General features: G+C 43.1%; 1 protein-coding gene across 3 annotated transcripts; it reads left to right on the top strand.

Moving 5' to 3' along the window:
• The first annotated feature begins 26,527 nt into the window (after positions 1–26,527).
• Positions 26,528–105,492, top strand: LOC115196864 (zinc finger protein ZFPM1). 3 transcript variants are annotated; one of them, XM_029757830.1, is made up of 10 exons: positions 26,528–26,991; positions 48,993–49,058; positions 63,468–63,605; positions 68,228–68,371; positions 84,906–85,039; positions 96,434–96,536; positions 96,822–97,046; positions 98,522–98,752; positions 100,505–100,747; positions 101,800–105,492. In XM_029757830.1, the coding sequence occupies exons 4-10, from the start codon at positions 68,332–68,334 to the stop codon at positions 104,184–104,186; spliced, it is 3,363 nt and encodes a 1,120-aa protein (XP_029613690.1). In that variant the 5' UTR covers positions 26,528–26,991; positions 48,993–49,058; positions 63,468–63,605; positions 68,228–68,331; the 3' UTR covers positions 104,187–105,492. The 3 variants fall into 3 exon arrangements, with proteins under 3 accessions (XP_029613690.1, XP_029613689.1, XP_029613688.1); XM_029757829.1 differs by having other exon boundaries at positions 48,993–49,103; XM_029757828.1 differs by lacking the exon at positions 48,993–49,058.
• The last annotated feature ends 38,687 nt before the right edge of the window (positions 105,493–144,179 follow it).

The raw sequence follows: 144,179 nt of genomic DNA, 5'->3' as shown, positions 1-144,179 counted from the left end.
TCAAAAACACTGCAGAAATTCAAAATTAACTGTCCCGATGAACTGGGGATGGCCGCGCCGTGACTGTGGTTCCTCTCTATCGCTCATTGTGTTGATTTCATCATGTCAACTTTGGTGATATTTTTTGCTGTTGAGTCATATTGCAAACGCACGATACGTTTGCAATATAGCGCGTTACGTTTGCAATATGATTTAATGGGCATTTAGCATCACAAATTTAGGCATGCTCAAAAATACTGCAGAAATGCATAATTGACTGGCCTGATGAACTCGGGATGGCCGGGCAGTGACTGTGGTTCCTCTCTGTCGCTCATTGTGTTGATTTCATCATGTCAACTTTGGTGATATTTTCTGCTGTTGAATCATATTGCAAACGCACGTTACGTTTGCAATATAGCGCGTTACGTTTGCAATATGATTTAATGGGCATTTAGCATCACAAATTTAGGCATGCTCAAAAATACTGCAGAAATGCATAATTGACTGGCCTGATGAACTCGGGATGGCCGGGCAGTGACTGTGGTTCCTCTCTGTCGCTCATTGTGTTGATTTCATCATGTCAACTTTGGTGATATTTTCTGCTGTTGAATCATATTGCAAACGCACGTTACGTTTGCAATATAGCGCGTTACGTTTGCAATATGATTTAATGGGCATTTAGCATCACAAATTTAGGCATGCTCAAAAATACTGCAGAAATGCATAATTGACTGGCCCGATGAACTCGGGATGGCCGGGCAGTGACTGTGGTTCCTCTCCATTGCTCGTCACACAGCAGTCAGCGTCCATCAGTCAATTAGATGTCATTCTGACAACAAACTGATAGCATCTGACACCAAATCAACTTTTTCCAACTCGTATAGAAGCCAACTATCACATATGTCAGAGAAGGCCCATAATTCACAGTGCTTTCAATTTTAACCATAAAAAAACATAAAACACATAGTTACGTTATAGCTGCGGGTCCAGCTCTGACATTATGTGTAGGCCTATGTGAGGCGACCCCGAATCCCAAGTTTCGGCTCGATAGGTCATTCGGTGCCCGAGCAATGGCCTTAATTGGTGCTGAAAATCCACTTTTTCAGGGCGTTACTACGGGGTCCCTGAATGAGCTATCGGACAGAGACATTGGGGTCCATCTCTATGGGCCGAGGCGGTTTCAATGCACCTAGTCTTGCGACTCTGGGACATTTCTACATGTCGCCATGTCCGTGATATTCAAAATGAATTGAAAATATTGCAAATGTACGAGGCGGTTTCTCGGTCAGAGAACCTTCTAGAGCCCCATAAATCACCGTGCACTATCGACTTGAGCTCTAGAACAGGTTTCTAAAATTTCGGAGCTCTAGGTCTGACGGTTCTTGAATCGTTTGAACGAAAGTAACTATTGAAGGCGGTATAAGACTCTAAGCCCCACACTATGTCCCTATGGCCAAATTGTGTGTGTATGTTTTTGTTTTTTTGCAAAAAGAATAGACACACGTTGTCTTTGGGGTAGGCATATACAGAATCCTCAATATGAAGTCTCTACCTAAAGAATTGGCTGGATGACATAGGGTTGAGTTGTGTGATTTTCACTATGTGCAGGTTATATGACAATAGCTCTTGGCTGTTTTTAACCACTTCCGGTTGTCACAGGAAGCTCTTACTCAACACACGTTGTCTTTGGGTTAGACATAAACAGAATCCTGAATATGAAGTCTCTACCTTAAGAATTGACTGAATAACAGATGGTTGAGTTGTGTGATTTTCACTATATGCAGGTTGACCATATGACAATAGCTCTTGGCTGTTTTTAACAACTTCCGGTTGTCACAGGAAGCTCTTACTTCACACACTTTGTCTTTGGGGTAGACATAAACAGAATCCTGAATATGAAGTCTCTACCTTAAGAATTGACTGAATGACAGATGGTTGAGTTGCGTGATTTTCACTATCTGCAGGTTGCTTATATGACAATAGCTCTAGGGTGATTTTAACATTTTCCGGTTGCTCCAGGAACCTTAGAATCGACACAGGTAGACCTCACAGTAGCCTGATGGATTGTTATAGAAGACAGGTTCATAAGGCATTCATAACCCACATAGACTTCAGGTTGAATTTAGGAGAATTGTCAATGTATTCCTATGGGGAGAGAAGTCATTGCACACAGTTTGATCTACACACCTTCTTTTCACTGTGAAGGGTTAATGCCACAGGGTCAAGGTTAGGCTTGCACAGATCGGGAGGACCTCAGGAACGCTCCTGAGGTTGAATTGTGCTTCTAACCCTAATGGTTCTCTCACTGTCACCCATAAGCACTTGACATATTGGTGCAGGCCTCATTTTGGGCCTAGTTTTCTCACGGTCGCTGCGCTCAGACCGAGCAAGCTACGGTCAAGCGGGGCGTCTCATTGATCTCGTCTCAGCCTAGAGATAATGGTAATGCCATTGCAGGCTCTTTGTGTCTTTAAGCACCGCACTGTGTCACTCCGTCCTTGCTGTGTGTGTGTTTGAGAGAGCTTTTCTTTGACATCTGATGGGATAAATGACTGATTTACAGTTCATGAGGGTTGCCTAGTCACACATATGAAGTTGTGGAAAGATCTGACCTTTTTAACCCTTCAAAACAGCCCCTATGACACCATTATAAGGCATTTCTGGTTGACACAGGAATCTGAACGTTAGGCTCTTATAGAATATTGAGTTTTAAGTGTTTCTGTTAAGAACTGACTTATTTACAGAGGGTTGAACAAGTGTGTGTTGTTTCAGAAAATCACAGAAAATCACAGAAATCTCGCAGAGCTCCGAAACCTGCCTTAACGGACTCATCTGAACACGCTGCAACTGGATATGTAACTTTTTTTTTTAAAAAACCTCTTGTTGTTGAATATCACCAATGTGTCATTGTACAATTTCTCTGAAATGAACATTGGTAAATGCATGGTTCCTTTTCTCCTGACACCGTAGGCTCATGTAGTTTGATGTGAAGCGGTCAAATCAGCACTCTATTTTCCTGTTTGACTTTCAATCCCAGAAAAATAGCCTTAACTCGAAAAGCGTCGAGGCCTCGACTCCATCCTGTTAGGGGCCAACTGCCCATTATGCCAAACCCACGCAGACCGAGTTTCGTCTTCGAATTATCTTCCGTTTAGGAGAAAAAGCCGTGTCGCGATTGGTGATATATGTTACATTTGCAATATGATTCCATACGCCCTCTCGTGGAATAATCCGGGACTGCAAGGAAATGACCAAAATTTGAAAATTTAATTAAACGGAAACGGAAGGTCCGAGAGACTCCGTTCGATGACTTCCTGGAAGATCCGGCCCCTGTGAGCGGCCCGACGTCGTCCGCGGATTTATCGGACGTCTAGTAAGGGAGCGTACATTTGCAACATGGACTTTCTCACTAACCATACGGATGGCGCACGCGACGTCCCTTCATGTATGGAAGCGCACTGGGCCCCCCTTCAGCAGTGAGTTAATGGGAGCCGCTACCTGACCAAAACCTCAGATAAACCTCCGGTAGTAGTTGGCAAACCCTAAGAACTTCTGCACCTCCTTTACCGTGGTGGGAGTCGGCCAATTACGCACGGCTGAAATGCGGTCACTCTCCATCTCCACACCTGATGTGGAAATGCGGTATCTTAGGAAGGAGACGGACTGTTGAAAGAACAGGCATTTCTCAGCCTTGGCGTACAGGTCATGCTCCAACGATCAACCAAGCACCTTGCGCACCAGGAACACATGCTCGGCACGTGTAGCGGAGTATATCAGAATGTCATCAATATACACCACTACACCCTGCCCGTGCAGGTCCCTGAAAATCTTGTCTACAAAGGCTTGGAAGACTGATGGAGCATTCATCAACCCGTACGGCATGACGAGGTACTCATAGTGCCCAGAGGTAGTACTGAAAGCCATCTTCCACTCATCTCCCTCCCGAATACACACCAGGTTATAAGCGCTCCTGAGATCTAGTTTGGTGAAAAAGCGCGCCCCCGTGCATTGACTATCGCTGTGGCTATAAGCGGTAGCGGGTAACTATACCTCACAGTGATCTGATTCAGACCCTGATAGTAATACACGGGCGCAGACCTCCCTCTTTCACAAAAAAGAAGCTCGAAGAGGCGGTGAAGTGGAGGACCGAATGTATCCCTGACGCAGGGATTCAGAGACATATGTTTCCATAGCCTCCGTCTCTGCCTGTGAGTGGGGATACACGTGACTCCTGGGAAGTACAGTGTCTACCAGGAGATCTATTGCACAATCGCCCCATCGATGAGGTGGTAATTGAGTCTGCATATTCAGAGAGAATGCGCACGGTGGAAACCTGGTCTGGACTCTCCACCGTAGTAGCACCAACGGAAACCCCTAAACACCTACCTGAGCACTCTCGCGACCACCCCGTGAAAGCCCTCTGTGACCAAGAAACAGTGGGGTTATGACAAGCTAACCAGGGTAGGCCCAGCACCATGGGAAATGCAGGAGAGTCAATAAGGAAGAGACTAATTCTCTCCGTATGACCCCCTTGCGACACCATTCCCAAAGGAGCGGTGAGCTCCCTAATTAACCCTGACCCTAATGGTCGACTATCTAAGGCGTGAACGGGGAAGGGCACATCCACGGGAACGATGGGGATCCCTAAACCTTGGGGAAATGATCTGTCAATAAAATTCCCAGCCGCGCCTGAATCGACGTGCACCTTATGCTGGGAATGTGGGGAAAACTCAGGAAAAGTAACAAACAAAAACATGTGCAACAGAGGGCTCTGGGTGGGAATTGTGTCTTCTCACCTGGGGTGACGCCAGAGTGCGCTGCCTGCTGCCTCGAACCCTAGAGGAACCAACACGGCACCGACCAGCAGTGTGACCTCTGCGGCCACAAATGTTACACGTGAAAACCCCTCCTCCGGTCTCCCTGTGCGCAGCACCTCCCAGCTCCATAGGCACCGGAGCGGTGGTGCTGGGAACGGGAATCGACAGAGCCCTCTCTGGACGTCCACGGGTGACCAGCAGGTTATCCAACCAAATGGACATGTCCACCAGCTGGTCGAAGGTAAGAGTGGTATCCCTGCAGGCCAACTCCCGACGGACATCCTCGCGCAGGCTGCAATGGTAGTGGTCGATGAGGGCTCTATCGTTCCATCCCGCTCCGGCGGCCAAGGTCCGAAACTCCAATGCGAACTCATGGGTGCTCTTCGTCTCCTGCCTCAGGTGGAACAGATGTTCACCCGCCGCTCTACCCTCGGGCGGGTGGTTGAATACTGCCCGGAAACGGCGGGTGAACTCTGTGAAGTCCTCCAACGCCGCATCTTTTTCTCTCCATACGGCGTTGGCCCACTCCAGAACTCTCCCTGAGAGGCACGAGATGAGGGTGGACACCCTCTCCCTTCCCGAGGGAGCTGGATAAACGGTGCCCAGGTAGAGGTCCAGCTGTAGCAGGAAGCCCTGGCACTGTGCCGTCGTCGAATCATACACCCCGGGAAGGGCGAGATGCTTCCCACTGGAACCGGGTACAGGAGGGACGGGTAATGAGGACCCCTGTTGTGCTGGAGGAGGTACTGGAGGACCGCCCTGTCTCTCCCAGCGATCCATCGTCTGGACGACACGGTCCATGGCGGTGCCGAGATGGTGAATCAACGCCGTGTGCTCCTGGACGCTCTCCTCGACTCCCCTACCATAGGTACCTGCTCCTGCTGACTCCATCAAAATAAGGGTTTAACATAACCCAGCTTAACCAGCCTAACGTGCGCATACATGAACAGATAAACAATACCACACAAAGACATGGGGAAAACAGAGGGTTAAATACACAACACATAATGAGGGAAATGAGAACCCGGTGTGTGGAAAAATGAGACAAAACAAATGGAAAATGAAAAATGGATCAGTGATGGCTAGAAGACCGGCGACTTCGACCGCCAAACACCGCCCGAACAAGGAGAGGCATCAACTTCGGAAGAAGTCGTGACACTCTCCAAGCTCTTTACCTCTCCATGGTTGCAGGATCTTGTTTATTTTTTACAAGTTTTCTATTGAAATTCATTGTGGAGAGCTTATTTATAGCTTTTGTGATATGAATACCAAGTATGTCTACTTCACCATCAGCCCATTTTATAGGTAAACTGCAGGGTAATGTAAAAGTTGTATTTTTTAAAGATCAAATACGTAATATTGTACACTTATCATTATTAGGTTTTAGTCCAGAGAGTACAGAAAAGTTATCTAGATCTTCAATGAGACATTGCAGGGATCTAGCTTGTGGACTTAATATAAAACTTGAGTCATCGGCATACATGGACACCTTTGTTTTTAAGCCTTGGATTTCTAATCCTCTAATGTTGTTATTGGATCTGATTTTAATAGCTAGTATTTCGATGGCTATAACAAAAATATATGGTAACAGCGGAAACCCTTGTTTAACTCCTCTTGACAATTCAAAACTCTCTGAGAAGTAGTCGTTATTTACTATTTTACACCTGGGGTTGCTATGCATAATTTTTACCCATTTTATAAGAGAATTACCTCAATTGAAAAAATCCAGGCATTTATAAATAAAATCCAGTCTTACTTTATCAAATGCCTTTTCGAAATCCGCTATAAATACCAGGCCTGGCTTCTTAGATGTTTCATGATGTTCTATTATTTCTAGTAGTTGTCGTATATTATCTCCAATGTATCGTCCATGTAAAAAACCTATCTGATCAGGATGAACAATACATGGGAAAACCCGTTTAATTCTGAGTGCTCTGCATTTCGCTAGTATTTTTGCATCACAACATTGAAGTGTAAGGGGCCTCCAGTGTTTTAGATATAAAGACCCAGTCTATTTGCCATCTGGGTCTTGTTTTAAAAATAGTGAAATCAGACCTTCCTGCTGAGTACCTGACAGGCTACCATTTCCATAGGAGTAGTTAAAACAATAAAAATGGAGCTTTTAGTATATCAAAAAAGCTTGATATAGTACCTCTACCGCTATGCCATCAAGCTCTGGGGTTTTTCCAGACTGAAAGGATTTAATAGCCTCAAAAAGTTATTCCTCTGTCATTTGGCCTTCGCACTGATCTTTCTGTACATTTGTTAATTTTCCATTTTTTATATAATTTGGAAAGAATTCCATACTGTAATCTTCATTCAGTGGGAGAGGATGAGACGGAAAAGAGAAAATCTGCCTAAAATAATTAGCTTCCTCTTTTAAAATATAATTCTAAGAATAATAGATGACTCCGTCTCCACTAATGTGTTTCTGCAAATTATTGTTGTTCCTGTATTGGAGATTCAGGAAGAATTTTGTGCATTTTTCTCCATATTCCATCCAATTTGCTTTATTTTTGTAATACGTTACATTAGATCATTCTTGAATAACTTCCTGAAGTTCTTTTTGTTTTTCCTCTAACTTATTTTGTATCTCTGTAGTATAATTTCTATTGCTATCTACCTGTACTATTAGTTCATGGATTTCCCTTGTTAGTCTTGTCTCTTTAGCCAGAAACTGTTTTTTTTTATTATTGATGAATATTGAATTGAATGACCTCTGAAGGTACATTTAAAGGTATCCCAAACAATAAGGGATTTTCTGAACCTATATTATACTGGAAAAATTCAGTTATAAATTATTTTGTCTTAGTTAAAAATAAGTTGTCCTCTAGTAAACTTTGAAAAAATTGCCAATACCCCCGTCCACGTGGAAAATCTATAAGAGTTATGTGAATGCCAATTAGATGATGATCCGATCGCATTCTGTCTCCTATTAAAACTTTAACTTTTGATGCAAGAGAAAAAGAGACAAGAAAGTAGTCAAGACGACTAGCTTGATTAAGTCTCCTCCATGTATATCTCACTAGGTCGGGGTTTTTTAGTCTCCAAATATCCATTATTTCTAATGTGTCCATAATATTTGTGATTTCCTGAAGGGCACAGTGATGATAGTTTGTAGAGTGATTACCATTACGGTCCATTGAGGTACTTAACACTGTGTTATAGTCTCCTACCATAATGATTTGATCATTTGTTGCCTGTAAGTTCAATAAATTGGTATAAATGTTTTCGAAGAAGTATGGATCACCCTGATTTGGACCATATAGATTAATGAAACAAATCTATTTTTTCGTCCACTTTCATATACAAAAAGATGCACCTTCCTTGTGAATCATTCCTGACTATTTGCACATTCAGATCGACATTTTTGTTAATTAATATCATCACACTTTTTGAGTTCCTTTGTCCATGACAGAAAATTATTTCACCATCCCATTCCTTTTTCCACACAACTTCATCTAAGTATGTAGACTGAGTTTCCTGTAAACAGTATGTTATATTCCTTTACTTTTAGCCATGCAAAGACTGATCTTTTTTTATAATCTGCTAAACAGTTACAATTATAACTGGCTATACATATTTCACCCCTTACCATAACTAGATACTATTTTCAGTCTAAATTTACCATAATTAGTGCTTGTAAAGTTACTGACATCAGAGGTATTATGACGGTCAAAACTAGAGCTTTCAAATGTCTGATATTTAGAATTCAAGAAATAGGTTCTAGCAATATTTGTTTTATTCCCTTGTCTGTTTGCCTGTGAGCCAATGCCACAAATGTTAGAAAATTGAGACACTGATATGTGTGTAGTAAATCTGAGTAGGTTGATGTGTATGATATTGGATGTGATTTTGTGAGTGTGTATGATGTCTGTATAAGAGTAAGACTTGAATTGAATGACCTCTGAAGGTACAGTGTAATGTGTGATGTCCAAATAAATAGTAAATCCGCCAATTTGCATGGTTGAGTGTCTATGTGTGTAACATATAGTGCGTATAGCCTTAATATTCATGATGATAATTGTAATCCATATTGTGTCACCATCATAGTTGCATCATAATTACCTTTAGCATCATTGAAAAACATCCCAGCATATCCATAGCAATTGATGTTTCACATGATCAGGAAAGAGACCTTGCATTACACTAGAGATGGCTTCACTGCAGTACAAATGTATTCTGTACAATATGTTATTATTCCCCAATGCCCCTATTCTGATATCTTCCCCTTGCTTGTTGTAAACATATATAAACTTGTAGACAAATACATAAAGATAGACAAACGATAAACATATTAAATTATAAAAGTTCTTGACAATAGAGGGAGAGAAGAGAAAAGAGAGAAAGAGTGTAAGAGAAGAGAGCGAGATCAGGTGTGTGTGTGTGTGTGTATGTATAAGTCTATTTGTAAGCGAGCATGTAATTGAGTACGTGTGTGTTCATATCCACTTCATAGTGTTCAGCTATTTTTACAGTTCCCATACTTTATTTTCTTCGTAACCTGAAGTCCCTGTAGAATTTAGTACAGCCATGGTGTTATGGAGTTGTCTCGGAATAGCTGTCCATCTTTAAAGAGTTTGACCACAATGAGAAAGGCACGCTTAACCTTCTCCCTTGGTTTGCCCTTGTATTTTGTGATACAGTCTCTTACGACGTTCGTTTACCTCCCTTGGAAATTGGTTATTAAGACCGAATTTGGTCCCTTTAAGCTCTCTTCCTCTGCTTTTGATCAGCTCCTTTTGTTGGTAGTGCTCAAATTTTGTGATGATCGGTCGGGGACCCTTGGTCTTGTCGCTCTGAGCTCCAAGTCTGTGTACTCGGTGGAAAGCCACCTTGTTTACAGTCTCTATAGGAAGTTTCAAAGCAGATTGCATGAATTCTTTGATCAGGAAAAATAGGTTTTCACGCATGCTACGACTTTGTATGTCCCGTAGCGACTCCATCACACTGTTTTCCCTGAGTAGACAATCCATGTTGGAATTGGATTTTTACCTTGGCTGTGAGTGCTTTGTTTTCTCCAAACTCCCCCTCAGCCCTGCTACCTCTTCACACAACATTTCCAGTGTTGCATGGATTCCATCGTCCGTGTCTGTAGATTAATCTGTTTTTCTTTTTTTTGTCGGGTTTAAGTTATTTTGTGAGGTAGTCGGATCTTTCCATAATGGAGTATGTTGTTCCTCCATAGCGTAAAACTGTTGGTACTTTTCGATTTTCCCCAGGATCTCCTTAGTATCCAGGTTGGCTCTTTACTGCAACCAGTTGTTTTACGAAAAAATAACAATGAGTCTTTCCCACGACAGGTGGCTGTAGTACAGCCAGTTAGCACTCGTGGAATTCCCGCAAAAAAATGGAACACAACTTGCAGTCCCAGCCGTAAAGGCTAACCGCGTCTTGGAATCCTTAGCAACAAAACTTTAGTTCAGATTAAAATCGATTTAATGAAAATGTTTAAATATAAACAACAAACCGAGTGTAGACAGTACAATGTTCTGTTGCGCCCTCTGATGACGTATAGCTTGCAGATGTTTAATATATCACTCGTTTTAGTGTAGAAGGGTTGTTATAACGTTTTGAAAATGTGGGTGATGATTTATGCTCCCTATTCATGATGTTACCGGCAAAAGATGTCTGAACTCCGAAGGTTTGTGCAAGCTACTGTGTGCATGTTTGTTTATCACGGAAGGGATGGCTGGAAACTGAAAAACAGGGGTGGTCCTATGTAAAAAAAATTGATCATGATTCGTTCAATTTGAAATGGGGGATATCCAAGCAGTTTAGGGTGCGCCCTTGAAGTCTCATTAAAGGTTCTGCTGGTCAATCCGGCATCTGCATTGGCCATGCAGCATTTACGGTGATATGGCCTCTGCAGAAGTCAGGGCATTCATACATCTTGCGCTTCACAGAGCAGTACAGAGCTGTTGTGTAGGAAATTGTCTAGGAACTGAGTTTGTGTTTATACAGGACCTACCGCCCTCACCTACCACCATCCAATCACATCAATGCAGAGTTATACAGAGCCCTCAACATTGTTACAATATTTTAGAGGCAAACAGCAATGGGGTACGGAGCTCAATTTGGCCTCTGTGTGCCTCCAGAGGCTTCGCGCCTCAGACCACATTTTCGGATCAAGGCTGGGCCATACCGTACATTTTTGTTTTTTAAATAAAATGATTTCCAATTGGCTTCAGCATCGGTGTCACATATACTCCCTCTCTGGCCTCTAGGTCATCAGGCTGCTGATTATCCCACACACCTGTCACCATCATCTCGCGCACCTGCACCTCATGACACTCACCTGGTTGCCATCACCTCCTTGATTATCTTCCCTATATCTGTCACTCCCTTTGGTTCTTTCCTCAGGTGTTATTGACTGTTTCATGTCGGTGTGTTGTTTGTGTTTCGTATTTTTATTATTTTTTTATTTTTTATTAAAACACTCACTCCCTGTACTTGCTTCCCAACTCTCAGCGCACTCGTTACAAATTGGTCCATGCTTACTTAAGTATAGCCTACAGTGTCAGCTGAAATTTAATTTTAGGAATGCCGATCTATGTGGTAGGTTCTACCGTTTGTAAAAAAAGAAGAAAAAAAAAGATGGCCGGTCTGGACAGTCTGAGGTGAAGCATGCCATGCTAGCTCGCAATGGAATTTCATGAATGCCCATCCATGTGGTAGGCATGGAGCCATTACAGCCATTACCTGACTGAGTTTAGTGAGCCACATCCAAAATGGTTAGTTCGTAATAAACAATGAGCAATGAAATGATAGCCTGTTCACTCATTCATAGACGGAGGTCACAGTCAAGCAATAATATTGTCTTTTGAAGAGAGTTTATTTTATCTGTAAAACATTAACTACAAGAAGCAAGCAGTTAACTAGTCCAAACCTGGTAGCTAGATGAGAAAATAAATTCTCAAATTAAAATAGCAATTATTACATGTCAACATGTAGGCTTTGGTTAATGCCAGACAAGTAGCTAGCTATTACACTTTCTGATAACCTCGTAGCCTCAGCAACATATGGCAGGCTATGGAACCATTATCAGCATTGGGTAAGGAAATATTTGTGTGCTGATGTAGCTACCAATCCAGTTTATTAATTGAAAACGAGGGTTGTCTTTGCTTTATAACCTTACATGACTGACATCTGCATTAATCCATGCATACGGTTGCAATCCAGCCTGGCAAGATAACCAATGCAATGGCTAAGTCAGGGATATCTTGCTAGCTTACTACCACCCACTGGCTCAACCAAACTGACTGGTCATTCGGTGTTCAAACAAGACAGCTGAAAAATAACGAGACAATAACTGGAACTCAGCTAGGTAGTTGGGGGCAACAGATGGGCCAACTAATGTTAGCCAGCTAGCTACAGCACGTCTGTTTTTGCATACATACATGCATGATAAGTTAAATATCTGAGATAATTTCACCATTTTCATAAATGGAACAGTTTAGCTATCTATCCAACATTGCAATTAGAGCTAGCTGGCTGTATGTATTTACAAAAAAATACATACAAATGCAAGGCTCTGGATAGCATTCAGCGGGTCAGCTGCAACCAAGGCAATGTACTATCTCAAATCAAATCAACATTTTATGTCACATGCGCCAATACAACCTTACAGTGAAATGCTTACTTACAAGCCCTTAGCCCTTGTGTGCTGTTCATGTTTTTGTTATTCAACATTATTGGGTTTTTAAAACAGCCATAACAATTTACATAAAATTACCTAACACTTAGATGTTGAATTATATCAATTACAAGAAATAGACAGCATACATGGTTAATATTCGCCATTTACCTCTGTTAGATCACATTTATCAATAAAAGCACTATTCTTTTTTGGGGATAAAATGTGATTTTTCTCAACAAAAATCAAGACATGGGTGGAATAAATCATGTTTATCTTGAACAAATATAAATGAAACAAGGTTTATCACTATTGATGTTTATTGCTTTGAACTGAACAAATTGGAAGGACAAACTTTACATACAGTATTTTATGGAAATTATAAAAGAGCCCTGTTGAACACAAATTAAGGCTCGTCTACACACCACATGAGGGACAGTTTTACTGTGTGTGTTGCAAATGTATTTCCTGCACTTGATGCATGTGTACTGTGTCTTCCTGTCCTTCTTGGGTCCACACACATTGCAACGCTTCTTGTTGCTGCCAGCTGCATTTTACTAACATCTCACTCACATATATAGTTACAGTAGGCCAAGGTAGGAGGGTCAGACACACACATGCAACTGGTATTGGAGTTGTCCATTATGATTTCTGTTTTTTGATGTTCCTGGCCATAGATTCTTCCATCTCTATGCCACGTACTCATGAGTACCAACTTTTTGCCATTCTTTGGCACGTAGGACACTAGGGACGTGTCGGCCGTGAACACAAACTTAGAGGAAATGATAGGCTTGTTCTGTGTATTCAACAGCTGAGGTGGGAGCTCTGTCCTGTTTTTTGGTACTGTTCCTACCACCGTCAGCTTCCTCTTTTGGAGCTCCTGTCTCAGCTTGTGAAGTAAAAAAGTTATCACGCGATGTTGTGGCCATGGAGTCCCTGTGTCACGTCCAGGACAACCTGCATCCCTTGGTTCTTCTCCGGGGCTCCTCCATCTGGCTTCCCCATATACACTTGCAAGTTCCACGCATATTATGTAGCAGCATCACAAGCAGCACAGATCTTAATTCCATATTTTGTGGGTTTAGATGGTATGTTGTGCCTGAAGGGGCTTCGGCCCCTAAATGGCATAAGCTGTTCATCAACAGGAATGTTGGGCCCAGGATTGTAAAACAGGGGAAGGTGGTCCACCCACTTGTCCCACACTGACCTGATTGCAGCTGGCTTGTCTCTCTGCCGCGGAGCTGGTCTGGTGTCTCAGTTATCGAAGCGGGTAATCCTGGAAATAATGTGTACGTTTTTCAGAGACATTGTTGTACGGAAAAGTTATCCCCCAGTTTCTGCAGCCCACAAGGATTCTGTGGATTCCCCATTGGATCTGAAAATACCAGCAAGGAGAAGAACGCTACAGTGTACAGTTGTACAGTTGAAGTCGGAAGTTTACATACACTTACGTTGGAGTCATTAAAAGTCATTTTTCAACCACTCCACAAATTTCTTGATAACAAACTATAGTTTTGGCAAGTCGGTTAGGACATCTACTTTGTGCATGACACAAGTAATTTTTCCAACATTTGTTTATTTCACTTATAATTCACTGTATCACATTTCCAGTGGGTCAGAAGTTTACATTCACTAAATTGACTGCCTTTAAAACAGCTTGGAAAATTCCAGAGAATGATGTAATGGCTTTAGAAGCTTCTGATAGGCTAATTGACATCATTTAAGTGAAATGGAGGTGTACCTGTGGATGTATTTCAAGGCCTATCTTCAAACTCAGTGCCTCTTTGCTTGACATCATGTGAAAATCAAAAGAAGTCAGCCAAGACCCCAGAAAAAAAATGGTAGACCTCCACAAGTCTGGTTCATCCTTGGGAGAAATTTCCAAATGCCTGAAGGTACCACGTTCATCTGTACAAACAATAGTACGCAAGTATAAACACCATGGGACCACGCAGCCGTCATACCGCTCAGGAAGTAGACACGTTCTGTCTCCTAGAGATGAACGTACTTTGGTGCGAAAAGTGCAAATCAATCCCAGAACAGCAAAGGACCTTGTGAACATGCTACAGGAAACAGGTACAAAAGTATCTATATCCACAGTAAAATGAGTCCTATATCGACATAACCTGAAAGGCCGCTCAGCAAGGAAGAAGCCACTGCTCCGAAACCGCCATAAAAAAAGTCCGACTACGGTTTGCAACTGCACATGGGGACAAAGATCATACTTCTTGGAGAAATGTCCTCTGGTCTGATGAAACAAAAATAGAACTGTAAGGCCATAATAACCATCGTTACGTTTGGAGGAAAAAGGGGGAGGCTTGCAAGGCAAAGAATACCATCCCAACCATGAAGCACGGGGGTGGCAGCATCATGTTGTGGGGGTGCTTTACTGCAGGGAGGAAAATTATGTGGATATATTGAAGCAACATCTCAAGACATCAGTCAGGAAGTTAAAGCTTGGTTGCAAATGAGTCTTCCAAATGGACAATGACCCCAATCATACTTCCAAAGTTGTGGCAAAATGGCCTAAGGACAACAAAGTCAAGGTACTGGAGTGGCTGTCACAAAGCCCTGACCTCAATCCTATAGACAATTTGTGGGCAGAACTGAAAAAGAGTGTGCGAGCAAGGAGGCCTACAAACCTGACTCAGTTACACCAGCTCTGTCAGGAGGAATGGGCCAAAATTCACCCAACTTATTGTGGGAAGATTGTGGAAGACTACCCAAATCGTTTGACCCAAGTGAAACAATTTAAAGGCAATGCTACCAAATACTAATTGAGTGCATGTAAACTTCTGACCCACTGGGAATGTGATGAAAGAAATAAAAGCTGAAATCAATCATTCTCTCTACTATTATTCTGACATTTCACATTCTTAAAATAAAGTGGTGATCCCAACTGACCTAAGACAGGGAGTTATTACTAGGATTGAATGTCAGGAATTGTGAAAAACTGAGTTTAAATGTATTTGGCTAAGGTGTATGTAAACTTCTGACTTCAACTGTATATGCTGACTCGGTGAGCGAGTTTATAAGGAAGTGTATAGGAGATGTTGTACCCACTGTGACTATTAAAACTTTACCTAACTTTCCCTGACTATTAAAACTTTACAAAACTGAAAGGACATACAACCGGATTTAATCATGGCAAGTTGACTGTAAACATGACCAAATACAAACAGTGTAGTTATTCCCTCCGTAAGGCAATCAAACAAGCAAAGCGTCAGTATAGAGACAAAGTGGAGACATATTTCAATGGCTCAAACACGAGCCGTATGTGGCAGGGTCTACAGACAATCACGGATTACAAAAAGAATACCAGCCCCGTGGCGGACATCGACGTCTTGGTCCCAGAGAAATTAAACAACTTCTTTGCGCGCTTTGAGAACAATACAGTGCCACCGACACGGCCCGCTACCAAAGACTGTGGGCTCTCCTTCTCCGTGGCCGACGTGAGTCAAACATTTAAATGTGTTAACCCTCGCAAGGCTGCCGGCCCAGGTGGCATCACTAGCTGCGTCCTCAGAGCATGCGTAGACCAGCTGGCTGGTGTGTTTACGGACACATTCAATCAATCCCTATCCCAGTCTGCTGTCCCCACATGCTTCAAGATGGCCACCATTGTTTCTTTTCCCAACAAAGCTAAGGTAACTGAACTAAATGACTAATCGCCCTGTAGCACTCACTTCTGTCATCATGAAGTGCTTTGAGAGACTAGTCAAGGATTACATCTACCTGTTACCCTTGTCATGAGTTTTATGACCCCCATAAATACCTTTCCCCTTTTTCCTCTCTACCAATGTGACTATTGAAAATCCCTTTGTTAACATGGAGAGTCTGGTAACATCAAAAGGTGGGAAACTGAACCATATTTCGGTAATCCAACCAGTTGAAAATATGTGTTGGTACTTAATGAATATGATGTCAGATCAGTTGGCGTCTGAGACATTATTACTGATAGGACGGCAAACTGTATCTTGGAAAGTATACACATTCTAGATATCAGATTCACATGGAATTGTTGAGCAATTTAAATGTTTAAATATGAAACTGTGTGAAAAGATGAAATGTAATTTTAGCTTCTAAATTAGAGAATTGGTTTTCATGAGTGAACTATGCTCAACTCAGTGGCCCCGCCCATGTGAACAGACACTGGTTGTAAACTATGAAACACGGCCCTCTCTCCCAACCCTATTTAAGCCACTTTACGAAAATGTAACTTCCTGTTCCGAGGACGACGGTCCTACGTTAAAAAGGCTCAGATAATAACCTAACGAAATTAGCATCGTGTTCAATGTGAAGGTGACTATCGACATGCCGAAAGGATGAATTTCGATTATACCAGCCAGAATATAGCATGAGCATATATCATGGCAACTTGCTATGAACTTTGAACTCTTATTCACTAAATAAGTGATACCCTCTCTGCCGGCTAAACGTGGGCTAGGAGAGAACGGACAGAGTATCCATTCGACCACGCTCCAGTTCACCACTAGACATTCTTCAGAGGACCAGAGATCCATGCTGGAAAACACCGCCTTCTATCTATGACCAATCTACCGAAGTGCAGCTCAGAGTAAATATCTATTGCATTTTCCTTTTCAAATGGGCGGTTAATTAGAATGCATAAGATACTGTATTTACGATAGCATAGCTGCCTACGGCCCGATAGAGACAAAACCTTTTCTCCTCAGTCTTCCCGCTCTTTCACTCAAACCAAACCTCCTTTCTTTGTGTAACCAGCCATCATATCCGTCCACTAGGGACGTTTTCCTTTATGACATAATTTGTAATCAATGTATGATCCATTCTGTGATTTTAGGTATTTAGTAAATAAATAATTAAACCAAATTTTGTATTGCTGATTCAACTTGTTAGCCAGGGTTCATGAAGATTTTACAACTTTCAGACGAGACTAAATAAGGTGACAATTAAATATTGACTGCTATTGAGGTAAAAGATTACCAGGTCTTTAAGAGTTTATTTGGAAGATAACAGCTCTATAAACATTATTTTGTGGTGCCCGATTTTATAGTTAATTACATTTACCTGATTAGCTTAATCAGGTAATATTAATTACAGAGAAATTATTTTATAGAATAGCATGTCATATCACTTAATCCGGCATAGCCAAAGACACGACACCCTAGACCCACTCCAATTTGCTTACCTCCCCAATAGGTCCACAGACAATGCAATAGCCATCACACTGCCCTATCCCATCTGGACAAGAGGAATACCTATGTAAGAATGCTGTTCATTGACTACAGCTCAGCATTGAACTCCATAGTACCCTTCAAACTCATCATTAAGCTTGAGACCCTAGGTCTCGACCACACCCTGTGCAACTGGGTCCTGGACTTCCTGACGGGCCGCCCCCTGGTGGTGAAGGTAGGAAACAACATCTCTACACCGCTGATCCTCAACACTGGGGCCCCACAAGGGTGCGTTCTCAGCCATCTCCTGTACTCCCACGACTGTGTGGCCATGCACGCCTCCAACTCAATCATCAAGATTGCAGACGACACTACAGTGGTAGGCTTGATATTCAACAACGACGAGAGCCTACAGGGAGGAGGTGAGGGCCCTCGGATTGTGGCGTCAGGAAAATAACCTCACTCAATGTCAGCAAAACAAAAGCGATGATCTTGGACTTCAGGAAACAGCAGAGGGAGCAACCCCTATCCACATCGACGGGACAGCAGTGGAGATGGTGGAAAGTTTTAATTTCCTCGCATATCACCGACAAACTGAAATGGTCCACGCACAGACGGTGTGGTGAAGAAGGTGCAACAGCACCTCTTCAACCTCAGGAGGCTGAAAAAAATGTGGCTTGTCAACGAAAACCCTCTAACTTTTACAGGTGTACAATTGAGAGCATCCTGTCAGGCTGTATCACCGCCTGGTACGGCAACTGCACCGCCCACAATTGCAGGGCTCTCCAGAGGGTGGTGTGGTCTGCACAACGCATAATCGGGGGCAAACTACCTGCCCTCTAGGACACCTACAATAACAGATGTCACAGGAAGTCAAAAAGATCATCAAGGACAATAACCACCCGAGCCACTACCTGTTCACCCCACTTCCATCTAGAAGGCGAGGTCAGTACAAGTGTAATGGAGTTGGGACAGAGAGATTGAAAAACAGCTTCTATCTCAAGGCCATCAGATTGTTAAACAGCCACCACTAGCACAGAGAGGCGACTGCCTACCTAAAGACTTGATATCATTGGCAACTTTAAGAAATGAATAACGAATCACTTTAAGAATTTTTACATATCTCGCATTACTCATCTCATATGTACGTATATACTGTATCCTTCACTATGTATTCTTTATCTGTTGCATCTTAGCCGCTCTTTCACTGCTCATCCATATATTTTATACTTATATATTCTCATCCCATTCCTTCACTAGATTGTGTGTATTAGGTTTTATTGTGGAATTGTTAGATATTAGGTTGTGTAATTGTTAGATATTACCTATTAGATACTGCTGCACTGTCGGTGTCACGGTCGTCGTATGAATGAGACCAAGGCGCAGCGTGTGTATCGTTCCACATCTTTATTTATCTGTGAATCTATGCAAGACATACAATAAACTAAAACCGTGACAAAGAGGTGCAAAATCATCTCCCACAAACACTAGTGGGAAAAACAACAACTTAAATATGATCCCCAATTAGAGACAACGATGACCAGCTGCCTCTAATTGGAATCATACAAAAACACCAACCTAGAAAAAAGAACCTAGAACACAACATAGAAAATGTAAACTAGACAAAAAAAAACAACATAGAAAAAATGTCACATCCTGACCCGTAAAGAGGTTATTTGTTCTTATTAGTTCGGTCAGGACGTGGCAGGGGGTATTTGTTTTATGTGGTTCAGGGTGTGTTTGAGCAGGTGTTCATGTAGAGGGGTATTTGATTTATTAGTCCGGGGTTTTTTGGTTAGTTCTATGTTGTTAGTTCTATGTCTGTGCTAGGGTATTGTATTTCTATGTTTAGGTATGGGGATTGGGGCCTTCAATTGGAGACAGCTGTCTATCGTTGCCTCTGATTGAAGGTCCTATATTTAGGAGTGTGTTTGTTTTGGGTATTGTGGGAGATTGTTTCTTGTTTAGCTGTGTGCCTGACGAGACTGTCTAGTTCGTTTGTGTTTTGTATACGTTGTTTGTGTTTTTCCTTCTTCACAAATAAAAAGAAGATGAGTATACATTTTCCCGCTGCGTTTTGGTCTACACCCTATGACACCCGTGACAAAAAACCTATAACACAACATAGAAAATTTAAACTAGACAAAAACCCAACATAGAAAAAAGAAACTAGAACCAAACAGAAATAAACTAGACAAAGCCCCCCAGTCACACCCTGGCCTACTCTACCATAGAAAAATACGAGCTCTCTATGGTCAGGACGTGACAGTCAGATCTAGAAGTATACACATTTCTCTAGACTTGCAACAACATCTACTAACCATGAGTATGTGACCAATAACATTTGATTTGATTTGATTTGATACGGGGGGTACTGGTATAGCGTCAATGCGCAGGGCCATAGGTTAGTCAAGGTAATTTAGGTAATATGTACAGAACCAGTAATAGTTTGGACACACCTACTCATTTCAGTTTTTTTTTTATTTTGACTATTTTCTACATGGTAGAATAATAGTTAAGACATCAAAACTATGAAATAACACATATAGAATCATGTTGTAACCAAAAAAAAGTGTTATAGTTTTGATGTCTTCAATAATATTCTACAATGTAGAAAATAGTAAAAATAAAGAAAAACCCTTGAATGAGTAGGTGTGTCGAAAGCTTTGACTGGTACTGTATATATTTATAAAAAATATATAAAAAATTGGAAAAGGCCCTCCCTGAGCTAGATGTAGATTAATCGTGTTCAGCCACAACTGTGTCTGAGCCATTTAGGGATTGCAGCCAGTTACCCACCTAGCTCTGCCCTCTTCAAGCTTTCCATGCCCATAGTCACAATCGCTGTCACTACTCTGCTGTCATTCACAGAGACCTGGCACTCCCTGCTAAAGATGATGAACACCTCTTTAAGGGGAATAAAGGCAAATGTAGAAAAAAATGCGATGTTCCTAAACCCCTGTGACTCATTGTTGAACTGTCTGTGTTAGTGTGCCTCTCTCTCACTCTTGGTTCTTTCAAGTCAACTGGGAACTCAGGGAAAAAATGAGGTCAAATCATGACATCAGTGATCTTCAGGTTGGAAAGTTAGAGCATATACATTTTATGTGATAAATGTGTCACGGGTTCACAATTGAACTTTTTCTGAGATCTCTGCCAAACAGTGAAGAAAGGAGCCGACCTAATCCCGCCTCCCACTTTTAACTTGCAACCCCATTGAAAATAATTTTATTTTCCATTCAACATTGTCAATCTTCCCTCACTGACTGTGTAGGCTCATTGCATGGTTTGATCAAGATCATTATGGCAAAATATATCTACTAAAATGAGAGGGAAAAGTGAGTGTACAACATAACATCCATTTCATAGGATAACACATATGGGCTAAAAGGCAATTTTATGTAACAAATGTTTCATTAGATTGTAACTTTTCTACTGTAGTCAGCAGACGGCAAGCATATCCTTGTAAATTAATTGCTGTTGTAGATATAATAGATAGATCCATGTATCAGTAACCAGGCTATCAAAATGTATACAATGGGTGGGTCTAATCCTGAATGCTTACTGGCCTCATTCCAGCCGGTGTCTATTTCACAAGTTACCACCGGCTGAATCTATGATGTTAAAAAGCCTATTTACCTTGTTCCATCTGACTGGCAATCCACTGTCTCATCAGCCCAGCCAGGCAATTTATACATTTGATTTCCACTATAAAAAACATCTAGACATTATCTCAACAGTGGAGATTTGTAATAAACCTTGCTGTCTGTCTTTCCGACATTTCCAACATTGTTTCAATATTCAAATTCGATCTCCAGCTATAATGTATTGGGAGTCGGGATGAGACAAACAGGCAGGCAGCTTTTCTCATCAAGTCAAAATCATGAATCAGCATAATTGTTATGGATATACAAAGAAATATCAATAGAAAACAGGTCAAATGAAACAAAGTGCAGCTAGTTTGCAGTCTTTCCGGCTTCAGTTTGAAGTGATTGTGCTAACTGTGTTGTTGGCTATAAAATGGGAAAGTATTCTTATAACGTGTGTTTGTATCAAATACCCTACTCATTGAAATTTGTGTATTGATTATATATAGCTTACAGTACATGATGAATGCTGATCATTGCAATCAACAGCTGCAGTGTTGTTGATTGGATTACCCCATACCATAGAATAGGTGTCACGCCCTCACCATAGAGAGCCCTTGGTTCTCTATGGTGTTGTAGGTCAGGGCGTGACTAGGGGGTGTTCTAGTCAATTATTTCTATGTTAAGGTTTTAGTATGGTTCCCAACTAGAGGCAGCTGATTATCGTTGTCTCTAATTGGGGATCATACTTAAGGTCTCCCTGTACCCACCTGCATTTGTGGGATATTGTTTGTGTTTGTTGCACCACGTAAGTCGCGTTTCATTGCTTGTTTATTGTTTTGTTTTCACTTAATAAAAGGATGTGGAACTCAAATCACGCTGCGCCTTGGTCCGTCCATTATCACGAGCATGACAATAGGCTATGTGAAAGGTTATGAAGGCAGACACATGGAATTATTTGATTTGGATGGCTCATGGATGGTTGGCCTGACAGAAAAGTAGGCAGATCTTTTCTTATCTAAAATGTGGGTGAATCTTTGCTTCAGTATAGGCTACATTTATCGAGCTCGTTATTGTGTTTCACGCACGGGACTCGAGCCTGGATGGACTCACGCTTGGTAAAAACTTTAAAGCATATTGCACACTATATTCCAAAATCCTAACAAAATACACCAGCGACATCATTTAGGAGATAAAGGTTGTGAGCACAGTGTTTCTGATCAGATTGACAATTATCTTCTAATATATTTGTGTGGCAATATGGTGCTATCTTTAGAGCACAGCATTTTCAGCTTGGTTTCCAGAGCGAAAGAGAAATGAAATAGGCTACTATCGGTAACAACCAAAATAAGATGGTCATACCATGTAACCCAATTGGTTGGACGCTACAGACAAAAGTTTGCACATCAGCGTTACCAATTTCACATGAGTCCACCATCAAACGGAGAAGACCATTGTGTTCGTGAGAGTCCCCCCTTTCCATAGAGTAGTCATATCGTTTTTAGGCCACACAGTTCGGACGGTACAGACGTTTTCGTGAGAACGGTTTTCTTTCGAGATGCCTCCTGGTGCAGATGTGGAAGGCCGACGTAGGCGAATGCGGTGGATTGAGACGCGGCCCATGCAAAAAAAAGTTCTCTAGTTTAAACTGACGGATTTTGATGGGGATTTTTTATTTATGTTAGATTTACGCATGGATGCGTCAATAGACTCTTTAAAGTGTTTAATCCTTATAAGTATTAAACACATACTATCATTAGCAAAGCTGATGCCACGCCCACCTGTGTATTTCTATTATACTCACACACACGCATACACACACACAAAATAGGAGTAACGTTATTACACAGTAATTACCATATGATATGACAAGATAATATTGTTTCAATAACAGCATTACTACACAAGTAGAAGAGCAACGTAATGTGAAGTATTACCGACCGGTCTTGCCAGTATCATAAGGAATCAACAGATTCTCATGCCTGTGTTAAATCCAAAAGGTAATGTTTGATCTTGTGTGCTCTGTATCTGTGAAAAAAATTGTAAGATCTTTAAAGATTAGCATGATTAGTGAGTATCAGAGTATGTGATGTAACACTAGTCTCAATTTCTGTACATCATCAAGACAAACTCATATGTTGATTCAACATAACAGCTATCATGCTGTTAGACACCAGCCTTTTTCTACTTGACAAGATTTTCACATTGTCACTAGATGGCAGCAGTGAATATGGCTTAAAAACTTGGCTCATAAGCTATTGTTTTGGTTGTTGATTTGTACCCTGAATTGATGCCTTCTGGAGATGTATTTTGTTACATATTCCTGAATGGTTTGTAAAATGTAAAACTGTACAAAAACAGATAAACAGATAAAATCCATACAAACTGCTTTTTTAAGTATTGAGAATACTTATTGCACACTTGAGACTTTATGTTGCTAACAATCTATCACTTGGTTTTACTTTGGTAGCATAAGCAGCGATGGGACTACTAAAGCCACACTCCTTAATTTGTCCATACCCTCAAAGAGTATGCAACAAAAATGTAAACAATGGAGAAAATGCATCCCATGACCTTTTCACATACAAATAGTACTTGATATATATGATACGTCTGCAGTTCTCAGTGAATTACTTTACAGGATAGAGCAACATACATTATTTGTAGCTACATTTTCCAATGACAACGAAAAATGATCAATGGAGTTCTAGGTCCTTTGTTTGTGATTACTGATAAGGTAAGACGTGTCAAAATCAAAGGATATAATTCATTATTTGAAATTATACAGTGGCTTTATTCAGATATTTCCATGTAAAAACCTTTTTTTTTTTCCTCTAAGAATTACATGAAAACTACAGCATGCTTGGCACCCATCAGTTACCTAAAGACTAATCAATTAATTTGTCTTGAATTGCTTAAGTTTGTAGTAAAAATGCAGTGTTGCACATCACCTATGACATTGCATTTACATTGCACCAAAGAGGGTCACACAAATACAAATCAAATCAAATGTTATTGGTCACATACACATGGTTAGCAGATGTTAATGCGAGTGTAGCAAAATGCTTGTGCTTCTAGTCCCGACAGTGCAGTAATATCTAGCAAGTAATCAAACAATTCCACAACAACTACCTAATACACACACATCTTGAGGGGTGAAAAAAATATGTACATATAAATATATGGATGAGTGATGAACGAGCGGCATAGGCAAGATGCAATAGATGGTATAAAATACAGTATATACATATGAGATGAGTAATGTAAGATATGTAAACATTATTAAAGTGCCATTATTTAAAGTGACGAGTGGTCCATTCATTAAAGTGGCCAATGATTCGAGTCTGTATGTAGGCAGCAGCCTCTCTGTGTTAGTGAAGGCTGTTTAACAGTCTGATGGCCTTGAGATAGATGTTTTTCATTCTCTCTGTCCCAGCTTTGATGCACCTGTACTGACCTCGCCTTCTGGATGGTAATGGGGTGAACAGGTAGTGGCTCGGGTGGTTGTTGTCCTTGATGATCTTTTTGACCTTCCTGTGAAATCGGGTGCTGTAGGTGTCCTGGAGGGCAGGTAGTTTTCCCCCAGTTATGTGTTGTGCAGACTGCACCACCCTCTGGTGAGCCTTGCAGTTGAGGGCGGTGCAGTTGCCGTACCAGGCGGTGATACAGCCCGACAGGATGCTCTCAATTGTGCATCTGTAAAAGTTTGTGAGTGTTTCAGGTGAAAAGCTAAAATTCCTCAGCCTCCTGAGGTTGAAGAGGTGTGTACATTCGTGATGTGTACGCAGAGGAACTTAAAACATTCCACCTTCTCCACTACTGTCCCGTCGATGTGGATAGGGGGGTGCTCCCTCTGCTGTTTCCTGAAGTCCACGATCATCTCCTTTGTTTTGCTGACATTGAGTGAGAGGTTGTTTTCCTGACCACACTCCGAGTGCCCTCACCTCCTCCCTGTAGGCTATCTTACATTACATTTACATTTAAGTCATTTAGCAGACGCTCTTATCCAGAGCGACTTACAAATTGGTGCATTCACCTTATGATATCCAGTGGAACAACCACTTTACAATAGTGCATCTAAATCTTTTAGGGGGGGGGGTTAGAAGGATTACTTTATCCTATCCCAGGTATTCCTTAAAGAGGTGGGGTTTCAGGTGTCTCCTATCTTGTCGTTGTTGGTAATCAAGCCCACTACTGATGTGTCACCTGCAAACTTGATGATTGAGTTGGAGGCGTGCATGGCCACGCAGTCATGGATGAACAGGGAGTACAGGAGGGGGCTGAGCACCCTTGTGGGGCACCCTTGTGGGGCCCCAGTGTTGAGGATCAGCGAAGTGGAGATGTTGTTTCCTATCTTCACCACCTGGAGGCGGCCCGATCAGAAAGTCCAGGACCCAATTGCACAGGTTGGGGTTGAGACCCAGGGCCTCAAGCTTAATGATGAGCTTGGAGGGTACTATGGTGTAGAATGCTGAGCTGTAGTCAATGAACAGCATTCTTACATAGGTATTCCTCTTGTCCAGATGGGATAGGGCAGTGTGCAGTGTGATGGCGATTGCATCGTCTGTGTACATGTTGGGGTGGTATGCAAACTGAAGTAGGTCTAGGGTGGCAGGTAAGGTGGAGGTGATATGATCCTTGACTCGTCTCTCAAAGCACTTTATGATGACAGAAGTGAGCGTTACGGGGTGATAGTCATTTAGTTCAGTTATCTTTGCCTTCTTGGGTACAGGAACAATGGTGGCCATCTTGAAGCACGTGGGGACAGCGACTGGGATAGGTAGCGATTGAATATGCTCGTAAACACACCAGCCAGCTGGTCTGCGCATGCTCTGAGTACGTGGTTACGGACGCCGTCTAGGCCAGCAGCCTGGGGAGGGTTAACACGTTCAGATGTCTTACTCAGGTCGGCCACGGAGAAGGAGAGGGGGGGCCGCAGGCCTTGGTAGCGGGCCGTGTCGGTGGCACTGTATTATCCTAAAATACTTTCCAATGTCTTCATTTCTCATCAACTTCAATTTTATCATAATTGTCTGTCGTCTTGTAGGCAAATTACAAGGGATGGACTATTAGGCTTATAGTTTGTACATTATAAAGATACAGATTTGCAGTGAATTATAGGCTACTATTACCAGATTATGCAATTATAAATGCCAGAATCTTTTCCGTTTTTGATAAACCTTCCAGATAAACCTAGACAAGTTAAGATAAACAGTCAAAATAAACGTAATAAATGGATAAAATCAAAGTAGGTATACAATCAAGGATCTGGGGGCCTACTATTGACATAAAAAAATATACGCCCATCATCGAGACGCTATAACTACGTCAGACGCAGGTGGCGTTAGAGGGGCGTGTCATGTCTCCATATCAGCTGTACTGTTTAGTGTCATGCTCGCGCTCCATTGATACTGGCTGCTAGTTCTTGAGCGTGGAGCGGACTAGGGAAAAACGTAAAGGATAAACGAAAACAATCAAGCTGCAACATTTAATACAATAATGATAGCGACACAACTGCAGGCACTGGCATCCCTTCGGTGACAGTCAAGACATCACAAGGAAGAGGAGGAGCTAGGAGAAGACCGCACATCTGGGAAGACATTTAAAAGTAGCTGAAGCTTACTTGACCACAGGTAGTTATCGCGCGTCAAAGAATATCAAAGTGCAGGTCATGCGGATATCTCCGGGTGGAGATCGAGCTGTGTTTCATTGCTAGTAGAGTTCTTCTTGGGAAGAAGATCACTTCTTTTCAGCTGAACAAGAACAGGGGAAAGCCATGTCCCGAAGAAAGCAGAGCAAACCCCGGCAGATCAAACGTAAGAACAAATAAGTTCACATTTATCTTTAAACCGGCAATCAGCTGTTAAAACAATAACAAAGCGAGATCCCCGCTACTGTTTCGCAAAAAAACTGAGGGATTGGGCTGGATAAATGTAACCACTCTCAAAGAGCTATGGATGCAAGGAGGGATCATTATAGTTTTAACCATGTTTTGAGTCTATACAGCATTTGTTTACAAGTACTTTGTTTACAAACATTGGAATAGCCCAAAACAAGCTTATATTTTGGGTTCTGATGGGGTACAGGAGTTGAACTAATCTCACGAGGCATGTATAAGTTATATTCTTCAAAAATCAATGGGTAAATATTAATTTATAAGTCAACAAAATGTATGCGTCTACTGCAGATTTCCCCTTTAAGTGTCATTGTGCAGTTGGGAGTGTGAAATATATACTTTGACAGGTTTGTGAAATTCAGCAGGGACCAACATAATATTTCCAGCATTTCCCTCAAACCTAATTAAAAAATGTTATTATGTAACAATATATTTTTTAAGAATGTTGTGAAAATGTGCATTGTTTCTTCATTTTGTATAGGGCAGCCAACATTTTTAATGATAGCCTAGGTTACTGACACAAACCAATTTAAAATATAATCAGCTAGCATAATATTGTGCACGAAGGCTAGCCTTTTATTATAAATGCTAAATAGGCCCTACTATAGCATATATATTCAAAATTAATTTCATAATAATGTCATGTTTTATTTTAAATGTGATAAAGCACATCTCACTCAGTGGCAAGCAACATCTGCAGGCTCTCCAGCTCAACTCTCCACAGTGAGAGTGTGCAATAAATGATTAAATGTGTGAAACATCATAGAGTGAAAGCTATTATTCTTTTAGATCTAGGCTAGGTTACATTTGAAAAATGCTTAATGCGGTCTATCGCAGTAGGTTTAAACATTTTGTTACCTAATTAGTTAGGCTAAATGTCCCTAACTTGCAGTTTATCTTTACTTTATTTACAGTTGCTGTAGGCTTAATAAAAAGTAGAATTTGCTCTTTTAAAAACGTTTTGTCCATTGGCAACTGAACTGAAACAGTGGTTTCCTGTTTAATTCTGTTGGGGAAACGTCACTGTTCTCTGAAAAAGGCGACGTGAACGCAGATATACAGCGATCCGATCTCAGCCGAGATAAAGATTAAAATGTGATCTTTTTTTATTTGTTTTCTGTCTGAGGCTGCACTGAGGCTGACGTTGCATTTCCCCCCGGCTTTACTGTTCTTTTTCCAGAGATGGGGCGTCAGATAGCGCGCCTAGCTGATCTTGCCTGCTGATAGTGGGTTACAATAGGATATTTTTTCATCTATCCTTTTAACTCCATAATGCATAGGCTTCCATTTAAAACATTTTTTTATTTTGGTCTGGTGCTTGGTCTCCTTGCTTGACAAGTTCTTCCTGTTTACAAAATGTGTGAAGGTTTGCATGATTATGCAGTTAATGAAAATATAAATAATATTTACTCTCTCTCTCACACACACCCTCACTTACTGACTACTGCTGAGAAGTTGTTTTGCTCTGGTGCCAGGCGCTGTTTCAGTTCTTCATCCAGAAGAGATGCCTTCGTCTGATAAACACAGTAGCAATATCTTGGAGGTTGAGTTTAAAAGGGCTGCTCAAAAATAAAGCAGAAAGCGACTCTTGAAAAGGATAGAGAAATCACATAAGGTAACAGTAGTATACATTAAGCACTGTGTGTAAAGTGTGCATAACAAAGCTTCTAGTAAAAGGCACACCATTGGGCCTTCATGCCAATGGCCCAAATCTACTCCAAATAGGATCTGCAACATGCCATCATCAAAGCAGCCACTGGAAAAGGATACATGAGAGTGAGAGGTTTTAAAGTCTTTGACTATAAGTCAAATCCTTTCATGTTATGTTGTTGATGTTCTGTAGGCTAGCTAGTTGTAATTTAAATAATAAAAAAAAACAATTTGTTATTTCCTTTTCATAGTGGTCTATCAATAGTGGTCTATCAACTGATCACACACCAGTCTTGCGTGGAATGTGGATATAGTCCAGACCCTGGAAAGGATGTATGCGTCTCAGGGTTGTCATAGCCTTTGTCTTTATCAGTTCTTACACCATCATGCTTCCCCGGCCTCTTGACGGTGCACAGAGAAACAAGTCTCATGATTCTCTTGTGCCTTGGCAGACATTTTAATGGAGGAGGAGTGGTGATAAAGACTTGGGGTTGGATTACGTCCACAATATTGTTCCATAAGCATCACAAGCTTGCTTCTTCGTACCAGCCTGTATTTTATGTTATGGTTATAACACACTTGCTGGAATGATGGTAGCAGCATTTGGAATGATGGTCCAACAACAAATGTTGTGTCCAGCATTACGGAAGCTGAAAGCCTAAATTCAGGGTAGATATTTGTCTGCTTCTTTTGTGCGTCATTTTCCCAACGGTGAAGATCTCTCAAACTGATTATCCATCCCTCCTTGATGGAAAGATATGCATGCAGCCCACTGCATCCGGATCCCAGGGCTTTTATTTTGGCGGTTGAGATGGGAGACAGGATAAGCAGGGCGGCGATCGCTCTCCGATATTATGAGCATGAGACAGATGGAGGCGATTGGGATGGAGCTTGCATTATAATTACATTCGGCTGCTGCATTCTCATCTTTGTCGTGTTTGTGTTGTTGTTTGGGACTAGTTGGGTGTATCTCTAGATACTTTAAAAAGTGGGAGAAGAGGATAAGACCAGAAACAGGGATGGCAGGTCTGATAAGGCAACAACAAAAAGAGCCAGGAATACAGACATGGTAGATGGATGTATTGTATGTTTAAAGCAGGCAGCTTCCCCTCTGAGATGTGCAGGGCTGATAAGGCCGCCTGCTGATCACTGGTAGATAAGCTCAGGCAGATCCACAGATACAGCTGTAGCTCTCTCTGCAGCTCTGCCCTCATGACTTCATGGATAAAGCTCAGAGGTCACCGTGAATAATGCATGGCCTCTTATAGAAACCATGATGTCATGTCTATAGGTTCAGCCACCTCTGAATTACCCAATGACCTTATCTCTTCAGACCATGGAAGTTTATTTATGCATCAACTTTTTAATTGAGATTTTATATTTGTAACATTTGTATGGATGATTGTAACCCTTTTCTATATTATCTGACATATACTTTTATCTTTATGGGTCACATGACAGTTTCATAGTTATACAATTGAAACATTGATCCAATCTTCCCAAGCCAGTACCAAAAAATAACCCCACTGTGTCAGACAAACACAAACACACACACTCATAAACCCATATGCCCATATATACACACAGCGCCTTGGTGGCTTTCTCTTGTGTGTTTTTCCGTATTTGTTCTGCTTTTAGCTCGATGTGAACTTTTGATAAGCCCTGGGGGCCGATCTCCGGTGCAGATAGAGATTGCCAAGTATGATTAAAGTTGTTATCAGCACAGAGCAGGCAGGAGCTAAGACTCCACTGCAATAGCAAAGCGACACGTAGGAGCAGCAAGGCCTGGACCCTGGCAATCAGTTCCACCTTTAATGTGATTAATGTTGTTGTATAATTAGATGATAGGTGTGAATGCATTTCTCTCCCTCCCTCTCTTTTTCAACCTCGTCTTTTTCCCCGCCCCATTTTTTTTCCTAACAAGCATTGTAGTTGACTAATTTAATTAAAACTAATACCACATATTACTCAGTGTAGATTCCATGTAAGATACCATTTGAGATGCAGGGAAATTTGTGTTCATTGATGATTATCTTGAATGTGCTTTTTTTGGCGAAAAATGAAGAGCATAACTTGATACTGCTAAAGGGGGGGAAGGAGAGAAAAGTACAGCATCAGCATAATGCTAAAAGTGGTTGATTTTTCTACCTATTAGATGATGACAGATTAAGTTGGAATTGAGATGGTTTTAAATAAGTCTGTTTGCTCATTTTGTTGGTGGAGTGTTGTGTGTATCAGTTTCTTTTGCTCTTACGTTATGGTCTGTAGAGCTGATGACTGTGAACAGTGTTAATGGAATCGGTGAGTGGCCTGTTAGTGGAGGGAAGTTGGCAGGGTTACAGAGGAAATGTTGCCTGTTTGGTGTGGATGAGTTATTACACCTTCCTGCTATTTACTCTGGGGACAGTGTAGCGTGAATTGTGATGCTCTGCTCTTTGGCCCCCCTGGAGCCATTGTAAACGGTTTCACCTCTGACCTCTGAGGCAAGAACCGCCTATAAAGAGAGAAAGAATACTTACTTGAAGGCCCAGTGCAGTCAAAAACTAGATTTTTCTGTGTTTTTTATAATATATATATAAAAAACACAGAAACATCTATTTATATATATTACATACAGTACCAGTCAAAAGTTTGGACACCTACTCATTCAAGGGTTTTTCTTTATTTTTACTATTTTTTTAAGACATCAAACCTATGAAATAACACATGGAATCATGTAGTAACCAAAAAAGTGTTAAATGAATCAAAATATATTTTAGATTCTTCAAGGTACCCACCCTTTGCCTTCATGACAGCTTTGCACACTCTTGGCATTCTTTCAACCAGCTTCATGAGGTAGTCATCTGGAATACATTTTAATTAACAGGTGTGTGCTTTCTTGAAAAGTTAATTTGGGGAATTTCTTTCCTCCTTAATGCGATTGAGCCAATCAATTGTGTTGTGACAAGGTAGGGGTGGTATACAGAAGATAGCCTTATCTGGTAAAAGACCAAGTCCATATTATAGAACAGCTCAAAAAAGCAAAGAGAAATGACAGTCCTTCATTACTTTAAGACATGAAGATCAGTCAATCAGGAAAACTCATCCCAAACCATCTCAATTGGGTTGAGCTCGGCCAGGTCATCTGATGCAGCACTCCATCACTCTCCTTCTTGGTCAAATTGCCCTTACACAGCCTGGAGGTGTGTTGTGTCATTGTCCTGTTGAAAAACAAATGATAGTCCCGCTAAGCGCAAACCAAATGGGATGGCGTATCGCTGCAGAATGCTGTGGTTGTGATTAGGGATGCACGATATATCGGTGAACATATGGGAATCGGACGATTATTAGCTAAAAATGCCAACATCAGTATCGGCCTGATGTCTAGTTTGACGCCGATGTGCAAAACCGATGTCAAAGCTGACGTGCATACCTATATAACGTAGGTACATGACATAATGACGGCACATAAAATTTTGCGCTACACGTGCAACACAGCATTCCTAACCTAGCCCACAATGTCTTCTGTGTGGATCGAGCAGTCAACAAGTCGAGCAGTCATTTTAAAGAGTAAGAACATTTCAGTGAGGCAACTCAAAGGCTAAATCCATTAACGCCAAGATAATAGAATTCATTGCCCTTGACAAACAACTGTTCTCTGTCGTGGGTGATGTTGGCTTTCGCCGACTGGTTGAGCACCGGTACAGACTACCAAGTGAGCTATTTTTCAGATGTTGCCCTACCGGAGTTACTGCTATTAGCTTCACGACATACATACTATGGAACGCCGTTTGGGTCTTTGCGTTTCAAAAAATATACAGTAGCACTGTCAAAGCTGTACAAAAAAGTCTGCAAACACCGGCCATGAACGATGTGTTTACAATACCGTGTTGGTAAAAAAGCATAATTTGTTCGACCGCAACTTCTGGGGTAGCTAGCTTTAGCTTCGTACCTAGCTAGCACCAATACAACCAGCCTGAAAACAGTAGAAACTGCAGTCATTTTCATTAATCTTAGCAATGATTTAGGAATCCTTATGAGTAAGTATTAGCTAGGTTGCCACTGGTTGTTCGCCTATTGAAATTAAACTTCAGTTCATGAAAATATATAGCTAGCCAGCTACTTAACCCTGTTTCCCAAAGCTAACGTTATAAGCAGCCAGCTAGCGTCATCTGGCTAGTGAGGCTCGGCCAGACCGGGTTATGTGTTGTGAAGCTAGACACAATAAGGATTAGGCACAGGAGTGGAATTTGCAGTTTGCCTTCAAAATAAAAGTATTACCATGTCTCTGACCTCCTCGCTGTAGGCTGTCTCATCGTCGTCAGTGATCAGGCCTTCCACCACTGTGTTGTGAGCAAACCTAATGATTTTGTTGGAGTCGTGTGCCGCAACGCAGTCGTGGAGGAACAGGCAGTACAGGAGGGGGCTAAGCACGCACCCCTGAGGGGCCCCTGTGTTGAGGGTCAGCGTGACGGCTGTGTTATTGTCTACCCTCACAACCTGGGGTCTTCCCATCAAAGTCCAGTATACAATTGCAGAGGGAGGTGTTTAATCCCAGGGTCCTTAACTTGGTGATGAGCTTGGAGGGCAGTATGGTGTTGAACTCTGAGCTGTAGTCAACAGCATTCTCACGTAGGTGTTCCTTTTGTCCAGGTGGGAAAGGGCAATGTGGAGTGCAGTAGAGATTGCGTGATCTGTTGGAGTTGGTCCAGGGTGTCGGAATGATGGTGTTAATGTGAGATGTTGTGAGCCTTTCAAAGCATTTCATGGCTACAGATGTGAGTGATAAAATAGTCATTTAGAAAGGTTACCATATCATTCTTGGGCACAATTGTTGGACAAATTACTTGTCATGCACAAAGTAGATGTCCTAACCGACTTGCCAAACCTATAGTTTGTTAACAAGAAATTTGTGGAGTGGTTGAAAAACGAGTTTTAATGACTCCAACATAAGTGTATGTAAACTTCCGACTTCAACTGTATATCCACACTAAAACGGGTCCTATAGCGACATAACCTGAAAGGCCGCTCAGCAAGGAAGAAGCCACTGCTCCGAAACTGCCATAAAAAAGCCAGACTACGGTTTGCAACTGCACATGGGGACAAAGATTGTACTTTTTGGAGAAATGTCCTCTGGTCTGATGAAACAAAATAGAATCGTTATGTTAGGAGGAAAAAGGGGGAGGCTTGCAAGCCGAAGAGCACCATCCCAACCATGGCTGCATCATGTTGTGGGGGTGCTTTGCTGCAGGAGGGACTGGTGCACTTCACAAAATAGATGGCATCATGAGGGAGGAGATTGATGTGGATATATTGAAGCAACATCTCAAGACATCAGTCAGGAAGTTAAAGCTTGGTTGCAAATGGGTCTTCCAAATTGACAATGCCCCCAAGCATACTTACAAAGTTGTGGAAAATGGCTCAAGGACAACAAAGTCAAGGTATTGGAGTGGCCGTCACATAACCCTGACCTCATCCTATAGAAAATTTGTGGGCAGAACTGAAAAAGCATGTGTGAGCAAGGAGGCCTAGAAACCTGACTCAGTTACACCAGCTCTGTCAGGAGGAATGGGCCAAAATTCACCCAACTTATTGTGGGATGCTTGTGGAAGGCTACCCAAAACGTTTGGTCAAAGTTAAACAATTTAAAGGCAATGCTACCAAATACTAACTGAGTGTATGTCAACTTCTGACCCACTGTGAATGTGATAACATAAATAAATAATTCTCTAATTCTGACATTTCACATTCTTAAAATAAAGTGGTGATCCTAACTGACCTAAGACAGGGAATTTTTACTAGGATTAAATGTCAGGAATTGTGAAAAATTAGTTTTTAAATGTATTTGGCTTATGTGTATGTAAACTTCCGACTTCTTCAACTGTATATGCTTACTCGGGGAGCGAGTTTATAAAGAAGTGTATAGGATGATGTTTTACCCACTATGACTATTAAAACCTTCCCTAACCAGAAACCGTGTAGTGATGGCAGCATTCGTGAATTGTGAAAAACTGACTTTAAATGTATTTGGCTAATGTGTATGTAAACTTCCGACTTCAACTGTACGTACGGTCACTGTGGGGACTACGTCATCAATGCTCTTATTAATGAAGCCATTGACTGAAGTGGTAAACTCCAAAAATGCCATCGGATGAATACCAGAACATACAGTGCGTTCGGAAAGTATTCGGGCCCCTTGACTTTTTTCACATTTTGTTACAGCCTTATTCTAAAATTGCTAAAAAATATATCTCATCAATCCACACACAATTCCCCATAATGACAAAGCAAAAAGCAGGTTTTTAGACATTTTTGCTAATTTATAAAAAATAAAATGAAATCACATTTAAGTATTCAGACCCTGTACTCAGTACTTTGTTGAAGCATCATTGGCAGTGGTTACAGACTCTAGTCTGCATGGGTATGACGCTACAAGCTTGGCACACTTATATTTGGGGAGTTTCTCCCATTCTCTGCAGAACCTCTGAAGCTCTGTCAGGTTGGATGGGGAGTGTCGCTGCACAGCTATTTTCAGGCCTCCAGAGATGTTCGATTGGGTTCAAGTCCAGGCTCTGGCTGGGCCACTCAAGGATATTCAGAGACTTTTTTCAAAGACACTCCTGCGTTGTCTTGGCTGTGTGTTTAGGGTCATTTGTTCTGTTAGACTGGGGCGAAAGTTCACTTTCCAAGGTCTGCTTAGCATCCACTTCATCGCACCACAACCGTATTGAGTGCATCACCCGTACGTCCTGTTGGAGTTTTTCTTGTAAGCAGGAATTAAGAGGATGGAGTTATGGTCAGATTTGCTAAATAGAGGTCGAGGGAGAGCTTTGTATGCGTCTCTGTGTGTAGAGGTGATCTAGAGTTTTTTTTGTTGTTGTTTTTTTGCCTCGTTGCACAGGAGACATGCTGGTAGAAATTAGGTTTCCCTGCATTAAAATCCTCAGCCATTAGGAGCGCCGCATCTGGGTGAGCATTTTCTTGTTTGCTTATGGCCTTTTACAGCTCGTTGAGTGTGGTGTTAGTGCCAGCATCGGTTTGTGGTGGTAAATAGACGGCTACAAAAAAAGTTGATGGAAACTCTCTTGGTAGATAGTGTGGTCTACACCAGGCCATTCTAACTCCGGTGAGCAGATCCTTGAGGCTTCCTTAATATTAGAGATTGTGCACCAATTGTTGTCGACAAAGTGACACACCCCCTCTCTCCTCAGCTTACCGGATGCAGCTGTTCTGTCCTGCCGATTTATAGAAAAAACAGCTAGATTTATATTGTATTTTCCATGTCATTGTTCAGCCACAACTCAGTGAAACATAGTATATTGCAGTTCTTCAGATCACGTTGATAGGATAGTCTTGAACGGAGCTCATCCAGTTTATTTTCCAGTGCTTGCATGTTTGTCAATACAACGGAGGGTAATATCTCTCACGCCGACCCCTATAGCTCCACCTAGTCCGAATGACAGGGATTTGGGCCTGGTTTGGGATGAGCATTATGTCCTTAGCCTTCAATTTGTTGAAGTAGAAGTCCTCATCCAAATCAAGGTCAGTAATTGCTGTTTTGATGTCCAGTAGCTCTTTTCGGTCATATGAAACGATGGCCAAAACATTATGTACAGCATTGGTTTTGGATCAGAGCACAAAAAAAACACACAATATAGCACAATTGGTCAGGAGGCCGTAAAACGGCGCCACTATTTCCAATTATATCCATATTAGTCTCATGTAGGTAGCCTACCCGCACTGTATCTGTGGAGCTGTTGGCTAGATTGCCAATGCCTAGGCCAGAGTGGGAACATTTGATGTATACCGCAACAGTTTTTGTGACAAAACCATCAGTAGGGTTGAAAATGCAATGGAAACCCATTTAACCTGTATTTTTCATTCTGTACATGGGAATTCAATGGCAAAATATATTTTTATGTGCACTACGTCATCACGCACAGCGTTTTATCTGCAAAAAGTCAGTTTGATGTAGACACATTTCTGGTGGGAAAAGTCATAATGTTTTATGCAGATTTTAGAATATTCACATGAAAATCTGTTGCAAATTGGATGGAAACCTAGCTACTGTCTGTCACCTTGATTACACCAATTAGCAACCTCATGATGGGTATAAAGCAAATATGTGTATCATGTAGTAGCCTAAACCTATTTATGTTACATTGAGCTGAGTGAATTGAATATGAATGACAGTCATCCAATATGCTGTAATGGAAATAAAGCCATGCCCTAAACCTAAACGGCACCGACCACCACTGATTACCACACTATGAGGTTGGAATAATACTGTGAAATTGTGAAAATTATGATAATGCGGTTTGAAAATACCAGCTGAAATGTTATCCTTTTTCATTTGGATGGAGTTTTGGCCTGCCTGGTGACATTACTAAGCGGTAAATTAGTTAATAGACCAATAAGAAAGAGTTCCAAACTTCTCTGCTAAAACATAGTGTCTTAACTTAATAGGGTGTTGGGCCACCATGAGCCAGAACAGCTTCAATGCATCTTGGCATAGATTCTACAAGGGTCTGGAACTCTATTGGAGGGATGCAACACCATTCTTCCATGAGAAATTCCATCGTTTGGTGTTTTGTTGAAGGTGGTGGGAAACGCTGTCTCAGACACCGCTCCCATAAGTGTTCAATTGGGTTGAGATCTGGTGACTGAGACTGCTATGGCATATGGTTTATCGTTTTCACGTTCATCAAAGCATTCAGTGACCACTCGTGCCCTGTGGATGGGGGCATTGCCATCCTAAGGAGGAATAGCCAAGGTAGCCAAAATAAAGGCCTGCACAGAATTTTTATACATGACCCTAATCATAATATCATGTAAATTGCTTAATTAACTCAGGAACCACACCTGTGTGGAAGCACCTGCTTTCAATATACTTTGTATCACTCATTTACTAAAGTGTTTCCATTATTTTGGCAGTTACCTGTACTTGCAGTAGCCTAATCTTTGTCAAACTATTTACTTTTGCAGTAACTGCTGCAATGTTTTGTCTTCGGTGTGCCTTCCTGTAGTGCAGGTGGACTTTTACCTCCACAGCATTAAAGCAAAGAGCCCTTTCCTCAAGTACATAACTGCTTTGTCCCACCTTCCATTCTAAACACTGCTGGTGCTGCTGTCTGTTGTAAGGACTTATTAATAATGTGTACCTAAACTGTAATTACACTGTACCTGCCAATTTAACAACCAAATGAATACATAGACCAACAATTCTTTAGTTTTGTGTCCGTTATCCAGTTGATGAGTGATATTTATGTAGGGTATGATTTGATGCAACGATACTTTTTATTCAGGATATGATTGAATGAGTAAGGTTGTGTGAGTGTTGTATGTTAGATCTTTACATTGATATATAGTCTTGATGCAGAGGTCTGGATAGAGATGGTGTTTCTATGTGTGTCCTGGGTAGCCGTTGGCCACATGGCCATGCTCAGGCTGAGTCGGCAGGCAGGCAGGCCGCTGGCTTGGGGGGTAGTGTGTGACGCTGTTATGACAAGTTCCCCCTAGCGAAGACGATAAGAGAGGCCATTTACTCCTACTGTGTTCAGCGCTCTGTTCGGTTCCGGGGTATAAAAATGCTTGGGCAAACAATCCAGCCTGACCTGCTTTTTATAGCTGGCAGGCAGGTGGAGGGAGCGGAGTACACGGGAACACTGCGGTTCTGCCCCAACCGTTACTGTGAAACAGGATGTACACAGAAGTGTCTTCTTGACCTGTAGAATATGATATAGCTACAGTATGTCACATGGACTTATGACTCTGCACCCCCACTCAGATCACCCATAACGATCTATATTACACACACACACACACACACACACACACACACACACACACACACACACACACACACACACACACTGTGTGTGTGTATGAGGAGGAAAATAGACGATAAGAACTGCAGGGCATCAGGGACAAAGGCCCAGAAAGAGGAGATGCTAGACTGCCCCAGGGACCCACCTTAACAGAGGTGGTCTAGACCAGCGGCTCCTCTCACTGTCTCCTCTCATACACTACACTCTGGCCAGATAGGATGTATCCCATATGGCACCCTTTCCCTGTATAGTGCTCTAGCGGTCAAAAGTAGTGCATTATGTAGGGAAATGGATGCTGTTTGGGACGCAGAGATACACTACACTCCCTGGCCAGTAACTCTCCCTGTCCAGTTGAACTGAGGCAGGAACCAGGGATCAGTAACCCCTCTCTCTCTCATGTGTACAGTATGACTCATTCAGGCCAGCCCTGTTATTTGTGAGTGGTCTTAGTCTGGTTTGCTTTGCTCTTGTGTAAACCATGTGTGTTCTTGCTCTGTGGCTGATAAGTAACCTGTCAGTCAAAGACAGTTCTCTCGGCGGAGGGGAGGGATTTAGATAGTTGCGGGGCCATAGGTAGTATATCACACGTTATGAAATGGGGATGGTTAAGTGAGCTAAGATATGCTCTGGAGTACTCAGTAAAACCATAGGGGAATAGGGATCCAATCAGACCCATATATGGGTTAGGTGGTGTCTTTGTCCATCCCACTTACTACTAGCCCTCTCCAAGTCCAGTGTCTCTTCACCCCTTCACATTTAGTAGTCTGTCTGTTGTGAGGAGAGAGCTGATGTAGTCCAGACATCATGTTACTAACCACTCCCTTTGTTTTCTTCCAATGCCATGCCAAACTATAGCTTATATGTTCCCTTTCTTAGTATCTTATTGATACGTGCACGTAAAGAAATAGCTTATTGTGCTCAGACAAATGGATGACGGAATAACATGGCAGATTGAGTCAGACAGTATGACCACAGCTGAAACGCATTTCCTTTATATAGTGTGTAAATGAAGAAGTTGCCTTCTTGACAATCAATGAACAACAAGAGAGTAAAAATGGGGAAGAGGAAGAGCGGGGAGGGCAATCGGGTGGTTTAACGACTTCCGTTGGCAATCAGATTTCGAACATAATTTTCATCCTTTTAGTACGTGAACCCACCTACAGTGTCTGTTCGTAGCCAGTGCAACCTGGGTAGACTATATTGATAAACTAGGGGATTAGGAATGTGCACTTTATCTCATGGTTATGTTTCTACTTGTTTTTCCTGGTATTTACAAGGACATTTTGTGATGTCAATGGGTACTTTCTAAAATAATTTAAAGTAATTGAAAAAGGTGCGAAGTGCTTCTTTGTTTTATTGAAACCCAAATTAACAAACACAATTAATAGATTATTGTTGCAATTATCATGTAAAATACTAAGTAAATACCTGGTTGCTACTGTAAATTTATGATAATTATTATAATTCCTGTAGTTAGTGTGACCTTGGGCTCCCGAGTGGTACAGCGGTCTAAAGTCATTGCATCTCAGCGCTAGAGGTGTCACTGCAGACCCTGGTTCGATTCCAGGCTGTATCACAACATGCCATGATTGGGAGTTTCATAGGGCGGCACAAAATTGGCCAAGTGTTGTCCAGGTTAGGGATTGGCCGGGGTAGGCCGTCATTGTAAATAATAATGTGTTCTTAACTGACTTGCCTAGTTAATTAAATAAAGGTTAAATAAAAATGATCTATCTGTTTTCCAAAAGCCTTTATTCTCCTCATTGCTCTCTTTTTCTTCTCTATCTACCAGTCCCACTTTTTTTATTCACTCTATCTTTATCCTTCATTCTCTTGCAGCAGTCTCTCTCTCTCTTTTCTCTCTCTGTAGTCAGACCTCTAGCCTCACTGAACCAGGTCTTGGCGGTATGATAATGTGGAAAGTTGAACTGGCCCCATTACAGCTTGGCTGATGGCAGTGCCGATAAGGCTGTTGATAATGGGTGCAGATAGGGCTGACACAGCGGTCCAATAGCCAGCGCTCTCTCCCCCATTATCATTCCTGCCCACCGATGGGCTCCCAGAGCGCTATCTGCTCTCCATTTCCACTCCTGCGACAGATAAGAATGGAAATACTGACTTCATAGCTGACTGATTAAAGTGTCTGCCTTTCTTGATAATACACAGATAAATTATGATTTTTTTTCTCTTTCTCTTCCTCCCTATCACTCTCTCTCTTTCTCCCTCTATCCAGAAAGGATGGGGTGCGTCAGGGTGAAAAACTTCTCTTTTTAATTTCTCTTTCTTTGTAGGCCTTTTTGAGAGGGAGCAGGGTCGGAGGGAGAGGAGAGGGATAGGGATAGAGTGTATGATGGTAGTATAATTGGGAACGTTTTTGAGGGTAGTGTAGTGTGGATGTCTATTATACATCTAGGTTGCATATGTATACATAATAGGGTTATGCTGTTTTGGTTGTCCGAGCCATCTATTAGCAGCGAGGCCAGAGGAAACAGTACAGAGCGTTGGCAGCAGCCATATCTACAGCCCAATGAACTCCCATCGGAGTTACAGGCTTTTCCAGGTTGAGTTTTTATCACTGATTGCACCAGTGAGATACCAGGGTGATCAGTGATGGATAGACTCCAGCATCCAAATCCTGTAACCCATTTGCTTTTTATCCACATTCCCTATCTTTCCTCTTATTCTTCTCTCCCCTTACTCTCTTTCCATCGTTACTCCTGTCGTCTCTCCTCCACTCACCCCTCTCTCCTCTCCTCTGCTCTCCTTCCCTCTCACTAATAGTGTTCCATTAGGAGTGAAATTCCTCCATGCCTCCTCATCCCATATTGTAATATGAAGTCACTCTTCCTGTCTACTGTCTCTTTGTTGTATGTGTCATAGTTTTGAGTCAGATGAGCTGTTCACGTAGCCTGTAGCACACAAAGACACGAGCTAGACAAGAGCTGATTGCACATGGCAACAACTCACTGGCCTATCCCAGTAGTAAAATGTCCCACCCCTCTCTCTGTCACAGTGGAATCTGTCCCCACAAGCTTGGGCCCTGTTAGAGCCTCGGAACAGGAAGTGAGTGATTGTCCCCTTTAGAGGTGCAGAGGAACACCTCCCCAGAAGGCCCCCTCCTGACAGAGAGACAGACCTGTAGCCATTGGGAGAACAGCGGCCTATAACAACGTGCTGTTTGTTCGGGGCACAGTAACTGACCTTGATAGACGACAGATGTTTTTTTTCTGTGAGTGAGATAAATGATAAATCTGTCTGGAATATATTTTCACTCTTCTTTGAAACATGACTTTAGGATAGGTTGAGTCTGTGTCTGCTTCTCTCCCACTGCTTCAAATGAACTGTCTTTGACTTTTTCCCATACTCCCCTGTGACCATTTCACCATAGCTAACCCTGCTGCTGAATTATACACATTAACAGGCCTGTTAAAATGTGTACATAAGGTCAATTTGATACCAAAACCTGACTTCATTTTTAAGGGTAATAGTCCTTTTTTTAGGCCATAAAGAATAGAGGGTGGAAGCGGGGGAAAAAAATATACTGCGATAAAAAGCCTAGATAAGGGAATGACTGTGTTGTGTAGGAGTTGATATCAATGTTATCTATCTCTCTTTTTCACTCTCCTAGCCCTTCTGTTGTTTTTTTTACCCCTTATCTCGCTCCACCAAAATGCCAGGAACAAAAAAGGAGAAAGAAAGAAATTACCGCATGGATTATTCATGGGGAGGCTGATAAAATGTTGACGCAAAAATTAAGAATATGTTTTTCTTCCTCTCAGTAATTTTGGTTTTTAAAATGTTTTAAAATAAAGGGTTAGTGTTGTGTGATAGCTTAGTTGGTGTGGTCGTTTTTGTGTTAGGAGATTGGACCTTGTTTAACCCTTTTCCCCCGCTATGTATTTCTGCTCAGACCAAAGCCCCCGTCCTCATGATCCACACAGACACATAGAGCGCTGCTTGGCTTAGATAAGGCAGACCTCAATCTGACACTAATAGAGAGGCAGGAACACAGTGGACAGGCCTGTGTTGTCGTAGATGACAGCAGGTCTGGTTATTGTTAGGTTTCTGCTGAGGAGCTCTCCCCTCACAACGAAGAGGGGCAGGCCGTCCCTCTGACCCTGCTTTACATCCTAATCATTAATTGCACCTGTTCTAATACAATAGCTTTAATTCTCAGTACTGATTTTCTGGTATTTAATTCGTCTACTCTGGTTTCCCTTCTGGTCTCAAAATGGCCACCATGTAATGCTCCCCTCTGGTACTGATGCAAACCTGAAAATTCGAGTAAGATGCATCCAGAAGGGGATTAAATAAATATACTGCACAAAAATATAAACATAACATGTAAAGTGTTGGTTCCATGTTTCATGAGCTGCAAAAAAGTTCCCAGAAATCTTCGATAGGCACAAAAAGCTTATTTCTCTCAAATGTTGTGCACAAATTTGTTTACATCCCTGTTAGTGAGCATTTCTCCTTTGCCAAGATAATCCATCCACCTGACAGGTGTGGGACATCAAGAAGCTGATTAAACAGCATGATCATTACACAGGTGCACCTTGTGCTGGGGACAATAAAAGGCCTCTCTGAAATGTGCTGTTTTGTCACACAACACAATTTTGAGGGAGCGTGCAATTGACATGCTGACTGCAGGAATGTCCACCAGAGCTGTTGCCAAAGAATTGAATGTTAATTTCTCTACCATAAGCTGCCTCCAACGTCGTTTTGGAGAATTTGGTAGTATGTCCAACCGGCCTCACAACCGCAGACCACGTGTAATGACGGCAGCCCGTGACCTCCACATTCAGCTTCTTCACCTGCGGGCTCGTCTGAGACCAGCCTCCCGGACAGATGATGAAACTGTGGGTTTGCACAACCGAAGAATTTCTGCGCAAACTGTCAGAAACTGTCCCAAGGAAACTCATCTGCTTGCTTGTCGTCCTCACCAGGGTCTTGACCTAACTGCAGTTTGGCGTCGTAACTGATTTCAGTGGGCAAATGCTCACCTTCGATGAGCTGGCACGCTGGAGAAGTTTGCTCTTCACGGATTCCCAGTTTCAACTGTACGGGGTGGATGGCAGACAGCATGTATGGTGTTGTGTGGGCAAGCGATTTGCTGAAGTCAATGTTGTGAACAGAATCCCCCATGGTGACAGCGAGGTTATGGTATGGGCAGGCATAAGCTACGGACAACGAACACAATTGCATTTTATCGATGGCAATTTGAATGCACAGAGATACCATGACGAGATCCTGAGGCTCGTTGTCTTACCATTCATCTGTTGTCATCACCTCATGTTTCAGCATGATAATGCAATGCCCCATGTCACAAGGATCTCTACACAACTCCTGGAAGCTGAAAATGTCCCAGTTCTTCCATGGCCTGCATACTGACTAGACATGCCATCAATTGAGCATGTTTGGGATACTCTGGATCAACGTGTACGACAGAGCGTTCCAGTTCCTGCCAATATCCAGCCACTTCGCACAGCCATTGAAGAGGAGTGGGACAACATTCCACAGGCCACAATCAGCAGCCTGATCAACTCTATGCGAAGCAGATGTGTCGCGCTGCATGAGGCAAATGGTGGTCATACCAGATACTGACTGGTTTTCTGATCCACGCCTGTACTTTTAATTTTTTTTTTAAAGGTATCTGTGACTGACCAATGCTTACCTGTCATGTGAAATCCATAGATTAGGGCCAAATGAATTTATTTCAATTGACTGATTTCCTTACATGAACTCTAACTCAGTATTATTGCATGTTGCATTTTAGATTTTTGTTCAGTGTAGATTAATTTGAAATGAATTTCAACAGATAACGAAATGGAAGAGAGCTGTCTCTATCTTGGTTTATCTCTCGCTGTTCTCTCTGGTTTGTTATAGATTGCTACAGTAGCGAGTCTTTGTGTGGTGTCCTTGTGCATCACACCTGACCCTGTTTTAAACCGTAGGTCACCTGGTGCGCCATCCCCTGCCCCCACGGCAGGGTCAGGTTTCCGCTGCTCTTTGTGCCTCTGGTCCCTGTGTGTGTACGCATCTGTGTGTGTGTGTGTGTGTGTGTGTGTGTGTGTGTGTGTCTGTGCATCAGTGTGAGTCCTGGGGTAGACAGGCTCTGTTTCAGGCCTAGTCGGGGAGGCAGGAGGTGGGGTGGAGGTGCCCTCTGTCCCTGGCTCCTGATGCATGCTAGAGATTAGCTGCAATGGACCAGGAGAACAAGGTAACAGTGGATGGATGGTTGTCGCCATCCCAGCAATGAGATCTAGCTAATGTCCTCTAGTCAACCATCCGCTCTCTACTTTCACCTCATCCTTTCTCGTCTATTACCTCTTGTACCTATTCTTTCATGGAATGAGATATTTCAGGGTAAGATATACTTCCTTATTCCTTGCCTTTTTCTTTCTTTCTGCATCATCAATACAAAGAACGTCACACGGACACGGACAGACAGACACACTTTCCCTTTCTCCAACTCATTTAATGTCTTTTCCCTTTCCTCTTTGTGCTCTTGCCCCTCCTCCCCTCACCAGTGAGTCTTGTCAAATTATTAGTATTAGCAGCAGCAGTGTCCCCTGAAGTAAAACAATCAGCTGTAATCTATCAGTGTGTTATCAGGCCTATCTGAGAGCCGAGAAAGCCGGGGCCGTGTCCGTGGCGCCGAGCTCCGGAGCTGATAAAGTTTCAGAGTTCAGCGATGATGAATGTTAAGAAACTACGCCCTCGTTAGAGAGGATGTGGACTTGGCAGAGGGAGTAAGGGGCCTGGGCTGAAAAACAAAAAGCCTCGGCACCAGCCACGGGTCGTGGGTCAAGCCCTTGTTTTTACAGACACACTCTCTGTCCTGACCCTCTCCTCATTTACTCAGTTTTTTTACACAGGGTTCACTTTCCCCTCCCTCACTCCCTCCTTAAATCTCTCCTTTGACCTTTGGGCCTATTGCCTAGTTTTCTTATTCGGTTGCATCTGTATCAAAGTTCTCATCTCATGTGTCTCAGACATGTTTTTACCCTCTATCCCCTGATCTCTTTGTCCTCTCCGTCCACCTGAGCTCATCAGCAGCTTCTACCTATCACCTGAGCCATCACGTCATGCATCAAAGTCCCCCGATTACGATGCAATTGATAAGGAGGCTGGAGACTCAAAAGTGCACAGTACACATAAATCCGATAAAGCATTAGTTCCTTTATAGATATTAGCTTCTGGGTATTCAAATGGTTCCTATTCTTTAACTTTGAATTCCAAGAGCTGTGATATTTGATAAGGATATGTGTGGAACCAGCACAATTGGTGTCCCCTCAGTCTTCTGACATATTGTTCTCTGATGGTTCGAAGACATCTTTTTACCTTCATCTGCCTATAACAAGTGGCACAAAAAGAGAAATGGTTGGAGTTGTTAAGAGCATAAAAGAGGGAACCATTATGATTGTGACAAAGTTCATGAGCGTATAATAGCAGTTAATGCAACGCAAGGCGCAGGCTGCTTTGTTCGCCAAAGTGTTGAGCGTTTAATAGAATCTGATAGACACGAGTCCTCGGGCCCAGAGGACGAAGGGGGGACTATGTGCTCATCAAGGAACTCTGCGCTCATCAAGGGAGCCGGGTGCGCTCTAAAGGAATCATTTGTCAATAATTGGCCGTGTCAGTCTCGTTAGACGTTTGATAATGCTGCGGTTCTTTGGGGCCGGCCTGTGAATATCTCAAATGAAACCGCCAGGCAGCGTGTGGCAGCAGATCTGGGCTCTCGATAGCACCATTAAGTGCTTTAGAAGTATTTTTGCTGAATTCACACAAAGCAAAAATAGATAAATAAATAATGAAAAAGAAAGTGGAACATCAACTGTCAGGAAAGTGATACAGACTATAAGAAATCATTTGTGAGGGTCTCTTCAGCCATCACTGTGGTTAATTCGCTTACTCAAGCAATCGTGCGGACATGCCCTGTGTGTGTGTGTGTGTGTGTGTGTGTGTCCAACAGCCCCTTGGCCTTGTAAGTGCTACTGTAAGTGCTTATCCCAGCACTGTGTTATCCGAAAAATGGTTTTGAAAATGGTGTGTGTAGACTGTTCAGTAGGTGTGTGTCTGATCCCCTCTGTGAGCACATCACTCAGCACTATGGGATTCATTATCTCTTCCACTGAAAGGCCTGGAATGTTTCTAGAGATATTGTGGAATGGTTTATCTCAGAAATATCTCAGAATGGCTGACGTTTATCTGATTGGCTAAATCCTTCATGGCACCACATTCCACTGACCCTCCTTCTCAATTTCCCAATAGCTGCAAAATGGAGACTACACGAAATGTGCATATTCTCAAACACTACTGTATGTCAAAGTACACTGTGGTGTGGACCAAGGTTACAGCACCAAGCTTACTGCTCTTGAGTTGTGCCTTACCTACGTTCTGAGTAATAAGGGCGCAATATAAAACCCCAGTAGAGATGCATGGAGATCTCCCCTTAGTTAGGGAAAGAGTCTCTCCTTGTATCAGCGCAGCGATCTAACCGATTAACACTGTCATGGCACAGGCTTGTTTGTCCTCATGCTGTACAAAGCCACTGTGACCTTTCAGTCAACTGGTCAGACTTTGCATGTATTTCTGCTATTTCCTTTTTATGCAAATGCAGACTGATCGGTTCCAGGGAGTTGGATTTTGGGCCTCACTGGTATTAATAAAGGGAGATTTTGGGGCCCAGGTGAAGATTATGGGAGTTTGGTCTGGTTAGTGATATTAGAGGATGGGACTGGTTAATAGTTTAAATGTAATGGGCTGGCTGTGGAGGGATCATTATATTTCATCTTTGGGTTACTTTTAACCTTCAGCCCCGTTTAGATTAAATTCTTCTCGGCTATATGGCACGTGCAGGAAGGTTCATGTATGAGAAGACTCTCCATGACTATACTCTTGGTGCTGTATCCTGGTTAAAACAATGTAATGGCAGTATGAATGTATACATTTTATAAGCAAGCTTCACCATCTGAATTTCCAGCAGCTTCTCTGAGTAAGGTATTTTCCCGCACTCTAAAACCACACTGTTTAAGTGAGTGTAATACTGGAATCCAGCATTTATTATTCATCTAAAGATAACACTTCCAGTGCTGAACCTCCAAGAGTGGTGGGCAATGGGCTAGGAGGGGGGAGAGGTAACGTTCATATTCCCTTTCCTCTGAGAGTGCCTCTCAAAAAGGAGACATCTATCGCTCTCATCCCCCTGCTTTTATTTCCCTTTCAGCTCATCTTAAATTTCCATTATTCACCACAAAAAGCCAAGCCGAGCCTATTCATATGGCTCTGTAACACTGATGGCCCTCCTACACACTCACACACACACTTCAACCAACACTGTTATTAATCATCCCTATCAGTTTCTCACATCTCCCTGCTATTTGCTGTTTAATCACTAAAATAATATAGGGGGTAGAGTGTCTGTTGCCATGGCGACCAAAATTGAAAAGGTCAGGGTGAGTTTATCTTATCAGTGATAGAGAATGGTTACTAATTACAGATAGGTACTACCAGCTTTCAGTCCACTGGGCCCTGCCTTAAAACACTATCAGCAATCCACACCGGCCTGATATTAAAATTATCTACAGTCATCCACACAGACACACCTCGCCCTGGCACTGCACACCACGGCAGACCAGACAAGACAGGACCAGACTTTATCAGAGCTAACTAATACTCCAAACTAATGAAACAACCCTGTTTTAATGAGAGCTCTGGTATGTACTCCGCTCAGCTAGTGACTGATGAATTGTGGCTTTTATCTAGGTTATTCCCTCAGCTAAGGGTGATGTATATCCTACTAAAATGTATAAGTATATTTATGACTAATTGCAACTATAGAGGAACCATAGTGCCGCCATAGTGCTCATAGTTAATGATGAGACCTAGCTTTCGTGAAAGATCACCAATCATATGGCTTTATTAGGAAGTGATTTATATAGACAACAGAACACTGTAATAATATTTTTGTTACAGCTATAAACTAATAATAACCTGTCGTATTATTTTTAAATATGTAGGGCAATTCCACGTTAACGGAATTACGCTTTGACTTACGCATTTCACAATGTATGCCAAACAAAAACATTGATTTCAAAGTTTAACACACAATACAACTCTAAGCACAATAACTACTTTTAACAATTTCCGCTGAAAATTTAACCAAAACATTTTTTTGTTGAAGAACTGTCCAGATGCAAACTGTGGTAACATAGTTTGCGACCTTGTTTTCCCCAAAAATATCTGTTCCGAATGAAGGTTGGAATATGTCTGCAGAAAGAATGGAGTCAGCTATGGCACCTTGAGATTATAAACATCTCTTGGTTATTGAACTACAGTAAATTTAAGTGGATTTACACCCGCAAACGAAATTACGGTAACGGAATTACATCATGGGTCCCTGATCTGTACTACACAGAAATGCATAATTATGGATATATATCATTTTCCTCATGTTTCACAGGTTTTGGACATCGCAGCGCAGTAGAGCACAGTGCATGAACATCCGGTGTCGGTCGGTGCTCAGTGGGTGAGGATTCTGGTTACAGTAAATGGAAAGAGACGGGGCTCATGGGTAGGTGTCAGTAAGAGATTGACATTAACTGGAGAGCGGGAGAGAAAGGCAGAGAGGGATAGAGCGGGGATAGAGCGAGGGAGGGGTTGTCCAGATTGACTTTTTTAATAGTCTGTGGTTTGACCACCAGATGACAGAAAGGGAAAGTGAACAGTTATGAGCTGAACATAATAGTATGTCAGTGGAAGGGAGGACAGTACAAGTGACCCAACTGTGGTTTGTGACTATTATGAGTTCTCATTGTAGCCCATGCATTTGTAGTCATTTATTTTATTGGTAATGTTGTTACCAGTTACGAGTTTTAATCACTTAATAATTCATAAACTAAATTGATATCAGTGAAATCACTATAGCTAATTGGTAGGTCTACCATACTTGTTACTTAGAGGGAGAGATTACAAAATACATGAATTTTTGGTAACGGAATTACAAGGCAATATTTCTTAAACTTACAGAAGGTATTAAATTTCACCAAAATGAAATGTACGTTAATATTTATTGTGTTCTGATGTGTTTCTGATACCTTTTAAGACTTTTTCTGGTAGATGTTTTCTAAGACCCTTTTCCATCTGTTTATCCAGAAATCAAAGCCATTACTTATGCCCAATTTTTAAGATGGAATATGGTTGAAAAATGTATCTAGGCCTTAATTTCCCCAAAATATAGGCTCTTAGCTTTCATTTGACACCCAATTTGATATGCTCACATGTTGGTGCTCATTTTATTTTATTTTTCAATGGAAATACCCAGCATTTAGCTTTATTGCATTTTGTACCAGTAATAACTATGTTTGTAATCAAGACGTTTTTGTTTTAATGAACGTGTGTGGGAACTACAAGGTGTGAACCTATTATACAGCTACTTTTTACAGCTAGTTATCCATTGTGGTTATTTAGTAAATCATATACCATATATTCAAATGGTATGTGTTTCTGTGTTTATGTATATGCATTCAATTGTGTGTGTGTGTGTGTGTGTGTGTGTGTGTGTACTGTGTATGTTCACTTGTTTCTCTACACTCTTACAGTTATCATCTTTGACATTTGGCTGTACTCCCCCGTATCTTCCCATCATCTGAGAAGAACACATTTTTCCCATCAGAAATCCCGTTGTGACTTTTTGCGTTCGAGGGGTGCTGATACTTCCTTTTGCAACCAGGGAAGATGCATAGATGTGAGTGCATCTTTTCTGGGCTGTGTTCCCTCTCCCCATTCTGGATGTTATCAGAGCAGTGAGGGCTACAGTGATGCCCTGCCTCTTGAAAATACCCCCTTTCTTAGCTGCTGCCAGCCATGCAGTGGGTTATATTTAACAAGCTAACCCCATGCTATCTCCTCTACATCCCCTCTACATGCTCCACAGAGTTATCACACTCACACTCCCAGGATCTTTATTTTTTTAAGCCATGTGACAGGAGGGATAGATAACATTTCAACTGCCATCCGCTCCTCTGCCCCTTTTTTTAACTTTCCGTGTCCCTTTTTTTCCGCTCTGTACCCTTCTTTTTTTTGGCCTTTCAATTTATTTTTGTTGATCTCTAAATCTGAAATTTGTTGTTAGACCGATATAAACTGACATGGTCCTATGGGTCATATGATCATGCAATGCCTCGGTAAGTTACAGTTTGATGTAGTGATGTGGAAGACTAGTGTTATTGTATATCCTGTCTCTATGCAGCTCCTCTATTTCCAGGGTTTCTCTTCAGGGGTAGTAGCAGTAACCACTGTGTTGAGTGTTTTTATGTTCTTTTAGGATGTATAATTAAGTCATAACAATTACTGGAGAGCAATAAAAGAGTATTGTGGTTTAACAGGTTATGTGTAGATATTACACATCTTAGAAATACACAGTTGTGACTTCCACAGGGCTGCCGGTATACTGAGTGGGTTAAAGAGCAGGTGCGTACTCACAAAGCAATGCTCAGAGAACAGTAGGCTATGATACTGCCGTTCTTAGTAAGCAAATACATTGTGTAGTTAACACCATTTTAAAGGTACTCAAACACTGTAGATACAAGCCAGAACAATTTGGATATCAAAGCATAGATAGATCACAGTGATCCAATAGCTTGCGTAAAGCAGCGTTAAGTGGATAAAAGCAGCTAGGCCATGAGTCGAGGCCTCTAATCGTCTCCTATCAGGGCTATATCAGTCTAGTCTAAACCCTAACCCCCAACACGTTCACTGGTGGTCACTTTCGCTCCAGCTTCCCAGCAGCCTCTGCACTTTGAGCACTGTTTTGGTGATCCAAATCTGGGCAGTTTTTTCTTCTTCTCTGGCTCGGGATGTGTTTAGTCTGTCGCGCAAGCAGAAACATCTGTGTAAGTGTTTGTCTGTTGGAGCAGTGGCAACGGTTGTAGGCCCCTCTGGTTGGAGAATTAAGCTAAGGCATCAGGGTCAACACTCGGATAAGACGGCCAACCGAAGGCCGCGGCACTTCAGACAAAAAGAGAGGACGAGATAGAACGAGGCCCAGGAGGAGGAGGTGCTTAGATCTTCTGCTGGTTTCTGTCAGAGCTTCGAGAGCGTTAGTGGAGGACAAATGGCAGTGGGTTGAGGCTTCTCTCCTCTTCTCCTCTCCTCTGCATACCATCATAATCATTCCCCCTCCCATCTTCATTCAGGGTTAAGATCAAAGAGGAGAGCGGTGGAGGGATTGCAATCATCCTCCTGTTATGAGATCTCTCACATATTCCCTCCCACATAAGTAATTACTAAGGGGATGATTCTAACTTGACTCACTCAGATGTCTTTCTTTGTTTGGACGTTCAGTTCCATTCTTGTAGTGGTGTTGCTCAGAAATTGGATGGCACAGAGAAAAACTGGCACCAAACTAAAAGTTTGGATATGAACTACTCGGACCTGTGTAGATTTACTTAAGCGTGCGTGTAATTGGCGTAAAAGGCCATGTTAGGATCCAAGCCAAGTTATGAGTTTGGCCCTAAGGTCTTACGGACACTTGACACAAAATTACCTAAATTCTATGAGAATGAGTGTGGAAATTCTCATCGGTGCTCAAGGACACTTCCTATATAGCATGTGAGAGTCTGATAAAGAATATGCAACAAAATATCACTGATATTTAGCCTTCCAGACTAGAGTGTGGAGAGATTGTTCTACTGTGGTTTCTGTTTTGGAAAATAACAGTCAAACTTAAGATCTATTGACCTTGTGTGTGTGAGCGAGGGAGGCTATAGTGACCCCTTTACGACCCCCTAGTGACGCCTATAATAATGCCCATTTTGATTCTAATAGGGGCATCTCTTTTCAATTGGCTCAGCCAGCTATTCGCTTGGTTTCAACATACAGACCCACAGCTGGACTCTATAGTCCCCAGAATCACTACCTATTTATGGCTCCTATACTAAGGAGAAGGATACATTTTCAAACCTCTTGTACCTTATTTGTGTATGTTGGAAGTCCAGAGCATTAGATTTATGTGAAATAGGGTATGTAATTAGGATCAAAAGATGGAGGAAGATGTTATTGCAAAAGGTCCCTCTATCCAGTTTCCACACACACACACACACACACACACACACACACACACACACACACACTAGTCAAAAATTTGAATTGGAGGGGTGTGTGTGTCTGAGTGCGTCAGTATACCCACTCAGTGGCCTTGCTGGTTGTTCAGGATAGATAGGGAGCAGTGCAATAAGTAGTTGATTCCCCCCCCCCTCTCCCCATGGATCTTGGGAACGGTGGGAAAGTGAAAATCTGCTGCTATTTTCAATCTTTTATCAGGGAGCTTATCGCCTGGCTCTTGTCTGCATGCCTGGCTTCAATAGTCCAGGGTCTCGGCTCAAGCCGCCTGGCAACTCAACTCCCCCTGGTTCTCCCCTCGTGCTCTGCTCTGGCTGTACTCTCTGCCCAAGAGCAAATATGACCATGGAGAGGAGATCGAGCAGGACAGTGTCCTTTTTTCTTATTTAAGGAAAATTGTTGTCAATGTTTTTCATGATGGTTGTTTTTGTGTCTGTGTGTGTCTTGTTTTTGGAGGTTATGTCTCTGTGTGAGTGAGAAATGTATTCATAATAACCCTCCTTTGTACAGGCAGCGTGACGCAAAACCTTCTCTTAAAATGAATTGACATTTTAAACACAAGAAAACAGGTGCACATACAGTACACAATTTTCCCTTTAGACAACACAACACACATTCTTACATACAGTACATCCTATAATGAGTGGATCATAGGACCTGCCCTCCTATATAACCTCTATGGGATAGTATCATGGCCTTGATATTAATGACCATCTTTCACTGGGAGAGTGTTTGATGAGGTGCCAAGTAGGAACCGTTGTGATGTGTGTCTAGGGAGGGAGGGGACATCATTCCACATACTGTATCCTAGAGAGGAAACATATACTACACTGGTCATATAAGAACCTCATTATGATTATGAAGTGTCATATATAATATACATTTTAAACCTGTTGAACATTACTGTTAGATATTACTATTTTGCTAACAGTTAATGCTTTAACAGTTACTGTAATTACAAGTAGATGAACAAGGACAGTGAGGTTTATAGTCAAATAACTAAAATGGTTGAGAGGTCACCAGGTCATAGCTAGGTCACACAGCTAGATGTTGCTGTGCTCTTGAATGTTCCATACCAGAAACCTGTTGAATTTTAAGCCGTGTGAAATGTATTGACATGCAAATTCAATGATAATAATCTGTATTCTGCACCCAAACAAAGGTGATGAAATCTTGTAAAATGTCCTTGCAATTACAGATATTGTTTTATACCTCACCATTCACCATGTACCTTATTTTGCTAACAGTTAATGCTTTAACAGTTACTGTAACATCTGAAAATTCTGTGTTAGTAGGTACTGTAGCTAGTGGAGCTAGATGAAAAGTGAGAATGCCATTGTGAATGTAATGCTGTTAATGTGTATGAGGCTCAAAGACGCTTGGACCCTATCAGGGCTAAAAACACCATGTTCCAACATGGAAAACAAGAGGAAGATTTATTTTAGCCCAGCAGAAATGTCCTCTTGAGAGGTGGTGCTATCTGATAGATTGGTGTGAAGAGGTTTGTTGATCTCCCCTTGCAGGGGTAGTTTTTCTCTCATGGGGGCATGAAGTATACCCCTGTACTGGACAATCCATCACTGGCGATGCTGGGCAGTGGGTAACCTTGGTGCTATCTACCATCACACCTGCCCTCTCAGGGCCCACAGAGTGATATCCAGGCAGAAGGAAGCTGGTTTCCCTCCATGTTACTGACTCCTTCCTGTTTTCCTTCTCTTGTCCCGTTCTCTTTCTGTGGGTTCATTCACCCCGTCGTCTCCCCTGGACCATTATCAGGGAGAGAGCTCCTGCTCATTAAGGAGTTAATTTTCTCCTTCCTATCTCTGATTTGTATAGTGAACCTAAAGCACTGTGAATTCTTTAAATGTATTTCATGTTATCAAAAGGAGAAAAAGGGGAAATGGGGGATATTTAATCGTTTAAGTAGTCTTCCTGGGGAACTATGCTTTTTTTTCTCTCTTCCCAGCAATGTAAAGAAATCCTGCTGAAGCCGCCCAGCTCAGTAATTCAGTTTTTAAAGCAATGAAGAAAAAAAAAATAGAACGACTTGATGAAATTCCACTATCAGCTCCGAACCAATATGCAAAATATCTCGCTGGAAATCAAATAGCTATTATGTTTTCATTTCCACGTCGGCGTATTTGCTTAATGAAGAGGAGACAGATCAGACCAGCAGAGAGAGTCTGCAGGAGCCGATAACCGAGAACGGCTCCCAGCTATCCGCACAGAGTGACGCTCCCAGTCACAGCGGTTTTTTCTGAGAGCGAGGGAGGGGTGGTGGGGGGGTAGAGAGAGAGAGGGAGGGAGAGGAAGAAAGCGGGAGAGCAAGAATATAAAAGAGAGATGGCAGGGTGGAAAGGGAAGAAATGGGGGGGATGATTTATATACTGTAGGATGGAGTGAGGGATGTAGTAAAGGGAAAAGAGAGATTTAATTTGGGGAGATGTAAAGGAAAGGGGGGGGGGGTTTGTCAAAGCTTCTGTACCTCAGTGCTCTGTCCGGGGATTTAACTGTTTGATGTTTGACGTCCTGCTGTCACGTGGTCCACGTTTGGGATCAGGCGGGCCCTGTTTGAAGTGCTCCAATGCCCTGTGCACATGAATATCATTGCCACGCATTATCATCATATTATAATCACACTCATTATCATAAGTATTATAATCAGTCATTCATATGAATTCACTGATGGCGTTGACAGACATTTTATGCAGATATATTTTTCTATTTAGTTGCAGGCTATAGCTCTCATATCTTTTCTGACTGTGTTTAGTCTGGCTGTGGTTTGACAGACAGTTCTGCTCACAGGAATGCTACTTATTTATAAAGTGATGGAATGACATGAGATGCAGCCAATAAAATATGGAAGACTTATTTTCTCTTCCACAACCCCAACATTCTTCATACAACCTGTGTTTTATGGGAAGAAAAGTATGTAGTGTACCAACCATACTCATTTCCCATTCATCCCCATATACAGGCATTATAGAGTGTGTGACTGCCCACTGGGCTGTGGATCCTCTCTATAGCCTCTATGTGGGCCTGGGTCTTCACTGAGGGCTGGTAAGACAGCTAGGGAGTGGTATGGTAATTCTAAACCCAGATAGAGTGGTGTGCCGGGCCCCAGCCTGTTTCAGAGCCTCCATCTCCCTGACTCTCTACACCTGTCTGTCTGCAGTCGGTCCAGAGTGAGTTCCTGCCACTCGTCTGCTGTCAGGGCAGTGAGAGCGCAGAGCAGTGTAGCCCAGAGGCCCTCGGGCTTATCTGCGACGTCAGGGATTGTGGTCACCTGTGGCGCCCATCACCCTACTGCACTCTGGTCCTTCATCTGTCTGCAGAGTACTCAATCATCATCGCAGGAGATTTGGAGATCTTCAGAACGATCAATGTCACCAGGATTTCATATCAAATCAAATGTTTTTAGTCACATGCGCCGAATACAACAGGTGTAGACCTTACAGTGAAATGCTTACTTATGAGCCCTTAACCAACAATGCAGTTTAAAAAATAAAAAATAAATAAAAAGTAACAAGTAATTAAAGAGCTGCAGTAAAATAACAATAGCGAGATTATACAGGGGGTACTGGTATAGAGTCAATGTGCGGGGGCACTGGTTAGTCAGTAATTGAGGTAATATGTACATGTACACTACCGTTCAAAAGTTTGGGGTCACTTAGACATTTCTTTGTTTTTGAAAGAAAAGCACATTTATTTTGTCCATTAAAATAACATCAAATTTATCAGAAATACAGTGTAGACATTGTTAATGTTGTAAATGACTATTGTAGCTAGAAACGGCTGTTTAAAAAAAAAAAAATGTTTTATGGAATATCTACATAGGCGTACAGAGGCCCATTATCAGCAAAACACGAGTCTCAACGTCAACAGTGAAGAGGCGACTTCGGGATGCTGGCCTTCTAGGCAGAAAAAGCCATATCTCCGACTGGCCAATAAAAAGAAAAGATTAAGATGGGCAAAAGAACACAGTCACTGGACAGAGGAACTCTGCCTAGAAGGCCAGCATCCCGAAGTCGCCTCTTCACTGTTAACGTTGAGACTGGTGTTTTGCGGGTACTATTTAATGAAGCTGCCAGTTGAGAACTTGTGAGGCGTCTGTTTCTCAAACTAGACACTCTAATGTACTTGTCCTCTTGCTCAGTTGTGCACCGGGGCCTCCCACTCCTCTTTCTATTCTGGTTAGAGCCAGTTTGCGCTGTTCTGTGAAGGGAGTAGTACAGAGCGTTGTACCAGATCTTCAGTTTCTTGATATTTCTCGCATGGAATAGCCTTCATTTCTCAGAACAAGAATAGACTGATGAGTTTCAGAAGGAAGTTCTTTGTTTCTGGACATTTTGAGCCTGTAATCGAACCCACAAATGCTGATGCTCCAGATACTCAACTAGTCAAAAGAAGGCCAGTTTTATTGCTTCTTTAATCAGAACAACAGTTTTCAACTGTGCTAACATCATTGCAAAAGGGTTTTCTAATGATCAATTAGCCTTTTAAAATGATAAACTTGGATTAGCTAACACAAAGTGCCATTGGAACACATGAGTGATGGTTGCTGATAATGGGCCTCTGTACGCCTATGTAGATATTCCATTAAAAGTCAGACGTTTACAGCTACAATGGTCATTTACAACATTAACAATTTCTACACTGTTTTTCTGATCAATTTGATGTTATTTTAGTGGCCAAAAAATTAGCTTTTCTTTCAAAAACAAGGACATTTCTATGTGACCCCAAACGTTTGAACAGTTGTGTAGGTAGAGTTATTAAAGTGACTTTGCATAGATGATAACAACAGAGTAGCAGCAGTGTAAAAGAAGGGTGGGTCGGGGCAATGCAAATAGTCTGGGTAGCCATTACATGTTCAGGAGTCTTACGGCTTGGGGGTAGAAGCTGTTTAGAAGCCTCTTGGACCTAGACTTGGCGCTCCGGTACTGCTTGCCGTGCGGTAGCAGAGAGAACAATCTATGACTAGGATGGCTGGAGTCTTTGACAATTTTTAGGGCTTTCCTCTGACACCGCCTGGTATAGAGGTCCTGGATGGCAGGAAGCTTGGCCCCAGTGATGTACTGGGCCGTACGCACTACCCTCTGTAGTGCCTTGCGGTCGGAGGCCGAGCAGTTGCCATACCAGGAGGTGATGCAACCAGTCAGGATACTCTCGATGGTGCAGCTGTAGAACCTTTTGAGGATCTGAGGACCCATGCCAAATCTTTTCAGTCTCCTGAGGGGGAATAGGTTTTGTCGTGCCGTCTTCATGACTGTCTTGGTGTGCTTGGACCATGTTAGTTTGTTGGTCATGTGGACAGCAAGGAACTTCAAACTCTCAACTTGCTCCACTACAGCCCTGTCGATGAGAATGGGGACGTGCTCGGTCCTTTTTTTTCCTGTAGACCACAATCATCTCCTTTGTCTTGATCACGTTGAGGGAGGATGTTGTCCTGGCACCACACGGCCAGGTCTCTGACCTCCTCCCTCTAGGCTGTTGTCGGTAATCAGGCCTACCACTGTTGTCATCGGCAAACTTAATGATTGTGTTGTAGTCGTGCCTGACCGTGCAGTCATGAGTGAACAGGGAGTACAGGAGGGGACTGAGCATGCATCCCTGAGGGGCCCCTGTGTTGAGAAACAGCGTGGCGGATGTGTTGTTATCTACCCGTACCACCTGGGGGCGGCCCATCAGGAAGTCCAGGTTCCAGTTGCAGAGGGAGGTGTTTAGTCCCAGGGTCCTTAGCTTAGTGATGAGCTTTGAGGGAACTATGGTGTTGAACGCTGAGCTGTAGTTAATGAATAGCATTCTCACATAGGTGTTCCTTTTGTCCAGGTGGGAAAGGGCAGTGTGGACTGCAATAGAGATTGCATCATCTGTGGATCTGTCAGGGCGGTATGCAAATTGGGGTTGATCTAGGTTTTCTGGGATAATGGTGTTGATGTGAGCCATGACCAGCATTTCAAAGTACTTCATGGTTATAGACATGAGTGCTATGGGTCGGTAGTCATTTAGGCAGGTTACCTTAGTGATCTTGGGCACAGGCACTATGGTGGTCTGTTTAACACATGTTGGTATTACAGACTCGGACAGGGAGAGGTTGAAAATGTCAATGAAGACACTTGCCAGTTGGTCAGCGCATGCCCGCAGTACACGTCCTGGTAATCCGTCTGGCCCTGCGGCCTTGTGAATTTTGACCTGTTTAAGGTCTTACTCACACGGGCTGCGGAAAGCGTGATCACATAGTCTTCCGGAACAGCTGGTGCTCTCATGCATGTTTCAGTGTTATTGCCTCGAAGCTAGCATAGAAGTAGTTTAGCTCGTCTGGTAGGCTTGTGTCAGTGGGCAGCTTGCGGCTGTGCTTCCCTTTAGTCTGTAATGGTTTGCAAACCCTGCCACATCCGACTAGCGTCAGAGCCGGTGTAGTAAGATTCGATCTTAGTCCTGTATTGATGCTTTGCCTGTTTGATAGTTCATCGGAGAGCATAGCAGGATTTCTTTTAAGCTTCCGGGTTAGAGTCCTGCTCCCTGAAAGCTGCGGCTCTAGCATTTAGCTCAGTGAGGATGTTGTCTGTAATCCATGGCTTCTGGTTGGGGAATGTACGTTCGGTCACTGTGGGGATGATGTCATCGATGCACTTATTGATGAAGCCAATGACTGTGGTGTACTTCTCAATGTCATTGGAAGAATCCTGGAACATATTCCAGTCTGTGCTAGCAAAACAGTCCTGTAGCTTAGCATCTGCTTCATCTGACCACTTTTTTATTGACCGACTCACTGGTGCTTCCTGCTTTAATTTTTGCTTGTAAGCAGGAATCAGGATAGAATTATGGTCAGATTTGCCAAATGGGGGGCGAGGGAGAGTTTTGTATGTATCTCTGTTTTTGGAGTAAATGTGGTCCAGAGTTTTTTTTTTTCTCTCCGGTTGCACATTTAATATGCTAATAGAAATTTGGTTAGACGGATTTAAGTTTCCCTGTATTAAAGTCCCCGGCCACTAGGAGCACTGCCTCTGGCTGAGCGTTTTCCTGTTTGCTTATGGCGGAATACAGCTCATTGAGTGCCAGCATTTGTCTATGGTGGTATGTAGACTGCTATGAAAAATACAGGTGAAAACTCTCTAGGTGTGTAGTGTGGTCTACAGCTTATCATGAGATACTCTACCTCAGGCGAGCAAAACCTTGAGACTTCCTTAGATATCGTGCACCAGCTGTTATTTACAAAAATACATAGTTCGCCACCCCTTGTCTTACCAGACGCCGCTGTTCTATCCCACCGATACAGCGTATAACCAGCCAGCTGTCGTCGTTCAGCCACGACTCCGTGAAGCATAAGATATTACAGTTTTTAATGTCCCGTTGGTAGTTTAGTCTTCCCTGTGGGTCATCGATTTACAAAGATTGTACGTTTGCAAGCAGAATGGAAGGCAGTGGGGGTTTATTCGATCGCCTACGAATTCTCAGAAGGCAGCCCGAACTCCGGACCCTTTTTCTCCGCCTTCTCTTCACGCAAATGACGGGGATCTTGACCTGTTCCCGGGAAAGCAGTATGCCATTCACGTCAGGCTTGTCAGACTCGTTAAAAGAAAAATAGTATTCTGCCAGTTCGTGGTGAGCAATCGCTGTTCTGATGTCCACAGGTTATTTCCGGCCATAAGAGACGGTAGCAGCAATATTATGTACAAAATAAGTACAAAAATTAGTTACATAGAAAAAAACACAATTGGTTAGGAACACGTAAAACATCAGCGTTCTTCTCCGGCACCATCTTGGTCCTTTAAATACGGGACAGGCGCTGTTACTTGGTATCACCGTCAATTTCTATACATTTTGCTAGATTTTTTTACATTTACGGTGTAATCAATGAAGTCATTCATCATTACTTGCCTCGGATCAAAGGAAATCTATTTTTTATTTCACCTAGATATCAAATTAGAGAAATCAATCCGATCGCAATGACTACATTTTTTGAAAAGTATAACAAAAGCCGAATTCTGATAATTGAAGTGGGCTTTAAACCCTCTTGATGGTTCAAGCTTGAAAGACCTGATAGAACTGAAGTTAAAATAATATTTACTCAACCCTTCGTCATTCCCTTTACTCTGATCAATAAGAGGCTCCTCTTCAGCATGTGACTCTATGTCAGGTAGCCTAGTTCCCTCTTCAAGAGTACATACTAAGGGGCCTCTCTCACTCACTCTAAATATCCTCCTTTAAGGTTTTCTTCTTTCTCACAAGTGTCTGATTGTCTGATACAAGTAGCGCTTCTCTTCTTGTTCTGCTGTTTTGTAAGATGATTATTAGTGTAAGAGCTGGCGAGGCACGGCGACTGTTTAATCAGGCTTGTTGAGCACGCAGGTTTGATGTGTTGTCTCTGTGTTTAATCACCGCTGCTGAGCACACAGGTTTGATGTGTTGTCTCTGTGTTTAATCACCGCTGCTGAGCACACAGGTTTGATGTGGACGGCAAGTTAATAAAGCAGTATCTCCTCTGCCTTCATCAGCTCAACACTTTGTTCTGTGCGTATTAGAGTGGCAGATGGAGTTTGCTGGCTGCTCTGAGTTCCCCCCCACCCCACCCCACTCTATCTTTCTTTTTCACTGTCTTTATGATGAAAATTCTGTGTCACAGATGCATGCAGGTTAGTGTGAGTGTGAGTGCACGCACATGAATGACTTGAGACTTATTTCAGAATTTGGCTAATGGTATCAGGTCAGGTTATATACTACATGTTTCAATACTTGATTGACAGTCCAGACATTTGCTCCTGAAATGATACTAGGCTACATCTCTCCATTGTGTGACATATTTCTGTGTTGTTTTCAGTTACTTAATATACCTAATATGATTGGTTAACAAATTCATACATTTTTTATTTGTTAAGTCTAATTCTGAATTGTTTAACAGTCCATTTATTCTGTGAGTTTTAAACAATTTGTGGTTATAACTTTTGAGAAGTTCAGATGATGTAGGATGGTACAATGCTTATCAAGTAACCTGTACTGTCCTTTCTTCCAACTATCCTGAAGAGGGATAAATATTATATTTTTTTGTGGATAAATGAGGCAAAAGTTTAAACTTATTCCCCACAATTTGATGTCTGAAAGCAGTGATGCGGCGATTGGTTCATTAAACCAGAACAGTAATGAGGAAAGAAATCATAATTCAAACTTACATCTTTAACAAGAAATATAATTGGAATTTTATACAGAGAAGTCCCTTTGTACAATTATTATTAAAGGAAAATTAATTGTATGAAAATGTCCTCACAGATACTGAAAATTTGATCTACCAAAGCTCAAGCCACATAATTCTAAAATATTGTGTTCGGGATCGATCTTTTTTCTTTCATCTTTTTTTTATTTAGTATTAAGGTCCAAATCTAACTGTTCAATTTATCTGAAACAGTGAACCATGCAGGCGTGGAAGTCAAAATTAGCCTAAAGATGTTTCATTTACAAAGACAGAAACACTTTGTCAGGCAGCGATTGTTTCCAAGCATTATCTCTGCCTCGTTTTAATTGCTTGGAAGTGAAATTAACAGAATTAGAAAAATTGCCTTTCTCTTTTTCTACAAGACTCTTTATTCACGGGTATTGTTGTGTGCTTTGTCTAGATTATAGGCCTTTTTGTTCTAGGAGTGTAAATATATACGCCCCCAGTCATGGCTTTAGCTTGGAACAATCCCACTTCGCTCATCACAACCTCATGGGAATTAATTGACAAACTATGGGGTAAAATCCCATTTTAATATCCAGTATTAATTTGACAAAAATGTACTTGTTAAAAATTGTGTTGTGCCCCAAGACTTAATTGCAATGCCTTTGTTTGCATTTGTTGTTTATTTTCTCCCATGGTAATCAGTAGAATAACCATTTACACCGATTTGACGGTTCCTAATCGTCTTTATGGAATAGGGCCGGAGATGAATTAATAATCTCTGTGCTCTCCTGGGAATAGGCTGTAACGTTATGTCTACAGAGAGTTGTGGCATCCAATCCGATTTGAAATACTGGTGGGCTTTAATAATTAGAGTGGTCTCATGTAGAACCTTTTCTGTGTGTGACAGTAGAGTGAAAGCATGTGAGGAGAGAGCTGTTCCCGACCTGCACCAATAGAATGAGACTATGAAGAGCAGCACAGTGATGATGGGGATTGGGTCTGATGAAAACAAGGAGAGGTTTTGTGTTCTCATCCTTGGTTTTACTTAGTCTGGATTATAATTATTAGAAGAATGCATATCAATTCATTTTATTATTTTAAAGCATTATTAGCATTATTATTAAAGCATGATATTATTATGCTTTAATTTAGGCTATCCTCACTGGTCTAAAAGAGCTCAGCAACATAATCGGCAGGTAGTCAGCAGGGATTATAGAAATACAATATCAGGTGTGAGTTAATTATCTTATGACATTAGTAAAACCGCTTTAGTGTACCAAATATAAAATGTATTAAAAATGTTGCATTCAGGGAATAGCACTTATTTTTTTCACACATTACTGAATCTGTTGTGCAGAATTTGATATCCTTAATTTTTTGGGGCACTCCTAATTCCATGAGATCAATTTTACAAGGGACATGAAATGAAAAATGTAACCACTTCAGAGCTTTCTGTTCAGTAATCTCTACTGAGGTTGTGACAGCACAATATTCTAGTTTCACTGTATTCAATTCAAATGGCTAAATATATAGTCATGAATTGGGGTATGGATTCCTTCACCTGATGTTATTGTGCTGTGGGTTAGTGGTTAATGCCTTCATATAAATGAGTAAAGATTTTCAATTCAATTAAATGTTCCCTCTTGTTTCTTCTGTAAGGTTCTATTGGTGACCTGGAGGGTGGTGAGGACAACACACCTGACGACGTCAGCCTATCGGGCGATGAGGGCGGAGCCTCAGACTCAGCAGAATGTGACAGCACCAGTACACCACCATATACCCCCCTGTACAATGAAGGTGAGCTCTCTCAGCCCGGGGCAGCACTGAGAAACAAACAGCTATCCTCTTATAACCATGCAACACAACTCAGTGAATACCTGGTGGCATCTGAGCAGATCCACTGCTTCTCACAATGTCTTAGCTCATGGCTGGTACTGTAGCTTGCTGAGATGCTGTGAATGACCTGGCTCTCTGCCACTATTGCCAAACGGCTCATATGCCACTCAAATACTACTGCCAGTGGCAGTTCCCTGGTTTTTCTCACTGAACCATTGCTTTTGATTCTGCCCCAGGGTATGACCACTTCTTGGCAAGTGCCCTGTTTCATTCTGTGGAACTATCTGTGGTGAGCTCATCATTTCAGTTGATTCATACAACAGTTGTCTTCTGTGATGGCACCAGGATCTTGGAGATATATTGATAGCATCGTCTCAGTCCTCAGTCCTCAGTCTTCTGTCTCGGTCTCAGTCATATTTTTTGTAGTAATTATTTATCTATTCAGCTGTCTTCACTACTGTAGGTATGACTGCGGCTGTTATGTTGACTCTATTATGTAATATTTGCATTGATGATTTGATTGATTCCCCCTACTCATTATGATTTCTTTATTAGTTGTAAGTTAAAATATACGTTATGTGGTTCCTGGGTAATAAGTTCTATACTCTCTCAAATCAACTGCCAGTGCTATGTAACCACTAATACCCATAAACTCATCATATCCCAATATCCCACTACTTGTTAATTGTTAACCAAAACTATACAGAATAGGGGCACACCATCAATGAATGTTGAAAAGATACTTTTACATGTACATACAATACCAGCCAAAAGTTTGGACACCTACTCATTCAAGGGTTTTTCTTTCTTCTACTATTTTCTGCATTGTAGAATAATAGTGGAGACAAACTATGAAATAACACATATGGAATCATGTAATAACCAAAGATGTGCTAAACGAATCAAAATATATTTTAGATTCTTCAAAGTATCCACCCTTTGCTTTGATGACAGCTTTGCACACTCTCAAGCAGCTTCACTTGAAATGCTTTTCCAACAGTCTTGAAGGAGTTCCCAGATATGCCTAGCACTTGTTGGCTGCTTTTCCTTCACTCTGCGGTCCAACTCATCCAAAACCATCTCAATTGGATTGAGGTCAGGTGATTGTGGAGGCCAGGTCATCTGATGCAGCAGTCCATCACTCTCCTTCTTGGTCATATAGCCCTTATACAGCCTGGAGGTGTGTTGGGTCATTATCATTTGTTTTTCAAGAGGACAGTTGCACTAAGCGCAAACCAGATGGGATCGCATATCGCACCGAATGCTGTAGCCATGCTGGTTATGTGTGCCTTGAATTCAAAATAAATCACAGACATTGTCACCAGCAAAGCACCATCAAACCACCTCCGCCATGCTTCACAGTGGGACCACACATGCGGAGATCATTTGTTCAACTAATTTGCCTTCTCACAAAGACACAGCGGTTGGAACCAAAAATAAAAAATTTGAACACATCAGACAGACCAAAGGACAGATTTCCACCGGTCTAATGTCCATTGCTCATGTTTCTTGGCCCAAGCAAGTCTCTTCTTATTATTGGTTTCCTTAAGTAGTGGTTTCTTTGCAGCAATGCGACCATGAAGGCCTGATTTACACAGTCTCCTCTGAACAGTTGATGTTGAGATGTGTCTGTTACTTGAACTCTGAAGCATTTATTTGGGCTGCAATTTCTGAGGCTGGTAACTTTAATAAACTTTAATAAACTCTGCAGCAGAGGTATCTCTGGGTCTTCCTTTCCTGTGGTGGTCCTCATGAGGGCCAGTTTCATCATGGTTTTTGCAACTGCACTTGAAGAAACTTTCAAAGTTTTTGAAATGTTCCGAATTGACTGAGCTTCATGTCTTAAAGTAATGATGGACTGTTGTTTCTCTTTGCTTATTTGAGCTGTTCTTGCCATAATATGGACTTTGTCTTTTACCAAATAGGGCTATCTTCGAATCATATTCTTTTGAGTTATTACAGAGTTCTGTATTTCTTTTTTAAAAAGACAAATTCCTGCTCTTGTGAAATTTTGGGCTGGAGTGATAAGCGTCTGCTGGTTGGCTTGGTTTGATAAACCCATGGAAATTCTGTCAGGTGTTAATCGAGACTAGATTAAAGATTACCCAGGGTTGTGTGTTGGTTTCAGCTTGTGTGCTGCAGGTGAGGATGAGAGAATTAAGTGTGTGTGTGTGTGCGTGCGATGGAGAATAGGACGTCGATTACATTTCAGAGACAAATAAAGCTTGTATTTTTGTGGTTTTTTTCTTGTGTCTTTGTCCCCCCCCCCCCCCCCAAACTGAATGGAGAAAAGCGACACGTCACCTTGTTGATTTAGCTCTCTCTCTGGTTCCTCGGTTGCCCGGTCCTGCCATTATCAGCTCTCTGTAAATCAGCCGTGTTTGACGGACCTGCTCTTTCAACCTGGGATCAATACCAGGTCTTTATCGGGCCAGCGCTGGCTAATAAAGGCAAGGTCCCTTATCCACCATCTGGGAGAGAGAGACACAGGCGATAAGCTCCTGATAACTTAGAGAGAAAAACACATTCTACCAGTAACAGGACCCGCTCTGTGTTCATCTTCTAGACAGAAAAACAAATGTATTAATTTGCAATGAACAAAGAAGGCACCTTTGCACATGCACACACACATACGCTACTCATCTGCTCAATCCATCTGTCTCTGTCGTGGTATGACTGCTTCCTTTCAATGTTCCTTTATTCTCTGTGTTTGATGAGATCTATGGTCTACAGGTGATACAGGAACTCTTACTGAAACAAGGACCCTTGTCTGAGACCTTATTAGGATAATAAAAAATATGGTAGTCAAAACTAGTGAGTAAGAGAGCCCACTGCTGGTCCAAATAACTCTTTCTCTTCACAGGGCCTTTGTGCTCAAGTTTGTTTCTGTGGGAACCAGTGGAGTTCACCAGTGACTTAACATGAGTTAAGAGCAGAGGTCAACAATGCAGTAGGGGGGAGGACACACAGTGAGTTGGGGATGAGAAAGAGGGTTTAGAAGTTCTGGTTGTTGGGTGTCTTTGCCCTGCAGGTGTGACAGGGGAAGCTCTGCTTATCAGATTGATAGAGGCTGTCTCGGTTGGGGGGGGCAGAGAAGGAGAGGAGGAGGTAGAGAGGGGGGAGGAGGAGGCGGTAGAAAAGTCTCTGTCGTCGACTCCTGATACCTGCCTCCTCGGCTCAGATGATATGGGAGATAATATTGATAATATTAAACGCAATAACTGTGGTTCCAGCTCCAGTCCCCCAGCTGAGCACTGCATGATAAAATCAATATGCCATTCAATGTGATTTATAGCTGAAAATAATGGGACTGTTTAGGCAGGGAGGGAGGGTTAGTAGTGTCGGGCTGATGTGCTGGGACAGGCTGAGTGTGTGTGTATGGGGTGGGATGGAGAGTTGGACGGGGTGGGTGGGTTTTAGGGAGGAGGGGGCGGGCAATGTTTTTTTTTTTTGTTTTTTTTGACGATACAGATCTAATCTTCAACTGTTACATTAATAACAGCACCTCTCTGAGGGCGTCACGTGGGCAGACGTTTATGGCTGGGTATCGATCGAGAGCTATCGCTGTTTATCTGAGCAAGAATGCAATGGTAAACATGCCCTTTGTGCACAAGGCCGAGGTGTTATTGGGGTGGGTTGATGGGGAGGGATTTGGGGAAGGGGAGAAGGTGAGGGGGGCAGGGGCGGGAGAGTCCCTCTGATTAAGCTAATGGCTAATAATCAGCCCATTCTGCTAGGTAGGAACACAGTGGAGGTAAAGTGTATGATACCAAAGTCAAAAAGGAGGTTCAGAGTTCTCCCTACACAGTGAACACTGATCAGAGAGAGAGATTCAGTAATCACCTTCATCAAAGACAGACAGGGATATTGATGACAGTGATTAGAGTGTATACTCCGTCTGTGTCTTTGTTGGAGGTGGTTTGCCTTTATGCGACAGAGGCAGAGAGGGAGAGATCACTAGACATCGTCTCTAATGAGGTTTTCTGTCTGTGGTGTCGCTTGGAGAATCAAAGGGTCCATCTCCGTGCTGAGGTGTTGTGTTACACAGCTATGGAGGCTTTATTCTGAGGGCTTTGATCAACAGACAGGAACCGCCAATGATGAGGAAAGTATGTGTGGAGTAGACTCATTGTACACACACATACACACTCAAGTGTGACGAATTGCGAGCGCCACACACACACACACACACAGTGTCCTGTCCTCTGGATGGATGGCGCTGATAGACATGGCAGCTCTGCTTCTAGCTCCTAAACAACTTAGCAAACATTTTTAAAAAAAAACATATTTGTTATTTCTTACATTATTAGCCCAGAATGTTTTTTGTGTTATTACATACAGCCGGAAATAACTTTTGGATATCAGAGCGGTGGTAACTATGACACACACTCACACAGGTTGAATAAGACGAAAGTGGATAAATAGCCACTGGATGGCCATCTATCCTCTTCTGAATAGTGTTTATTTTCATGTCTCTGTGGAATGTCATATTATTATAATATGATACATATATAATGTATAATGCACCAACCCTGTTGTTTGAATAGATGTCTCATTGTTCTGATGCCCTCTTCTTTCAACAGAGCCAAGGACACATGAATCCCTTTGTGCACCTGATGATGATGATGATGATGATGATGATGAGGAGGAGGAGGAGGGGAAAGGTTCAACACACACTAAGGAGGAGATGGAAGAGGAGGAAGACTGTCTACATTGGAGGGGTCCAGGTGAGTCAGTTTGTCTGTCTGTCCGACTAGTCAGAGACTGTGAATCCATGTCTTGTTTATTGTGCGGTGCGTGTGTAATGTTTGTTTTTGTGTTATAGCAGTCTTGACTGAGGGCTGTGTATTTGTTTTGTAAAGTAAGTGTGAGTGTGTTTAAGTTGTGTAGATGGTGTGACGTGCCCAGGCTGTTGTTTGGGAGAGGCGGCCATTAATGTGACCAATGGGAATTTATTCAACTTGAAACAAAAACCCGTCTGAGAGCACAAACATGGCACAGAGGATTTAACAAGCGATTGCCATCATATTTTTTTCCCTCCCTCTTGTCATAGCTGTTTTATTTTTCTTCTTTTCAGTTAAATAATGTAAGGATATTACTATAGGATCTATCTTTCATATTTATTTTCAAACTGTGTGCGTGAGTGTGTGTGTGCCCATCAGTGAGTATGTCAGTGTTTTTTAATTATTTTAGTTGAGGATGTTTTCATTATCGTCATGTCCCAGCCTGTCCCTTTAACAGTAATTTGAAGCGATATTAATTGCTGTGTGGTTGCTGGTTGATGGCAGCACAGTGATGTTAGTGTGATAGGCTTTTTTCCTCACAAACTAACTGCCGGGAGAGCAAGAGAGAGGGGGAACGAGCGAGAGATAGCCCTTCTATCAGTACTGGAGCAGGCGCTGTCTTTATCAGGAGCACGATTGGCAAAAGGGAAACTTTGACCGGTCTGAATTTTTCCCTTATCGTCAAGCCCCCCCCCCCCCACAATCCCCCATCACCACTAACAACCCCCCCAAACCCAGACATGCACTTCCCTCTTGTTTTTTCTTCTTCTGAATGTCAGGAATGGAGACATGGTGAACGTAGTCTTGTTCATACATTCGTTTAGTCTCCATCAGCGATTTCTCACAAGTCTCTGGGAGAGCAACATTTTCTCATATGGAAAAGGCTTTAATCTCATTCTTCTTTGTGTTAGCGTTCTGCTCATTTCTCACTGTCACTTAGTTTACCCCTGTTTTCGGATCAGACTGAAGATACAGAACTTTCTAGCTGCATATCTGTTTTTGTCTCTACCTCCTGGCTGGCCATCTGGCTGTCTGTCTGGGTACAGGGATTTGGGGTGGTTTACACTAGAGAGCAGGGTCTGGTCGGGTCCTCACCACAGACATCTCCCTCTCCTTCTTACTCTCTCTTTCCCCCTCCCTCTCTCCGTCTCTCTCTGTCGCTCTCACAAGCTGTCCAACTTAACTATTTTCCTCCTCACAAATGCAGACTGTCATGCTCCTGTCTGCCAGAGATTGGTGCTTGCCCTCAATTTCTGTGCTTTCTAGATGTTCATGTCATGGCAGCCACGCTTCATGTGAGAAATTTGATATATTCTGTCTCCATGACTGATGTCTTCAGGCCCTCGCAGTCTTCTCGCTCTCTCTCTATGCCATAATGAGTCAATGATGAACACAATCACGAATATTTGTTGTTAATTTACAGTGTAGAAATATTTTTCATGTAATTTCCAATTCTGTCCAAAAATCAAATTTTTACAATATAATGGTAATGATTATTACGTTAGCAATTCTTTATAGAAAGGGTTTTAATGTTTTTTTTAATCTATTTTGTTCATGTAAATGATATTGCGTTGTTTCTGTGTCATTACCACTGCTCAGACATTACATTTCACACGAACAGAAGGAAGACCCATATTGTAATTGCTGAAAATAAGGATTTTAATTCTTCCCATGCCTATATTTGTCGACCACATTCGTTTCCTGTTATTAGAAAATAAAATGTGACACTTCCCATCAGAAAGCCGTTATATTATCTTCCTGTAAAGTGTGATTAGTGTGTTATTTTCCCTGGTAGGACTATATGATAATTGGTTATCATATGGTTGTAGCCTACACTTTCATCCACCTGAGTGATATGACTATAGACGATAGTTATCAAGCAGTATACAAAATAAAATCATCCTGTTTACTGTCAACTATCAATACATTGCCTTTGTGACATTAATTGATAGTGAAAACCATGATCATTAAACATGTGCTTTGATTATAAGCAATATTTAAAGAAGTTGGATGCTGTAGGAAAAGGCTTACTCTAGCTCAAATAATTATTTTACAAATGATATTCTTGCTATATTTTTCAGGCCACCTGGAAGAGGAGGTGTGTGTCTGTGGTTGTATGTCTCTGTAATGGAGTTGGTGTGTGTAATATAGAGTTTGATGAGGGTGTGGTGTTGTAGAATGGAAGGCGGTGGCTGGGACCAAGTGTCTGGCAGGGATAGTATGATACGGTAAAGCGGCTTTTTAATCTAGGATGTGTCCTGCTGCATGATATGCAAAATAAATTATGAAGAGAAAAAAATGTGTCTCTTGAATGACCTTGCTGGCTGGAGGGTTTGATATTTTCCTCTCTGCTTAAAATTCTTGATATGCAAATAGCCGTCATAGTAATCCCTCGTGGCTCACGGACTGTCGCTCCTGGCTCTCTCTCCTCCACATACAGAACAGAACAGACTGAGTGTCACTGAGCTGTGCAATCGGACCTGGAGAAACCCAGCAGACCTGCCTTGCTAGCATTTTCCTCTATCCTTATCCTCCAGAGTTATTCAAATTACCCGCAATAATAAATTATTATGGCAACGTAATAATAATTATTATTATTATTATTTACCAGTTGTGGTGGATTTTTTATAATATTTAATTATGAAGGACCATGGAGTGACATAGTAATATGCATATTATCAATGGCATATAAATGATGCTAAGTGGTCCTGATATGAAGGTGTGTATAGTGGGTTAGGTTGTCTCTCTGTCAGCAGAGAATGACTGAATCTGCATGTCCCTCTATAGGAGAGCTCCGTAGAGGGAATTAGAGGGCGAGAAGGGGGATGAGGGATGAGGGATGAGGGATGAGCTGAACTAAAGTGGAAAAGACAGAGGTAGAACTGACATGGCTCCTTACAGGTATACCAAGATTAAAGTATTAAATACAAATAGTTTTAATCATGACTATAAAAATTATGATTATTATGAAGTCTGTTTCTAAATCTGCATATGATATATGGTTTTATGTGAATTTATAAAGCAAATTCATGTACCTAACAGCAAGGTTTTGAACATGCCTTATATTTAGCAGTTTTGGAGACCGTAATCTCCTGTGACATAATATTAAAGGCAGTAATGTTATCTGGAAAATTGTGTGCTTTGCTTTTTTATTATTTTGCAAGTTGCTTTATTTCACTGTAAAGATATCCATCAAATTAGAAATTATTCAAGTTTAGTTGTGTGTATCAGGTTGCGATATAGCAGTTTTACTTTTTTATTCCTTGTGTGTCACGAAAGGCAGAAGTGCAGTAATAAGACATTGCATCAAGACATCAAGTGCAGTAATAAGACATTTGCATAATGTTTTGTAGCTATTTTCTCTATTAGTATTAGAAATCAACAAAAATACCAATCACAAAATCTGTTATTTTTTTAGGACAATACTTTGTTACCGAAAGTATCAGTTTGTACTGACCTAGATGATGGTTCTAAGGACAAGAACACTTGTTTGCTGTGACCACCAATCAAAGTGATTCTTTCATGGATGAAGTGTACTGATTGTTGTGGTACAGTTTGGATTTCTATGAATCTCTGCAAAGGTGTGGGTGTATATCTACAGCATGTCTTGGCGAAAGAAAAGACATTTTTCTATAATGGCAATGCTAAGGTAAAGCAGCTAATTTGTGATCCGGTTGGCAGCGACTGTGGTTGTGTGAAGACAGCCTGTTATCTGGGGGGGGGGGGGGGGTCCAGCGTTAAGGCTGGTTTACGGTTGGTCTATTGACATTTCTGACATCAATTTTGAGGGGTTGGGATTGAGGAGTAGGAGTGCGGGGATAGGATGAGTGAGTGTGTTTCGCCCTCTGTGGTGAGGCCGAGAATGTGTGTCTAAGGGAAATATTGGTCTCTTGATATGTTCTTATATTGAGCACACAGCAGACTGGTGTATAGAAAGCCAACCACTCATTACTAGACCTTTTACTCATGGCTTCTCTGTAACTATTACAGCAGATTATATTTATCATTCAGAAGCTATTTCTTACTCAGTCCCGGAGGTTTGTTTGCCTTTTTGATACTCTATGCCCATTGGACATGTTGATTCAGGGCATTTCCATCGAAAAGGACCCATGAGCACCTACATGCAGTAGCGGTGCATGGGTAAAATCACTGAGCATGCCAAGCCAGTAAAAAAAAGCCAGCTATGTTGTGATAATTGCGTTGTTTGCTCGATAACGCATTCGTTCATACCCCACTGTGATATACAATAAGGCCATGACAACAGAAAGACAACAGTCGCACAGTGGCAGAATAAATTCAACTACACATACGTTTGTTTCGTTAAAAAAAAGGAAAGCAACATCTGTCCGGTGAAGTCCACAAAGCAAATGTTGCATACAAACAGTTATATCACCTGCAGCATGGTCAAGCAAGTGAATGTTTTCGACAGTTTACTAAACAACTAGTGATTTAGAACCACAGAGTTACTGCACGTCAGCATAAAGACAACAAGAGCACTGCCTCTGCCATTCCAGCGCCATTTACACTTAAACATTTAAACATCAAATCAACGAGGCTGTATATGCATAGTTTAATACACTGAAAACAAACTTAAATATACCAAAAACGATTTAGTCCAATCAATGTTGCTAAATATCATGTGGCTGTCCATGGTACTGATTTCTGTGTGTGTGTGTGTGTGTGCGCGCTTAAACAAAAATGTTGACTCACCCTACTTGTAGACTAGTTGAATGCCAATGGCATCCTCCTTTTTTTCATGTTGGCAAACCGGTCTATGGCTCTGTCATACAGTACACTTTTAGTTTTTTGTTGTCATAGGCTACCTAGTTAAAATGCTTGCTAGCCTGACTTTCTCGTATGGGCAATAATTAACCAGCTAAGCTAGCTAGTTATCTAGTTAATGTGAGCCTACTAAGCTACATCTAGGCTGCATATTGAACGTGTCTCAGGCCAGTGGCACAACATATTCATTTATGGTTAGATCAGAATCGCTGTCATAATCATTGGCCTGTACAGAGAATTACGTCAAAACCACAAGTCCAAATCCCCATCTCCATCCATGGCTTAGGAAAGGGCCGATTTTAGAAGCCAGCTACTACAGGACATCAACACAAGCAGACCAGATACGTGATTTGATTGGTCTGAAGCCAAATCTAAACTGGGCTCCCTTGGGGGGTGTTTTGCTGCACCGGAACATCCCACAGATGAGCTCAGCTCAACGCTGATTGGCAAAAAAAAATGTATCAAGGGAGGCCAAATTCTGATTGACTGATGCCAGCAAATCAAATGCTACGTCGGCAACATGTTATACTCTTTTGGTCCAGAGAGAATCAGATACATGCGCGTGTGGCTCAGTTGGTAGAGCATTGTGTTTGCAACGCCAGGGTTGTGGGTTCGATTCCCACGGGGGACCAGTATGTAGAAAAAAATGTATGAAATGTATGCATTCACTACTGTAAGTCGCTCTGGATAAGAGCGTCTGCTAAATGACTAAAATGTAAATGTAAAATGTAGACATGCGGAGACAGAGGGGTATTGTTTCCCTCGCTCGGATGATTTCTCCAGTGAGATTCAGCCACTTGCAAATTGACAGAAAATTATGAAAACACAGAGAGACGAAATATAAATTATTTTATTTATTTATTTATTGGTCAAAAATTTGTTGAAGCCTGGCTTCCCTTGGCATCCATGAATACACGCCACTGCCTACATGTGAAGATCATAAGAGAATATCAAATTGGGTGTCTGTCATAGCTGACACCCCGTTCTTTCTGCAGACATGTTTGAATCTTTTTTAGAAAAAGTGGTCGCATAAAAATCTAAGGGTGACTACACAGTTCTTCCACAAAAAAATGTTTTGTAAAATTTTCAGTAGAATAGGTCAAAAGTAGTTCATATGTATAGAGTTGTAAGGTTTTGTTTAACTTTGAAAGCAATGGTTTTTGTTTGGCATACATTTGAAAGTAAAAAAATAAGAAAAAAAAACGGTGTCAAAGCATCATTCGGTTACTGTGGAATTGCCCTATAGTAACTTTGATTGGTTAGTGAGCCTTCTGGAGGCCTGTGTTCAGTACATACAGTAGCGGTTCCACACCTGCTCTCGCTCTACTGTAACCTCAGGGTAGTGCGATGGGCTGTGGGACCGCTGTGGTTGAGAAGAAACTGCAACAGTAACCCAATGTGTGTCACATGAACAATTCTACTGTTTGTGTGTGGCTGACTGTCACTCTGCCATCATAAGCAAATCTGTTCCTGTGAATAAATATGGTAGCCATTACATGTCTGTTTCACTGTGGTAAAATAATAGGCTCACTATTTAATGATGGACCTGCTTTGGTGTATTTATCTAGAATGAAGGAGCAACTGTAGTTCATCCTTAACTACCCCCTCTATCTCCGTTCCTCTTGAACCCCACCCCTGTCCTCTCACTCTCGCTCTCTCTCAACTGGCCCTGTCTCTGTGTCACTCTGCTCCCCTCGTGATGATTGATAGGCGAGGGGTATAATCTAAAGGAACATTTCTCAGTGCTGTCCAGGCCCTATCAGCCCAGCTGCTCCCATCGCCGATGTGTTAGCGCCTGCTGCCGGGACAGAGCCATGGTGATTACAACCCTATCAGATGCCTGGCTTCTCAGCAGTGCTAGCCCACATCCTGTCCTTCCTACCCTGCGTTTCAGTTCGTTCTTTCCCCCTCCTGTCCTCTATCTCTCCACTGCCAGACTCACACCAACTTCCCACTCCAGCTCACTGCTCCACTATACTGAATGTTTTTATATGGTTTAGATCTGATGTGTGTGATGAGATTTCATGCAGGGGAAAGAGCATTGTCACATGTACTGTACTGTGGTGAACTTGGAGAGGGTGATGCATTTTATGAAACACATCATTGGCTTGGTGTGCCCAAATGGAAATATCTCTGGAATGATTGGATGTCAATACAGTAGTTACCTCCTCCAGCCTGATTCAAATAATTAACACCAGGAAATGGGAATTTCGGACACTTTTTCTGACACACTCCTCTAACAAAAGCTGCCGTTAATACTGTAGGAACACAGTAGCCATTTTAGGAAGTGGAACAAGAGCAGACTCAATTGTCTCTCCTCCGTTAGCCCATTAATACTTCCCTTTTCTTACCCGTGATCAGTAATGTAGTGGTCAACAAATAGGTGGGTAACTCTGCTCACCGGTCGCAGTGACAAAAAGAACGCTTCCTATTGTTTTAATGCATTTTTCTGCGAAAGGTGGGTAAACTGCGTTTACTTGCATTTACCCTCCACTACACCACTGCCTGTGATTTCTGTCTAGATTTATTACAGGAAGCAGCATTATGTTTAAAAATTGTTTGCTCTTTTAAAGTACAGACACAAACTAGAGTGTAAGGAAAGGACTCGTATTTTATGGCACGTTGTTTCACATCCTTGTGCGCTATTATTATAGCGCCTTAGGCCTTCTAACTTCTAGCTAGTGAATCTGTACATGGCCCTGACCGTTTACAGTAGCTTCATTCTAGAACACTCTACATCCTGATACAGCTATGATTGAAATGTCCTTCATGAAGCCAGAAGGAGTTGTTAAAGAAGACATGAATTAATGATTGAATTAATTATCGAAGTCACATACCGTACAATTAATTTTGTGGCTTTGCCCGAGTCTTTTTTTCCCCTCCATCTATGCGGAGAGAATGTCAAGAAACATTTTCTAATTAATTTATGTGTGATTATCAGGGAGAGTTTCTGGAAGGTCTCTACTTTCAATTTCTAAAAGGGTAGCAGTGGAGGAAGGGGAGGCTGTAAGAGATTGAGGCAAAGAATGAATAGAGATTGAGCTCACGCGCACATATATACACACAAACGCACGCACACACACTCTGTCTCTCTCTCTGTGTGTGTGTGTGTGTGTGTGTGTGTGTGTGGGTGGGGGGGACATCAGGGGTAGTATTGGTGTCTTGATCAGATCTAACCATTCTCCCCTGTCTGTGACCCTCCAGTCCTACTGCTGCTGCCCTTGACCCTAATAAGGCTGCTCTCTGTTTTACAGTGCCCTCTGTTGGTACAGCTTCCTGGAGACACAGGAAGTACATTGCACATAGCCACTATTAATGATGACATTCAGTGCTTGTCCTTTTTGTGTGTTTCTTTTTTACATCACCTTGGACTCCCAGCTGGCTGTGTTTTTAGAGTGATAAAGTATACTTGAAGCATAAACTCAGACAAGGGTGTTACTAGTCATGTATCTCAATCACAGGCGCTTATTGCAGGTAAACACATTCAACCACTGGGCTTTGAACTCAAAATGAAGTTTTGCATGTGAATGTCAGCATTCTTCATTTCTGTCTGTATTCCCAGGAGTACATTTTGTCAACACTGTCTTGCCACCCTGGCTTACAGTAATGTTCCCCATTTTGTTTTAAGTTATTTTATCTTATTTCTCATATTTGGAATTTGCATGTTTGGCATCTGCTCTTTCCTAGGGTATGTATTTTGCTGATAAAAGTTCAGCAGTGCAGTTAAAAGAAATTAGTTGGGTAAACAGTCGTAAATGTCAATGATAAAGTTCTGTTGAAGCTCATCTGATTAGCGTGGCGATGCAGGTGTCTTATCTTTGCTGTGCAACAGAGGGTAAAATGGAAATGATTGCGTCCTGAGCATGAGATGCATATCCCAAAAATGTGTATATTTTCAACTGAACCGCTACTGGACCCGAAGGGACTCTGGGTCTGCTTGGATGATCATGGAAATGTTTCTTGTTAGAGAGTGTAGGTGGAAAACCACGCCTTTTCTCTACCCAGACTGGAGGAGTGGGCTTTCTCTCTCTCGTCTCTCTCTCCTGTGTCTCCCGTCTCTTGTCTCTCTCTCTCCCCTCCTCGTCTCTCTCTCATCTCTCTCTTTTGTCTCTCTCTCCCGTCGCTCTCTCTCTCTGTCTCTCTGTGTCTGTCTGTCTCATACACACAGGCAGGTATTGATACTATTAATTCTAGTGGTCTCTCCAAACCTGCAACGTAGGCCTCCTGTGGCGCTGCAGTGGATAGCAGCTGGCGAAAGTGCAATCACTGGAGAACAAACTGGATGAGCTCCGTTCGAGACTATCCTATCAACTGAAAAACTGTAATATATTATGTTTTTCAGAGTCGTGGCTGAACGAGGACATGGATATACATCGTCAAGACCGTCAAGACGTTATTAATGCAGGGATACTAAAATCGTTTTTTTTTTACATTTTTACCTGCGTGTCACCTGTGCAACTGGAGGTGGCAACTCTAGATCACCTTTATTTCACACACAGAAACACATACAATGCTCTTCCTCACCCTCCATTTGGCAAATCAGACCATAACTCTATCCTCCTGCTTCCTGCTTACAAGCAATAACTCAAACAGGAAGTACCAGTGACGTGCTCAATACGGAAATGATCCATTGAAGTGGATGCTAAACTACAGGACTAGCACAGATTGGAATATGTCCCGGGACACATCTGATTGAGGAGTTTACCACATCAGTCACTGGCTTCATTAAGTGCATCAATGACATTGTCCCCACAATGACCGCATGTTTATACCCCAACCAGAAGTCATGGATTACAGGCAACATCTGCGCTGAGCTAAAGGCTAGTGCTGCCGCTTTCAAGGAGTGGGACACTAATCCGGACGCTTATAAGAAATCCCGCTTTGACCTTCGTGCTATCAAACAGGCAAAGCGTCAATACAGGACTTGCAAACTACCACGGATTACAAAGGGAAACCCAGCTGCGAGCTGCCCAGCGACACGAGCCTAACAGATGAGATAAATGCCTTCTATGCTCACTTCCAGATAAGAAACATAGAACCGTGCATGAGAGCAACAGCTGTTCCGGACACCTGTGTGATCTCGCTCTCCGTAGCCGATATGAGTAAGAGTTAACATTCACAAGGCCGCAGGGCTAGGACATGCGGCGTACTCAGAGCATGTGCTGACCAGCTGGCAAGTGTCTTCACTGACATTTTCACCCTATCCCTAACCCTTCATGGCTGCGCACAACTCCAACACCATCTTTAAGTTTGCTGACGGCCAGACGGTGATAGGATTGATCACCGACGACGATGAGCCAGCCTGTAAGGAGGAGGTCAGTGACCTGGCAATGTGGTGTCAGGAAAACAGCCTCTCCCTCAACGTCGGCAAGACCAAGAAACTGTTTGTGGATTACAGGAAACGGAGCGGCGAGCATGTCCCCATCCACATCTATGAGGGCTGTTTTGGAGAGGGTCGAGAACTTCAACTTGCTCTGTGTTCACATCACTAAGGAATTAACATGGTCCAGACACACCCACACAGTTATGAAGATGGCACAGCGCCTCTTCCCCCTCAGGAGGCTGAAATGATTTGGCATTCCTTTGTTCCTCGGTCTATTATCTATCGTGTTGCCTAGTCACTTTATACCTACCTATACAATTACCTCGTACCCCTGTACATCGACCCAGAACTGCTACTCCCTCTATATAGATAACCATGTTATTTTTTACTCCTTATTGTTATTTGTTATTCACTGTGTATTTATTCCTCATGTCACCATCTATTTTTATTTTATCTTTTAATTTTAATCTTTAACTCTGCATTGTTGGAAAAGGGCCCGTAAGTAAGCATTTCACTGTTAGTCTACACCTGTTGTTTGCGAAGCATGTGACAAATAACATTTGATTTGATTTTGATTTACCGGGAAGAGCAGAGATGGAGTCCCCATGCTGAGTGAGTGGGGAAGAAAGCTCAGGGATTTGTCATTCAGCAGAGGTTAAACCTCACCTATTAGCGCAGGGTCGTAGTACGGCCCCGATAAAGATTTCCTGTTGTACTGTGTCAAAAAAATCAATGGCTCCGCAGCGATGTGCCCATTTGATATCAACAATTGTTTTTTAAAATCAATTAGCCTTGATAGAGGAGACTATGGTGTTGGGGAATGGGGAGCACCTGTTACTTATGGTTGTGTAACTGCTTTTTGTTAGTCATTGAGATCCAATCAGGCGAGTCCCTGTGAGCCTGCTTGGACGGTGCAGATGGTCATGCATTTTGTTTTGCATACGGGACAACCAACAGAACGCTAGGTTAGGTTGGCTGATGTCATTGTCGTTGAGTAATGCTGGTGATGTTGTCATTCATTGCTCAATAACTCAAAGTTCTTGTCCATTAGACCATGAATTGCTGTCCAAGAGTCCCATGAATTGTTGAGAATAACTACGTAAATGTACGCTATGTATTTGACCTGTACCAGGAAGTGCTACTCTATGTCTGTCTCAAAACATTGTTTGGGTAATCTAATCTGAACTCCGGCCCCCCTACAGTACTATACCATAAACTACAGTCATAGGTAGTACGTTAACATGATATAATTTATAACCCATTTGGTGGTGTTGGGTTACTCATAAGGCCATGTAAAGGCAGAACATCAATGTTCACTGCGCTCATGACAATTTGACAGACTTGTCAAACTACTTTCAGGTGTCTGTTACCAAGTATGTTTTTTTCTCAGCTTAGATGTGATGTTTCCTTTGTTCCTCTTGAAGGGTTCAGAGAGGAAGGGAATTTGCGTGAGTTTGTCTGTGGATACGTGCCACAACAGGTCACAAACGTACAAGGTCTCTATAAAATTAAACTGGTTATGTGATTGTTGGTGACATCCAGGTCAATGATGCATTTGAAATACTGTACATGTATATCACAAATGATTTTTTTTACTAATTTATGACCCCAATGTTGCATTATTCACCCTCCTGTCCTTCCTCTCCGTCCTACCCTACCTCTATCCCCATCTGTCTACTCATCGGGTAATTGCATTAGTCATTTCATTAATGATAGAGTGATTATTTGTTTTATTGTCTGCTGTTGTAAACGGACAGGGCGCCCCAGAGGCTGGTGAAGCAGCCGTATTGATGAGGCTTTCTGTGGACACTGCCAGAGTGGAGCTATATTGATAAGGCTGGCCACTTGGTCTGCGTGGACTCTGTCGTAAAAGATCCCTATTGATAAGACCTGTGTTTTTGTGGCCACTGGTCACGCAGCAGCGTAGATGATGTCTGTGGTCCAGGCCGGGGATATTGTTGAGGGCTGTGAGGGTATAGATATGGTGTAGAGGCGAGGAGAGGGGCCAGGGTATCAGGCGGAGTGGGCAAGTGGCAGGGCTTTGAACAGGGCTGTGTACCTCAGTATTGATAAGAGCCCCAGGTCATTATGGGGTTTTGTGGTGGGCGGTAGTGGTAATTAGCAGTGATTAGGATTGGAGGAGGCCCTGCGTAGAGTAGCGACATGCTAACCTGCAGAGATTACAGATGTGCAGTGATTAAAATGGGCCTCATGATCACTCCCTCCGCCTCAGTGGGAGGATGAAACTGATCTCTAATTTAAAGCCGCCGGTTGGATGGTGTGCCCGGGCGGCTGTCCGTGGGCACCTCAGAGCTGGACCCTGCCATCCAGGAGGTGACGCCGCCTTCCTGTGCTACAGATGATAGAGAGGGCGAAAACTGGGCAGCAGGATCAAATATTTGTACCTTCTAAATCAAATCAAATGTTATTTGTCACATGAGCCGAATACAGCAGGTGTAGACCTTAGAGTGAAATGCTTACTTACAAGCCCTTCACCAGCAATGCAGTTTTAAGAAAAATAAGTGTTAAGTATTTACTCAAACTGAAGTTTAAAAAAAATACATAAACATATTTTTTTGAGAAATAACAAATAATTAAGAGCAACAATAAAATAACAGTAACGAGGTTCTATACAGGATGTACTGGTACAGAGTCAATGTGCACAGGTTAGTCGAGGTAATTAATATGTAAATGTAGGAAGAGGTAAAGTGTCTATGCATAGATAATAAACAGAGAGTAGCAGCAGCGTAAAAATATGTGTTGGGGGGGGGGGGGGGGGGGGGGGGGGAGTCAATACAAATAGTCCAGGTAGCCATTTGATTAGCTGTTCAGGAGTCTAATGGCTTGGGGGTAGAAGCTGTTAAGAAGCCTTTTGGACCTAGACTTGTCCCTCCGGTACCGCTTGCCGTGCGGTAGCAGAGAAAACAGTCTATGACTAGGGTGGCTGGAGTCTTTGGCAAATTTTAGGGCCTTCTCCTAACACCGCCTGGTATAGAGGTCCTGGATAGCAGGAAGCTTGGCCCCAGTGATGTAGTGCCTTGCGGTCGGAGGCCGAGCAGTTGCCATACCAGGCGGTGATGCAACCAGTCTGGATGCTCTTGATGGTGCAGCTGTAGAACTTTTTGAATATCTGGCGACCCATGCCAAATCTTTTCAGTCTCCTGAGGGGGAATAGGCGTTCTAAACACTGACTCTGTGTGCTCTCTTTGTATTTCCTCACAAAGGTAAAATCTCAGCAGACAATTTCACAATTAGGTTAATAGTGGTGCTCACGTTGATAAGGCATCATGTGACCGAGGCCAGCCAGGGACAGGGCAGCAGACTGGACATTGATGGAGTGTTGAGATTAGGCGGTTACAGTGTGATCTGACCAGGGGTGATGGGTAATAGGCCAAGCCTGGACACTGGACTTCAACCTCACTGATGTGGACAGAAGACTAACACGGACTAATAGCTAATAGAGACATGGGCATATTGCCTGTATAGTCTTCAACATTTCATGAGAATCAAATACATTTTAGCTTTAGAGATTTTCAATGGAGTTTGTTTAATCACGAGTTTGTTAGCCCAGTGCAGTTTCATACAGTAGCTTACAGTGTGTTCACATATAGTGGTATGAGCTCCATTTATGACAACCAGAGTTAAACGGTGGTCACATTAACACAGTAACACACTCAAAAACACATTCACAAGCTTGATTTGTTCCCATCTCCTTCTCACTACTGCGTCTGAATCTTTTTCTTTCTTTCCTTCACTCTCTCTCCCTGCCACCCCCTCTTTCTCCATCCCTCTCTCTCCCACTCTAGGCTTGTGGGAAAGCCATTTTATCAGCGTCTGTCTGTTGTTCTCTGGTGGGGATAGATACAGAGAAGATAGATGAGTGTTTTGACATGGAGAGTGTTAGACAAACACTCTTATCGCCTCGGCACTTTAGCCCGAGCCCCGAAAGTGAAGCTGAACCATGGGAGGGGGGGGGGGCACAGTGCAACAGAATCAACATGGAGGGAGAGGGACAGGCGGACGCTGTGTGTGGAGCACCACTGGTTGGTACACAGCAGGTTTCCAATGGGACTGCACTGTAGAGCACCATTTCTACGGGGGCTGTGTCATATGAATTTCTACATGTCTTTCTCAATCATCCCTTTGTGAGAGACGTGTATTTTTGTTGAAGCCTTTTGTTGAGATCCTACTTGGTTGATCCTCTGTGTTGTTGTAAGGGGTGTCAGTTTGTTAGTGAAGCGTTCTCCTCCTCAATGGCCTGTCTCCTCCTGTTCTAGTAGTCTAGTAACCCCCCCCCCCCCCCCCCGCACACACACATTCCATATATCAACTTCCAGTAATTTATTGGGTGATTTACCCAATAAACTCTCTGTATTATGTATTTTTATAGTTTATATTCGTCGTTAGTCAGCACCTCCACACACACATATTTTTTCTGGGTGTGCGCCAGCTCATGTTTTTTTTATTGTACATAATGTCTCCGCCATAATTTCCTATGACTGAAAAACAGCTTCTGGACATCTTAACAGTGATCACTAACCTCGATTTGGAGGGAAATTTATATTTCAACGAGTTGGCAGCTCTGGACATTCTGCTTAGACCGGACCAGGCCTTAAATACCCAGGTCTCGAAAGAGGAAGCGGCGGCAAAAGAGATGCAAGCAAGGGGGCATACTGACGCGACTACGTTGGTGAATCCCCATTGCCCTCTGTTGTATTGGAGTGCACTCCCTGGAGAACAAACTGGATGAGCTCTGTACGAGCTCCGTTCGAGACTATCCTATCAACGGAACCTGAAAAACTTGAATGTTCTATTCTCAGAGTCGTGGCTGAACAAGGACATGGATAATATACATATCTGTTTTTTCTATACATTGTCAAGACCGACTCAAGTAAGACAAAGGTAGGGTGTGTGTCAGCTGGTGCGCAATCTGTAATGTTAATGAAGTCTCGAGTATTTGCTGAGTTAGAATACCTCGTGATAAGCTGCAGACCATACTATTTACTATTTTCATAGCTGTCTGTTTACCACCACAAACCAATGCTAGCAGTGATCATCGACGCGATGAGGCAGCTTATAGGGAGGAGGTGCAGTGTGGTGCCAGGACAACAACTTCTCCCTCAATGTCAGTAAGACAAAGGAGCTGATTGTGGACTACAGGAAACAGAGGGGCGAGCACGACCCCATCCACGTCAAAGGAGAAGTAGTGGAGCGGGTCGAGAGCTTCAAGTTCCTCAGTGTCCACATAGCTAAGGAATTAACATGGTCCACACACACCCACACAGTTGTGAAGAGGGCACGACAGTGCCTCTTCCCCCTCAGGAGGCTGAATAGATTTGGCATGGGCCCTCAGATTCTCAGAGTTATACAGCTGCACCATTGAGAGCGTCTTGACTGGCTGCATAACCACTTGGTTCGGCAACCGCAAGGCCCCCGACTGTAAGTCGCTATAGAGGGTGGTGAGTACAGCCCAATACATCACTGGGGCGGAACTCCCTGCTATCCAGGACCTCTATACCAGGTGGTGTCAGAGGAAGGCCCAAACAATTTTCAGACTCCAGCCACCCAAGCCATAGAATGTTCTTTCTCCTATCGCACGGCAAGCGGTATAAGTGCAATAAGTCTAGAACCAACAAGACCCCGAAGAGCTTCTACCGCCAAGCCATAAGACCTCTAAACAAGACTGCTAAATAGCTAATCAAATGGCTACCTGGACTACCATCATTGGCCTTTTTTTGCACTAACTCTCTTGCACTGACTCCATGCACACACACTGGACTCTACCCACACACTCACACATATTTACACTGACCCCAACACACAACACGCATACACATGCATACTGACGACACACACTTTCACACTCATCACATACGCTGCTGCTACTGTTTTATCTATCCTGTTGCATAGTCTCTTTACCCCTACCTACAGTATATGTACATAGCTACCTCCATTACCCATCAACTCAGTACTGGTACTCCCTGTATATAGCCATGTTACTTTTACTCGTTATTGTAATTCCCTGTGCATTTATTCCTCGTTTCACTAATGACATTTTTGTTAGATGTTTTATATTTTTTAACTCTGCATTGTTGGAGAAGGACCTGTAAGTAAGCATTTCATTGTTAGTCTACACCGGTTGTTTACGAAAATCCTCGACTCCCATGTCTGTTCCTCAGTTATCTCCAGGGCTCTGGCCATTACATGACGTAGATCATTGTAGTTGTGTTTTGTTTGAGACTGTATTTTTACCTGGATTTTGTTTGATTTTGTTTGGTTGTGTATCTTGTTTGCTTCTGGGACCTTAGTGACTTAATCTCTCTCTCTCCTATCTCTCTCTTCCCTTTCTCTTCTCTCCCTTTCTATCTATAGATGATCTGGAGCTGAGTGATGATGCTGTTTACCCCAAGGTCCTGGCCTGCAGGGACCTCGCCACCGACACACTATGGGGGCCATATGCTGGGATCGTCCAAACAGAAGATGCGGGAGATGACCAGGAGTCAGAGGTGAAGGTTCAAAGTGCATGGATTGAGATGTTAGAGGTCAAGTAGCGGGTTGGGTTCTGTCAATAGGACAGGATAATAAAACAATTACTTATCACCCATTGATCTGTCAGTGGTGGGAAATGGAAATATCTTTGTGTGCATGTGCACACGCTCCTATTACCCCATGGCCAATCGCTATGTACATTTCCTTGGGAAATGTTAGAGACAGGATGTTCCTCTCGCTGGAGTTGTCTCTTATTCATCATGTGCTGAAAGTCCATCTAATCATGTGATTCTGAGCTGGAGTTTTCCTGGCACTGACCAGATACAGATACCAGAACATTGCACACTCTCATACACAAAAACACACACACATACACACACTTTCTCTGGACTGGATCAAATACTTTTTAAAGATTTGTAATCCATGCTCTATTTAAGCAATAAGGCTTGAGGGGGTGTGGTATATGGCCTTCGGAAAGTATTCAGACCCCTTGACTTTTTCCACATTTTGTTATGTTACAGCCTTATTCTAAAATTGGTTAAATTGGGTTTTTCCCTCATCAATCCACACACAATACCACATCCATGATGACAAAGAAAACACAGGCTTTTCGAAATTTTTGCTAATTTCTATTACATTTCTTTGTTGTTGAAATAATACATTTACATAAGTATTCAGACCCTTTACTCAGTACTTTGTTGAAGCACTTTTGGCAGCAATTACAGCCTTGAGTCTTCTTGTGTATGACCATACAAGCTTGGCACACCTATATTTGGGGAGTTGCTCCCATTCTTCTTTGCAGATCCTCTCAAGCTCTGTCAGGTTGGATGGGGAGCGTCGCTGCACAGCTAATTTCAGGTCTCTCTAGAGATGTCCGATCGGTTCAACTCCATGCTTAATACTGTCTCAGAGCTCTATGGACAATTCCTTCGACCTCATGGCTCAAGGATGTTCAATGGAAACAGGATGCACCTGAGCTCAATTTCGCATCTCATAGCAAAAGGTCTGAATACTTATGTAAATAAGGCATTTCTGTTTTTTGTTTTTTTAATACATTTTCAAACATTTCTAAAAACCTGTTTTCACTTTGTCATTATGGGATATTGTGTGTAGATTGCTGAGGGGAAAAGTCTGTAATACAATTTAGAGTAAGGCTGTAACGTTACAAAATGTGGAAAAAGTCAAAGGGACTGAATACTTTCCGAAGGCACTATAACACGGCTAAGGGCTGTTCTTACCTGGATTCAGCCATGGTATATTGGCCATATAACCCAAACCCCCGAGGTGCCTTATTGCTATTATAAACTGGTTACCAATGGAATTAGAACAGTAAAAAGTACTTTTTTGTCATACCTGTGGTATACGGTCTGATATACTTTACCACAGCTTTCAACCAATCAGCATTCAGCCAATCAGCATTCAGGGCTCAAACCACCCAGTTTATAATCCAAAATGTGTAGCGGCCCTTTGCGATGTTGTTATTAAATGACGGTATATGCCGTATGTATTCCCCAAAGGGTTAATAAATATATGAAGACATTATACTTGAATGACCATGAATGTTTCTCTGAGAGACTGCTCCTCTACTTTTTGTCTCATGCTGATGCATCCATGAGCTTGACTGACTCACTGGTCCTGCAGCCTTTCCTCTCCCAGCTGCAGCCTAGCAAACCCAGACCAGCCCACCCCTCTCCTCTACCCTCTGCTCCCCAGACGTCCGCCTGTATTTTATCTCTGCGTGGCGCCATCCTCCTGGACAACAAATCCCAATGATTGATTTCTGGTTGATGGGCTCTCATTTCTAAGATTTAGTTTATTATCAGAATTTCTGAGTCCACACACCCATCACCCATCTTTCGTTTCCTCCCTTCCGCTGCTCATCTCCTTTTCTCACTCTTCCCTTTCTATCATGTTCAAGAAGACTACGTCTCAAGGCAGTTTTTATTAGATTTTCGGAGTTGACCATCTCTTTTGAATTCTCACCTTCTCTCTAACCTCACCCTCTCCATCTCTCTCTCTCTGTCTCTCGCTCCCTCTCTCTCTATCTGCGGGCTGAAAGAGTGAAGACTGACCCTCAGTCAGGAGGAGATAGTGGGTTTAATCTCACATTCCTCCTGTGTCTCCCACTGTCACTCCGCATCCTCCTCCCACAGTTCCCCGCCCGCCAGGCCGCCAGCCCAGGGGTCAGCAAGGGTCAGGGTTACCCTCAATAGAGTAGATCCACCACTACTCAGCCCTTCATCTCCATCTCTGCTTAGCCAAGATTGCTTTCTGCTGCGTTCTCTCCCACTATAAAGAGACCAATTATTATTAATAAACTACTGGTGCTTACAATGGATGTGCAATTTATTTGGCTTTGCGTGATTGTTGCCATCGTGTACTGTGTAAAGATTCAACATTGACAGCCTAAACAATTCCAAATACCCAATTTACACAGCTAACTTTTGTTTATTTTGCTGTGATTGAGTTACACTTATTACCAACCTTTCTGCTTGATTGGCCTCGGTAGGGAATATTATGTGTAGGGGATTGGACAAAGGGTTACCTGATTCAGCTACAAGATTATGTTTTTGTAACAGAAAAGAGACATTCAGTGTTGATGTGTTGGTTTCATGGCAGTATGCCAAGTGCTGTCCTGTTAGTGTGACCTCCTCCCTGTCCCTTTCCACCTCAGACCCGTCCCGCTGGTGGTGTCATGCAGCCTGCAGTGGCGTCTGGAGGCCTGGGGTTCTGCCCCTCATCACATCACATGGTGACTTGGCACCACCTGCCTGGCCTCGCTTGGCAGACCTGCAGATCCATGCCAAACCTGCCTGCTGTGCTCTGCCTTCTCTGAGCAAATGTGCTTCTTATTTGATCTTGCCAGATAAGCTATCAGTTTAATACGGGCCTACCCTGTAACACGACAAGACAAGCGTTCACTTTGAACACCCACACACGCTGCACACTAGTGCACTCTCACACAACAAACAAAGATCCTAGCTAATATAAGACCTGTTCTTTTTTGATCTGATATACAGGTAACTGCCGAAATAAAGGAAACACCAACATAAAGTGTTTTACTAGGGCGTTGGGCCTCCACAGGTCAGAACAGATTCAATGCACCTTGGCATAGAACCTACAAGTGTCTGGAACTCTATTGGAGGGATTGATAGCATTCTTCTACGAGAAATGTGTGTGTTCGCTCGCGCATATGTTTGTTGCTTTGTGTGGGTGGGGATCATGAGCGACAGTCAGTTCTAAGGAAACGGGGTGGATAGTGAGTTGATATCCATGACAGGTCTCTCTTAAAGAGATCTCCCTCATTAGATTATCAATGTCACTGGGCTGTGTGTGTGTGTGTGTGTGTCATATGGAAATCCTGTAATTTGCATCTCTTGAGAAAGAGGCATTAAAATCGATTTAAATATTTTCTGTCTGATATGGATGTTGGACTTTGGTACACAGAGTAATAATGTTTACTGATGAGCTGATCAGGTTTCCTTAGATTTCTGGGAGTTTGAACATGTCCTCGTCTCATGGCAACTGAGGTGTGTATTTTCTGATTGGATCAGACACATCTGATATAGTTCCCCTCGTTTTGATTGTATCACAAATTGATCAAATGATGATGATTTATATTTCTCAGTCAAGAGTCTTAAGATTAGTAGGTTACACCTGATGTGTAGTGATGATTTGGTGGTAACAAACAAATTAGAATAATTTCATAATGACAATGCTTCAACAAGGAAAAGAACATCATGCTTTATAGTTTCACCTTAGTTTGAGTGATACTCCTCCAAACCATCTTCTGCCGAGCACACACCACTGTAAAAGCAACTCAACTTACGCATCACTTTTGTTCCCCTCTCTTCACCCTCCTGTCTTTCGCGGAAACAAAGCCTAGAGGCATGATCCTAGAAGGAGCGGAGTGTGGAGTTCAAAGCGTTATCACGTGCGGAACGTCTTTTCATCATGTTTTAGAAACAAGCGTTAGCACTAATCCCCCAATAATCTCTCCAGGAGAACTCAAATGATAAGGCCCGCCACCCACGGCTTGCAAACACACTTTTGGGGAGTCTCTCCCCCTCACTGCTCTGTCGTTCCTTACGAAGGACGAGTGAAGGTGAGAACCTTCTCATTCTCTATCTAGCAGTGTTTGTTTACCTCCTGGTAAATCTCTCCAGTTGATCTGAAATTATCAACAGAGACGGTCTTTGGCAGCCTTCTGCACCCTGCCCTCTCAAATTAGATCTTAATTTAAACAGTCGCTCCAGAAGACCCCAAATCTGTAATTTAGCACTTGTCACCCTCTTGATCGCTCCTGAATGTCTATGATAATAAAGTGCACTAAACTAGCTTAATCTTGATGGCAGAAATGTTGAGAGCACGTCCATGTATACGTTCATTGGCAACAAGGACCTGAGTTTGTGCTACAGAGCTTAGAGCTCACAGGAGGACCAGAGGCCTGAATTCTTCCTCAGACACTTCCACTATGGCATCTCTCCCTCTTCCTGCCCCTGCCAGACACTGAGAAGGTGTTGACTAGCGAAAGGGAATGGACCAAAGAGGTGGACTATGGTAGGGGCAAGTAGAGAGGCAAAAGGGAGAAAAAGAGAAATTATAGGAAAGAGCAATGGCAAAAGCCAGCAAAAGGATGAAGGCAGTGCCAGAGAGGAAGGGAGATGGAATGGAAAGAGGTGGGAATGGAGAGATGGAGTTGATGGGGAGGGGGTGCTTATTCTCATCACTCAGTCCCTGTGACTGGGCTGGTATCTGCAGCTCGCTGTCATCTGCGCTGGCTTCTGCAGGGCGGAGAGTAAAGGAGAGAGGGAAAACCTATCTCCGAGGCTCATCTCCGGCAGTTCTGGAGCCCGCTTTCCAAGAGTGCCTCATTTTCAAATCTCTTATCTTGCCTGTTTTAAGTATCGCAGTTTTATATTTTTACATGTCATTTGCATGCAGCTCATCAAACCTGGATTATTTTTTCTTGGAGGCACACTACATGACCAAAAGTATGTGGACACCTGCTCGTCGAACATCTCATTTCAAAATCATGGGCATTAATATGGAGTTGGTCCCCCTTTGCTGCTATAACAGCCTCTACTCTTCTGGGAAGGCTTTCCACTAGATGTTGGAACATTTCTGCGTGGACTTGCTTCCATTCAGCCACGAGCATTAGTGAGGTCAGGTGCTGATGTTGGGCGATTAGGCCTGGCTCACAGTCGGCGTTCCAATTAATCCCAAAGGTGTTCGATGGGGTTGAGGTCAGGGCTCTGTGCAGGCCAGTCAAGTTCTTCCACACTGATCTCGACAAACCATTTCTGTCTGAACCTCGGTTTGTGCACGGGTGCATTGTCATGCTGAAACAAGAAAAGGGCCTTCCCCAAACTGTTGCCAGAAAGTCGGAGGCACATAATCGTTTAGAATGTCATTTGTACAGTGCATTCTGAAAATATTCAGACCCTTTTACTTTTCCACATTTTGTTACGTTACAGCCTTATTCTAAAATGGATTCAATTGTTTTTTTCCACATCCAATCTACACACAATACCCCCATAATGAAAAAGTAAACGGGTTTTTAGAAATGTTTGCACATTTATAAAAAATGTACTGAACTATAACATTTACATAAGTATTCAGACCCTTTACTCAGTACTTTGTTGAAGCACCTTTGGCATAGATTACAGCCTCAAGTCTTCTTGGGTATGACACTACAAGCTTGGCACAGCTGTATTTGGAGTTTTTCACATTCCTCGCTGCAGATCCTCTCAAGCTCTTTTTCAGGTCTCTCCAGATATGTTTGATCGAGTTCAAGTCCGGGCTCTGGCTGGGCCACTCAAGGACATTCAGAGACTTGACCGAAGCCACTCCTGCGTTGTCTTGGCTGTGTGCTTAGAGTTGTTGACTTGTTGGAAGGTGAACCTTTGCCCCAGTCTGAGGTCCTGAGTGCTCTGGAGCAGGTTTTCATCAAGGATCTCTCTGTACTTTGCTCCGTTCATCTTTCCCTCGATCCTGACCAGTCTCCCAGTCCCTGCCGTTGAAAAATATCCACACAGCAGGATGCTGCCACCACCATGCTTCACCGTAGGGATGGTGCCAGAGAATCATGTTTCTCATGGTCTGAGTGAATTTTGGCATACTCCAAGCGGACTGTCATGTGCCTTTTACTGAGGAGTGGCTTCCATCTGGCCTGATTGGTGGAGTGCTGCGGAGATGGTTGTCCTTCTGGAAGGTTCTCCCATTTCCACAGAGGAACTCTGGAGCTCTGTCAGAGTGACCATCGGGTTCTTGGTCATCCCCCTGACCAAGGCCCATTTTCGCGATTGCTCAGTTTGGCCGGGCGGCCAGCTCTAGGAAGAGTCTTGGTGGTTCCAAACTTCTTCCATTTAAGAATGATGGAGGCCACTGTGTTCTTGGGACCTTCAATGCTGCAGACATTATTTGTTACCCTTCCCCAGATCTGTGCCTCGACACAATCCTGTCTTGGAGCTATACGGACAATTCCTTCGACCTCATGGCTTGGTTTTTGCTCTGACATGAATTGGCAACTGTGGGACCTTGTATAGACAGGTGTGTGCCTTTCCAAATCATGTCCAATCAATTGAATTTACCACAGGTGGACTTCAATCAAGTTGTAGAAACATCTCAAGGATGATCAATGGAAACAGGATGCGCCTTAGCTCAATTTCGAATCTCATCACAAAGGGTCTGAATACTTATCTAAATGAGTTATTTCTGTTTTTATTTTCAATAAAAACAGAAAAAAAATCGCTTTGTCGTTATGGGGTATTGTGTATATTCAGGATTTTTTTTTATTTAATCAATTTTAGAATAAGGCTGTAACGTAACAAAATGTGGAAAAAGTCATGGGGTCTTAATACTTCCCGAATGCGCTGTATGCTGTAGCATTAAGATTTCCCTTCACTGGAACTAAGGGGCCTAGCCCGAACCATGAAAAACAGTCCCAGACCATTATTCCTCCTCCACCAAACTTTGCAGTTGGCACTATGCATTCGGCAGGTAGCGTTCTCCTGACATCCGCCAAACCCAGATTTGTCCGGACTGCCATTTGGTGAAGAGTGATTCATCACTCCAGAGAACGCGTTTCCACTGATCCAGAGTCCAATGGCGGCGAGCTTTACACCACTAGAGCCAACGCTTGGCATTGCACATGGTGATCTTAGGCTTGTGTGCGGCTGCTCGGGAATGGAAACAGTTATTGTGTTGACGTTGCTTCCAGAGGAAGTTTGGAACTCGGTAGTGAGTGTTGCAACCGAAGACAGGTGATTTTTACGAACTTCAGTACTCGGCAGTCCCGTTCTGTGAGCGTGTGTGGCCTACCACTTCACATCTAATCTTAGACGTTTCCACTTCACTATAACAGCACTTACAGTTGACCAGGACAGCTCTAGCAGGGCAGAAATTTGATGAACTGAGTTGTTGGAAAGGTGGCGTCCTATGACGGTGCCATGTTGAAAGTCACAGAGCTCTTCAGTAAGGCCATTCTACTGCCATGTTTGTCTATGGAGATTGCATGGCTGTGTGCTTGATTGTATACATCTGTCAGCAACGGGGCAGAAGTAGCAAAATCCACTATTTTGAAGGAGTGTCTACATACTTTTGTATATATAGTGTATATGCAGATGTGTGGCTGTGTATGAGCAGACCAGTATAAGGGAATGGGTTTCAGTGTGTTTGTACAGTAAGCACATGTGTTAGTGTATTAATGTGCGTGTTTATTTGTGTTAAAGAAGTGTGTGTGTGTGTGTGTGTGTGTGTGTGTGTGTGTGTGTGTGTGTGTGTGTGTGTGTGTGTGTGTGTGTGTGTGTGTGTGTGTGTGTGTGTGTGTGTGTGTGTGTGTGTGTGTGTGGAGAGAGAGAATGTGTGTGTGAGAGGCGGATGTTGAGTAGGTTTCTGATGTTTATCTTCCTTCCTTTTCTTCTCTGTATTTTTGGAGGATTCACACAGTGACCTCTTTGTTTGGGACAGTGAGTACCCCCTTCATTCCCCTTTTGGGAAAGAAACCATTTCCTGAAGGAGAGGGAGAGATAGAAGGGCAGACAGAGGGGTAGGAATGAGAGAGGGAGGTCGAGGAATGGGAAAGAGAGAGGGATGAGAGAGGCTGTGATTAGCCATACAGTACTGTAGAGCGGGAGGGATGGGAAGATTAAGCGAAGGGGAAGAGGTAAATGGTAGGAGGGGGTGAAAGAGAGAGCGAGAGGGATAACGAGTATGAGTAAAGAGCAGGCCAGCCTGCAATAGTCAGGAGGTCTATGGTGGAATTCAGTGGAAGTCAGCTGAACTGGCCAGGAAAGGAGAGACTATTCTACCTTCCTGTTCTTTTCTTCTCCGTCTGTCCAGCTGTGTCCGCTTCATAGAGTACATTCAAACACACTTGGATGATATCATTATCCAGGATGCACACATTGAAATAGAAGTTCATTATTGACCAATCATTCCATTGGGTTTCTCATGGTTCCACAGAGAACAGGATTCTATAATTGCTTTAATCACCAGGGAATATTCAGCAAATTGTGGTAGCAATGATGTGTATGCAAATGAAAATCTATGTGGAGAGTTGACAGTGGTATGAAGGCTTAATCTTCTAATCTACTGGAGGATGGGGGAGGCGTTTTCTTATTTCCTCTGCTTTAATTGAACCGTATATTAAGCTGAATTGATCTGAGTCGAGGTTAGACTTGGAGTTAGTTCAGGGAAAGGTTTCTCCCTTCATTTCCAACCCCCAGACAAGAGCATCTGGGGAGAATTCTGTATTCCTTTTTATACTCCGCAACTACAGTGCTACAGAATGAACGAATAGAGAAATGAAATCAGCCGAGCATCATTTGCATTCAAGTTTTATCGGTGTGAGAAGAGGGCGTTTTTGGGAGTGATAAGGAGAGGGCGTCGTGAGGTGCGTGCGACTGAGGCTGTGTGTGTGCGTGTTTGGGAGTTGAAGGTGGCTATGGTGAGCCTGTATGGTGTGGGGAGGGGGCTGGTGGTGGTTAATATCAGACCAAATAATTAGATTTGCTATCGTCACGGCGGCAGCAGTGCGGGGATCAGGCAGATTAAAGCCCGGCTGAGCTGATTAATATTCATGAGAGACGAGGGTCCGGAAGAGGGGGCTTAGACTGCACCTCAAAGACTCACTGAGGGACTTGAAGCGCTCTCAAAGTGCCTGGATCCTAGGGAGACCACCAGGGTGAACGCAGGCAGCGCTGAGCAACATTCTCTTCTCCTCTTAGTCTTTTAGTCCTCCTCTGGCTCCCCCTCCCTTGTTCTCTCCCTCCTCCTTAGAAAGTGTTTCAGTTAGGGATGTTGTACACTGCATTGTGGGATAGTTTACAGCACTAGTGGTGGAGTGTGCTTGTTAGCTGGTGGTGTGTGTGTGTGTGTGTGTGTGTGTGTGTGTGTGTGTGTGTGTGTGTGTGTGTGTGTGTGTGTGTGTGTGTGTGTGTGTGTGTGTGTGTGTTCAGTGGTAGGGACTTGCCATTTGATTATATGTTTAATTTGATACTGTGATTGTTGATTATGTCCTCCAGGCTAGGGAGATACTAGAGGCTTCTCTGCTCCTCTTAACTCAACCATCTTTGGCGGCCACAGCCTCTGTTGGCTTTGTTAATTACACATCCTATCAAACTGCAATCTTGCCCCCATGTCTTTTTAGTTCATATTATCTCACTGTGTTGGTTCCAGCCATCATTCAAGCCCCAGTGCAGTCAGGGCCCGAAGCCAGATCAGAGCCAGCTAAACCACCATATCCACCTCATCTTCTCTCTGCTAGTCTCAGAGAGTCTCTCAGAGAGCATTTTGCATTTGTTCAAACTGTCCAAAACTCCCAACTGATTCTGTTGTAAGCTTTTATTTTTCTGTCCTATATACAGTAGTCTTGTGTGAAATGTTCCTGTGAAATTTCCTCAAGTTGGACCACACTGGCCTTTTCTTCAGTGAATACCAAAGCATCGTGATAGATTTATGATAAATTAGTCTGAAACAAATTAGCAGCACTTATAGCTCAGACGGCTCCAGCATTGGGTTACAAACTAAAACAAAAGAAGCCATATCTCTACATCAGCGCAAGTTCCCCATGAAATACAATACGCAGCGTCTTCAGGCTAGAACAGACCGATTCAGAAATAAATCCTTCCACTGTCCTCCCTTGCCTCCCAACTCACCCCATATACCCCCAGTCCTTGTACACATGTCAGTTTAAACTCATACCTCATATTCTCTCAAAAAGTTTCAGTCCATGTGGTGCCATGTTGGAATATGTGTACCAAGGTATCCTCTGTAGCAAGCAGACTGACTGACTGACTGACTGACTGTGGTTCTCCTGAAGCGGTGTGTCTGTCAGGGCTGTTGCTGCTGAATGACTGCTGCCACCTAGTGGAGACGGTGTTCTAGAATCTATATGTCCTCAGGCCTCCATACAGGAGTAGGGCTGCTATAGGCCTTGTGCAACTATACTATACGGTAGTTGTGGAGCTCAACCTAATCCTACTGTGTTTATGATTTTACTGCACACTCTCATGAATGTATCATTGAACCTCAAAGAAGACAACATTTTACTGGGACTGCTAAAAGATATTTGGTTACGAACGCACTCTGCTTAACTGTGCCGTAACACACAGAGGTACGTAGATGAGTGTGTGTCTCATGCAGACACACGATAAGCCTGTGGGAGTGATTGTCAGGTGGAATGCTCTGTGAGCCTCCACTGAACAAAGACAAGATTGTGCTGAGGACGGCACAGGTGTGTGTTTCTCTCTGGTCTGCCCTACCCTGGCTTCAGCAGCACTCACACATGTGCAGACACTGACACACATTCTTCAACACACACAGCTAGATTATGACTCCCCTCCACTCACACACCTTTTGTCCCATCGTGTATTGAGAAAAGCTCCTGAGATGGCTTCCGGGTGAATAGGAGCACTACAACGTCATCGGATCTCCTTTCTTACCTTTTCTTCTCCTCTCTCCTGGGGTCTCTCTGTTCCTTCCCTCTCTTTCTCCATGCCCTGTCTATAGCTCTTTTCTGTGAGTCTTTGTTCAGCCCGTGCCCCCTTCCTCTCCCTCTATGCTTCTGATTGCCCATGTTACAGGCCTGCCCCTTACTGCTGGAAAAGATTAGTCCCTTTACTGTAGTGTATATTCGATGTGCTTTAATTATTGAACAGTTTATTCAGAGGACATTGTCAGGATTAATTCATTGTTAAACCTCACTTTTCAGTAGGTCTTTGTCTGTATAATGTTCTTTATCAAAATAGGTTTGTCAGAAAAGACTTGGAAAAGTGTGTGAGAATCAGAGGATACGTGATGATGGCTTATGATAATTATTTGCCGCACCTCATTCTGTATTAAAAACGTGACCCTGTGTTTCCAGAGCAAGTCTGACGGTCTCTGTTTGTTTATTTGTGTGTCTACAGATCTCCAGGTTGAGTCTGGTGTGTGAGGACACAGACTGCTGGCTCCGTAGAGTCCTGTTAACCTCTGATGCAACAGATACCAACTGTATCATCTACAGCCAAGGTTCTACAAACTGCCCAAACAATCAACACAGCACTCATGCAGATAATGCACCATTTGCATCGTTACATTTTTTGTTCTGGTTCTCTTATCCAGATTTACAATCAGAGATCTCTTATTAGAGTGAGACCAGAATGGAGATCTTTTGACCTACTATAGACTACTATACATTCCATAGTTAATATACTGTACAATACCATCTGTGTTTTGGTACATGCCCCAGGTGTGACGTGTGTTGTTGTGTGTGTGACGTGTGTTGTTGTGTGTATGACGATCTCTTCTCCCTAGGTGAGGAGCTGTATTGTAAGGTAACCCAGGACATCTCCACAGGGGACGGTCTGCTGGCTATGCTGTCTACACCCTCTATGGAGCAGCGGTCCCCCTCTAAGACCCAGGGTGTAGTGGTGAAGGAGGAGCCTACAGGTGTCTACCCAGCATCCCTCCACTCTGAGATACAGCTCCTCCCCCAGCAGGCTGGGATGGCAGCCATCTTGGCCACGGCAGTTGTCAACAGTGAGTTTCAGATTGCTCAGGATAATAATGTGTTATTTTTATGTGTGTGTCTTGTGTGTTTTCGTACATGTGTCTCTTTGTAAGCACCCAAGCCCCCAGTGGCCGGTCTAGAGCGTGAAGTCACGAGCTTTGCTGGTCGGCTACTGCGTAGAAACCTAGTGGTGCCAAAAGGCCTGTTCTGCCCTAAAAAGTCTATGTCAATTACAATCGACAGAACGGCCAAACATTATTTGAAAGTTCGCTACAAATTGAGATATTTCATTAAATAGTGACCCATTCTGACTACTACATTTGTCATCACACAGGACCACGTTCTGACACAGGACCACGTTCTGACACAGACCAATCACGGGCCGGCATGCTACAAGGAGGCTCGCGCCCTCACACCATTGACATTAAGGTTGACTCTCTCAGGCAGGATGAAAACAAGTACATTGTAACCTTTAATTAACTAGGCAAGTCAGTTAAGAACAAATTCTTATTTACATTGACCATCATCCTTTGCTAGTTACGGCCACTTTAATTATGATCCTTAGCTATTTTCTGGTGCTATTCAGCCCCATTCAGCAATATGGCGCCTCAAAATTCAAATACTTCATGCGCCATCGGGAGTTTTCCATAGGAATGTCAGCGCCAACACCATCTACTGGTTTTAATGTCTGCAGTGCTATTTAATCATTACATGCATAGCACAAAGCATTTGCAGTTACTGTACTGTGTATATACTGTCAATGTGAACAACAGATGCTGAGGGACTCAATGTTGGAACCTAGATAAATGCAAGTGCAACAGTTCACCATGCCACATTTTCTCATTCACCCAGTACACCACAAGGTGGCAATGTAACTCCTCTGTACTGCCTGGTCTCAGAGGTAGACTGCATTGTAATTGCCTTCACGCTTTTTCATAAAGTCCCCTATTGGCAGCGTCGTCAGCAGCGGGAGCAGGAATGGACATGCTGTGATGAGTGCATGATTAATCACCACAAATCAAGCTAAAGGGTAAAACATGATCAGCCGTATCCCCGGTTCCTGCTGTAGAAGCTCTGTGCTGAGGACTGTGGGTAATTACGGACGTTATCAAAAATAGCCTGTTTAACATGAGCCCTGACACCAGATCAGTACGATTACCCCGCGCGGGCGGGCGAGCGGGCGCTCGCTCCCACAACCTCTGTGCTCTTGTTGCCTTGGAGACCCCGGAGCAATATCAAGTGTGTTTTCTCGCTCCGCAATTGAATCGATCATGTGACGCAGCTGAATGCGTGTGTGGTGATGTGTGTACACATCAATGAACATGATGTATACATGAAAGTGTCTATGTAACATTTTAATGTGTAAGCAGATCACATGGAATCAGTTTTTTATTTTTATGATTGAACATGCACTGCTCTAGTGCATTGTTTATGTACTACTCATTTGATAAGTGATTGGTTATTGCAGTGATAGAGTTAACAGTTGTTTCTTTGCTTGGTCCAGAGGACATCTTTCCGTGTAAGGACTGTGGGATCTGGTACCGCAGTGAGAGGAACCTCCAGGCCCACCTCATGTACTACTGTGCCAGCCGGCAGAAGCAGCAGTCCTCCTGCTCCCCTCCACAGGACAAGCCCAAGGACTCCTACCCCAATGAGCGTGTCTGCCCCTTCCCACAATGTAACAAGAGCTGCCCCAGCGCCAGCTCCCTGGAGATCCACATGCGGACGCACAGTGGTGAGAACTGTCACCTCTCTTACAAAACATTGCTTCAGCTCTCTCTCTCAAAGCAGATTCCATAAGTGTGAATATTTGTGTAAGTATTGCACTTTTAATAGCCAGTTATAACAGTAGGACCGTTTCTCTCTTTTTGTATTATTAGGGTAAGCAAGTCTACTGGTGGTCATTGTGTGTTAAAAGACCTACACTGAATGTTCAAAATAGGCTCTTTCCATGGCATAGACTGATCAGGTGAATCCAGGTGAAAGCTATGATCCCATCAGACTGCTAAACAGCAATCACTAACTCAGAGAGGCTGCTGCCTACATTGAGACCCAATCACAGGCCGCTTTAATAAATGGATCACTAGTCACTTTATACAATGCCACTCTAAATAATGCCACTTTAAGAATGTTTACATATCTTACATTATTCATATCACATGTATATCATGTATTTTCTACCATCTATTGCACCTTGTCTATGCCGCTCGGCCATCGCTCATCCATACACTCACATCTACATATTCTCATTCACCCCTTTAGATTTGTGTGTATTAGGTAGCTGTTGGGGAATTGTAAGATTACTTGTTAGACATTACTGCACTGTCGGAACTAGAAGCACAAGCATTTCGCTACACTCGCATTAACATCTGCTAACCATGTGTACGTGACAAATAAAATGTTATTTGATTTATTGATGTCACTTGTTAAATCCATTTCAGTCAGTGTAGATGAAAGGGAGGAGACAAGTTAAAGAAGGATTTTTAAGCCTCAAGACAATTGAGACATGGATTGTGTATGTGTGGCATTCAGAGGGTGAATGGGCAAGACAAACTCTTTAAGCGCCTTTGAACAGGGTATGGTAGTAGGTGCCAGCCGCACAGGTTTGACTGTGTCAAGAACGGCAGTGCTGCTGGGTTTTTCACGCCTAACAGTTTCCCGTGTGTATCAAGAATGGTCCACCACCCAAAGGACATCTAGCCAACTTGACACAACTGTGGGAAGTATTGGAGTCAACACGGGCCAGCATCCCTGTGGAATGCTTTCGACACCTTGCAGAGCATGCCCTGACGAATTGAGGCTGTTCTGAGGGCAAAGGGGGGTTCAACTCCATATTAGGACGGTGTTCCTAATGTTTTGTACACTCGGTGTATGTTAGCGTCAGACACTTTTGTTGATCTGTCTCTCTTGTGTTGTGTGGCTCAGTTGGTAGAGCATGGTGTTTCCAACGCCAGGGTTGTGGGTTCGATTCCCACGGGGGACCAGTAAGAAAAAAAAGGGGGAAAAAATGTATGAAATGTATGCATTCACCTCTGTAAGTCGCTCTGGATAAGAGCGTCTGCTAAATGACTAAAATGTAAAAAATGTAAAATGTAACTTAATCGAACATTTACATTTTACATTTTAGTCATTTAGCAGACGCTCTTATCCAGAGCGACTTACAGTAGTGAATGCATACATTTCAATTCATTTCATACATTTTTTTTTTCTCGTACTGGCCCCCCGTGGGAATCAAACCCACAACCCTGGCGTTGCAAACACCATTGCAAACACCATGCTCTACCAACTGAGCCACAGGGAGTAACATCAGTCCCACTGTAGCTCAGTTGGTAGAGCATGGCGCTTGCAACGCCAGGGTTGTGGGTTCGTTTCCCACGGGGGGCCAGTATTTAAAATGTAATAAAATGTATGCACTCTACTGTAAGTCGCTCTGGATAAGTGCGTCTGCTAAATGACTAAAATGTTTAAAAAAAATGTGTGTCTGTAGGTGAGCGTCCCTTTGTGTGTCTGATCTGCCTGTCGGCCTTCACCACTAAAGCCAACTGTGAGCGTCACCTGAAGGTGCACACGGACACGCAAAACGGAGTGTGTCACGGCTGTGGCTTCATCTCCACCACGAGGGACATCCTCTATAGCCACCTGGTTACCAGTCACATGGTTTGTCAGCCCGGCTCGCGCAGTGAAGTGTACTCCCCAGGTCCTGGCCTGCCCAAACTGCCTCTGTCCACAGGTAAATACATGAACAGACTGACATTTTTTGTTTACAATTGCAGTGAGAGGATAACATCACTGCTTCTACTTCAGAACAGCAACTATGCAGAGATGCCATGTTTTCTATGGGTATATTAATATAGGTTAATCCAGAACTGAAATATTGTGAAATTTGGTCAGATGCTTGATTAAGTTCTGGGGGAGACGTGTTAGAAATTGTGATAATTTGATTTGTAAAGTCTCCACCCTCGCAAACAGAAACTCTCAGCCAAAGCCCCCCCCCCTCCTTTTGTATTTATCATCCATGTTGACACACAAAAGCAGTGTAAGACTCACCATGGATATGTGAGGCTGTTTTCAACACTATTTTGAATTAGCAGTGTCCATTTCATCCCTTAGTTTTAAGCCACTGCAACAGTTGTGCTTAAAAATGCTAACAAGGAAAAGAGATGTTTTTGCATACTTGCCATCTGGCTCCGGCAAAAATGTGATATATCAAGCATGGCCAGGTTCTCGTAGTCTGCAATCGGAGGAATAACCTCGCAGCGTGTCCCCGCCCCAAGTTTAAGCACCGCTCTCACCCTGGTACACCCAAATAACCAGTGACGAAAAACCCAAGCCCCGGAACTACTGCTGCTGCTATTCGATGTTTCCCATTGTCTCTAGACAGATTCTACAGTACCCTTTATGTTTACATAGTGTAAGGGGGGCAGGTAGCCTTGCGGTTAGAGCGTTTGTCCAGCAACCGAAAGCTCGCTGGTTCGAAGAGCCGACAAGATGAAAAATCTGTCAATGTGCCATTGAGCAAGACACTTAACCATACTTTGCTCCAGGGGTGCTGTTCTACTATGGCTGAAACTGTAAAACAACACATTTCACTGCACTTATTCAGGGTATGTAACAATATAACGTGTGTTTTTTTTGGAGGGTCTGCCCATGAGAGATTATGGGTATATTGATGATGATGATTCGGTCCTATAGGCTATGAAGCATAACCACAGTGATCTAATGTTATGTTTAATAGTAAGAAACCAATTTCTCATAGCGTGTGTCTCTGTCTCTCTGTGGCAGGTCTAAGTCCAGGAGACTCTGGTGTTGTGTTGAAATGTCAGATATGTGGCCACATCACAGACTCACCCAGCCAGCTCCAGCAGCATGTTCGCACACACCTGGAGGTGAGGGTCCCGGCAGAGAGGAGCCCCTCACCCCGCCAGAGCACCCCCTCCTCAGCTGACCACCCTGAGCCCCCTGCCTGCGTACCCCACCCTGACTCCTCCAGCCCTGGGGCCAATGGGAGCTCAGCCACCCCGCGAGGTTGCAGCCCACCTGACCACCTCCCCACAGACATAAGGATCAAAGAGGAGCTGCGCTCGGACTCTGAGAATGAGGGGAAGGAGGAGGAGGACCGGGAGAGGAAGAGCCGTGGACACACAGGGGTAGAGTGCTCTCAGACCTCCACCTCCCCCAGGAGTCCCTTTGCTGTGGCCGTGAAGGCAGAGCCAACAAGCCCCACCCCTGGCTCCAGCCCTGCCCACCTGGGAGGAGCTGGCTCAGTGCTTCCTGGAGGAGCTGTGTTCCTGCCACAGTACATGTTCAGCCCAGAGGCAGCCATCCTGCCCCAGGCTTCAGAGATCCTGGCCAAGATGTCTGAGATGGTCCACAGCCGGCTGAAGCAGGGCCAGGTGTCCCCTGGGGCAGCACCAGCCTTCTATCCAGCAGGCACTACCGCCACTGTCCACAAGGGGGCCACCTGCTTAGAGTGTGACATCACCTTCAACAACATCAACAACTTCTACGTTCACAAGAAGCTCTACTGCTCCAGCAGGCACCAGCAGGGAGACGCGGCTGGCCCAGTGAAGGAGGGGGCCTCGGGGGTCACCGTCCCCGCTGTCGGACACGGTTCATCCCCTCAGGCTGCCACAGCCTCCCACAGTGACTCAGACCCTGTTCCAGGCGGCACCGGCACTGAGGGCAAGCTGGTGGAGGTGAAAAGTGAGAACCCTGGGGTAAAGGAGGCTGTGTCCTCCTCTTCCTCTGAGGGGGAAGGGGGTGGAGGAGGACGAGGCCTGGCCAGTGAAGGCAGCCAGAGCCCCAGTGGCTCAGCAGAGGACCAGGAAGAAGACCCCACCAGGACCTTCTGTCAGGCCTGCAACATTCACTTCAGTCGCCATGAGAACTACACGGTCCACAAGCGCTTCTATTGTGCCTCGCGCCACGATCCGTCCAACCAGCGATCAAGCGCTGGCAAAGCCACCTTCCTGCCTCAGCCCATTCGCACACGCAAGAGGAAGAAGATGTATGAGATCCACATGGCTCGGACTGAGGCCCTGGCCAACGCTGCTGCTATTGCCTTTCCCTCTGCTCCAGGGCTGGGCCTGGCTGTGAAGCAGGAGGCTGCTGCCTCAGTGGGGAAGGTCCTGGAGGCCCCTGTTCCAGCCATAGCCTTGGGCCTGTGTCCAGCCACTTCCAGTAGCACCAGCCCTGATGGAGACGGCCCAATCGACCTGAGTAAGAGGCCCCGTCTGAGGGACACCCCACGAGGCAGCAGCATCTCTGCTCTGCCCCTCACTGACTACCACAAGTGCACCGCCTGCAGCATCAGCTTCAACAGCATTGAAAACTACCTGGCCCACAAGACCTACTACTGCCCAGCCACCACCCTGCAGCCCCACACCCTGAAGACGCTCCACAGGCTGAAGAGACCAGCCTCCACTTCCCCCGAGGCCAATGGGCTCCCTACAGAGAAGGCTCCTCAGGGGGCCTCACCCAGCCCTCACCCCTCAGCTTTGCCTGGCTCTGAGGCTACATCCCTTCACAGCGGCCCTGCAGCCAAATGCCCAGGCTCTCCTCCTGTGGTCTGCCCCTACTGCCCTCCCAATAGGGCGGTGACCTGTGACCTGGTGGAGCACTTCAGATCCATGCATGGCCTGGTCTTGAACCTGGAGGGCCAGCCAGCTGTCATCAGCCCCAGCCTTAGCCCCAGGGACGAGACCCCCACCACCCCGCCCAAACTGGGCCTTCAGACCCGCAGGGACAGCATCAACATTCGGGTCAGAATGGACACTGTCTCCCCCTCCTCTCCCCTGGTGAACATTAGCCCCCTGGGTCCCCATGCTGGGGGTGGCAGCTCCCCCAAAGCAGCCCCTCCTGCTGTGTCTCCCACAAGGTCCCTCCCCCTGACTGTGTCCCCTGTGCCTGAGGTCCTGAGGGAGGTTGGGGTTATGAACCACCAGGCTGCTGTTGCTCTGCTTCCAGACAGGGCAGCCCTCACCCTGGGTCTCCCACTCCATGTTGCTGTCCCGGCACCTACCACACCCAAGACCCTCCTGGTCTCCCCTTTGCAAAACGGTAACATCCGCTTCTGCCGGCTGTGCAATATCAAGTTCAGCAGCCTGTCCACGTTCATAGCCCACAAAAAGTACTACTGTTCCTCCCACAGCGCTGAGCACGTCAAGTGAGCATGCCTGTCTCTGCACAGTGTCCCCTCACAGTGTCCCCTCACAGCCCAGCCCCAGCTATTCACCTGTGTCTGTGCCACCATGGCATAGCACCATGTCTGGACTGTCTGAAGTAAATGTGACTGTTACTCGCCAGGCACTGGTTAGCTGCTCGGACGCTGACGCTCCCGGTATTGTTACTATGGTAACTTATTTCTTCTTATGGGTCAAAGTTCGTATTACACTAAAAGCGGAGATACGCTACCTGCACACACAGTTGTGCCCACCTTCCCTTCCCCACCACCTCAATACCTGTCCCCTAGCCCTCTCCCTCTCACCTCCAGGGTTCACAGAATGTTGATAATGGGACTTTTAGATCCAACATTTAATCTCCTGAGCAAGCTTAATTTAACTGTTTATATTACAGTTATCTTGATTTGATTGTGATTGTTTGAAGCATTTCTTGCTCATGACAAAACTTGCTTTTCCTGAGCCGTTGATGCTCATGACCTGTCAGTGAGTGACCTGTTGTCCCTCAGGGCCCTCTTATGGAGCTGACCATCTCCACCTTTTTATTTCTACCTACCTGTGCATAGAGTGTAATGTTTTAAAATAATGATATGGTTTGTTTGAACACTGGCTCTTTTGTTAACTAGAAAGTATTTTAGCTGAATTACAGGAATGGGTGTCACAAGGTTATCAATTACAGATTTAAATATTTGCAAAATGGATAGATTCGTTTTTCCAAAACCACAATTGTATTTTCTCTTAATGCAAGGGGGAAAGCATGGGAAATATTTATCTCTGATTTCATGTCAACAGAAAACTACCTAGCGTCTGAAAATATTTGTATTTTTTATTTGTATTGTTTTCATATTGTTCGAAGGAACTGTTTCAATCTTGGTGTGTAAAGGTATTTTTGTAAGTGTAGATATATAATATCTTTCACAGTAATCACTGGGATGACACTGAATCTTATTTTCATTATTGTCAGCATTTTTCTTTAATGCTGGTGCTTTAAATTTGGGTAGAACGAAGATGACTGGACTTGAGTATCAGGATGAAGACACTTCACTTCCTGTTCCTATAATGCCCTTCACAACACCGCCCATCTCCCCATTAAACCTGACCTTTAACCCACAAACCACCTACTGTATCACCATATTACATCCGCCAATCTGCAGCTGCTGATACACCACCATCTTGCTATGTGATGCTTGAATTAGACATGGGATCCGTTTAAATCGATGTTGATTAATTGACACCTGTTAGTGTGTGCTTGTTCTATTGTGTTTTTCCGGTAATGAAGTAAAAGAAGAAGAAAAAATGTGAGATGGTGTAAGAGACAGGCAAGGACAGCAGATGTATTTCACAGATTGTAGAGACACACACGGTAGATACTGTAGCGCCTAAAACTGTCATGTTTAAAACACACATACAGTTGAAGTCGGAAGTTCACATACACTTAGGTTGGAGTCATTAAAACTGGTTTTTCAACCACTCCACAAATTTCTTGTTAACAAACTATAGTTTTGGCAAGTCGGTTAGGACATCTAATTTGTGCATGACACTTGTAATTTTTCCAACAATTGTTTACAGACAGAATATTTCACGTATAATTCACTGTATCACAATTCCAGTGGGTCAGAAAATTACATACACTAAGTTGACTTTGCCTTTAAATAGCTTGGAAAATTCCTGAAAATTATATAATGGCTTTAGAAGCTTCTGATAGGCTAATTGACATCATTTGAGTCAATTGGAGGTGTACCTGTGGATGTATTTCAAGGCCTACCTTCAAACTCAGTGCCTCTTTGATTGACATCATGGGAAAATTGTGAAGATGCTGGAGGAAACAGGTACAAAAGTATCTATATCCACAGTAAAACGAGTCCTATATCGATATAACCTGAAAGGCCGCTCAGCAAGGAAGAAGCCGCTGCTCCAAAACCGCCATAAAAAAAGCCAGACTACGGTTTGCAACTGCACATGGGGGCAAAGATTGTACATTTTGGATAAATGTCCTCTGGTCTGATGAAACAAAAATGTTTGGAGGAAAAAGGGGAATGCTTGCAAGCCGAAGAACACCATCCCAACCGTGAAGCACGGGGGTGGCAGCATCATGTTGTGGGGGTGCTTTGCTGCAGGAGGGACTTCACAAAATAGATGACATCATGAGGAAGGAAAACTATGTAGATATATATTGAAGCAACATCTCACGACATCAGTCAGGAAGTTAAAGCTTGGTCGCAAATGGGTCTTCCAAATGGACAATGACCCCAAGCATACTTCCAAAGTTGTAGCAAAAAAGACAACAAAGTCAAGGTATTGGAGTGGCCATCACAAAGCCCTGACCTCAATCCTATAGAACATTTGTGGGCAGAACTGAAAAAGCGTGTGCGAGCAAGGAGGCCTACAAACCTGACTCAGTTACACCAGCTCTGTCAGGAGAAATGGGCCAGAATTCACCCAACTTATTGTGGGAAGCTTGTGGAAGGCTATCCAAAACGTTTGACCCAAGTTAAACAATTTAAAGGCAATGCTACCAAATACTAATTGAGTGCATGTAAACTTCTGACCCACTGGGAATGCGATAAAATAAATAAAAGCTGAAATAAATAATTCTCTAGTATTATTCTGACATTTCACATTCTTAAAATAAAGTGGCGATCCTAACTGACCTACGACAGGGAGTTTAAATGTATTTGGCTAAGGTGTATGTAAACTTCCGACTTCAACTGTACATCCCTGGTTTACGGAGTGTTGTTGAATAGACCTGCGAAATGCAATCTTTCCTCAGTCAGAACTGGCTATACTGGCACAGCCTTACCGTAGAGTTGAGTTAACTGGTCCTGTGCTCCACTATCCTTACCTCTCATGATGATCTACATGGATGGGTTTGTTACTTGTGCTGTTCTCTTCTCTTCTCTGTGTTACACAGGCAGATGTTTCTCTGCTCTAAAAACTGGAAAACAAAATGGCAGTGAAAAGTTGAGGATTTTTGCTCCGTCGTGGTTTTGAACAGTGCTGTATCAGTCATATCTTACTCAATAATGTTTACAATTGCATTGCTTTCTCTTTTCTAAAAGAGATTAGCATTTTCAACAAGTGACAAATCGAGGAGCTCAGTGCTGAGAACCATTTCGAATTTCCCCTTTATATTGCACTGTGTTGTACAAATGTGCTGAATGTTTTAGTTTTAGAGGCTTTTTTGTAATGTATTTATGTTTTTACAGCACTTTTCCTCGTCCAAACTCATCCCTTGAAAGAGTTGCTGATCAATTTCAACCTTTTCACATTAATTGAAAACATTTTGTGAATGATTCCTAATGGAAAGTAATAATGAATGTCAGATCTTTTCTTTTTTTAATTTCAATCTTAAATTCCACTACACACTTGTCCAAACTATGCATGGGAAATAAACGTCCTGAGAGACATTAAAGAGTGTCAAACGTCTATCTTCTTTCACATTTGATTGACCTGGTCCACCCACACACTAGACCTGCTATTTTACCTCTTCTCCTAATTGTATCTCTTGGCTTTTATGATGCTTGCCGCAATAGATTTCAGGTCACACATCATTTCTCATTTCATATAACTTATTTCAGTGAATGTATGAGCCTCCATACGTAAGAGAACAGTGCCAACATGCTTTTTAAAAATATTTCCTGTTAAAGAAAAGCATCAAGCCTATGCTGATTTAGTACTAACAGTACAGTCAGTCCTACACTTCTTATTTTATAACCAATATGATGGATGATGTGGACATACTGAATTCTTTCATTTCAGTTACCTCATCATTTCCCATAATACAGCAGGTTTGAATTGTGTTGACCACTGCTTAGCATAGCTAATTAGGGAAAAAATTATATTAACATCCTGAGCGGCATCCATATAATTTTCAGAGAGCCAGCTTGTCGATTCTTATGGTCAGGACTCGGGAGTACTACAGTCAGAATTTTATAGCCAATCAACAAGCTCCAAAGCATCAAGATGGACTATTCTTTTCTAAACATAGTCAAATCAGATGTATAGATTATGCAATTCAATTGTTAGCAGCATGAATAAACCATTGTTATTAGATGAGTGGTACTCTTTGTATAAATTCAATGCTGTCTTAATGACTTTAAAGCCAAATTCTACATTCCCAATAGCATGGAGTGAAGAAAAAAGTACTTATCACAGCACATCATATTGTTGACTGATTCAAAGCAATTGTATTGCTATCAAGCAGAGCATCAAGTGGTTCTATTTCTCTGAAATGGTCTATAACTAGGGTCCCCAACTAGATTCAGCTTGTGGCTGATTTTGTTCTTGAGTGGATGGTCGGGGGCCGGAACATATACAGTAGTACCAGTCAAAAATTTGGACACAACTACTTTTCTTTATTTTTACTATTTTCTGCATTGTAGAATAAGATTTTAGATTCTTCAAAGTAGCCACCCTTTGCCTTGATGACAGCTTTGCGCACTCTTGGCGTTCTCTCAACCAGCTTCACCTGGAATGCTTTTCCAACAGTCTTGAATTAGTTCCCACATATGCTGAGCACTTGTTGGCTGCTTCTCCTTCACGTTGCAGTCCAACTCATCCCAAACCATCTCAATTGGGTTGAGGTCGAGTGATTTTGGAGGCCAGGTCATCTAATGCAGCACTCCATCACTCTCCTTCTTGGTCAAATAGCCCTTACACAGCCTGGGTGTGTGTTGGGTCATTGTCCTGTTGAAAAACATGATAGTCCAACCAGATGCAAACCAGATGGGAATGCGTTTCGATGCAGTGTAGTAGCCATGCTGGTTAAGTGTACTTTGAATACTAAATAAATCACTGACAGTGTCACCAGCAAAGCACCATCACACCTGCTCTATGCTTCACGGTGGGAACCACACATGCAGAGATGATCCGTTCACCTACTCTGCGTCTCACAAAGACACGGTCGTTGGAACCAAAAATCTCAAGTTTGGACTCATTAGACCAAAGGACAGATTTCCACCGGTCTAATGTCCATTGCTTGTATTTCTTGGCTCAAGCAAGTCTCTTCTTATTATTTGTGTCCTTTAGTAGTGGTTTCTTTGCAGCAATTTGGCCATGAAGGCCTGATTCATACAGTTTCTTCTGAAAAGTTGATGTTGAGATGTGTCTGTTACTTGAACTCTTTGAAGCATTTATTTGGGCTGCAATCTGAGGTGCAGTTAACTCTAATGAACTTATCCTCTGCAGCAGAGGTAACTCTGGGTCTTACTTTCCTGTGGCGGTCCTCATGAGAGACAGTTTCATCATAGCGCTTGATGGTTTTGTGACTACGCTTGAAGAAGTTCTTGACATTTTCTGTATTGACTGACCTTCATGTCTTAAAGTAATGATGGACTGTCATTTCTCTTTGCTTATTTGAGCTGTTTTTGCCATAATATGGATTTGGTCTTTTACCAAATAGGGCTATCTTCTGTATACCACCCCTACCTTGTCACAACACAATTGATTGGCTCAAAAGCATTAAGAAGGAAAGAAATTCCACAAATTAACTTTTAACAAGGCACACCTGTTAATTTGGTTACTACATGATTCCATATGTGTTATTTCATAGTTTTGATGTCTTATTCTACAATGTAGAAAATATTATATTGTGTGTGTGTGTGTATACAGTGCCTTTGGAAAGTAATTCAGACCCCTTCACTTTTTCAAAATGTTGTTACGTTACAGCCTTATTCTAAAGTTGATGAAAAAAACTATAATTTAATCCATCTACACACAATATCGGCCCGGGTCTATAGTCAGGCTCTTAGACAAAGCAATAATGACAAAGAAAAACAGCTTTAGATTTTTTTGCTAAAAATATATCAGATTTGCATAAGTATTCAGACCCTTTACTCTACTTTGTTGAAGCACCTTTGGCAAAGATTACAGCCTCAAGTCTTCTTAGGTATGACGCAACAATCTTGGCACATGTGTATTTGGGGAGTTTCTCCCATTCTTCTCTGCAGATCCTCTCGAGCTCTGTCAGGTTGAATGGGGAGCGTCGCTGCACAGCTACTTTCAGGTCTCTCCAGAGATGTTCGATTGTGTTCAAGTCCGGCTCTGGCTGGGCCTCTCAAGGACATTCAGAGACTTGTCCCGAAGCCACTCCTGCGTTGTCTTGGCTGTGTGCTTAGGGTTGTTGTCCTGTTGGAAGGTGAACCTTCGCCCCATTCTTAGGTCCTGAGTGCTCTGGAGCAGGTTTTCATCAAGGATCTCTCTGTACTTTGCTCCGTTCATCTTTCCCTCTATCCTGACCAGTCTCCCAGTGCTGCCGCTGAAAAACATCCCCACAGCATGATGCTTCACCACCATGCTTCACCGTAGGGATGGTGCCAGGTTTCCTCCAGACGTGACGCTTGGCATTCAGGCCAAAGAGTTCAATCTTGATTTCATAAAACCAGAGAATCTTGTTTCTCATGGTCTGAGAGTCCTTTAGGTGCCTTTTGGCAAACTCCAAGCGGACCGTCATGTGCCTTTTACTGAGGAGTGGCTTCCGTCTGGCCCCTGAACCATAAAGGCCTGATTGGTGGAGCACTGCGGAGATTGTTGTCCTTCTGGAAGGTTTTCCCATCTCCACATAGGAACTCTGGAGCTCTGACAGAGTGACCATTGGGTTCTTGGTCACCTCCCTGACCAAGACCCTTCTCTCCCGATTGCTGAGTTTGGCCGGGCGGCAGCTCTAGGAAGAGTCTTGGTTGTTCCAAACTTCTTCCATTTAAGAATGATTGAGGCCACTATGTTCTTGGGGACCTTTAATGCTGCAGAAATTTTTTGTTACCCTTCCCCAGATCTGTGCCTCGACGCAATCCTGTCTCGTAGCTCTACGGACAATTCCTTCAACCTCTTGACTTGGTTTTTGCTCTGACATGCACTGTCAAATGTGGGACCTTTATACAGACAGGTGTGTGTGCATTTCCAAATCATGTCCAATGAATTGAATATACCACAGGTGGACTCCAATCAAGTTGTAGAAACATCTCAAGGATGATCAATGGAAACAGGATACACCTGAGCTCAATTTCAAGTCTCATAGCAAAGGGTCTGAATACTTAAAGTACATAAGGTATTTCTGATTTTTATAAATTAGCAAGCATTTCTAAAAACCTGTTTCTGCTTTGTCATTATGGGGTATTGTGTGTACATGGATGAGGAAATGTTTAAATTTAATCCATTTTAGAATAAAGCTGTAATGTAACAGAATGTGGGAAAAGTGAAGGGCTCTGAATACTTTCCGAATGCACTGTGTGTTATATATATTAAAAAAATTGGGGTAGCCAAATAAAATCGGCCCTGGTCTATAATCAAGCTCTTAGACTGAATGGTTACATTGTGCTCAATCCTTTGAAAGTTGTTAACACACTGTCATGACTATTGCCATGGTAATTTCTGCATTTGGACGACTTGTTCTATGTTTGTTTGCATGGTGATGATAGATGACATTGTTCATTATCAGGAACAAATGCTTTGTGTGTCTATACATGTGCATGTGCTTTTGTGAATACCTGTCCATTACTGTATGCGTGTTGTTGTTTGTGGAAGGTGATTGTGTGTGTGTCTGTGTTTTGGAACTCAATGGAGGACAGTTGCCCTCTTCTCCTCCCCGTTGGCTTTTATCATCCTGGGTGAGTGGTTTGGTGATGGGGTTACTGACCTCTATTTCCCAGAACACCCCACAGTACACACCTCAATGCCCCTCAGCCAGTGTTTCAACCAGTGTTTACAGGTCACCTCCCCACAGCCCTGTTCTACATCCTCACCTCGCTGTCTGACTAGCTCCACATCAAGTTAGGACACATAAAAGAAAAACTGCTTGGTTGGGTCTGGTATGTGACTCACAAGTTCTATACTGCCCCCTTCTGGGGATAGATGACAGATATTAGACACCCATTGTGGAGGTTTCTGTCGATGGATAGTTCACCTCGTCTCTAGCCAGCTTTCTCTCTGTCGGTCCCCTCTCTCTGTCTATATGCGGTAGCAATGGAGCCTGGGGACAAAGTGATGTAGGCGTCAAAGTGGAGTCCAAGTGAAATTATTTGGTCAATATCTGCTTTTGTATGTTTGATAGACCCACAAGCTCAATCATGCTAAATCTGTTTTACATTTCATGACAGAATGTTGTGTTAATGTGGAGAAATGGTGTCATGACTCATGAGGAATGTACCTACTAGCTACCTCTGCTTTTGGCTCTTGCTGTAACTGAGGTTTCTCATCATTCAGCCTGTAGCTATAGTTCATCATTAAACACATAGAGAGATGGGCTGTATCTGGACTCTATCATTTTCCAAGGATGTTCCCACTGCGCTTTCAGTCCCAGGAAAGGATGGAGGGTGAATGAAAGCCCAGTGGAAAGACTGAGCTCTAGAGGAAAATTATGAACCTGTGTCTGATGGGAGGATTTGCACATTGACTCTATAAAGTCCTTTCTCTCATTGCTATGTTTGGCTCCTGTTATCTCCCATGTGACAAGCAGTGGACATAATGTTCTGTGTATATAGCTCTAAAGTCAGGATGTAAAGAAAACCCTTTCTGAGGTCATGGCCATTGAACAACTCGTTATATAACTGAGCGTCTTGCAATCCAATCTGAGTGAAAGTAAAAACACAGTGACCCTCTGGTGCCACCTCTGAACATCCCCAGTAATGACCAGACTAGATTACAGCATGTTCCTCGCTGCTGGAGGGGGCAGAGGAGACCCACTGGTAACAGATGTCAATTCAACGTTGTTCCACGTTGGTTCAATGTCATTTCATCAAAATTACATGGAAACAACGTTGTTTCAACCAGTGTGTGCCCAGTGGGGAGAGACTGAGAGACGGAGACATGAGAGCAGTGGAACGTTACATTAAAAGCCATGGAGAGATCATTTGGTTCACATATGGGGTCACTGAGAAGAAAACTCTAATTTAAAATCATGACTGCTGCTGTTAGGGTGAAGAGGTGGGGATGCAGAGGAGAGGAGGAGGCTGAAGGGGTGAAACTTGCATTATTCAATATGCCTTCTCACTATGGGCCCGATCTCTATTTAGGAATGTATGCTATTGTGAAACGCCTTTCCTATGCACTTCTCAAGATTTGGTATTCAGACATATCTTTTTAAATCGCGCAACGCATTCTGCAGGTATGGCTACCTTGCGCGCACTGAATAAATGTCATTCAACAGTTGAAAACCATTCTACCTGCTGGCCAATAGATTTTTTTCGTGGAGTTTTCATGCAATGGAGTTTAAAGTACATTTATCTTAACTCTTGAGACTCTCATCCCGTTAGCGGGATCATTTTCCAGCGAAAAACTCCTAGCGACATTAGCATAACGAAATTCAATATATATATTTTTTTCAAATATAGGACTGTCTCATATCGTTTTATAGATACACCTCTCTTGAATCGACCCTCGTTGTCCGATTTCAAAAAGGTTTTACAGGAAAAGCACAATATTAGATTATGTTAGAGGAGTACATGGTAAAAGTAGCATCATATGAATTTTCCGACCAGGCACATGCATCACATATAACCAAAAAACAGCTAAATGCAGCACTAACCTTTTACAAACTTCATCAGATGACACACCTAGGACATCATGTTCCACACAGCATGCAATCTTTTGTTCAATAAAGGTCATATTTCTATATAAAAAGAGCATTTTACATCGGCACCTGACGGAAACAGTGCTACAATTTTATAAATTACTATTCGAAAACTTTTTTTTTTTTATATTGTCAATCTAAGATTTATAGATGAATATCTCTTGAAAACACCCGTCATAACAGATTTTAAATTAACTTTACAGGGTAATCACACTTTGAGATAAAAGGGGATGCGATATTCAGAAAATTAGCTAGAAAGCCTAGCTCGTCGCCATCTTGGAACAATCGCACATCACATCTGATCTTGTATAATATTGCCAATAATCCCTCACCTTTAGTTGTCTTCATCAGAAAGCACTTCCAGGAATCCCAGGTCCACGACAAATGTATTTTCGGTCGAAAAAGTCCATCCTTTATGTTCCATTAGCTTGCTGTTGTTAGCGCGTCCTAAGGCTGTAACCAAATGTTGATCCGTGCGCGGCACTTGGCTAACGAAAAATGACTATTTTCCCTCCGTTAGGTTCGTTCAAACATGTCAAACGTTGTATAACATTAATCTTCAGGGCCTGTTTCAACAAGAGAGCCAATCAGATTTGAGTGGGACGATTTCATTGTGTTTCAAAACGTTTCCAAAGGTGGGGGCAGACACGGCCGCCGACGTCACAATGCTGATGGCCCTCCTACTGTGACCAATTGCCACATCGTCTCCTACACTGAGTTTCGACAGTAGAAGCCTCAAAACACTTTTTAAAGACTGGGGACATCTAGTGGATGCACTGGAAAGTGCTCAATTATCATTTTTTCACGTTGTGAATTACAGGGAAGGCTGTGAAGTCGAGTCCACAATTCAGAATCCCACTTCCTGGTTCAATCGGTCTCGGGGTTTTGACTGCCAAACGAGTTCTGTTATACTCACAGACACCATTCAAACAGTTTTAGAAACTTTAGGGTGTTTTCTATCCATATAAAATAAGTATATGCATGTCCTAGCTTCTGAGTTTGATTAGTAGGCCGTTGAAAATGGGAACGAATGTTTTCCAAAATGCACTGTGGCGCCCCCAGTGGTAGGATATACGCAAGAGTTAAGCCTTCCCTTTAAATACGGGCTACTTATAATTTGTGTTGACAGACTCAACAGAACACATCAAGAGAATGGGTTCAGATTATATGAATCAATTAAAGAATGCTTCAGTATTTATTCATCTTCGTCTCTGTTTCAGCACCAACTGTTAGATTTACTATGCTCTTGTAAAGTATGTATGAATTATAAAAAACAGTTTGGACAGCCTTTATGCAGAAAATAAATTCATGAATAGAAAATAGTGCTTTGATTCATCCTGAAAGTTGTCATATTCAAGTTCAATCGATAAAATATTGGAAGGTGGAAAAAAGATTACAATAGGGGTTGAACAATAATGCTATAAATCTACCCTAATTCTCACTAATCATGGAACTGTATGACAACGGTCCAGTGGTCGTGAACCATGCGCCTTGCTCCAGGTTTAAGCTGCTACGCGTGGTCTGAGTTCCATAATGATTCAAATTGGGCATTTGTCCCAAACTATTGCACAAAATGATCCAATAATGCTAGCTACCCTCAGGAACAACTTACATGAACGTGACAGAGGAAAGAAAGGTAAATGGAATGGAATGATGCAAAAATAAATGTATGAGGGTATTACTGATGGTGGCTCCTGATCATTGGCGTTCTATGCCATTTAAGATGGAGGAGGATGATAATTTTTTTATGAGCATGGTCTTATTTCTATTACATCATATTGGATGACTGTCATTCATATTCCATTCACCCAGCTCAGTGTAACATCAATAGGTTTAGGCTACTACATGATAAAAAAATGTCCCCCATACCCATCATGAGGTTGCTACAACCTAGCCTGTGATTGAAAGTTTACAATGTAAACAGGTAATTGGTCGAGAGAAATTTGATTAATCAAGGTGACAGACATTGACACATTTAATATTGCCTTGCACAATCTTATCTGCATCGAGCTGATCTAGGGATTAATCAGTAGTCCCACAGTTGCAAAAAATTGTTTCTATTGGACAAATTCAGGTATGTTTATCCCCGTGTTGTTATTTTTTTCTTCTGTTTAAGAAACCTTTTCAATAGAATCCCCTAATCACAAACAAACACAGTTCACTTTCATAGCAGCCACAAACAAACAGCATGATCGCTTTGACCGCTGTATAATTCCTTCTCGCATCTACACACACTCCTCTCACCTTTTCCCTTTGCTTCTGGACTTCAGTGCACAACACATTAGCTGTCTGTGATCAGGTGAAATAACCTTTCCAAGCCAAACCTTCATATCATAACCGCTAACCACTACACACAGCTTATATCGTTGTCACCATATTAGCTAATGTCAAGTCAACATATCTACCAGAACTAACGCATTAGTAAACTTAGCAGTACAGTGTACAGTTAGCAAGCAGTTTAGCAGACACACCCGCCGGCCTCGGTGGTAATAAATTAATAAAACCAAAAGCTTACCTTGACTTGGAAGAGTTCCAGTGTTGAATAGCCAGCTAGGTAACATAGTACCCCTCTATTTGAGCTGGGTGTTTGAGTAGGCTAAACTAGCTAGCTTCATTCCCGAGCTAAGTAAGTGAAAGTGGAAAAAATATGAAATATAGCTACCTCTCTCTCTCCTCTTTCATTTTTGAAGAAATGTATTTGTTCCAAACTGTTCAACTGATGTTTCTCTCTATTTGAGTCAACTACTCACCACATTTTATGTGCTGCAGTGCTAGCTAGCTGTAGCGTAGGTGGGCAAAATGTCAGTTCACGCTGCAAGAGTTCTGGTAGGTTGGAGGATGTCCTGCGGAAGTTGTCATAATTACTATGAGCCTCCTAGGTTTTGGATTGAAGTCAATGTACCCAGAGGAGGAGGGAAACTAGCTGTCCTCGGGCTACACAATGTTTCTACCCTAAAGAGTGCTATTGAGGCTACTGTAGACCTTTATTGCAAAACAGTGTGTTTTAATACATTTTTGTGTGACAATATATTTAGTATAGTTCTATCTAAAAATTATAACTTTTTTAATGTTTCGCAATTATTATTTTTAAAAAAATTCACTGAGGAGGATGGTCCTCCCCTTCCTCCTCTGAGGAGCCTCCACTACTCCTGATAGTTGTTAATATTTAATACGATACAAATTGTAAAATAAAACAGAAAAAAGCCTGGGCATATAATCAAAACATTTTAAAACGTATACATCAACTCGGCAGGTTTAGCCCGACAGAAGCCTATAGCTTGGGTCTCCAAATTTCATTCATGCAAATTATGATGGCACACAATTGGCATTCTGAATAATGGCACAGCTATTTATATCCTATTTCACTGTGGAAAAGGGGCCACAATATATGTAATGTTGATATGATTTCAGTTTGCATTCATATGGTTGGTTTCACGTTCCTCTCCAGGGGTCAAAAGGAAAAATAATTTTAAACAATTGCTATGTGTATTTACAATCCCCTTCTCCAAACGGATTACTCATTTACCTAGCTCAATTGATCTTATCAATTTATAAAATTACAGTGCAAAGAGAATGCTGCTGTCTATCAGGAAAAAATTAAGTAGACGCTTTTTCCATTTGAACGGGAAGGTTTGCTTGACCTTATACATGGTTTCCTCGCTGGTAAAGGTGGTGGAATTGTGAGAAAATTAAGTCAAGGTCATAATACGGCGTATCTGTAGACACACATTTTTTTCGATCTCCAACCCAAAAGAATAGCGGGTGAATAGCATGCTATTCTCATGCCTAAGTTCAAGGTCAGAATATGCATAGAAAGAAAAGCGCAGTAAAAGGGAATTACAATTAATTTTCACAAGCTTGCGTCAGAATCGGACCGATGTTATTTATAATGATGATGCTTTGCACTCCAGTAAGTGCTCCTCCTGTGTGGCTTAGCGAAGTTGATGGGTAGAGCCCTTTTTAGAACTGAAGTGAATAGTAACTATACTCAGAAAAAAGAAACGTCCTCTCACTGTCAACTGCGTTTATTTTCAGCAAACTTAACATGTGTAAATATTTGTATGAACATAACAACATTCAACAACTGAGACATAAACTGAACAAGTTCCACAGACATGTGACTAACAGAAATGGATTAATGTGTCCCTGAACAAAGGGGGGTGGGGTCAAAATCAAAAGTAACAGTCAGTATCTGGTGTGGCCACCAGCTGCAATAAGTACTGCAGTGCATCTCCTCCTCATGGACTGCACTGGATTTGCGAGTTCTTGCTGTGAGATGTTACCCCATTCTTCCACCAAGGCACCTGCAAGTTCCCGGACATTTCTGGGGGGAATGGCCCTAGCCCTCACCCTCCGATCCAACAGGTCCCAGACGTACTCAATGGGATTGAGATCCGGGCTCTTCGCTGGCCATGGCAGAACACTGACATTCCTGTCTTGCAGGAAATCACGCACAGAACGAGCAGTATGGCTGGTGGCATTGTCATGCTGAAGGGTCATGTCAGGGTGAGCCTGCAGTAAGGGTACCACATGAGGGAGGAGGATGTCTTCCCTGTAACGCACAGCGTTGAGATTGCCTGCAATGACAACAAGCTCAGTCCGATGATTCTGTGACACACCGCCCCAGACCTTGACGGACCCTCCACCTCCAAATCGATCCCACTCCAGACTACAGGCCTCGGTGTAACGCTCATTCCTTCGACGATAAACGTGAATCCGACCATCACCCGAGGTGAGACAAAACCGCAACTCGTCAGTGAAGAGCACTTTTTGCCAGTCCTGTCTGGTCCAGCAATGGTGGGTTTGTGCCCATAGGCGACGTTGTTGCCGGTGATGTCTGGTGAGGACCTGCCTTACAACAGGCCTACAAGCCCTCAGTCCAGCCTCTCTCAGCCTATTGCGGACAGTCTGAGCACTGATAGAGGGATTGTGCATTCCTGGTGTAACTCGGGCAGTTGTTGCCATCCTGTACCTGTCCCCCTGGTGTGATGTTCAGATGTACTGATCCTGTGCAGGTGTTGTTACACGTGGTCTGCCACTGCGAGGACGATCAGCTGTCTGTCCTGTCTCCCTGTAGCGCTGTCTTAGGCGTCTCACAGTACAGACATTGCAATTTATTGCCCTGACCACATCTGCAGTCCTCATGCCTCCTTGCAGCATGCCTAAGGCACGTTCACGCAGATGAGCAGGGACCCTAAACATCTTTCTTTTGGTGTTTTTCATAGTCAGAAAGGCCTCTTTAGTGTCCTAAGTTTTCATAACTGTGACCTTAATTGCCTACCGTCTGTAAGCTGTTAGTGTCTTAACGACCGTTCCACAGGTGCATGTTCATTAATTGTTTATGGTTCATTGAACAAGCATGGGAAACAGTGTTAAAACCCTTTACAATGAAGATCTGTGAAGTTATTTGGATTTTTACGAATTATCTTTGAAAGACAGTGTCCTGAAAAAGGGATGTTTCTTTTTTTGCTGAGTTTAGGTTGATTCAGTAGATGGCCCTAAAACAGTAAGAGTGGGGTAACAGAATGAAATGCACTGAGAACACATTCACATATATCTGTAACCTTCACAGAACTCATCGCCCCCCTGTGTGAGTAACCCACTGTGACGCATTTATGGTTTGAATCATTTTCTCTGTCTCGACAGTGCTAGACATCTTCATTAGTCTCCAAGGACAAGAAGAAGAGAGATTTCTATATATTGTAAAAACATTTTACTTTGTGCAGGTGAAGTTAGTCCATTTGCATGTGTGTACAGCTGTGATTCATAGTCTTCCTTGTTTGTGTCATACAGTCGTTTTGGCCCTGAACAGAAAGTCATTAGAGCGTGAGTGAGAGAGAGATTCGAGAGATGAGGAGAGAGAGAAATCAGCACAAGAGAGAGAGAGTGATGAGGAGCGAGAGGGTTTTCTGCCAAATAAATGTGCTCTTCTACCTGTGTTCACTGACCTTTGACTTCCCCTCCAGGCAGCTGTGATTCATAGTCTTCCTTGTTTGTGTAGCCTTGTGCATCGTCATACTGTACTTTTGGCCCTGAACAGAAAGTCATTAGAGCTAGCGAATGAGAGAGAGATTTGAGAGATGAGGAGTGAGAGAAATCAGCAAGATCACAGGGCAGAGGAATAAAGAGTGTCTCCTGAAAAAATAATGAGCTCTTCTACCTGTGTTCACTGATCTTTGACCCCCCTTCCAGGCAGACAGAGAGGAAGGGCATGTCTGGACATGCTATGGCCCTCATGGCCCATGTGACATGTGACACACCCCTAATGAATGATAGCATGGTATCCGAGAGGTTCTCCACACATGTAATGAAAGAGTGCTGAGGGAACATGCATGCATAATGAAACAGAATTGCAGACTGATATAGCTCTAGCCCAGACCAACAGGGGAGGGGATGACTGAGGACTCACATTGTCTCTTGTGTGCTTTTATGAAGGTAAAATGTGTTGGTAGTGGAGTGTGTGTGTATGTGTGTGTATTGTGAAAGCTCTTTAGGGAGTATGTAGCTCCTTAGAATAAAATACACCCAACTAGGGAATAGGAGTCTGTCTTTTCATCTGTGTGTGAGAGAGGAAGTGAGCATACATATTTGTGTGGCACATTGAAACATGAAAACAAGGCTTATTCTTATCGTGGGTTTGTGTTAGAAATTGGCATTCACAGCAGAGTACAGTTGTGAAGTAAGCAGAGTAATAGCAGTGAATCCTGTGGATTGCTGAGACTGGAGCAGAGAAGGGAGGTGAGCTCAGGGGATCAGTGCAACAGTGTACCCTACCCACCCAGAGATCAGACAATGATCACAGGGCAGGGGAATAAAGTGAACGGCTCATTTGGCAAGGCCTCGTTAAGCAAGACCTCATTATGCTCCATGGATGAGCCTCACAAATGATGGAGTAATTAAAAATGGGTCGTCGCCAGAGAATGGCTAACTGATCGTGGACTTCAGGAAACAGCAGAGGGTCCACCACCCTATCTACATCGACAGGACCACAGTGGAGAAGGTGGAAAGCTTCAAGTTACTTGGCGTACACATCACTGACAAACTGAAATGAACCACCCACACAGACAGTGTGGTGAAGAAGGCTCAACAGAGCCTCTTCAACCTCAGCAGAGCCTCTTCAACCTCAGGAGGCCAAAGAAATTTGGCTTGTCACCTATAACCCTCACAAACTTTTACAGAAGCACAATTGAAAGCATCCTGTCGGGCTGTATCATCGCCTGGTACTTCAACTGTACCGACTGCAACAAAGTTGCCCACAACCGCAAGGCTCTCCAGAGGGTGGTGCATCCTGTCGGGCTGTATCATCGCCTGGTACGGAAACTGTACCGCCCGCAACCAAGTTGCACGGAACTGCAAGGCTCTCCAGAGGGTGGTGCGGTCTGCCCAACGCATTACCGGTGTCAAACTACCCGCCCTCCAGGACACCTACAGCACCCGATATCACAGGAACGCCAAAAAGATCATCAAGGACATCAACCACCCGAGCCACTGCCTGTTCACCCTGCTATCATCCAGAAGGCGAGGTCAGTACAGGTGCATCAAAGCTGGGACCTAGAGACTGAAAAACATCTTCTATATCAAGACCATCACTGGCATATTACAGGCTGCTGCCTATAGACATACACTAAAAATCACTGGCCACAAAGGAATGGAACACTAGTCACTTTAATAATGTTTACATATCTGTCAATACTCATCTCATATGTACAGTTGAAGTCGGAAGTTTACATACACCTTAGCCAAATACGTTTAAAGTCAGTTTTTCACTATTCCTGACATTTAATCCTTGTAAAAATTCCCTGTCTTAAGTCAGTTAGGATCATCACTTTATTTTAACAATGTGAAATGTCACAATAATAGTAGAGTGATTTATTTCAGCATTTATTTCACATCACATTCCCAGTGGGTCAGAAGTCAGAAGTTTACATCCACTTAGGTTGGAGTCATTAAAACTAGTTTTTTAACCACTCCACAAATTTATTGTTGATAATAAACTAAAGTTTTGGCAAGTCGGTTAGGACATCTACTTTGTGCATAACACAAGTAATTTTTCCAACAATTGTTTACAGGCAGATTATTTCACTTATAATTCACTGTATCACAATTCTAGTGGGTCAGAAGTTTACATACACTAAGTTGACTGTGCCTTTAAACAGCTTGGAAAATTCCAGAAAATTATGTCATGGCTTTAGAAGCTTCTGATAGGCTAATTGACATCATTTGAGTCAATTGGAGGTGTACTTGTGGATGTATTTCAAGGCCTACCTTCAAACTCAGTGCCTCTTTGATTGACATCATGGGAAAATCAAAAGAAGTCAGCCAAGACCTCAGAAAAACAATTGTAGACCTCCACAAGTCTGGTTCATCCTTGGGAGCAATTTCCAAACGCCTGAAGGTACCACATTCATCTGTACAAACAATAGTATAAACACCATGGGACCACGCAGCCATCATACCGCTCAGGAAGAAGACGCGTTCTGTCTCCTAGAGATGAACGTACTTTGGTGCGAAAAGTGCAAATCAATCCCAGAACAACAGCAAAGGACCTTGTGAAGATGCTGGAGGAAACAGGTACAAAAGTATCTATATCCACAGTAAAACAAGTCCTATATCGACATAACCTGAAAGGCCGCTCAGCAAGGAAGAAGCCACTGCTCCAAAACCGCCATAAAAAAGCCAGACTACGGTTTGCAACTGCACATGGGGGCAAAGATTACATTTTGGAGAAATGTCCTCTCGTCTGATGAAAAAAAAAATGTTTGGAGGAAAAAGGGGGAGGCTTGCAAGCCGAAGAACACCATCCCAACCGTGAAGCACAGGGGTGGCAGCATCATGTTGTGGGGGTGCTTTGCTGCAGGAGGGACTGGTGCACTTCACAAAATAGATGGCATCATGAGGAAGGAATATTATGTGGATAGATTGAAGCAACATCTCAGGACAGCAGTCAGAGAGTTAAAGCTTGGTCGCAAATGGGTCTTCTAAATGGACAATGACCACAAGCATACTTTCAAAGTTGTGGCAAAATGACAACAAAGTCAAGGTATTGGAGTGGCCATCACAAAGCCCTGACCTCAATCCTATAGAAAATGTGTGGGCAGAACTGAAAAAGCGCGTGCGAGCAAGGAGGCCTACAAACCTGACTCAGTTACACCAGCTCTGTCAGGAGGAATGGGCCAGAATTCACCCAACTTATTGTGGGAAGCTTGTGGAAGGCTAACCGAAACGTTAGACCCAAGTTAAACAATTTAAAGGCAATGCTACCAAATACTAATTGAGTGCATGTAAACTTCTGACCCGCTGGGAATGTGATGAAAGAAATAAAAGCTGAAATAAATAATTATTTCAAAGAATTCACACATTTTAACCTTAAAATTATTACACAGCACTGTTTAGATTGGTAGTAATTAGCACTGTAACAAACTACCCGTGAGACAACCAACCCGGTCTCCCCTACTATGAACCCTTTGATTGGAAAATTATCGCTATTAACCATACTGCTAGGCTCTCTCTCTGGGCTCTGAGAGGTCTGGCTGGAACACAATTCCCAGTGTGCTCTCCAGCCTTCACCATCATCAACCGACATCAATCTGTAGCCTACTGTAGCCTTCTCTAAGTGGAGATGGAGAGATGTTCCCCCATGTTTTGTGTGCTGTTTGTTCTATACAAGACCAAGGTCATGTTGATTAGAAAGTCATTACTTAAGCATCACTCGGTAGCATGCATACAGCTCCAGTCAGTGCATAGTAAGTAATGCTTAAATTGGCTCGCTAGTACTATATAGTATCGCACTCAGATACACATAACAGCAGCGCCGTCTATTAGCTTGGTGATGTCTCATAACACCTCATATCCTTGATATGTTTTTCTAATTTCTGTATTGACTATAGATTTCTTATGTATCTGCAATAAATGTCTCCTGTGTTTGTTCAGAAAATGATATATAAATCGAATGAAACCGTTAAGAAAATGAAGTGGGTGGCCTTCATGTTGAATCTGTGAGTCAATGAGAGGAGTCATTTCGAGACAAGATGTGCAGTAAAAAGCACATCCCAGAAGATTGGTTACATATGAGAACCAAGCTAGCTCGTTGTTCTGAATCACTGTCGTATTGGCAGCTGAATGCACTCTCCCATTCAATTTACCCCAGCAGTTAAAGAAGTACTGCCAATTTCTTGGAAACTGACAAGTGGTGCTGAGGCTGGACAGTTTGTAAGAGAAGAGGTAATCTAAAAGTCAAATTACCAGCTTCTATCTAACTCAGCACTGACTAACACTGCTGTAAAAAATGGTAGTTTGGTGGTTTGCTTGACCATATGGTGGTATAGTTGCCATAAAGGCCACTGTTCTGATACAGAGGCATGTTATGCCCACTACAGTTGGCGCATGGGGAGGGGGGACACAGGTGTGGCCGTGGTGGTATTTCTTAAGTGGTGGAAGGAAAATGGGACAGTTTAACCGTTCAACAAGCAGCTTTTAAGCAGCCAAGTTTAATTTATTTGTATTTATTTATGTCACCTTTATATAACCAGGTAGGCCAGTTGAGAACAAGTTCTCATTTACAACTGCGACCTGGCCAAGATAAAGCATAGCAGTGTGACAAAAACAACAACACAGAGTTACACATGAACAAACATACAGTCAATAACACCAAAGAAAATAAAAATAGAAAGATCTATGTACAGTGTGTGCAAATGTATAAGAGTACGGATGTAGGCAATAAATAGGCCATAGAGGCAAAAATAATTAAAATGTAGCATTAATACTGGAGTGATATATGTGCGGATGATGTGCAAGTAGAGATACCGGGGTGCAAAAAAGAGCAAGAGGGTAAGTAATAATATGGGGATGAGGTAGTCGGGTGTGCTATTTACAGCTGACAGCTGATGCTTAAAGTTAGTGAGGGAGATATAAGACTCCAGCTTCAGAGATTTTTGCAATTCGCTCCAGTCAATGGCAGCAGAGAACTGGAAGGAAAGGCGGCCAAAGGAAGTGTTGGCTTTGGGAATGACCAGTGCAATATACCTGCTGGAGCGCGTGCTACCGGTGAGTGTTGCTATGGTGACCAGTGAGCTGAGATAAGGCAGGGCTTTACCTAGCAAAGACTTGTAGATGACCTGGAGCCAGTGGGTTTGGCGGCAAATATGAAGCAAGGGCCAGCCAACGAGAGCGTACAGGTCGCAGTGGTGGGTAGTATATGGGGCTTTGGTGACGAAACGGATGGTACTGTGATAGACTGCATCCAATTTGTTGAGTAGAGTGTTGGAGGCTATATTGTAAATGACATCGACGAAGTCGAGGATCGGTAGGATAGTCAGTTTTACAAGGGTATGTTTGGCAGCATGAGTGAAGGATGCTTTGTTGCGAAATAGGAAGCCGATTCTAGATTTAAATTTGGATTGGAGATGTTTAATGTGAGTCTGGAAAGAGAGTTTACAGTGTAACCAGACACCTAGGTACTTGTAGTTGTCCACATATTCTAGGTCCGAACCGTTCAGAGTAGTGATGCTGGACGGGCGGGCAGGTGCAGGCAGCGATTGGTTGAAGAGCATGCATTTAGTTTTACTTGCATTTAAGAGCAGTTGGAGGCCACAGGAGGAGAGTTGTATGGCATTGAAGCTCGTCTGGCGGTTAGTTAGCACAGTGTCAAAAGAAGGGGCAGAAGTGTCGTCTGCGTAGAGGTGGATAAGAGAATCACCAGCAGCAAGAGCGACATCATTGATGTATACAGGGAAGAGAGTCGGCCTGAGAATTGAACCCTGTGGCACCCCCATAGAGACTGTCAGAGGTCCAGACAACAGGCCCTCCGATTTGACACTCTGAACTCTATCAGAGAAGTAGTTGGTGAACCAGGCGAGGCAGTCATTTGAGAAACCAAGGCTGTTGAGTCTGCCGATAAGAATGTGGTGATTGACAGAGTCAAGCATTGGCCAGGTCGATGAATACGGCTGTACAGTATTGCCTCTTATCAATGGCAGTTATGATATCGTTTAGGACCTTGAGCGTGGCTGAGGTGCACCCATGACCAGCTCGGAAGCCAGATTGCATAGCGGAGAAGGTACGGTGGGATTCGAAATGGTCAGTGATCTGTTTCTTAACTTGGCTTTTGAAGACCTTAGAAAGGCAGGGTAGGATAGATATAGGTCTGTAGCAGTTTGAGTCTAGAGTGTCTCCCCCTTTGAAGAGGGGGATGACTGCGGCAGCTTTCCAATCTTTGGGGATCTCAAACAATACAAAAGAGAGGTTGAACAGGCTAGTAATACAAAGACATGAAAATCATATTTCATGTATTTGTGAGTTTTGGTGGGTGGCCCTCTCTTGGCAGGTTTGTTGTGGTGCCATATTCTTTACATGTTTTAATCATGGATTTAATGGTGCCATGTGGGATATTCAAAGTTACGGATCTTTTTTTATAGCCCAACCCTGATCTGTACTTCTCCACAACCATTCCCCTGACCTGTTTGGAGAGCTCCTTGGTCTTGCTTGGTGGTGCCCCTTGCTTAGTGGTGTTGCAGACTCTGGGGCCTTTCAGAACAGGTGTATATATATACTGAGATCATGTGACAGATCATGTGACACTTAGATTGCACACAGGTGGACTTTATTTAACTAATTATGTGACTTCTGAAGGTAATTGGTTGCACCAGATCTTATTTAGGGGCTTCATAGTAAAGGGGGTGAATACATATGGACACACCACTTTTCTGTTTTTTATTTTTTAGAATGTTTTTAAACAAGTTACTTTTTTAATTTCACTTCACCAATTTGGACTATTTTGTGTATGTCCATTACATGAAATCCAAATAAAAATATATTTCAATTACAGGCTGTTAAGCAACAAAATAGAAAAAATGGCAAGGGGGATGAATACTTTTGCAAGGCACTGTAATCTATACTGTCCAAATAATGATGATCCACACTTCCTCGAAAATATATATAATAATCTATCTAACTCACAAGTGAAATGTGTGTATTGGAGTGATGCTAAAAAATCGTGTGGCTGTTAAATTGGAAGGCTGAGCATCAGCAATTGTATGGCAGCAGAAATTGCTGACGATCACCCGTTTTTTATCTCTCCTGCAGTGATCATGCTCTTAGGATGTGTGCGCAGCAGTCCATTGTGGTCAGTGGAGCGATCCATTCACAGGGAGTGTCCCTTTGAGTTGGATATCAGTTATTGACTGAGGTCTGCCAAGTCCTCGCAATACAGTCACACAACTTTCAATTGACTTTTTCAGAGGTAAAAAACTTGCATTACTCATACTTTATTCTTTGTTCCTTATTTCGTCATGATGAGACTAAAGCCTTTTCATTCAGTGCAAAAGGGCCAAGGACATCTTTCCAAGAATCAAGCCCACTTTTTCTCCCTGAAACCAGATAATGTGAAAAGCACTTTGGAACATTGCTGAGATTCTTATTGAATATATTTCTCATTACAAGGCCATATCAGACAGTGACGGAGATTATCTCGCTCTCCTTTTCATTCCATTCCACAAACTTTTAGTGGGGTTGTATTAATTAGGCCACAATCATGGGTAATATCTCACCCGCATTTTACACAGAAAATTAGGAAAGACATTGCGGCAGCAGCCTGTCTTCGGAATGTCTAATTAAGGTTGTAGAGGGGGAAAAAGAAGAATGAAGAGAGCCACATAGCAGATAAAACCCTTTTTCATTAACTGGTATGTGAGGGCTATTGAGGGAATGCAGGAGCGAAATACAGACGTTCACCTCAACTCTTCTAGCCATTCCTTTCTCAAATTCAAACCAACTGCCGTTCCCCAGAGATTTGTAAGTAAAATGCCTGATCCCTGTGAAATATAAGGGATTATGATGTTGCTCATAATTACAGGATGACACCCATGTGCTTCTTTTTCTGTCATTTATCCAGTCCCTGAATAGCTTTAATCCACAGGAATATGGTACTAATGCAGGTATATCTCCCCATCCCTCTCCACCACTTGTTTTATGTGATGCAATACTTATCAAATGTTTGAGGTGGAAAACTATCTAACCTGCTTTTAGGTCAGACAACAGCTGCCTGTCACAATGTTCCTAAAATGTCAAAAACTAATCTGAAAGGTCCAATCTGTCAACTCAAGACTCCTCTGTGGATAACTGCTGTTTTTTGTAGCATGGAATTCGTTTTTTCCTCGGCTTCAAGCATTCAATCCTGTTATGCCTCATAGCCTCTTTAGGCAGCACCATTGGCAGGGAACCTTGTGTGTGCGTGCATTCACGTGTGAATGCATTTGTGTTTTTGTGTAAGAGTGTGTGTGAGTGAGTATTCTGTTACTCTTGTGAGCCTCTGTCTGTTCTCTTACATATTGTTGCCTAGAGAGAATTCAGTCCCTGGGCTCTTGTCTTGCTCTGTCTACAGAAGGGTGAGTGTGTCAGAGGAGGCCAAGTTCTCAGTGGTTCACCCCCACCAGCCTCAAAGTTTTCCTGTCTTACAATAGTTTCTCTGCCTAAAGCAAGAAAAGCTCACACAGGCCAGAGATACTTTGAATGTCCCCTGGGATAGAGAGCATTAGTCTTGTCTGTTATGTGGCTTGTTTATTGGATAAATTCATACAGCTCTCAGTTAACATCATTAGACAAGACATTAATAGATTTTTACAAGGACTACTTTTCACTTAATGGAATTCGATATAGAAATATGTCATTTGAGGTCGAGGCTTCTACACAAATCAAACGTTTCTTTAATTTAATATTGAATTCTTATAGCACTTGCGCACTGTCATGGGGACACATTTTAATTTGGATGTTTTTTTCCCTCTAGTTTAGTTTTTTTAAGGGTCCAATGCAGCCATTTTATCTCAATATCAAATCATTTCTGAGTAAGAATGAAGTACATTATTGTGATTGTTTTCAATTAAAATGGTCAAAAATAAACAAGAATAGCTTTTTAGCAAAGGGAAATTTCTCAAGCAAGAATTTTGCTAGGACTGTCTGGGAATGGTCTGAGTTGGGAAGGGAAAACTGAAAATGTTACTCTCATTGGCAGAGAGGTTTTAAACTCTCTTTCTTATTGGTCTAATTTACCGCATGGTGATGTCACCACGGAAAGCCAAAACTCAATCCCACAAAAACAGGCAGAAATTTCAAGCAGTCTTTTAAAACAACTCTTACACTAAAAGAGCATTATGATCATTTTCACAGTATTATTCCAACTTCATCATGTGGAAATATGTACATAACACTGGAAATCACATTTTTGACTGCACTGAGCCTTAATAAAAGGCTAATGAGACCAGCACATTATAACGTCTAATTGTGATATGACTGTCAGTTTAATTGCACAGCCAGCCAGGTTTGCTGATATCAGTATTCAGTCTTCATCTACAGCAGGGGTGGGCAAACTAAGGCCCTTCAATCCAGCCCGCAGGAGGTTTGACATTTTTGGGGTTAATTATTATTCGGACAAAAAAAAACTCTCACCACTCTTGAACATCTTAAACTAGATAAAATGTATGTAGAAATTATAATGGACATACAGTCACAACCCAAATTATTGGCACCCTTGATAAAGATGAGTAAAAAAGACATTCAAATAAATAATACAAATAATGACCTATATTGTATGCCAAAAAAAATAGGAAAGCAATATTATTTTATACTAATACAATTTCTCAGAGAAAGAATATTTAGTTTAACAATAATTTAAAAATCTAAAAAAGATACGTGTCAAAATTATTGGCACTACTAACGATTCTTATAAATAAAATAAAGCTAAATTCAATCTGCATTGACATTCTACTTTTTTAAGTTACAGTTTTTCTCTATCGCATACCAGCATTTTTTGGAACTGTGGTTAAACTATAGTAGAACAACAAACAATGGTAAAACACTTAAATAAATGTTCAGAATGTCTGATCGTTTTCTTGCCACCTCCATGTCAATTAATTCTTAAAAGTCTAAGCCGTTGGAGGGTGGAGGAAGCTGACAAATGGAATTGTTTTATGAAGGTCACACAATGGATAATTTAGTTATTTGATTTGGAATTTTAGGACCCCTTAAGGTTTAAAAATATATATATACAAAAATTATTTGACAAAATAATGCGTTTTCCCTTTACTAATATAGTCTATAGAAACGAATAACATATTCATAAATGTCAAAACAAGACAGTCAAAAAAATAATCATAAGGAATACGGTTTTGAAGTATTTGTCCTATATCTAGGAGATATAAGAAAGCTCAGGAAATGTTTTAGTTTTTTTTACACATATTTAACCCCTTATTTTTGTTTGCACAAAACTACCGCCATACTTCTATTAATTTGTATGGGTTACCTTTAGACAAGTCCCATGACACTTCTGGGGGTTGTAGAGCAAAACGGAGAACATCATGTTCGTGAGAGTCTCCCCTTTCTACAGTGGGGTCATATCAGTGGTGATTTTAACATGTAAATCTTTGTGGGGCAAAGCCCCTGAAAAATGTTATAGATGCATGCCAGCAAAGCCAATACACAACACAACACTAAACAATACATGAATTGCACTATAATGGTGATACATGGTGCCCACAAACTGTTAGGGCCTACATAAAGCTGTCTCAACAGCAGAGTCCCAACAGCAGTCCCAACACCTTATCACTGATATACCTCAGCGGAGCCTTGTCTGGCAGCGAAACAGTTCATTCAGACCCATTTTCTGCCTTTAAAAAACATTGCTTATATGGCTGACTTACTTAAACAAATGTTGAATCTAGTAACAATTGATATGTACAAACTAAGACATAAGGGGACGACGAGCATATAAGAGGCAATCTGTAATTTTGATTAAGAGTGAGCTAGGACGGACGTAGACAATATAACTATTTGTTCAGCACTTTTCAAATGTACAGCGACAGAATTCAGAACATGGGCCGTTCTGACAGTATTCTCCCAGTACCCCAAGTCAGAACCTTTGATAAATAATGGGGGCATATAAGCAGATAATGAAAGCTCTTACTATATTTGATGATGACATTTCTCTAAAACAGGCTATAGGCTAAATGTGCACCACCATGTCAGAACAGTAGGCTAAGTTATGAGGGGGAAAGGGAGCAAATTATTAGGGTGAGGCACATGGGCTACTAACAACTTACTACACAACACACTTAGCATTACTTTCTTAGCTACAGTATACATACAGTTGAAGTCGGAATTTAACATACACCTTAGCCAAATACATTTAAACTCAGTTTTTCACAATTCCTGACATTTAATCCTAGTAAAAATTCCCTGTCTTAGGTCAGTTATGATCACCACTTTATTTTAAGAATGTGAAATGTCAGAATAATAGTAGAGAGAGGGATTTATTTCAGCTTTTATATCTTTCATCACATTCACAGTGGTCAGAAGTTTACATACTGTCACGTCCTGACCAGTATAGAGGATTATTTGTATTATTTGGTCAGGGCGTGGCAGAGGTATGTTTGTTTTGTATGGTGGTTTTTTTTTGTGTATAGCTTAGAGGGGTGTGTTATTTATGTGTTCGGGGTTTTGTGGTGTATGTTTTAGTATAAGTAGGTGTGTGTTTTGTTTGTCACTTGGGGGTAGTTGTATGTTAGCACTGCTTTTGTTTAGCCTGCTACACTGTTCCTGTCGAGAGTTTTGTTTATCGTTTTTTCCTCGTGTTCTCATTTAAAATAAATGATGATGAGCACGCAATCCGCTGCATATTGGTCCACTTTGTCCGACAGCGATTTCAACATATCTTCTGACGAAGAGGTTTGTGACAGAACTACCCACCACAAAAGGACCAAGCAGCGGAGGAAGGAGAAACAGGTGGACTTTGAGGAGCAAAGGGAATTTGAGTTAGACCAACGGGAGAAATGGACATGGGAACAGATTATGGCCGGAGAGGGCCCAGGGAGAAAATGGAGCGAAGACCGGGAACGCTACAGGGGAACACGACTGCCGTTTAAGCCGGAGAGGCAGCCCCAAGATTTTTTTTGGGGGGGGCACACGGGTAGTTTGGCAGGGCCAGGATTGAGCTGTAAGCCAAACCCCCGTGCTTATTGGGGGCAGCCTATTATTAGTCAGGTCCCGTGCGTTGGAGTGATGTGCACGGCGTCGAGGCCTAGTATTCACAGGCCGGTGTGCGCGGTACCTGCGCCCCGCATTTGTCAGGGGAAAGTGGGCATCCAGCCAGGAAGGGTGGAGCCGGTGCTGCGCTCGAGACCGCCAGTGCGCCTTCACGGTCCAATATATCCTGTTCCCGCTCCACGCACTAGCCCTAAGGTGTGTGTTTCCAGTCTGGCATACCCAGTACCAGCACCACGCACCAGGCTTCCAGTGCATCAGCCCAGTCCGACTCGTCCTGTTCCCGCTCCCCGCACTAACCCTGAGGTGCGTGTTCCCAGGCTGATACCTCCAGTACCAGCACCACGCATCAGGCTTCCAGTGCGTCAACCCAGTCCGACTCGGCCTGTTCCCGCTCCCCGCACTATCCCTGAGGTGCGTGTTCCCAGGCTGGTACCACCTCTACCAGCCCCACGCACCAGGCCTCCAGTGCGTCGGCCCAGCCTCAAGAGCCCGGCACCAGTGTGCAGTCCAGAGTATCCGGCACCCGTGAGCAGTCCAGAGTATCCGGCACCCGTGAGCAGTCCAGAGTATCCGGCACCCGTGTGCAGTCCAGAGTATCTGGCACCCGTGTGCAGTCCAGAGTATCCGGCACCCGTGTGCAGTCCAGAGTATCCGGCACCCGTGTGCAGTCCAGAGTATCCGGCACCCGTGTGCAGTCCAGAGTATCCGGCACCCGTGTGCAGTCCAGAGTATCCGGCACCCTTGAGCAGTCCAGAGTATCCGGCACCCTTGAGCAGTCCAGAGTATCCGGCACCCGTGTGCAGTCCAGAGTATCCGGCACCCGTGTGCAGTCCAGAGTATCCGGCACCCGTGTGCAGTCCAGAGTATCCGGCACCCGTGTGCAGTCCAGAGTATCCGGCACCCGTGTGCAGTCCAGAGTATCCGGCACCCGTGTGCAGTCCAGAGTATCCGGCACCCGTGTGCAGTCCAGAGTATCCGGCACCCGTGTGCAGTCCAGAGTATCCGGCAACAGTGTGCAGTCCAGAGTATCCGGCAAGAGTGTGCAGTCCAGAGTATCCGGCAACAGTGTGCAGTCTAGAGTATCCGGCAACAGTGTCTAGTCCGGAAACTAGGTTGACTGCCTGCGACCCGGAACCAGGGGGGTCTGCTTGTGACCCGGAACCGAAGGAGTCTGCCTGCGACCCGGAACCGAGGGAGTCTGCCTGCGACCCGGAACCGGGTGAGTCTGCATGTGACCCGGAACCGAAGGGGTCTGCCTGCGACCCGGAACCGAAGGGGTCTGCCTGCGACCCAGAACTGGGTGAGTCTGCCTGCAACCCGGAACCGGGTGAGTCTGCCTGCGACCCGGAAGTGAAGAGGTCTGCCTGCGACCCGGAATCGAGGGAGTCTGCCTATGACCCAGAACCGGGTGAGTCTGTCTGCGACCCGGAACCGAAGGAGTCTACCTACGACTCAGAACTGAAATTGACTAACTGTGTGGTAAATGAGTCTGCCTACAGCATGGAAAGGAGGGAACCTGCCCACGAGCCACAACTTGAGTCTGTCTACGACCCGGACCCCAATGAGTCTGCCTACAACCTGGAGGGCAGGAGGCCGGAACCAGAGCCACCTCCAGGATAGGTGGGTTGGGGAGGGGGGGTGTAGCACAGTGCCGTTTTGGGGTTTTCTGTGTTTTTCTTTTGAGGTGCATTCAGGGTCTGCAACTTTAGGGGGGGGGGGGTACTGTCACGTCCTGACCAGCAGAGGGAGTAATTGTATTAGTTTTGGTAAGGGCGTGGCAGAGGGTTTGTGTTGTGTATGTATTTCTATGTTCTGTCTAGTTTTGTTTTTCTATGTTTAGGATTGGGTGTTAGACTCTCAATTGGAGGCAGGTGTTTCTAGTTGCCTCTGATTGAGAGTCCTATATAGAGGTGTGTGTTTGGTTTGGTTATTTTGTGGGTAATTGATTTTGCACTGCTGTATGTATGTACTTATCCTGTAAAACTGTCGGTCTGTCGTTCTCTTTTTTGTTTTTCCGTGTTCACATTTATTTAATAAATCATCATGATGAACACGCAACCCGCTGCGTATTGGTCCACCTTTTCTGACAGTGATTTTAACATATCGTCAGATGAAGGAGAAGACTGTGACACATACACTCAATTAGTATTTGGTAGCACTGCCTTTAAATTGTTTAACTTGGGTCAAACGTTTTGGGTAGCCTTCCACAAGCTTCCCATAATAAGTTGGGTGAATTCTGGCCCATTCCTCCTGACAGAGCTGCTGTAACTGAGTCAGGTTTGTAGGCCTCCTTGCTCACACATGCTTTTTCAGTTCTGCCCACACATTTTCTATGGGATTGAGGTCAGGGCCTACAAACCTGGCCACTCCAATACCTTGACTTTGTTGTCTTTGAGCCATTTTGCCACAACTTTGGAAGTATGCTTGGGGTCATTGTCCATTTGGAAGACCCATTTGCGACCAAGCTTTAACTTCCTGAATGATGTCTTGAGATGTTGCTTCAATATATTCACAGAATTGTCCTTCCTCATGATGCCATCTATTTTGTGAAGTACACCAGTCCTTCCTGCAGCAAAGCACCCCCACAACATGATGCTGCCACCCCCGTGCTTCATGGTTGGGATGGTGTTCTTCGGCTTGCAAGCCTCCCCCTTTTTCCTCCAAGCATAACGATGGTCATTATTGCCAAACAGTTCTATTTTTGTTTCATCAAACCAGAGGACATTTCTCCAAAAAGTACAATCTTTGTCCCCATGTGCAGTTGCAAACCGTAGTCTGGCTTTTTTATGGCGGTTTTGGAGCAGTGGCTTCTTCCTTGCTGAGTGGCCTTTCAGGTTATGTCAATATAGGACTCGTTTTACTGTGGATATAGAAACTTTTGCACCTGTTTCCTCCAGTATCTTCACAAGGTCCCTGCTGTTGTTCTGGGATTGATTTGCACTTTTCGTACCAAAGTATGTTAATCTCTAGGAGATAGAACGCGTCTCCTTCCTGAGCGCTATGACGGCTGTGTGGTTCCTTGGTGTTTATACTTGCATACTATTGTTTGTACAGATGAATGTGGTACCTTCAGGCTTTGGAAATTGGTCTTGGCTGATTTCTTTGGATTATCCCATGATGTCAAACAGAGGCACTGAGTTTGAAGGTAGGCCTTGAAATACATCCAGGTACACCTCCAATTGACTCAAATTATGTCAATAAGCCTATCAGAAGCTTCTAAAGCCATGACATCATTTCCCAAGCTGTTTAAAGGCACAGTCAATTGAGTGTATGTAAACTTCTGACCCACTGGAATTGTGATACAGTGAATTATAAGTGAAATAATCTATCTGTTAACAATTGTTGTAAACATTACTTGTGTCATGCACAAAGTAGATGTCCTAACCGACTTGCCAAAACCTATAGTTTGTTAGCAAGTAATTTGTGGCGTGGTTGAAAAACGAGTTTTACAGACTTCAACCTAAGTGTATGTAAACTTCTGACTGTATGTCCCTGGCATATTACATCATATATGTGTCAGCATACAAGACAATTTTGGACTCACCTTGTTGTGCTGTGCTCACTTGAACAGGAAGGTGGCACGGCGGTCCTTCTTGTGGTCTCTAAAAAGAGGCCCGAAATCCCGACTTGTAAATCCGAGTTGGATGACCGTTCAAAATAATTTTCCGTAATTTCCCTAGTCGGAGCTAGTTTTATCCGAACTCACTGAAGTCTGGGATTTCCCAGTTGTTTTGAACACGGCAGAAGTCATGCTGGATTGACAGCATGGCCAATGTATTCAAACTTTTCTGGCCCATGGCGTTACACCCTTTTTTGTGAAATCCAATTGGTAGTTGCAATCTTGTCTCATCGCTGCATCTCCCCAATGGACTCGTAGAAGGTTGAGAGCCAAGCTGCATTGCTTCTTGACACACTGCTCGCTTAACCCGAAAGCCAGCCGCACCAATGTGTTGGAGAAAACACTGTCGAACTGACGACTGAAGTTAGTTTGCATGCACTCGGCCCGCCACAAGGAGTTGCTAGAGCACGATGAGATAAGGACATTCCAGCCGGCCAAACCCACCCCTAAACCGGACGACGCTGGGCCAATGGTGCACCATCCCGTGGGTCTCCCGGTCACAACCGGCTGTTACACAGCCTGGGATCGAAACTGGGGCTGCTGTGGTTCCTTAGCCCTCATTGTTGAATTTGCGATTTCCAACTTGCTGTGTAATGTTTGTCCAATGGCCGATGAGCAAATCTATCATTTCTCTTCATATGACAAGGATTGAAAAGGATTTGCCAGTAGATCTGCCGACTTGATGCATGACGATGACTGCTTGTTTAGCTTGCTAGCTAAGATTTTGAAAGTATGATGTTGACATGATCAGTCCAATCAAAGCTACTGTAGATATAAAGTGATTTGATGTCATTTTATTTGTGGCCTATGACCTTGAGCCTTCTTGGATGGACACTTCTAATGTAAGTATATGGCAGCATCCAAGGGGATTGAATTTTCGAGCTCTACCTGTAGATTTTGTGGTGACGTAACACTGAGCTAATCACTGTGTAACTAAAGAACATTACCAACATTACCGCTGGCTGCCCCACCACCACAGAAAGCACTGAGCTAGGCTGAAACACTTGCCCTGAATGACTCGTTGCCACTGCGTCATATTAATTTGTAGCCCAAACGGTTCGGACTCTAAAGACAAAGTTGGTACATCAGGGTTATCGACTTCATATGCTGCTGCTACTATTGTTCACGAGCACAGAAATATGGTATGGCTTTGATTTATCAATGAAAACTTGCAAATGGTGCGTGCAACAGTTTGATAAATCCAAATAATTTGTTGCACACCAAACTCCTAAAATCTCAACATACGGCAGAATTAAATAAGACATTTACGCATGGTTGATTAATGATGACCCAGTAGTTTGCTAAACGGCATTGGCACTTGATTGGAACTGGGTGCTATAGGCAGATTAGATTAAAATAGAGCTCTCTGGCCATGCACACCAATGGTAGGTTTGGCCTCAAAAGATGTCAATGGTATCATGAACTCTACCAAGTCTTAGGACATGTTAGCCAAAAATCTGGTTGCCCCTGCCAAGAGGCTGAAACTTGGCTGCAAGTGGATCATTCAGCTAGACAATGACCCCAAGTTCACAGAAATGGTTAATTGACCACAAACAACACATTCACCATTCTCAAAACGGGGGACCCTCAGGGATGTTGCTTAGTTCCCTCTTGGACTCCCTGTTCACCCACAACAAGACGCTACAGAAGGTAGTGCGTACGGCCCAGTACAACACTGGGGCCGAGCTCCCTGCCATCCAAGACCTCTATACCAGGCAGTGTCAGAGGAAGGTGCAAAACATTGTCAAAGACTCCAGCCACCCAAGCCACATACTGTTATTTCTGCTACCGCACAGCAAGTGGTACCAATGCACCAGGTCTGGAACCAACCGGACCCTGAAGAGCTTCTACCACCAAGCCATATGACCTCGAAACAAGACTGCTAAATAGCTAATCAAATGGCTACCTGGACTACCCGCATTGACGCTTTTTTGCACTAACTCTCTTGCACTGACTCCATGGACACTCGGGTCTCCTGAGTGGCACAGCAGTCTAAGGCACTGCATCTCAGTGCTAGAGGCATCACTACAGACACCCTGGTTCGATTCCAGGCTGTATCACAACCGACCGTGATTGGGAGTCCCATAGGGTGGCGCACAATTGGCCCAGCATCGTCCGGGTTTGGCCGGGGTAGGCCGTCATTGTAAATAAGAATTGTTCTTAACTTGCCTAGTTAAATAAAGGTTATATAAAAACAATACCCACACACGCACACATATTTGCACTGACACTCCAACACCCCAACTGCACTGCATACGCCCACACACACATCACATGCACACACATGCATACTGAAGCCACACACACACTTTTTCACACTCACCACTTACTCTGCTGCTACTGTCTATTATCTATCCTGTTGTTTAGTCACTTTACACCTACCTATATATACAGCACATACAGTAGCTACCTCAATTACATTGTACCCCTGCACATCAACTTGGTACTGCTACTCCTTGTATATAGCCATGTTATTTTCTACTCCCTATATATAGCCATGTTATTTTTACTTGTTATTATTATTCATTATCCACTGTGTATTTATTCCTCGTGTCACTATTTCTATTTATAAATGTTTTTCTTATATTTAAATCTGCATTGCTGGAAATGGACCCGTAAGTAAGCATTTCACTGTTAGTCTACACCTGCTGTCTATAAAGCATGTGACAAATAACATTTGATTTGATAGCATATGAACACGTCATAAAAAACATTTTTTTCTAGGAAATTCGCTGTAAAACTGGAATGTTTTCTCTTATGTAAAACAAAAATGTATGGAATAGCAGGAGATTGGCTTTAAAAATTCTAAATTATCTCACCCTCACTGCAAAATATGTGGAATAGCTATAACATGCTTGTCTCGCCATATGAAAATGTGTAGAATTGCAGGAAAGGTGCCAATAATTTTGGTCTTGACTGTATACAGTATATATTAAAATAAATGACCTTTTTCCGGCCTGCAAATTGCTTTCCATAAACAAATCGGTCCGAAAAAAAAACTTACATGGCCCTCGAGCCAACATTATTGCCCACCCCTAATCTAAAGTAATGTTTTATCATTCTTACAGGCCTCTCTCAGGGACACAAACTCCGTAACTTTCCAACTCTTGCAGTAGGCTTCCTTCACCCACTGAAGCCTTGCAGGCAAGCCAGGGACCATAAACTGGCACGTCAGACCTAGGGCCCTGACCACTGGTTGGTTGCTATGGCGGTTGCCAGGGCACTTACTGGGCTGGTTGTTAGGGCGCCGAACATCTGCCCATCCTCCTGACTCTGCAGGTCACACATTTTCACAGACTTCTCCAAGCAGTGACAGAGCAATCAGCAAGCTCACCTCTGTCCTGCACAGAAATATCTGGACATATCTATGGACTAGTGAAACAGTGTGTGTTAAAAAAACACTACCATTCCATTACCTTTCCATGTCCATTTCATTCCTGTGTGTATCGATAAAGTTTCCTTGTGTGTAACTCTGAGGTTGCCTTATTCTACTCTAACTGGGGGAGGTGCTAGGGGGTCACAGATCAGCCCAAATGAAGAATCCCTCTCTTTCAAGGGGTGTCATCTGAGGTGCTCAGGGGAGACTTTTTAACAATCCGTTCCATTTTTGGCTATCAAGTGTCTCGTATTCCTACTACTGTATACAGCATGAATACTGTATGTCAAATGATCTGGGGATATTGGACAAACAATGGTTTACAAGTGAGTTGAGTACTGTATATATAGCAGGCTTAGGGTGGCAGACTTATTGATCCAGAGATCCTCTGTTGAGTGTAAGTTCAGGATGTGATGTATTTCGACCACATTGTAATGTCTCTAGCTGAAACAATCTTGGCAGGGACATGATCGATGAGAAGTGTCATTGAATGACTAAATATAAGAATGAAATGGGATGAAAATGATAGGTGCTTTGGAAACAATGTTGCATATTTTCTGATTCACTGGAATTCATGATTAGCCACATTAGCCCTGGCTGCTACACATGTTTATTGAGAATGATATGGAAGAGGTTGTCTCATGTAAATGAACAAGCCAGGAGGTGAGGAAGTGTTGTAGTTTCATTAATGTATCTGAGTCTGTATGTATTGTTCAGCTCCTATGGTAGGTATTACTTTGTTTCCCCACAGACCAAAGGATTGAGTAGGAGGAAGGATTTCTCTGTTTCAGTTGGGTTTGGGAGTTTAATGAGGCACACATTTTAGTTTTTCTATACTCTTTGGGGCCGATTCAGACTTAATAAAGTTACACCTTTCCTATACCTGCTTTTCCTATGCACTTCTCAGTAGTTGGTATTCAGACTTACCTTATGGCGGTGCATAACAAGGTTTGCGAGTGTGGCTCCCTTGCATGCAGTGAATATATTTAATTAAATCCCAGAAAACACACCTCGCCTACCAATTTGATCAGGGAGTTTTTGTTCAATTTGTTTTTCTGTTCATTTATCTAAAGCAATCCCTTTAAATACTGTGTACCTTAAATTTGATTAGTTCAAGACTAGAATGTAGACTATGGAGAATGCATTCAGAATATGGAAAGATAGCCATGAAAACATATGCATATTTGTGATCGACTGGCTCGATTTGGTCTTATGCAGCAAAATTTTTAAATTGTGTTTTTTACATTGGATCAAAATAGAGACTCAGAGCTAGGAAATGGTATATCATACACTACAGTTGAGGAACAATGGGAATGTAACGTGGTCACTGGGAGTTGGGAAGCAGACACAGTACGACGCCGGCCAGAGGTATGGCCCCGAGGACTAGGAGCGGGCTGGTCGGCAAAGATGGAAATCACGGATGATGTTGGGGTCCAGAATGTCCTCCCCCGGAACCCAAAACTGCTCCTCTGGGCCGTACCCCTCCCAGTCCACCAGGTACTGGAGCCAACCCCCACGACATCGGGAGTCCAGTAGGGATCTGACGGCATAGGCGGGACCTCCCTCAACATCCAAGGGGGGGTGGAGGGGTGTCGGTGGGGGGCAGCATCAGCTACGGGACCAAGAACCACTGTCCTGAGAAGGGAGACATGAAACGACGGTGAGATACGGTAGTCACTGGGAAGCTGTAACCTATACGTTACCGTTGTTGACCCTCCAGAGAACCTTGAACGGCCCCACAAACCCGGGGCTCAGCTTTTTGCTCTATGTTATCTATGTTAACTTCTGGTGACAGACGGCACACTGTAGCCTCACTTCAAACCTCCTCTGAGAGTCGGAATCATTCGTCCACCGCAGGGGCCTCGGCTCGGAGTCCACGGAGCCAGGGCCGGCTGATAACCCAGGACACACTGGAAGGAAGTAAGCCCGGTGGAGGAGTGACAAAATAAATTCTAGGTGAATTCCGCCCATGGAAGCAATCGTGCCCACTCCCCCTGCCGGTCCTGGCAGTAACTCCTCAGGAACCTACCCAGCGCCGGGTTCATCCTCTCCACCTGCCCGTTGGACTGAGGCCCATACCCGGAAGTGAGGCTGACTGTGATCCCCAGTTTCTCCATGAAAGCCCTCTTTACCCATGAAGTGAATTGGGGGCCACAGTCGGAGACGATGTTCTCCGGGAGTCCATAGTGCCAGAAGACCTGCTGGGATAGTGCCTCAGTGATCTGGAGAGAGGTAGGGAGACCAGAGAGAGGAATAAACCGGCATGATTTAGAAAATCTGTCCACAACCACTAGAGTGGTGGTGAAACTGTCAGAGGAGGGGAGATCAGTAACAAAGTCAATGGACAGATTTACATTTACATTTTACATTTACGTAATTTAGCAGATGCTCTTATCCAGAGTGACTTACAAATTGGTGCATTCACCTTATGATATCCAGTGGAACAACCACTTTACAATAGTACATCTATATATTTTTTTGGGGGGGGGGGTTAGAAGGATTACTTTATCCTATCCCAGGTATTCCTTAAAGAGGTGGGGTTTCAGGTGTCTCCGGAAGGTGGTGATTGACTCCGCTGTCCTGGCGTCGTGAGGGAGCTTGTTCCATTGGATCAGATGAGACCAGGGACGCTGAGGCACGGGAAGGGGGAGGAGTTTCCCTATTGGAGCGTGCCGAGGAGACTTAGTTTGGGCACACACAGAACAGGGGTTGACCTAGCGTGTAACTTCCTGCGCTAAGGTGGGCCACCAATACTTTTTGGAGAGTGATTGTATAGTACGGGTGATCCCAGGATGTCCAGCGATGACAGCCGTGTGTGCCCAGGTCAACAGTTGCTCCTTGATCCTCGTGGGAACATAGATGCGCTGAGGACAGGTAGTAGGAGCAGGTTCCCTCTCCAGAGCCTGGCGAATGTCCACATCTACATCCAAGACCACAGGAGCTACAACACAAGGGAATAGGAAAACAGGTCCTCCGGCATAACTGGCTAGCTTGCTAGTTACTTCCTGACACAAATGAGAGAACGGCTCACTCCAACAATGTTACTTGCCCTAGCAGAGCTGGTTAGGCTGTTTCTATGTGATCCAGAGCATCTGTGACGGCAACTGTGCTGGTGGCAACAATTTAATTACGTTTTTTTTGCCAACGTTTACTGACATCTGCCATATTCAATAGGTGTTGAGCGTTTGTAAATTTGTCAGTTATTCTGCACTCTGCCACACTCAGACGAGAGTGCTCTGAAATCGGATTAGATAGCCAAAGCAAATTTACCAGCTACGTCTCTCGACATTTGTTGCAGTGACATCATAAACTATTCTCTTTTGTTTAGACATGTAGCTAGCTAGCTAAACAAGGAACCATAATCCCAACTCATAACGTTACTACCCTGCAAGAATCTGCAGGTTGCGAACCAACCAGGTTCAATGTTAGCTAGCTAACATTAGTCTATAACTAGCAATGCAAATGGCTCTGAGATACAAATAATATTACTACACAGATCATACACGTAACGTTAGCTAGCTAGCCAGCCAGCTAACTTTAGCTAGCTAGCTAACAGTACACTTAACTTGAATTGAAAACGACTTTCTAACAAAATTAGAAATGTGTAATATCTGAAATATAGCTAGCTAGACTCTCTTACCCGTATACATGGATGGATGCTTCTCCCTCTCTGTCACGGATGCCATGGTTGCAGTTTTACTATTGGAGGAAGTTTAAAGAGGGTGAGTGTAACGGAGTTAAGAACATACCATAACCTCACTCCACAGCTAGCTTGAAATGTTGCCGATGGAGCTATCCAATTGGTAAGTTTTGTATTGCTCAAACGGTTCGCATGTTGTCAAGCGGTCGGTCTTGTGTGTTGGCGATGTAGAGGACCCTGGTTCAAGCCCACTCAGAGGCAGGTTCAGAGAGACAGTGCTATATGCTGTGGTGTAGTTATGCCGACAGAGAACAGATAGAGAACAGAGACATTGTTCTATAATGCCTGAGTGTTCTGACAACCCTGGGATTTTCCAATAGGCATCGACAGAGCTGAAAGTAAAGTAACCTCTGATACATTGTAGTCTTTGTCTCTTGTCTTTTCAGTCCATAATCAATAATATAGGAACATCCTCCTCAAGCTACAGTGTTAACTGATGGGTTTTGGGTCGATGTATGATGTGGAGGGCGTGGAGAACAACCGTGTCTCAAGTACGTTTGCTGTTTTAGAAAAGAGGGCTCTGGGGTCAAAGGTCAATTGAAACAGTCCTGTGTCATGTTGCTTTGTTATGAGCTTGTTTAAGGACAGAGAGATGCACCACTTGATTGGCTTTAATAAAAAATGGTGATGCAAAAGTGTTGAAAAGAAGGACAAAGCATAGTTATTTTAGACTGACTTGCCATGCCTTATGATTTGTCAACATTTTCACATCCTCGTGTGTGCGTGTGCGTGTGCGCGTGCGCGTGCGTGCGTGTGTGTGTGTGTGTGTGTGTGTGTGTGTGTGTGTGTGTGTGTGTGTGTGTGTGTTTTGACCAATCAGATTCATGGATATCACAGGTTGTGCAAAAAAAATGCAAAGCACGCTCTCCGCTATCCATGGTACAACCACAGAGCAGCCTCAACTTGCCCGGCTGCCATACATTGCCCATCTTTTACTTAAAAAAACGATGGGGATGAAGAAGAACATTTGTTTTAGGCTAGGCCTACTGGAATTTCTTTACAGTTTTGTTGTTTTCAGTAAAAGACAAAATGGGGCAACTTTGGGGCACGCTCAACTATTCTGAGACAAAAGGACAATCCTTACAACTGCTATAACTAGGTTCCGGAGTTTTACCTGGTTAGGTCTATCATCAGAAGGAAAATAATCAGCCCGCCACTCTGGGACCAGTGGTGCCACCTCTGGAGAGACGTGCTCAAGAGGTCAGGTGACACTATAATTAAGAATTCAATCTTTCTTTGCCGTAACTGCTCTACACAGCACAGCCCTATTTGTACATTACAGTTCAACAGGGCTGGTCAGGATAAAAAGGGCTTAATAAATACATTTGATTGAAAATTTGATTGAGGTAGACAGACAGACTTGCAGACAGACAGACTCCTGTCAAGTTCATCCGTCCCCCAGACTGCCTGTAATACCTGAAGGGTATCTTTACCTCACTCTCTCTCTCCCTCTTTTCTGTGCTACTAGGCCTTTCACGAAGTCTCTTTCACGCCTCATTTGAACCTGCTCAGAGCATGACGACTCCATTAAAAAGAGGCAAGAATGTGAACCGCCGCATTTGCGTGAAGTGAGCAGTTATCATATTTATCCATCCTTCAATGCGTTCAGTGTCACGCCATATGCAATGAAAAGGGAAGAGCAAAAACGGTGTCTGGCCCAGATAATTCACACAGAGTTTTTTAGGGAGTAATTT

This window comes from Salmo trutta, chromosome 7 (genome assembly GCF_901001165.1).
Source record: "Salmo trutta chromosome 7, fSalTru1.1, whole genome shotgun sequence".
NCBI lineage: Eukaryota > Metazoa > Chordata > Actinopteri > Salmoniformes > Salmonidae > Salmo > Salmo trutta.
Note: the sequence above shows the minus strand (reverse complement) of the source record. Positions and strands in the feature narration are given on the sequence as shown.

Bases quoted from the DNA above. Each gene is read 5' to 3' on its own strand.
- LOC115196864 (XM_029757828.1), top strand. From the start codon at position 26,952: ATGTCCCGAAGAAAGCAGAGCAAACCCCGGCAGATCAAAC. The intron at 26,992-63,467 runs GTAAGAACAAAT...TTCTTCTGTAAG, and splicing joins CAAACCCCGGCAGATCAAAC to GTTCTATTGGTGACCTGGAG. The intron at 85,040-96,433 runs GTGAAGGTTCAA...GTGTGTCTACAG, and splicing joins GAGATGACCAGGAGTCAGAG to ATCTCCAGGTTGAGTCTGGT.